The sequence below is a fragment of the Hippoglossus hippoglossus genome, chromosome 3 (assembly GCF_009819705.1).
Source record: "Hippoglossus hippoglossus isolate fHipHip1 chromosome 3, fHipHip1.pri, whole genome shotgun sequence".
In the NCBI taxonomy this organism is placed as follows: domain Eukaryota; kingdom Metazoa; phylum Chordata; class Actinopteri; order Pleuronectiformes; family Pleuronectidae; genus Hippoglossus; species Hippoglossus hippoglossus.
In genome coordinates this window covers 20,337,631-20,481,809 of record NC_047153.1, presented here as the reverse complement: position 1 = coordinate 20,481,809, position 144,179 = coordinate 20,337,631, and the positions used below count along the sequence as shown (strand labels likewise).

Below are 144,179 nucleotides of genomic sequence, written 5' to 3'. Positions count from 1 at the left end.
GAATTGATCTTAACTGAATGACGAGTTAAAAAAAAATTTTTTTTTGAAAAAGTGATTTATATGTTCTCTTTTTTTGGTTTATTTTTATGTATTTTGTGAAATGCTGATAACAGAAAGTGACGTACAAGACAGACAAGAAACACAGATTTATGTACATAATGAAAAGACAGACATAAGATAATGCAGTTAAAGTGATGTGTATGATAATGTAGTGATGAAATAAGGGTTTCTGGAGTAGAGATGAAATAGGGTGTGTGTGTGTGTGTGTGTGTGTGTGTGTGTGTGTGTGTGTGTGTGTGTGTGTGTGTGTGTGTGTGTGTGTGTGCATGCGAGAGGTGTCTGCATGAGTCCATGGTACATGTTCATATGTTCTCTTGATTTGCTGTTTGATTGACAATTATTTGGTAATGCATGGTTTTTTATGTTCTGTTCTGAGGGCGCTCCTGGTGGTCTGAAAATAAATCAATTCGTTTTTGGACACTGTCTCCTCTCCTTGAGATGTAGTGCAGCTGTCTGTCGTGTTTGGGTAAGTGCGAGAGCGGGGCCAAGGTCAAAGGCTTCACTCCCTAGACACCACTCCCCCCCTGAATTAGAAGGAAGATTTGCCGCTATATAAATAGAACTGAATGGAATGATAAAGGTTTAATTGTTATTTGGGGTTTGAAATGTTGATGTAGGTTGATTTATATTGTGTGTTTCAATGTACGTAGTAGTTCTCTTTATGTATCACTGGCCCTTAATATATAATGATGATCATTCTGGAGCCAAGAAGGAAAAAGGATATATAACTAGAGCAGCCGTGGCGGTTTAAAAACCTACTGACTCGCCCCAAAGAAGAAGACAGAAGAAATCCTGGTGTTGTGATTACAATTTTCCTGATTAACATTTAGGTTTATCTAATCGGATTGTTTGGACTGGAGAATTGTTTTATTAAATTCAAGAAATATTTCTCATTTGTACTAGTTATGGTTGTTATGTTATCATGTATTCTTTGAATAACATCTTGAAAATAAGCAGAAGGACTAATTGGTTTCCGCAGAGCTTTTACTCATGTTGGCCGAGAGATGTTTGCCTGTGACAGCCGTCTTTATACATGTTTCTTCGGTGACTTGTTTGTGCGTGAGAGGGGGTTCAAATGAATGCTCCGTGTGTGAGACCTATCGTGTTGAATTTACACGGTGTTTTATCCATTGTATTGTGCAGCTTTTCTCATTCCTCTGCCGAACTGATGTCCCACTGTTTTTATAACAAACTGTTGAGGAACTTTTTGACCATCCTCACACATTACTGTATATGCCACTATGTATATTATGTATATAGTGTATATTACACTATATCTTCCATAACAGTTAGGTTCATCATATTTAGGCATGAAGAGTTAGTTGGTTAGATCTGGAATATCAGAGTGAGTGATTGTGAATGTGGAAATAGGAGCAATGTGGCATGGTCATATTAAGGCTCTAGCAGCAAAAACCTTGAGTGTTTCATTATTAATGAATTTCATTTGACATTGGTAAGAGGAGGAACATGCTGTTCCTTCTTTTAAAGGTCACAGTCTTGCTTTAATTTACAGTAAGACCCTTTAGATCTGCCTTTTCGAATCAATACTGCACTGCAGTGTCACACAGGAAGCAAGGCGCCTCAATCGCTCATCAAAACTGCCATTAGAGTATGGCCTGCTGATGTAAATCATGGGGGAGCCGCTGTAATGGCACAGAGCTTTAGCATAATAACATACATGCTCAGTTCTAATTATGTTACTGACACATGGCACGACAGAGAGGCAGCGGGAATCTTCTCACTTCCTGTCAGAGGTTTTCAGCCATTTTACGTATTATTAGTTCTGACATAATTTATTGTTCATCTGTTTCACATTAGTTGTCTTTTTATGGACTGAGGTCTTGGGATAAAAACAATAGATACTGTATCTGACAAACAAAATTTGAAAAAGAAAAACATGAGTGTTTAACTAGTATCTAGAGAAGGTAAATAAAATTGATGCTCATAAAAACCTTGTCCGTAGTTTATATTCAACAGTAAAGTGGTCTAGTGATGTGGATAGAGGGATTAACAGGATTAACATTTTAAACGTCTGTTAATTAAATAACCTTGATGGGAACATGAAGTATATAAAACACGTTAAAACAATTGCTGTCATACTGATGATTGTCACTCGATGAGAAAAGTGTAAATGTAGAAATATTTATGTATATATGTATAACAACTAAAGTGTCCTAGAGGATACTGATAAAAACAATCAAGAGGGTAAACATTTTCTTTTGCTTTATCTATCTTTTCACCATGTTTACATCAAGTAGATACTATCATTTACCATAAATACCACAATAAACTGTACTGCTGTAGGTAAACAGCACTGGGGTCAGATTTGATAGAAAGTAAGAGGTACTTCACTGTAATATTTACCCACCATATTGCCTGTCCCAGACAGACACCAGAGCATGGTTGAGTCCCAGAGCTATGTAGCGGGTGCATCTACTCACAGCAGAGCAGAGGATTTTCTTTGCATTTGGCCACAACATATCTGGCATAGGTTCAACGTCTGAAAAGAGAAAATATGCTTATGGTTATTGCCCCCTCTAGTACAAAGATACAAATACACAATAGATATTAAAAACAGGCAACACATTTTAAATATGTGGTTTGTGAGCATCTAGAAGATTCACCTCTGAACAACTAATTATTCTACCTGGTTCGTTCTTTGGTGCCTTTTTTAGCAAATACTGAAGAAGATTGCGACCACCCATCCACCACACACAGACAGCAACAGGCAACCCTGCTGAGAAAAAGTCAAAGATTAAAAATGATATCAGCAGGAGCAGGACCTGCCACCACAGACAAAGCCTTTATAAGGGACTTCAGGAATAACAGGGTTAGAATCCATTGAAATAATCAGCAGGGATACGTCTGTGTGTCTGCAAGTCAACTGTTTGTCATAGAAAATCCATATATTCAACACTGAAATCTCCACTAACTAGAGAACCCAGCACAACCCAGCACAACCCCCCCCCCCCCCCTCTCCTCCATTACACACCTCGCTGAGACCTCGCTGTGCGGTCACCAGGAAACTGCGCACAAGGCAGAAGAAAGTGCTGGGTGCAGTATCTGAAAAAAAAAAAGAAGAAGACTTCATCACACAGAGCAATCATAAAGTTCACAACAGCTCAGCTTTGAAACACGGATGGCATTTGTGTAAAATGAATTGTACCCTGTGCTTTCATTTGTTTGTTTTCTTTTTTCTGCATTCGTATCGAAAGACTGTTCCTTCTCCTGGTGACTCCTGGTATCTACATCCAAATCCGAGAAGTACGTCAAAAAATCAGTCACCTGCACCGCATGTGGACCTTCCAGTGTTGTCCCTGCAAAACAGCAAAAACATGGCCGGACATTGACTTGGTGGCACTCTCAGCTGGAGTGTGTTCTCACATTTTTTATATATTTTTACATTTTCTGCACACACAGTCATTAAACAAGCGATATAGAGTAAGTCCACAGACACAGCTGTATGCATGCTCATATTATTATGATTATAAGTGCCATCAATAAAATTCTACCTGCTGTTATTTTGGGTGGCTTGATTTTAGTTGCCACTGACAACGGAGACCATTTTACACCCAGGTCTCCTGAGGAAATGGGTTCCTGAAGATTAGAAATGAAAAACCATATATAATATACAATGTAATACAGTATACAATAGTTTTCTCTAATCATTTATACAAATTGTAAATCAGTAACATACAGTTATATTTGACAATGAAAAGGGAGGTGGGTACATTTTTACAGGTTGTGCAGAATATGTTTCCAAAGAGAAATCTAATGAGATGAGAGAAAACAAGAAGACTTGGACTAGCAGCTTCTCTGGATTTAAAGTTTAGCGCTCTTCCTCATGCGGCGTTTACAGCAAACCCTTCAGTGTTCTTTGTACCACTATTTGTGCACCTGTTGATCATTTTCTCACTAATTCATAATGCACAAATTAAAAAAATAGGTTAACTTTAAAATTGTAGCTAACAATCACATTTCACTGTTAGTACGATGCCATATATGACATCTGATACACAATCATGTCCAAGCCAGCTAGACACTAAAGCTACAGTGTCGTACCTGCGTCTGTGATACCACCATCTCTAACTCCTTCACCCAGGTCTCGGAGGGGAAGTGATGGACTTCAAGCCAAACAGCACCGTTACCTGATAGGAGATATGAAATTCATGTGATTCATTCATCAGCATTAGAATTCCTGAAGTCCTTAAAACAGAATCACAAATGAAAATAGCTGAAACTAGAGGTAAAGTTCTTACTTACAACTGATTGTTGCTGCTGCGTACTGTCCCCCGTGAGACAGTTCAAAGGTCACGCAAACGCTTCTTTTGTTGATGTCGTCCTGATATTGACAGAACTTTTCAAAATCTCTCTTTTAAAAACATTTTTCTTTTGCAACTGCAAAAATTAAACCAACAAAATACACATGATGCTTTGTGAAAAAATTCTAAAAAAATAAACTGGTTCTACCCTTAAGCTAATAAACTTTCAGATGCATTAACCACAACACATACAAACGTATATTCAACCACCTTCAGAAGAAGGCAGAGGTTATGGCTAATAAGTGAAAATGGTGAATGATAATACACACCATGATGTTAACAACACTGAGGAGGTGGATGGTGTCACAGTGATAAGCAAAGACTCTGGCAACACCTGCAATGAAAGACCATAGCAACCGATGTAAGCAGTCATGTAAGCATTACATTTTTAGCAAAGTATCTGTCTCTGTAAACCTCCTGCAGGTTTCCAGTTTATCCTTCCCCTGGTTCGCAGGTGTCATTTTTTTCAGTTCAGTGCATCACAGATCACCTGGGGATGCAGCTGGAGCCTTCGTAGTGTATAACTGAACGTCATTCGCAATTTGTCAACTGACGAAACAGGTTTTAAGCAAGAGAGGGAGAATAACATCAGAAAATGTAAAAGAAACATGGGGACTGATCAGAGGCAGATTACCCACCCATATCATCAATAGTGCCCAGTAGATATGCCGTCTCTGCCATACTGGTCATCTGAATAGATGTAATTTCCAGTCTGTCCTCCAGCCAGTCTGCAACACAGGTCAGAGAAGATGTACACCACACAGACAAGCCCTGGGAGTGACCCAGACCGAGGTACCTGCCATCTTCTGAGCATGTGAGGCAGTTGGTGCTCTCTGGAAGCTGACAGATAGGACACAACAGTCAATATTAACCATCTCCTTCAGAAAAACACTTATCTTTTCATTCAATAAACTAAAATCTAAACTAAAAACTAAATTTATTTTCACTGGTAGAATAATAATAAGCGCTGTATGTGACTGTACAACTCATATGTTGGGCAAAGAAATTGACATTTTTCTAAAATAATAAACTGTATAATAAATCATAGAATATATAATATAAATACACTTTTAGGAACAATTTCTGTCACGACGTCAGTACCTCTGCTGCCCTGGACAGGCTCAAAGCTTCCACTCTTGATTCCTCTGCTTTGCAAGCTGCTTCCATGTCTGTGTCTGGTTTTCCTTTCTGTGACGTACGGGAACATCAAATGAGCACAAAACTTGTCTCAGACAGAATCGGGCGATGCAGACATGTAAGAAGTGATGGTGGAAGTACTAAGATCTTTATTTCAGTGAGAAATATTCGCAACTCATAAGAAATAAATAGCCCATTTGAAGAAAGACTGAACTATTATTTTAAAGCATTATCATCAAAATATGCTCAAAGTATCAAAACTAAAAGTGCTCCTCGTAAAGAACGGCCCCAATATGGTGTTATATTATATATATTATATTTGACAGAGAATCATTACAATGTTGTAACTCAGAACATTTAAACTACTTGAAGTATTATCAGCTTGATTGTGACTATATGTGTGAATATTGTTTCATCTGCATATTCAACATAACTGAACAGAAGTAAAGTACAAGTGCATCAGTACATGTGACTATGAATTAACTGAAGTAACTAATACTGTGGCTGACTTAATGTGTGAGGTAACAGTGTCTGGATCTTGCTGAGAAAGTCATTAAAGAGTCATACTTGGATTTTATTTTATTTTGTATTTATTTGATAGCTACGGTGTTTATTAATGCACATTAGACATGTTGTGAACGAGCCACAGTTAGCTGTACAGGCTAGTTTCCATCTGACAAAGCAACCGGAACTTCCCCTCTCCATCAGAAACAAGCACCAGAGAATCCACTCAACACGCAGCTAAAGCTAATGAGAGCTGCATTTAGCAGCTAGCGCACTTGGACAGGTGAGTAGCCTGCTGCTAACAAAGGCTAACGAGGAGAGTGGAAATGACGAATTATTACCGTTGACCTTTAGTTCTCTCTAATTTAAAACTACCCTGCTCCTAAATATAACCTCTGGGTAAAAAGTATTACCTTCATTCGGGCAAAGTTCACTTGTGAAGTTGAACACGGTCTCACAGGAACCTGCTAATGGTGCGAACTCCGTCAGGGTCGTCATGGCAACAGTGGCTCCGTGGACGCACTGTTGCCAGGTCAACGAGGTCCGCCGGAAGCTTCTTCAGAGGTTTTTTTATATGGATCAATAATCCATCCCCGTCAATATCTGTGAGGATAAGTGTTATTTCTTGTGTTATTTCTTCACCCTGGGTCTTGGTCTTAATTCGCCAAAGTTAATACACGTCACGGATGAACGACTTCCGATATCTTGATCAACATGAGGCTTCGTTTCCATCAAGGTTCAGTGGAATCAATAGTGAGAGACGTCAGGTACATCAACTCACATTCATTTGAATGAAAAACCTCCATCAAGTCTGTGGCTCTTTGTTTTTCAGTAGATCATCCTTCAAGCAGAAAGAAAACAGAACAACATTTTAATTCAAACTTTCTGATTACTCGTGCTTTACAAATATATAAAAGTATAGTGACTAATTCCTTTACAATCTAGTGAGACATTTACAAATGGTGTATAGAAGAGTTTTCTGTTGGCAGGTTGTGAAAAAGCTCCGTTTCTATGTCTTTGTCGTTTCTGTTTGGTAATAACTGACTGGCAGTGTGTGTGTGTGTAGGTCTGATCATGTGGATATGGTGTCTATGAGCAGACCTACCTGTGGGATACAGTAAACATTGTTTTTTGTTGCATATCGTGGGCCTTTGGAGCCTTTGGCGAAATAAATAAACAAAATGAGAAATTCAAGATCAATAATTGTAACAAGAATTGGGATATTGATGATTTTTGAGTGATTATAAGCACTTAAACAGCGTCCTGTGCAAGAAACACTCAAAATGAACAAATGTTCTATATTTGTAAAGGACTGTCGTGGAAAAGAATCTGTTGAGTTGTGAGACTCGGAAAATGCATTTAGTCATGTGCTGTCTTTTAGAAGCACAGGGTTCCAGAAGACTTTTTTTTTCTTCTTTATTTTATGCTTCATGTGATGGTGTGTTTGTGCAATCCTAATGATATCTCACACACACACACACACACACACACACACACACACACACACACACACACACACACACACACACACACACACACACACACACACACACACACACACACACACACACACACACACACACACACACACACACACACACACACACACACACACACACACACACACCTCACTGTTAATAACCCCGTTTATAAAAGTGGGTTTTAATGTGTTGGGATGGGTTTTAATGCAATGTGATGATAAATGGATTTTACCCCAGAATTTACTTTTTCAGAAGTTGTCTTCACAAACAAAAAAACTTTGCAGGAGACTGAACATGAGGATTTTTTTATGTGGGTATTGCAAAATGTGCTCTAGTGAATATAAGACATTTATAAAGCATTAGTTTATATTTATTAACATTTAATAAACATTTTTTAACCAAAAACACTTATAGGATGATTTGTTTTTAGTGTTGTTGTCATGTTGTTCCTCTATGGTCCAGTACATTTGCTGAGTCCTGTATCGCTGAGCAACATTGTGATTAAAGAAAAGACAAATGATGAGGACCAGAGTGACACAGATCACCTGTATATACAAGTCTCGACCAATCAACTCTGAGGGCAAAAATCACTTTTATGCTTTTATTCGTTTGAACTTTGCAAAGAAATAAAGTATACATTTGTAAAACACAGTTCATGATGCTCTCTGACTCTCTTCCCTTCAGCAGGTGCGCGGCACATTAAAACACCGGCTGTGCAGTACACACTGGTGCTTCGTCAACGCTCAGCACCAGAACGACAGAAACAAAAACACCTTATGAACCTCTTATTGTAGCTTGTGATAAAGATTTGAAAAGATAAATAAATCTCGTTTTGTGACTTTGTAAGAAAAATTCTGTCCAGTGATTCATTCATCATAGTCAATAACCCACATATAATTATGGTCTTTAATCAACCACTTGACACTTATAAACCCTTTTCTCGCTGAAACATTCTCATAATTGCCGCCCACTACCTGAAAGTGATTGAGTATTGGCAATTTAATTATGGATTTTTTTTTCCTGCTTGAAATATAGCACATCAAACCATATGTCCAGGGCTCGGTGCGATGCAAGTAGTGATGGTACAGACCACAGTTATATTCCTAATGATAAATGCCTGATCATATGCCTCAGTGGTGATTTTCAAAACAGAGTACCATAAGGATTACAACTGCTGAGTAAGCGATGTCATTACAGCAAATCAAAGTGTGCACTAAACAATTTAAAAATACATGACATTTTTCCTCCAGAAAGAACATTTTCATTTTAAGACAGGTTTAAAAGTGAACACTAACATAAGGCAGATAAACAGATGAAGAGTGGATAATATCTCCATGTTGATATTGGCAGATTTTTGTCCTATAGAAGTTTAATCTTAAGGCTTCTATGTACGTTATTGATTTTATGAATTGACATTCAGTATAGAAACTGCAACCATACAATACAATCTGACTGGAAATTCCATGAGTCTGCTGCCCCCTTTTTTCAAACTGGGTTTAGTGCAAAAAACCTAATTCGGTGCAGATTATTAACTGGAAACTGAAGGATATAAATCCTCCAAGTTAATTAAAAAAAAATGCCCAAGTACCGCAACTGGTTATGAGGAAGCAATTACACGATTTTCAGAGATGTTTTAAGTATTTGGTGAAGTGGCACCCGACCTCCCGTCTGCAGCCTCTCAATAACAATAATGTTTAGGTGAATTCGATGCAGCTTTCAGCCATCAGGTCAGGCAGAGACACAACACAATACGTCAGCTGAATGTTTAAGCTGCTCACGACCGCTCCCGCCTCCCTCCCCGAGCTGCTCGGGTTACAAACACTTTGATTGAAACGAGATGTGACGCATCAAGCTGAGAACAACATGTGACAGAGGAAGAGGGCTTACAAATAAATACATCAGTAGTTCTAAGCAAAAGAGAGAAACTTCTTTCCAGTAGGATCAAATACTTCAATATAGACTGGGTGCCTGATAAACCATGCCAGTAAAATGTTGTGAGGAGGAAATTCTTCTTTCCTCACCAAGTTATTCCAACAGCCACAAAGACCATTTTGGTACCTTCACCAATCACTAAGAAGAAATGGCTGAGGTGAATAAATACTTAAGATAGACAAGTGCATTTAGGAGATAGCAGATAGCACATATACCGTGCTGCACCAGGTTCTATGTTAATCTGCACTGATCAACATGTCCAGACATTTAAATAGTTTCCAGTTTCTTCTCCATGAATTCAGCTGCTTTCAAAATGTTTTTAAATATTATAAGAATGTGATTTTTCAGATGTCATAACAAAAGCTAACCGGGTGACTCAACATGAACAACATCTTCCCGTAAATTCATCACTTTGTTATTTGAGTCCTAATAACCTTAACTTCTTGTTTTCAATGGAAATGTGTTCTTGACAAAGTCTTAATAACACGTATAATAAGACTCTGTGAAATGTCAGTGTCTTGAAGCTGATGCAGTTAGGACTCTAAACACATTAAAGAAAACAGCATTAGAAACAAGTGGAGTTATCTGACCCCACTTTCATTATAATCTGTGAAGACTCAATCTGAGCTGAAATGACTTGTCTGTTTCAATCATTTATCACATGAGGCGACTTTCATATGGATTCACTCTTTTTTTTATGCTGTAGAGGAACAGAGAAATTTGCCTGAAGAAATGTTTGACTTACTATGTCGGAAATAAAGTGAATAAGTTAAAGTTGTGTTTGTTACCTTGTGCATGTTGCCATGAGAACGGCTGACACTGACAATGGCTTTAACAAGGCTCGCAAAAAACTACGAGGAGAACTGTCATGACATCATCATACGTAAAGATGCACAAATCTCATCATCCCAAGACCATCGTCCCTTCTTCCTTGGACTTTTAACATGAACATAACATATGAAGCAAATGATTTCTTCAATACAAACAGAATTACAAATCACAGAAATCTGTTCTTGACTTAAAATCATTTGTGCTCACAGCATCATCCGTGGTCCCTGAAGAAACAAGTCCTCTTATATCCCCCTCAGGTATAAATGCTTCGTGTGCTGATGTTTATGCAAAGAAGGGTCTCCAATAAAAAACCTCCGCAGTCGACAGAAAGCCTGTTTGCTACGAGGAAACCTGAGAGACATCATAGTCTATGATGAGCTGTTTGATGTAGGACAGTTTTTCATGGAGATACTCGCAGCGTTTCTTCTCCTCCCGGTAGCCTGGGAACTTCTGTGGAGAGGAAAGACAGAGGGAAGACAATGTTTCAATAACATTACATTACTTTTAATTTAGCTGACACTTTTATCCAAAGCCAAACTACAAAGTGCTATAGGTAAGTGCCATATAAGTGCTACTTTATTTATTTTGTTATTCAAGGTATAGTCGGAGGAGACGTGTTTTTAGTTTGCGACGGAAGATGTGTAGACTTTCTGCTGTCCTGATAAAAAGGTTTTCAAGTTGGTTTTCACATTCCCCTACTCTCATCCACTTTGTCTTCTGCCAAGTGACCTGATGATGTGAAGTATCTGAAATGATGACGCGGAGCTCCAAAACCACTTGGAGCCCAGTGTATCTGCATGGACCCTTTTAATTCTAATGACACTGAACGTAGAGTTCCACATCTTCTGGAACTTTTAACAGATTATGTTTATAAGTTCACAGCAGTTTATAGAAAATAGGTCTGTAACTTTCTGTAATGATGAAAAACTCACACAGTGATCATACAAGTCTTTTCACTCAGATTTAACTTACTGAACAAATTAATATCCTGCACATGATTAACTCACCAAGTTATGAAAAGTATGAAAACTTTTTCTTCCAAATGTAGGTGTTTCCAATCTGTCTGTATTCATGTGTGAATTGAAATGTGCATAAAACAGGTGTTTGGGAAATTTTTACTTTAATTATTATTGCCAATATAAAATTGTTGTTTTTCGAATCCAAGAATCAGTCAATGACCCTTCTCACCAGATTAAAAAAAAATTCCCATGTGACTTCTCTGTGTAAATCAAAAGGAAAATCCAGTAAAAGTGAAAACAACTTTGATTATTTAAATGGCGGCAACAGTTTGACTCACCTTTCGATATTTGTTGTACTTTTCTAGTATTTGGCCTTCCATGATCTGCATGGCATGAAAAGGAAAATTAGGAAATTGTTAATATGAATTCAGGTGCATGAAATAATACCTTTGCATCTATGTGTGTGCCTTGGGTCAGTGATGATGAGGAGTTGTGGTTGTATGTGTACCTTATAGTCTTGTGTGCCCGGGGACAGGCTCTTGATCTTGGACCCTAGCTGAACAAACATGTGAGTTATGGTGGCGATGCGAGAGTGGAGGTCTTTGTACTCGTCGTACTCGTCACAGAAATCTTCCTGGTATCTCTTACGTTGCTCTAAACTTATTATGGGGCTGTAGGTGCTACAAGAAGACACACGGACAAAAAACACTTAGTAATATACATGGGATGTAATATTTGTAAACATCCCAGATGATATTCATCTCTGCCAGTCTAACAGATCATATACAGCTGGTTAAGGCACAAAGAGGACACACTCCTAAAGATACATAGTAGTAGTCAAAATAATACTTTCATGCACAACTGACTTAACATTTTAAAGTTTTCAAAAAAGGCCATTTCCGTCAATCTTGCAGTTGCTCTTTCTGACACAAGATGGCAGCACATGGACACAATGTCTTTTTTACTATCTTGTACCAAAGCTAATAAGTGGAAGTTCTGATTAATGAACAGAAAATATGGAGATAAAATTGAATGGTTATGATTGTTACATACGCATGTGGATGTCCACACATGTACTGACATACTCAATATAAGGGAAACTACAGAGGAGACACTACATGTAAATCATGATGATAATAAAATGGTTTTAAATTATCTTTACACTCACAGCACATAATCCGGCTTCTCCTCAGAGGCCACAGTTTTTGTGATGGTAAGATCTGAAAAAAGAACAACACAGAAAATGACTTTAGTGTGAGTTGAGTGGAAAAACTCGAACATGGCACGCTGTCACTGCCTGAAAGTTGAGCAATGTGTTTTTGTTTTTCAAAAAGTCACAGTGTGTGTGTGTGTTTGAGCTTGTGGGTGTCAGGAGACATCTCCGCTTAGAGACCCAAAGCGCTGCTTGAGCTGTTGTTGAGTCAATCAGCCACACAGCACACCGCGGACTCAAGAGACGCAGCTTAAGGGAGCAAACACATGCTTATGAGATAATACTGTTTAAAAGCACCAGTGAGCTGTGAGACCCACAGACACCTCACACCATTACCGCTGGTCATCAGAGCATTTGCGGTCAACTTATTACTGTGCAGGTAAGGGCCAGAGTAAAAATAACATTTCAGACACATGAAAACAAAGGCTGTCTGAGAATGTGACCACAGTAATATGACAGAATATTCAAACAAAGCCGACCGCATGAAAATAGGTTAAAAAAACAAACAGACTCTCGTCATGAATCACTGTGTTGTTATTGGGTGTGTGAAGAGGAAATGAGGCTGTACCAGTTAGAGTGCGGCCTCAATGTTCTGTCCAAACCCCTCTAAGCCTGAGAGGAAACTAACCGTGCGTGATATAAACCTGACAGGCATTCTGATCTTTGTGCCCGAACCCACCCCGAGCCCCGTGTTTTCCCCGATTACAGGCACTTGCAGCATAAACAATCAAGTAGATGGCCAAGCCAACGTGACCGAACCCGACCCAAACCTGATGTTTGTCCACACTCTAGTATCAGTAAAAGAAGAAGATGTGCAGAAAGGAGCCTTACTTTCAAGTGTTTCCGGCTTCTGCTTAAGATCAGGACTCGTCTCCAACCAGTTAAGTCCCTGGTTGTCTTTTAGCCTCTCCCGCTCTTTGTCTTTGTGCTTTTTAGACTTCTTCTTTCTGTGCTGGCAGGTAGAGAGCTGCTGGTGAGTGCCGTCAGAGTCGCCCTGCGGTGGCAGACGGTCGCTTCCCTTGGGTCCATGCTCCCTGCTCTCTGAAACAGGTGTGTCGGAGGTGCTACACAGTTTGTGGGCTGCAGAAAAGCTGCTGTGGCCCCCCGGTGAGGCGTTCTGTTTACCAGTATGGTTAGTTGTCCCTTGAAACTCAGTCTTTGTGTGGAAGCTGTGGTTGAGGGTGGGAGTTGCATTGTTATGTGTTTGTTGGTGCAACCTCTGGTCCACAAGTTTTTGTCTCTTGGCAGCGAGCCTTTCCAGTGAGTCAGAAGGCACAGGGCGTTTCTGGGGTAAGAGGAAGAAAAAGACAGATCAACCAAAACCACACAAACAACCTGCAACAAAGCTCGTCCCGTCTCAACTCTACAGAGTAAAAGCCAGCATCTATTTTCCTTCTGACAGGATGTTCCCACTGTTACCTCATTTTCAGAGGAGCACAAATTTGTATGTTTTCAGAGAAACCGGTTTGTGCAAAAGGTATATTTTTGGCAAAATTTTAGAGGAGAAATGTCAAATGAAGTGATTTTGATTATTTATCACAAATTTAAGCTTTAGATTTGGTTATTCACACATAATATGTTCACAGTCAGAATGTCGAAAGTCTGAAAATACTTCCTGTTTTTATAGTCTCTGGATGTGATAACTGGTGAAACTCTTTTGAAAGAAAAATAAATATTTCAGACCAGAGGATTAATGGAAAACCATATGATTATTTACCACTGGAGGATTTTTTACTGTGCTGTGATGTAGTGTCGAATCCTCTGGGGTCTTCGGTATCGACGCGTTTGCTTGAAGACTTCTTAAATGGTTGCTAATCTGCGGCTGCAATTTCCTGTTAAACACAAAGAAAGAACATGGTAACCCGACAATGAGACAATTGTGTAGCAGGTACAGAAAGGTTCTGTTTCTAAGAGTTGAGTAGTGCATGAGATGTGTGGGAACGAGAGAACAAGACGTGGAGGAGGAGAAGAGACGCCAGATAAAGATGGCAGCCACTGCCTGTTCACAAATGTGTTCAAACAATATTATCACTAAAAAGAAAAGTCCTCATGTCCTGCTACTACTTCCTTTATACAACAGTTTGGGGGTTAAATCTCCTTCAGGCCATCAAGTCGTCTCCATGGTCTTTATTGCTATGTTTGTTTTAGATTAAGTCAATTTCTCCCACTTTTCGTCCAGCTTTGTTTCTTGTAGTCGTAGATGATGTGTTGAATTTTTCCACAATGTCAATCTACTTTGTTTGGCGGGGAGGATCCACTTTGTGTATGTCATACCCTAGTATCTGTTATGTAGTTATGTACATCATTTTCCAGAACATTGATCATTTCTAGCATTTCCTAAATATATGTGAGTGGTCTACATCTGTTGCTCCTTGTTTTTGAGGATTTACTCTTGACCTTGGGCGTTATAAAGAAATTATGAGAATTAGTATGTGTTGTCAGTCATGACAAAAACTATAACTTGTGCCCCAAGGGAATAGGGAGTGAAAAGAGAAGAGCCACTAAACAGGCATTCTGATGAGACAGAGAGGGAAATGTGATTATTGGTTTGTTGTAGCAACAGAGATTCCCATTTGGCTCAATGCCTGTGACCCACCTGGCCAGCAGCCTGCTGATCAGCTGCCTCTCCTCCTCGCTGTAGCCAGGCCAGTCCCTCTGCACATGCTTGTAGAAGTCGTCCCTCAGCAGGTAGCTGCTGTCTTTGGGATTCACTTTAGCCACCTGAAAAACAAGACGCCACACAATGTTACATTCAACTTATTTTGGATTTTATGACATATGGGGAAAGGCCCTTCAACTAATGTTAAGTCTAGAATTTCTTATTTAACTCACACCTCTTATTTTATCAGAAAGCTCAATTCGCACACGTATGTTAAAGAACAGAAAAAAGGTCCTAAGAGGGAATATTTTGTGCTGTAATCAAAGCATGACTTTCCTGTTGTGCTGCAGCCTAAACCCCTTCAACATATATATTTTATTTACTTTATCTTCCTCCTTTATTAATATTACTATTAAAAATTTCAAGCATGTCATTTTTATTAAAATGAAATGTGGGGAGAGAATCAGGGAAAACATGCAGCAAAGGGTCAGGTCAGAACCAAAACCACAACTAATAACCACAATTATAAGTAAATATTAAACCTACATGAAAAGTAAAACCCTTAATATTCAAGCAATAGGGGTTCTTGCAAACTTGGCATATCAGGATAAACTGAACACTAAAATTAGAGTTATCTTTGTTTGAAATCCACAAAGAACATTTTTTTCTAACTGAGTGCGTCAGTTTCTTTCTCTCTTTCTTTCAGTGTCTTTTCTCTCCTCTCTAAGCTGGTCAGGCTGCCTCGCTCTGAACACATCCATCTTTCTGGAGCCTCCTGACAGAGCAGCCCGCCCCGCTGCAAACAAAATCACTGCAGTGACAATTACAGCATCAACCTAATTATACACATTGTGCACAAAAAAACATATGCATTCAAACACATACACAAACACACCAGTGATGGTTGTACAAACACACAAATATAATTTAGAAATTACTGAAAAATGTATAAAAATGTCACATTAACGTTTTTAAATTAGATTGCGAGTTTAATTAAAGCACAACTGGCCCAGGGTTTGTTTTCAGCACAAGTCGATGATATGTCTGCAGCATGAAACACACTGAAGGTCTCTACTTTCAGATTCTGGCTCATATACGCTTTAAAACTATTATATTCAACTCTGCCAAAATGCTAAAATGAAGTGTTATATTGTGGTTTTGGTTTGTTTATAATGTAAACGTTGGTGTGAAGCGTCGTTGCAGCTACATTAGAAATGATGCATCCACAGGGACACACACATATATCACTTTTGCACACCTCCTCCAGTATAGGACTGAGCTCGGCCTTGTCCTTGGGTCCGGCTCTCTCTCTGTCCAGCCACAGCAGCAGCTCTGGTTTCCTGTAGGGTTTCAGAGCCAGCAGGTGGATAATGCGTTCCCTCAGGGGCTTCTGGGTCGGCGTGGCTGTACCCCCGTTCCTTTGGTTGTTGGTGGACTGCTTAAAGAGGCTGCTGTCTGGCGTAGAAGGAGCTGACCTCTTGTGGAACTTGGTGCATTTACCTGAGCACAGAAAAACCACAGGATTTAAAGTGATACTCAGTCAATTGTGTCTTCACAAGTGACAAGAAATAAAATCTTTGGAGTTTCCAGACATTTAGAGAAATGTACAATATGTAACTTCAGCCACTAGGGGTCTCTCATTCAAAACAATAACAAAGGACCTAATTTGATGACCTAGTAAAGCAGCACAGGGTCATGGGAGCTATCTTCAAAAGGATTTCTTGTCCAATAATCGTTTAGGGTCACTTGCTTTCCCTGTGCATTTACACTTTACTGGGAGAGCTTTGGCGATAGACTGCGCAACAATCAGCAATGAATTAATGAATAATACAAACAGTGAAAGGATTAAAAACATTTTTTCAAATCAATATTATTTATACTGGAAGAATCATTGAGGGATGCCCCTCATTTATAATGATGTCATGCGTCGTAATGCGTCATTTGCCCCAGAAGTGAGAGCAGGGACGAACAAAGCCACGGGTAGAGCAGGTCTGGCGACAGAAACCACCTTTTGACGTCCCGTTACCTTGAATACATTTCTGGATTTCTCTCTCGTTGGAGCATTGTTGGAAACATTTTGGATAATGTAAGTACACAAGTAACAAATAATATATAATAGGTCTACTTGTATTTTTCTACTGTATTTTAATGAAAATTTGTTACATATCCCATGTGGGCCAACTCAAGACAGAAGTAGTTCACCCAAAGAATACACTGTTATAACCAATAAGTATATGTAGAAAAAGAAAAATAGCCTTTTTCATTGAAAACTGTATTTCTTTTTTTCATTTAATTATATATTTAACACATTTATCGATTAATTCATTTATACTTTAGTCATTTTTTGTCCTTCATAGCATTGACAGAAAAGGGTTTATCTTTTATTTATTTTTTTAAACTTCACCTGCTCATCTTGGCTAAACTGTCTTGGCAGTTGACGGACTAATGGGGAAACATAGATCAGAATATCGTATGATAACCTTTATTTCTGGATCCCATGTGCACGCAGGCCTGCAGCTATTTGTCTTCAGATGTCATAAACACCCGGCCGATCATTGGCTACATCTCTGCTGCCGACAGGCCATGTTAGAGCAGTGAAAGCTATCTCACTGCACTAATCCCATTACAGGTTAATCTGTGCTTTGAAGGTCAGAGAGAGGTACAGAAAAAGAAGGCTTTTCTCTCAACCTGAAAAGTATGTCCTGAGACTAGATAATATCTCTGTGCATTATGATTTATCTACTGCCAGCCGTTCATCGTGATAAGAAATATTCTGGATTATGTAATAACTAGGTTGCTGGATGTACGTAGTGCCAGGTGCTTGCTCTATAGGTTTTGGCATGCCTGATAACGTGCACTGCCTTCGTGATTACCTCTTGACACTGAAAGGGGAATGTAGAGTGCAGTTATTAAATGTTTGCCTCTGGGCCTATATGTTGCCAAGTCATTTTTCACCTTAAGACCTGATGTTACATAAATCCACTAAATCTATATTTGGTCTGAACCACCCAGAGTTTCAGCTTCCCTGGAGCTCCGGCACCGACACAGGGGTCAAGAATCATGCCAAGAAACAATCTTGTATAATCTCAGTTATCGTTGGAGAAGAGAATTTAAGAGAAAAGTAAAGTGGAAACTTCACTGCATGTTCGCCTACTCATGTTCTCATAATAATTATATCCTGTAAGGTTTTCTTGAACTCTGACAAACAGGGGAAATTTGCTCTTATCACATGTGAATATATGCTACTTTTAGTTTTGTGGAAAACATCTGAACTTTTTGTAATTATCAGAGGTGTGTGAAATGTTTGGAGCAACTAGTTCTGTTTGTTTGTTCTGTGGTGATGCTGGTTTGCAGTTTTTCTTTCTGAAACTGTAAAAAGTGCCCTGGAGTAATTGAGCCACAGCAAGTAATGACCTGCTGCTGGACTCAGTCCACAGAAACCAGAAGCGGCTGAGCTGCTGTTCACCTGTTTATTCAAAGTTTGGAGAAGCTCTACTCAGCACTTAAAACACAGAGCCGGCGAAGCAGTTGTCGTTGCATTACCGTGAATGCGCCTGTTGTCATAATCGACCACATCACCTGCATTGAGCACCAGCCACCACTGCTACAGAGCGCTGGTCGCCTGTTCATTCAAAGTTTATCTATATTAAATGGATCACATGTCCAAATCACACCTAATTCAACACTCTTCTTCCTTTGGGCCTATCAATCATGAATGGTGCTTGAGATATGCAAGTCACAGACAGACAGAGATTTCTGGAATTTGCAGGCAGATATTGAGCCATTTCTGTGTGAGCTTTTGGCACCAGCCTGCAGCAAATGAAAATTTTGACTATATAAATGAAACTATTTTACGGCTGTGTGCAGAATACATTTAATTAATTAATCACATCTGCATGAAAATATTCCTTTGAATAGCATAAATGTTAAGAACCTGGCTCTAAATAACACACTGACCTGACCATGGACAAACGCTGCTGACTTTGACCAAACATCTATTCTGTTTAAAGCCAGATGTGAGACACAAAATGACAAAATAATTAATATAGTAGACATGAGTTGGGCTTTGGTCTTGTTTTATAACTAAAAATATGGTCTTCACATCTGGATTTATTCCACATCAAAACAGGAAGGTATCTGGTTTCCAGCTTTTTCAACCAAGGCAAATATTCCGATGACGTTTATTGGTGTTATTCTCTTTCTATTTAGATTTTTATATGCCGTCAGTTTGCTCACATCCAATTAGCTGATCTCTCTCCCAGCTCTAAGCTGTTTGGTCTTTTCTGCACATGTATCATCCTCTGATCCTGTTTTTGCTCCACAGAGGCCTCTGGTCTGTTCTTACTTGGATGTGTGGCTCCAGGTTTGATCTCTATGGCGGAGCGACTCCAGCTGTCCTTCTCTACCTGGGACATCCTCTCGCGGGTCACCTGGTAGGAGTCCTCTGTGGCACACACGGTGATCTTGTCCTGGATGACACCCTGACCTTCCAGCTGCTCGCGGCCGTCACTGCAGGACACAATCACAGAGCAGTTGAACCGCAGGCCTCTCTGCTGGCTATACAGTAAACACTGTAAAAACTGGAGCAGCGTACCGACGTGAACTCCGGCATAAAGTGGCTTTGTGGTGGACGCTGGCTAAGACTGCTCTATGGTTACTGTACGTTATGTCACAGACTAGAAATAGACTGGCAGGCTGCTACATGTGAGAAAGCCAGATATCCTGGTTGAAAGCATGTTAGAGCCTGTGGAAAACAGGCAGCATTGGCTTTGCACCTACCGGCACATTGCAAAACCAGGACTATCTTGGATCAAAGTAAAACAATTTTACACATTAACAACATGAGCTGCTATGACGCAATATTAGGGCCATGTTAAAAAAACTAAATTCTAACATTTTGAGAACTAAGTTATAATATTATGAGAAAAAAATTCTGATTTTTACATGGGAAATATCAGAAGATCAGTCTGTTGCCTGCATTCAAATGATGAATGTGGAGCATCCTGTGAAATTATACATAAGTATAAGTTTCACAACCCATATAATACTTGAATACTACTAGAATACTAGTCCTAAGCATCCGGATTGTGAGGACGTTGCCTCTTTAGTGGATGAGAACATGTTTGGTGGTGGTCGACTTCGAGGTTGTTCACTACATCTCTCAGATATTCAAAAGGGTTTAGTCATTTCTCAAGGAACAATGAGACTGGTTCAAGATTCAGGATCCAGAAGAAGTGACATTTTTTTCTTTATTCTTGTAAAATTAAGACTTTATTCTTGTTACATTAACGTTTTTTTCCTTCAACATGGCCTTTATAGTGACCCCTGAACAGGGAAAAATAAATCAGGGAATTAACTGTGATGAAAAATGTAATTCTTTCTATTTTTTAAGACCCCTTTTCCGAGATCCAATTTAAATGATTAATATAACAACATATCTGACCAGAGATCATATCCCTCCTCATCCTCTAAACATCAAAACAAATGTGTTGTTTGGCAGAGAGAGTAAACCTTCCCTCAATGTTGCTCTTGGCTCCAGCAGCTGCGTTTCAGTTCAGACCACAGTTTTCTGTCTGGCAGCAGGAGGCAGCAGCAGAGCAGAGTAGCCCTCACTTTCCAAGCATAGCACCCCATAAACAAGGTATAATGGGTCTGAGTAATGAGAAGGTCAGCCCAGAAATATACAGGAAATTACAACTGCCCCATCCTGTTTAGAAATGTCTCTCACGATGCCCTCAGAGACACTGGGACAAAGACAGCAGAGGAAACAGAAAAATAAAATGTGGTGCTGACCTATGAAGACGACAAAAAACCTTAAATTGGGACTGACAGATCTGGAAACTTTTCATAATCAAATTCTCACGCTGCACATAAAACGCTATCGCTACACGACAGGATATCGGTAGCAGTGACAGTACAGCACGACCAGAGCGGAATAGAATTATTAAAAATGAACGATTTTTTTATCTGGGTGAAACTAATATTCTTTAATGACGTGGTATTGGATCGGGTACATAGATTAGCTTACTCTACGATGCCCAACCCATTTTCTGCAGAGGTATTTCTGATGCTGGCATCAGAACATCAATTATTTTCCGTTGAGTTTCAGGCAGAATCTTGAATCAGCAAAATAAGACTTCGGTGAAATATTTAAAAAGAAATAAAGCACATGCAGTTGGCAAATCTAACAAGTTCCGCCTGATTAACCTCTTACCTTGAGACATACTGGTGGATGCAGTCAAAGCTGGCCTGAGGCTGGTCTTTGCTGTCGCTGGATAAGTAGAAGGAGAAGATGCGAAGAGCAGACACCGACTCTTGTGTGGGAGCTGGGATCTTGATGTACTATGAGGAAAAACCGGAGAAGGTCAGATTTTATTAAACTTATAAAACATAGAAGCAGACGACCTGAAAATGGTTGTATAACCACACAAACAACACATAAAAGTTAAATGCACCAACATTTTAGTGTTGTCACTTAACTGCCTGTTATTATCTTGCTTTTGTCTGTAAAGATGTTAAACAAAGTGTTCATCTCTAATTGTGTGCACTGAACAACATGTGTTGAAGAATAGTTATATTGTTTCACTGGCCTGGTACCAGCCAGTCACTTTAACTCGCCAATGTTTTTCCGAGTTCAAGCATCCTTTGTTATCTTTCAGACTTGGGAGGGAAAGCGATTATCTACTCAGCAGAATTTCACAGGCAAACTGAGGCCAAAAGCATCGAAGCCGAGAACACAGGGCCGTCCAAAGTCAAGGTTTTTACAATGAGCATAAAACAATGGAGTTTCTCTTTTCACAGCTTTCAGCCCACTGCAAAAGCCAGACTGTGACCAAAGATAGAAGCTCCTATAGGCCTGCAGCCGTCAGCCTAAACAGCAGATATATTGTGTGCAGCAGATTTTGTCTGAGGATCCCTCAGCATTCAGTATTATCATGATGGAAACTGTTATGACAATGTGACCATCAGATTCTGATTTTTCAGACATTTCTTGGGCACAAATGGAAAACAATGAACATTAAAGACTGGGTTGGTAATCCTGGAAAAGCTAGTACACGCAGTCCGAAAATATGCTACCGATAACCCCCCACCCCCACCCCCTTCCATCAGCCTTCTGGTCAAAGCTACGCCCACAAAACACATAAAAATGCACTAACAACTGCTGGAGGACGACTTTTCTGAAACTCGCTCCCTCACTTCCTGCTCTCAGCGGTGTATGTCTCTCCGGCCGAAGACTTGAGTCATTTGCAGTGAGAGCAAGGACAGGGTGTGCACAGGCAGGCAGTTCAGTAACTACTGACCTACTGCTAGGGCCAAAGACACCAGCTTTTATTTTTTGTTTATTTTTTTCCCAGACAACTTTATTTGATGGCCATGGAGACATGAAGAGGATCTCGGCAAAGTATGATCTAAAATCTCAGCATGAAAACAATCTAAGGATGGGGTTGATGAGCCGTCAGTGAATTATCATCTGAATCTGCAGTTTCCTTCTGCTTGTCAGAAGTTGAGTTTTAGCGAGTTTCAGCTTAAATGTTAAGCCGGCAACTACTGAGTGTGTTAAATAAGCAAATATTCAATTAAAATGGTTATTGTAGGTGAGGGTTCGATACAGACCTAATTTCATCAAAGGAACATGCATTCGAACTGGTGGAAAATCTAACCAACCAACCAATATTTTACCAGACAACTTACTGTTTTGAGCTGTGAAATACAATCTTAACATAATGATATGGGACAACCAAAGACACAGGAACTGCATCTGTGCAATTTAACATTTCCAAAACTCTCTTCCAGAAACCACAGTATTTTTTTTCTGTACTGACAAATGTCAGAGTTTCCACCTGTAGAAGGAAGCTCCCTTCAAAGACCCACATTGGACACATTACATTGCACAACATCTTCAACACCAGTCACTTCAACATGATGATGTAAAAAGTACTTCAAAGACCAGCAGCGTCAGATTCATGCTCTACAGAGGTTTGGTTGTGAAAAACATCTTGAAACAAGATGACTCTCATATGAGTTTTATGCGGTTTCCTGCAGAGGACAGGAAAGAACGTACATGTGTGACCTCTGATGAATGTCACTGGGGAAAATCTGGGAGATAATGAGAACTTGTGAGCACACTGTGCTGTGTTTGACTGTAGAGCACTTTGACTATGATAGATGAGCTGTGGAGAAAAATTCTGCTAAAGCAAAATTATAAGGTCAGCTACACCTTTAGAGAAAGTATTGTGAAACAACAATGTCACTCCCTCATCTATATTTTCACAGAATCTCACCACAGCCTTGTATGAACACACACACACACACACACACACACACACACACACACACACACACACACACACACACACACACACACACACACACACACACACACACACACACACACACACACACACACACACACACACACACACACACACACACACACACACACACACACACACACCCCCAGGATCCAGAGTGCGACTTTGTGTCGCTCTGTAACTTTAAATAAATCTCCTTGGGTAAACAGTGTTTTTAAGAGTCCGCTCCACTGAGGCCTCCATGACATCTCCTGGCAGACTCAGTGGAGCGCAGCTGAGCCAAGGCTGCAGCCTCCAGGGCAGACAAATGCACACACGAACACACACAGAGACATAATAACAGATCACGGAAAATGAGAATCAGTAAAAAAGGCCAGGATCTCGACTGATTTGACCACTGAAAAAGATGTAATTGCACGTTTATTCTGCAATTCTTCCCTGGTGCTTTCATTTAGTTTTATGAGAAATTTGCAACACTGCACTTAACATAATTTTGGGGGTATAGGAAAGACAGAAGGAGAGATTCTGGCATGTCAGTAGCAACAGTGACTACAGTAAATAAAAGAGACTCTCAGCAGAATTTTTCTAAAAGAAAGTTTTATTATAGCACATTTCTTTTTTTAAGCCTTTATTAATTAATTAGGACTTTGAATTACCCGCAGGATAATCTGTGCCACAAGTTAAGGCTTGTCAGTTCAAGTATGCCGCTTATGAAAGTGATTTCAACTGAATATGACTCTAAAAAGAATAAATGTTCAAAAGGTGGTGAACTAACAAGTGAGCTCTGCAGGGACAATACTCAGCAGGGTGGTCCATTACTTCTGCACTGTCCTTAAGTCATTTCAGCTGTTTTCACCGACCCAGACGTTGGCTCTATTCCCTTATCAGCGCGCTGCATATGTCGTTACATGCAGGCTCTCGCCACAGGAATTTATGCGAACTATAAACAGCTGAGCTCCGATGGCACCGCAAGATACACAGCAGCTTTCATGGAGCTGCACAGGTGGATCTTATGTTCTACGTGTCCTGTTGTGGCTTGTGTAATAGCAACCTGTAGTAGCCCTGCAGTCATAGATGCTTAAATCACACAGGAGGGGGTCACAGAGAGGATATTTTATGTAACATTTCACAAGATGATGAATGGACTTTTCATGACCACTTAAGTCTATCCCTGAACTAAACAGTAATAAAGTTTAAAAGCTTTGTTATTTCAAGTACTGTGGTGATACAAATAAATAGTAACGTCACTGTAAACACTCACTTCTCGCTCATCTTACGAGATCTTACTTGAGAAAGTGTTCATCAGGCCTCGACATGAAACCAGACAAACTGCTTGTAGTCACGAGCTTGTATTTCAGTTTTCTGACAAATGTGGTTTGGAACTCTCGATTGCCTACAAGAGCTAAAGCCATCAGCCAATAATAATGGCACTAGAGCACATACCTCCACCGAGGCTCAACAAGGCCCAATTTCTGTAAACTGTCTAAAAACACCTACCTCGCAATGTTAAAGAAAAAATGGAAATGGGTTCCCATCCTTCCACCATGTTGTGTGGAAAGTTGTTTTTTAGTTTTTACGTGAACCTGCTGACACAGACAAATGTAAAAACGTTACCTCCTTGGCGGTAATTTTTTTTCTTACGACAACTCTCTGTATGATAATAATTATCCACAGCTCTGAACACCCAAAGTGAAAGAACACAACATCCTATAAAGAGACAGGACTTAGGTGAGGGAGAAAGTAGAATTTCCTAAATGAAAAGATTCAGCGTCCACCTGGCAAACGCTGCTCACGTGGATTACTTGAAATAACCCAGACAGATGGTTCAGAGCTCTGTTGCTTGAGTTGAATTCCACTTCCAGTGAAAACCAACTTTCACTTTAAGGCTGATTAGCATTTCCTGGGATGTGCAGCATTAGAGCAGCAGAACGGAAAGGTTGTCAGGACATATTGCTTTAAAAAGAAACGTTGAATGGTTGCTTTAACTTTAAGTCATAAAAAGTAACTGGTCTTGTTTAAACAAACCTTACATTTCTCAAGCTTTTTGGGAGCATTTGTTTTTGTCTGGGCTGAAAAGCCTGAGTTCACACATCTCTTCCTGAGGGGGGTGGGAAGAGCCGTAGACGTAATGGACATCTAAGTGGAAATTAAATGCCCTTAATGTGTAAGAATGTAAGTGTTATTCTCATTAATGGAATACGATACGAACACTGTGCCGCTCAGTCAGAGAGAAGATCATCAGAGGACATTTCCTCCAATCTTCCTGCAGGGTTGGCAGCAATTAATAATTTACTGTCGTGGTGTTATTGGATTGTGCCGTTACAGGAGTCCAGCTGTTAGAAATGCACAAACGTGCAGAGCGTTCAGCAGCACTAGATGGCATCCATCCAGTGAACATGGTTCGAATGAACTTTAACGGGCAGATTTCTTGACCCCCCCGCTGTGAAAATTACGACGAGCACTCTCGTTCCCAGCCAGCGGGGGTGAAGCACTAAAGCCTCGTGCATCCTCCTGAGAGGCACACACGACAATTCAAACCCAGAGAGGCTCTCTTTCAAAAAGGACTTGGCACTTAAAGAACTCAACTGACCATGAATAATTAAATATTTATTGTCTTCCTTTCAGGGTAAATATTCAGGGAATCTGCGGGTTCCTTCTGATCTTTGCTATCGTCAAAGGGAGCAGAAATACAACTTAAGCAACAATACAAGCAGAGATAAAGTTCACAAGGTGGTTATGTGAAAAAAACTCTTATTAGCAAGGGTCAATCCGTGAGAACTTAAAGTTGTTACGATTTCCCTACAGTCGCCAGTGACGTATGTCCTCAGTAATGCTCAGTGACCCCCAGAGGCCAAAAGGCAAAGAAGCGAACCGAGAGAATCCTGAACCTGACAAGTGATTCAACATACAACTCATTCTTTGAATCCAAACTGTGGCCCCCTTTTACAGAGTAACTTCACACATTCACCTCCAGACGATTCAGTTTTATCCCTGAGCCTCCGTCTCACTCTCCACATTCCACATCCTCATCCTATTTAATACAGCTAAGACGGTCCAATAATTCCTCCTGTGTCTCAACAAAAAGCAAATATCAAGCCCCGCCTGACTCTCTGCCCTCTTGTCTCCATCAATCTCTCTTGAAGGCGTTACTCCAGGCGCAGGTCCATCTGTCCATCTGTTCTCTGCGTTTTTCAAACTTCACAACACCTTTTGTCTCAACAGTTTTAGCTGTTTACTCAAATCCTTTTAAGTTTTACCATTTAGATTATTTGGAATATAATTTGGAGCAAAGGAAAAGACAGGATGCAGTAAAGTGCACCCAATCAAACATGGACAAGAAGAAATTAAATTTCAAAGATTAGTGGTTTTAAATGCTTGTGTGACGAAGACATTATGAAGGTGGGATATGTCCCTCTCTTAGAGGTGCAACAACAAAGCTTAAAGGAGACATATGTCAATTCATTATGTAATTATGGCTGAGTGAATTCATTTGGAAAATGGAAAAAAAGGACGATGGTAAAAGACTGTGTTCATAATATTTTAAAAGTGACAAACCTACAAATCCCATAAACCATTGCTACTGAGCCCTTTCTAATCACTTCCAGTCAGCTTCTTGAATTTAACCTTGATGTTGTCATAGTGCTTGTGTCTTGTATGTGTGCGTATATAGAGTTTTATACAGTGTAACCTATTTAAAGTAAAGACGACTGAGCCGATCGTAGCTAACCTGATTTTCGCACTATGGGAAACATTTCCATGGTAACAGAAAGCTCTACCAATCAGAGACGTCACTACTCGCTACTACACACGAGGATTGTGGGAAGTGTAGCATTTCCTCTTGACATCGCGACTGAAACACATTTTTCTTAAACACAGTTGACTTGTGTCTTCTAAAGGAGCATATGAAATAATTTATTTTTAAAGACAAAATTGGATTTTAACAACATTATGAAAATCTATATTCAGAAACTAAATTGGTGAATAAATGAAAGCGATGTTGTGTGTCTCCTGTGCAGAGCCTCCAGCGGCTGGAGGGCCCACGCAAGGCAGACAGCGATGGTAATGCAGCTTTATTTTCACGTTTGAATATTAATTTTCACAATCAAATGACTCTTTTTCGCAACATTTCCGCTATAAACGAATTCCGAATATTCATTGAGATCCCGAATCAGCAAACATGCATTCCCTCAGGGCCTCCAACAATTATGTTCATGATCCTGCTCTATTAATCATGTTGGAAATTAATGTGGAGACATTTCACACAGCCTGGAAAACACAGCAGCACTTTAAGGTTTGGTAAGCTGTTGATTGCAGTTCCCTAGTTATGTTTTTTGAATGGCAGAAAAACAGAATACGAAAAACAGAATACGCACAACAAGTGTCGTTATTTGTTACTGTTTTTATGGACACACAAGACTGTTGAGGCAACCTACAACCTACAACCTTCCAAAATAATCTGATGATTTTCACTGATCTATAGACGGAATTCACCACTGACCTGCTTAGGATTAAAAATTTCCACCTGAATAATATATGCCAAGTAACACAGAACCTTAAGCCATTTTTAGACATGACCTGCGTGTAAGATCCGGAGAATTGGCTACGGAGTTTACCCAGAGTTTGCCTTCCACACATGCACAACACAGATTCTCTGCACAGACGTGTTCACAACAGACACAAATCCTCCGCATTATTCAGGCGAGAGGTGCAGCGCTATTGAGATCACGTGAACACACAGACAGCGCCCTCAGCTCTTATCACCAACTCTCTTTGTCAGTGTCTACTACGTGTGTGTCACCGCTTTTTCACCCAGAGATATTTTGTTTCTGTTGATAAAAGCGTCATCAACCATCCAGCGGGGTATCCCCCACTGTGCTCTCTGGAGAAAATACAGAGTATCTGCGGAGTTCAGTGCGTATCTGAGAGCAGTTTTACTGTCAAATTTCAGCAGTTAAAGTTTTGACACAATGAAGGTCGAGCCTGTAGGTGTGTGTGGCGACACTTTCTTAATGAGTCATAAATGTCTCCCCATGTTGAAGCTGCAGGACGGGAAAGGCTCATTTTCTTGGCTTTATCAAACTATAAAGTCGATTGAACAAAAGCTGTGAGAGACTCCTGTCAGTGCATGTGGCTTATGTTTCCTGCAAGCTTTTGGTTGAATGTGGGGTTTGGGTGTAGATCTCATGCAGCCTATTGTTTCCACATCCTCTGCAGCCTGAGTAATGGCCTTCTGAAAACAGGCCGTCTTTTGTTCTGGCCTCCTCGGCTCCAGAGTGGGATGCCGCGGCACTGCTTCCCCTCTCTGGTTGATAGGAGGAGAGGGAGGAGGTGCAGGAGGAGGTGGCGGTGGGAGTGAAACCTGTCGCCACCACCGCTGTCTGTTATCAGCAGGAGGCAAGTCAGTCTGTGCCGGGTGTAAATGCAAACTGTGTGTGTGTGTGTGTGTGTCTGCGTTAATCCAGCGTGAGTAGAGAGAGCCTCAGCTCCAGCTCCTCTCACCGGGGCGTAATCAGCATTACTGCCACTCATAAGACCGAGAAACAAGAAAGGCCAAAGTCTATCAGCCAAACATCTCCACCAGTGGCTTAAAGACACACAGACAACGACAGTCACAAACACACATACATGCTCAGACAGCCAGCCTCCACCCTCATCCTCACCACACTTCAGTAAACACTGCTTCTCATCATCTCATCACAAACAAAAGAGCCCAATCGTTCCCAGGGCCACAAGTTGACACATGCCATTTAAGACTAGTCCCCTCCACAATGGAAGACAGTGATACACAACACAATGTGTGTCTGTGTCTGCGGCCCAATGGAAGAGAGAAGGATGAGGGGCAGTAGACACAGAAGAACATACAAAGACAGAAACTAGATGAATATTGATGCTTAATAAAGCCTGACCGATCTACATGCCTTTCACAGGTATACTGGTGTATATGTCTGAGACATGACCAAATTAAAACATGATTAGGTAATTAGGGAAAAGTTCATCAATATCTATGAATTAGTCTCTGAGAAATCAATCAAAATGTTGAAGGAACTGAAACAAAATCCTGGATCTGCCCCAGATATGGATCAGCAACAAACTTTTACGAGTTCTTTCCTGACCGACACCACTAACTAACACACAGACAAACAAATGCGGTTGAAAACATAACCTCCTTAGTGCAGGGCAGACAGCGAATAACTCCACCAAGGCTAAAGCCTCATCAGATCATGCAAGAAAGTGAAGCAAACTCGCTGGATCATCTCCAAAATTGAATGGTTTCCTCTTGGGTCATGCCCGAAATTTAATGGAATCCGTCTAGACATTTTTTTTTTGCATAATCCTGCTAACAAACACACAAGAAAGGTGCTTTGTACCAAATGTGTCTACTAGCAGGTCACATTCCCTAAAATCCTATGTACTCTCTAAAATCTGTGTCGCCATCGGTTTCAAAATCCCAGTGTTGGACGGGCTCCAGTGTTTAATGCATAAGTCTGTTTATAATCCAACAGTCAATCAGTCAGCACTTGGAGCCATGCGGTGTCTTCTCTTTCTTGCCTCTTCCCACATGCTGGAAGTGAGTGATTAATGTGGCTGCCTTGAGTGGGAGACAGCGCATGTAATCAAGCCCCAGCCTATAATCACCTTCTATCTTCCTTTTCATTTGCAATTTCACAGAGGGACAGTGCTGTCACCAGAGCTGTGAGCTCCAGTACTCAGGGAGAGAGGCTGGGTATGAGGGAGGATGATAGGAAGGGGTGCTGTGCCATAAGAGTCCCCAGAGGATTCCGACTGCAGTGCCGACAAAGACACATCCCCGGCAGTTGCCTGAGGGCCAAACTGTCGACTATCCACAAATTGTGGGTCACTGTGCCCGACAAACGCCCCTCCTCCAACCCCATCCCCACAGAACACTATGTTTCTAGACATGCAGGGCCAAACCATAACGTGTGTGTGTGTGTGTGGTTGTGTGTACCTTTTATGCCTCATTAGTTTATGGTGTGGATTTTCACATGAGGGAATTAGATAGGACACGTTCCTCAGTGAGCCAAGATGTGCTCCACATCTCAAGCTGCTTAATTGGACAGAGAAAGCATTTTCTCCAGAGCTGCTGCCGGATCTCAGAGGGCCACTTGTCTTCATCTCATGCTTGCACGTTTGCTAAACAAATATGTAATCCTGTCGACACACGAGATTTTCATTCTTGGGTTTTTAGCAGACGTAGAAAGATAGTGGTAAACTGGGATTATGGTGTTTAAAACATTATAATCCCTCAACAGTTTCCTCTTTGTTGGCACACACTCATAAACGTGATCTGCCAGAAAACAACACACGTTTATAACAAGTGACACACACACAACATATTCAGTACACTGAAAAGACTACTGGAATGCAGTAAAAAGCTCTTATGGAATGTCAACGTTTGCATGTGCCTACTTCAATTGCACTACTTTTTTCACGTGTTGCAATGACCCCTGAACTCTGCAGCACAATGGAAGTCACATTCACTGGTGGATACTGCTCCTGGAAACGTGAGGACAATATGTGCTATGTACGTTCCAAGATGATTCACACACATTAAGAGTACATTTTTACAGTGCTTTACACACTTAAATGATCTGCCACTTTAAGACGAGACAGAGTGTTCTGTTTGGGAACAAAGGTGGAACGGTTGCAACTCAAACCGTTTTCATGCCTTTCACACACTGTTTTCTCACATCTGCTCTTTCGGATATCATCCAGAGATCTTAGGGGGCTGGCCTGAGAAACTCCAGAGAAAGTCCGGAGCCTCTCACTTGGACATTTGCCAAAGAATGTTAGGAGATTATCCGGAATTCAGTGCATGTCTGAAAGCAGCTTTGTCGTCTACAAAACACTAAATGGTCAGGGCCCCATGTGTATTTCTGAAATGGTAGCTAGTGGTGTGTTAGAACTAGAGGGTGAAATGGCATTTAGCCACTATGCTGCCTGCTGCTGGAACCACCTCCCAATGGAGTCAACCATAACCTGATTTAATGGGAAGTTATAAACTGCTCTATTTAGTTCCTTCACTTGATCAATTCATCTTACTCTTTAATTAGACATTAAAGTTTTTACAATTTGTGTTTTTATACAATTTCTATGTTCTACCCTTTTAAAGGTTTTCATGCTTTTTATTTCTCCAAAGCACATTTGAATGACCTCTCTGCATGGTAATGAGCTATACAAATAAATTTGCCTTGCATTGCTTAATGTAGTCAAAGTTACTTTGGTCCATGTTTAAAAACATCAGATAAAAGTCTAGACTTCAACCTGTGGTCACGGTTAAACAGCTACTTGTTTACGATGGAAGGTGTTTGCAGTCTTCTCCGTCTTAAGTCTCGACTCAATTAGTTCCACAGCAGGAAAGTTTCTATCATGTCGGGCACAAACGAACCCTGGGGAGAGGCCACAACACATCTGGACCGACTGTAATGTGTCGGGCTGAAAAACTCAATTCATGTCGGGTTATCTAAGCGGGGTGACAACACACAAGGCTGCATTCCCCCACTTATTGTTATTCAAATCAGAGGAGACGACACACAATAAGAGAGAGGGCTCCTGGGATCTCAGCATAGACACGCACAAAAAAAAAAAACCCGAACTCAAACACACGGATACTTGTGCAAGTGGCAAACCTTCCCTCATTCCCTCGCTCTTTTATACACAGAAGTGTACGTGTACATGTACATGTACACACACACACACACACACACACACACACACACACACACACACACACACACACACACACACACACACACACACACACACACACACACACACACACACACACACACACACACACACACACACACACACACACACACACACACCTCGGGGGGATCCTCTCTGGGCTGCTTTAACACTGCTACACAATAGGCAGTGAGGGCAGGACAGGAAAAGGGAGGTGGGACATGAATAAATCATGCCTTTAGGCCACACAGGACACAGCATAAACACACACACCCAAATAACACAACAACACAACGGCATCAAACAAATCAAAAGGCATGAAAAGTATGCCAGTCCTAACCCACACACACCACTTTGACACACAAGGTGTTTTTTCTCTCTTTCACACACACACACACACACACACACACACACACACACACACACACACACACACACACACACACACACACACACACACACACACACACACACACACACACAGAGGGAGAAAAAGTTGGACTCCAACGTGCCAATAGGATGGGGAAAGTCAGCTGGCCAGAGTTCATATACTCCGTCTCGCTCTGTGTCAAAGCTACATACCCATAGAAAAACACACACACACATTCATGCTCGTCTGAGTCAGGCAGACAGGGGAAAGGTAATGCGCACTGAAGTCATCATGTCTCACACTGTAATCAGGAGCATTATGGCTCCTGTAATTACCTCTAAACATTCATTTGGCTAATAACTTGAGCTCTCTGTGCCATATAAGGGAGAGGTGTGGGAACAGTCCCTCATCACTCACAGAGTCAGTAGAGGTCCGAAGACGAACTGTGACGCCGTCAAAACTCAGGTTACCTCCATACTACTACGTTTACAAACTAAAACGATCCATATGAGTTTTAATCCCTGTCCATACTAACATGCCTGAAAACGGATATCACGTGACCACTCACATACACTGAACATGTGTGCTGCTGTTAGCAAAGACAACAGGGGCAGCAGGCCGAGGCTAATGCTGGCTGTTTTCTTCCAGAAGGAGATCATGTGATAGGAGCCTGAAGAATTCACGAAGAGTGTCTACGTCATAGTTTCCAACCATCTCAGTTTCTGCCTGTCGAGACCAGAACATAGCCCCAGAGTCCAGAGTTTTAAACAGGGACAGCAGCGGTTCCAAACTTATCCGTTTCAGCGGCTCTAAAGCTCAGGAGTACTGTGGACGCCAGGTGTATCCATAGCAGAGTTGATGCGTTCTCAAACGAAAACGTAGTACTGTAGTATGGATGTAGCCTCAGATACGGGCCTCTCTTTTCAATACAGCACTCTGCTGCATTCAATCTCACTAGCACTTGATGAAAAAAAACTAACTTACAATCAAAGGTGATGCAAAATCAGTTAATGCTTTCTTTTGATTTGAAAAGCTGGCCTTTGCAAATCAAAAAGAGAGAGAGAGCCAAGTCAACAAACTGCCTCTTGAGGTGAGTAGATCCATGTGTGTCCGTTCAAAAACACTTTGTTTGGCAGCTACAGCCGTTTCTCCAGTCGAGTTCACTGACTCCAGTCAGCGTGCTGCGTTTTATGGACAACTACTCTTCAGCACAAACTCAGTGCCTCAGCTTAGTGAGTGAGCTGTGAAGCCTCGGATTGGATTTGCAGCTTGTCTTCTAATTTAATGCCACACATATTCCTGTGGAGGTAAACAAGCCCTGACTGACAGCTTGTGCACAGGCCAGTTAGGTCACTTTACGCAAACATACTGGAATAATAAAAAAGCCACAACCACCTAATTATAATCATAATGATAACAACAACAACAAGGAGGAAGTAGAAATGAATATGACTGCCCTCAGTCCTTCAAGGAAGGAATGACGAGTGTTTCGGGGAATTATTAAAGTGCAACCCTCTTTCAGTTAAAGCTAAATTACCTGAGTACTAATAATACAGGAGTAAAGCGCTCTTTGCACTGTTAACCACACAAGGCCCCTCACAAACTTCACCACCACTCAGCTCATCTTGTCGTGACAGGAAGGGGGTTGCAACTCTTTCTAGCCAGCCCCATGCAATTAGCATTGACTGAAAGGTAAAGTATTCACCAGGGACACAGCTGCTCCAGACTTCAGTCCAGAAACGAATAGTTCAGATTGTGTGCTGCGGATCATTGTACTGTGATGACGTGCCATGCGGTTGCAGCACATACAGTAAATACTCACACGCACAGACATATTTTGCACACATTTAATCTGTGTTCCTGATGTCTCCCTATTTGACTTATGATTACTCCTCTCCACACTGTTGACTCCGTCTCAGTCACTCTGTGTGTGTGTGTGTGTGTGTGTGTATCCCTCCCTCCCTCCCTTTTCCCAGCGTCACTCACTGACCTAACAAAGCCTCTCCACAGTCTCCAGCCTGACCCAATAACCTGCATGCCTCCTATCTGCTGGAGACGAGCAGCTATAAGCTCTCATCTGAGCCGCTGCGAGGAGCAGCAGTGCGGTGGCACATGTGAGTCAACAGCAGCTTTGTGTGATCAACAAAAGCTTCTTTGCAGTTGCTGAATTTGTGAAATTATTTGGCACAAACCTTTATTTTAGAAATGCGTGCACTTAAGATTGCCATGTTAGCCTCTTATATGTCAAATAAAAAACAAACCTAACCGTAAATAAACATAAATCAGGGGCGGGTCCAGGGATGGGGTCAGGGGGCACTGAATTCTAAAAACAAACTAGTCACTTAAAAGCAACACAAAATAATATGACAAATTACGTTTTTGAAGAACACAATGTGCTTGAACAATTTTCAAAACATGTTCAATCACGCGTGACTTTCAACAAAGCTATTGAGCCAACAGTAAACAGGGAATTGACTTCAATGTGCACCTCGATGAATCAGGAATTGTGCATGGATGAAATGTGATGTCAATTGTGGCCGCCGATTTAGAAAAATCCTAGACCTGCCACTGGCGTACATAATAATAATAATAATAATAGGATCCAAAAATGAAACTTACCCCTTGGTTTCCTTTGAAACAAATGGATGGTTGATTTGGCAAAGTTCCCTGAGAGGAAGAAGCAGAAGAACAAACAATTATCATGTAATGTGATAAAGTGTCATTTGAACTCATAGAACAGGTAATGCCTGTTAGGTGTTAATGGTCCCAGCTCATTATGAGACACTAACAAGTCGATCAGTCAGACTTCATTGTGAAGGTTTCCCAGCAGACAGCTGAGTGTTTCCCGTCAGGCACCGGGCTCAGACCTGGTATGTCCCTCACACAGTCACGTAGCCTCACACGTTCAGCAGGTTAACACACACACACACACACACAAAGTGAACTAGTCGGAGCTTCTCTAGTTCAACTAGTCGCAACACACGAAGCCAGCGGAGGCGACCAGAGAGTGAAACAGCGATGGAGGAGGAAAGAAGCCACACTTGTCAAAGTTGTCTCCTGATGAATCCACGTCCTCACACACTCGCAAACATGAATACACAAAGGTACCTTGAGGTTTTGATAAGCCTCCAGTGCTCTGAGAGCCGTGTCCGTGAGCTTGACGTGGAGCAGCGTCCTGCCGGAGCCGCTCCGACTGCTTTTCCCGCAGCAGAGCCCGTAGAGCTGCTCCTGCCTGAGAGAAGCCATCTCCGGCTTTTCTGAGACTCAAGTCAGAGCTGCTTCCACTGTCCGCCGCCCTGACGTCACGCTGCGGGGGCGGGGCCACGGCGACAACAGCACCAGTGACCTGTGTTTGTGTGTGTGTGTGCGTGTTTGTTTGTGTGTGTGTGAATGTATTTATACACGCTGTGATAAACACTCATCATTTGAACAAACTAAAATAAAACTATTTCCCACGTTATTTTATCTCACATGTTCATATTTGTTTTATTTATCTGGACCAGAGTTTGTCAAAATTGCAAGATAGAACATTTCCCGGGGACCCTCTCATGTGTCCCTTGGAAAAATCTACTTGACATGTACATGCACTGAACTGTGGAGAACCTGTATGTGTATGGTGTGAACACAAAAGTCCCAGTGACTGCCTCCTGACTCTCTCTGGCCAGCCACCTTGTAAAAAGTCCACAGAATGTCCTGAAGGCCCCCCCACCGTAACCGATGGGGCGTGTTGATGATCTTTTCTAGCATGCGACAGACACAAACATGAATAAAACAGAAAAGAAAAGAAATATGTCTAAAGACGTGACATCCTGTCTGTGCCTGCTGCACCCCCCCCCCCCTTGCATGAATCTCTGGTGGATTTGTTGCTGTTGTGAACGCTGCTGAGCAGAGAATCTCCTGCTGTGTTCTTCATGTGTGAACGGAAACCTCTGGAGAAAGTGGGGGCCCAATTCTCTGAAGTTCCTCCGGAATCCATGTCTGAAAACAGCCTAGAAACATATTGGACATATTTTAAAAATATCTTCACCATGTTAACACAGAATACCTAATGACCATTTTAATGTATGAATCTGTAAACTTTTCACAGCAACCCTGGCATGGACCCCAATTTGAGAAAAACTGATCTGGTTCATCGGATTAGTTGTTTCTGGTGGAGTTGCTCTCAGAAAATTCACAGCAATTAAGTGGGCGTGTGGATGACATTTCTAACAAGTGACAAACACAAAACTAAAACAAACAAGATTACAAATATCTCAGGATGACAACTGATGCTAGTCACCTGACTCTGCCACTCCCCAAAGACACTTTCAGCATTATTAGCTGTTTTGGTTCATCTAATCAATCTCATTAACGAAACAGCCCTGTGAGTCAACTGCTATCTGCCCGTCATTAAAACACAGACACACAAAGTCAGAGAGGGTAAAAACAGTGAGGCATTCAGCAGCCATGGGAACTGGGATTTCCCACGGTGGAGACCAAAACAAAGCTAAAAGCCGAAAGTATTTTTCACTTAAATTTGCCAGATGGAGAGAGATGTGAGTGTAAGTGCTTGCTCAATGTGTAAAGAGCCTACTGTTAGCAAACACAATCACTATGACCCTATCACATATGTCAGTGTTGGTTTAACAGCTTGTTCCTCCGGTACCATGCGACCAAAATGACTGAATAGTGATTTACATAAGAAAACATAGAACCCAGTATCCAGGCCATGCACAGTATTTAAGTTATAAATTACAAGCTAGCTTAGGGATGTTATTGAGACTAAAACATTTCACAGCTTTACCTTAAACACATTCATTGAAAATTCCAATTGCAAAACAGTTTGTCATTTTTCAGCCATTTCAGCTTGTAATATTAACTCATACAAATCATGTAGCAAGTGTGGAAGAATCTCCCAGTGCAAACCTTGAAAAAGGTTATATCGCAGCTCTGATGCATGTCACTAAAAATATGCTGAAGATGTGTGTCACCAAACTGCATCCGTTGTGACCATGTACTGGCAATCAACAAGGTCAGGCAGGACGAAACCAGCTGATCAACATTTCTTGATGAATAGCAGTGCATGTTAAATGTGTCACCCATAATTCATGTGTCAGTTAAATGATACAACCATCACATAACCTGGCAAACAGGACTGTAGGGAAGAAAACCTTTAACAATCTGTGAATGAGACCTGATAATTAGGTTAAAGTCTTAGTAGCAGGAATACTTTGCCGATGTAAATGTTGCTTCAATACACTGTAGATAAGCTTAACATACAGAATCATCTAATTTATCTATCATAGACCGCAAAAAGAAATCCTGCAGTTATAGTAACGTAGATATAGCCAGGTATATATTCCAAGACATCCATCCAATGCATAAAAACACAGTGTAGATGCCACATAGTTTAATCAAATAATATTTAACATGGAATGAGATAAAAGATAAAAACATTTTCTGTTCTTTTTTTTAAATTTTCTCTGTGAAGAATTGGATGCTAACATAGATTGTGTATGCTAATGAAATATTTTCTACAATGTAATATTTACAGTCATAGAACACACTGTCTGTAAAATTACTACAAATACAGGTCTTTGGGAAAAGAGCAAATACTTATCAATACACAAAGTGAAATGTAAGGCAGTCGTCAGCAGTGGGGCCTCACACCAAGAGGGTTCAATGTTTGAATGCTGGTGGAGTTTGTTATGTTCTCCCGCTGCCTGCGTGGGTTTTCACAGTGAACTCATGGTTTCCTCCCACAGTCCACAGACATGCAGGCTAGGTTAACTCCCCGTAACTGTAAATGTGAGCGTGCATGGTGCATTGTGTGTCTCTATATGTCAGGACGGTGAAATACTCCTTGTGTGTATCCCATGTTTTTCCCATTGTCACTACGCTCCAGCCGTTGTGACCAAAAAGAAGAAGCAGATGAATGGATGGTTAACATTGATCATTCCTACAATGGAAAATCACCGTCAATAATTGATGGGGTCTCATTGTGTAAAGATTTTTTCACATTGTGATATAGTGATCACAAAAAGTAAAAAGGCGGCCACTATTACATTTAATATTGCAATACTAGCTAAGATGTACAATCTGAATGCATATCGTTGTATGAACAGACACTCAAAAAGCAATCAATGCAATGGTTGAATTGTTTATTTACTATTATTACTTTTATTGTGGGTGTATGGGAACAGCCATATTGACTTCATAGGAAAATAATAGAATGAAATTGAACAAGGTAAATATTCAAACAATTCGAAAAAAAAACATTATAGAATATATATATAAAATAATTCAATTATGTATTTTCTGGTGGACCTCCTAAGGGCTAAAAAAGGGAAAAGGAAATAACGAGCAACAATTACTATGTGGGTCAGTTTTCAAATAGTCCTGGACGGAAAAGATGCTTATCCGTGGAGTTAACAGACTTAGCTATCGTTATTTTTTCCGGTCTGTCCAACTTTCCATTGTCTTGACCCAGCGGTGAATGAACAGGAGCAGGAGCAGCTATAGACACTGCAGACCTGTTCTCTATTACAGAAACTGATATGTTTGAGTTTACGAGTCTCACAGCCCAGAAACATGACCGAGCCAAAACCACAGCAAACCTAAGCAACTTAAGTGTAAGTGTGAGAAAGCCAACAAGTGATGGTGGATGTTTGCAAAGCAGATGAGTCTGACATGTAAGCCTATTTAGCTAAATTGCTAAGCTACTCCCTGAATGAAAGTACATAACAGGAGGGGGGAGGGGTTACTGGAGGTCGACAGAGAACAGGTGGTGCTGAACCTTCATGTCATGCCTCGCCTCCATGAATCTGGGATTTGGAATAAAAAAAAAAACCTCTTTCTCCTCTTTCTACTGATCATCACGCAATTCTCAACCATATGTGCTGTGCATTCAGCCCTGAGCCCTAGATACTGGGTAATAATACTTAAATACAGCAGTTCTCTCCCCCTCCCACTGATGCATGTGTGGGTCTCAAGTCGCTCCTCCAACAGCATAGCGGTGGGAGATTAACACAGCCCCTCCCTCGTCTTTACCTGGCTCATCTGTCTCATCCACTCATTGTCTGTGGTTTGCCATCTGCTGCATGGGAGAGCGGTAATGCAGAGCGACCCCTGGGGAGTGACGTTTCCCACCTGAGGTCAATGACTCAGGACACCTGCAACTGGCAAGAAGTGCAGCTCGTTCACATTGTGTTATTGTCCCTCTTGTTTCCTTTCTTTAGTGCAGAGCAGTCAGCGTTCAGTCCATTACATTACCACCAAAGCTTATATAATCCAGACTACATCACAGCCTCACAGACACAACACCATGGTCTGTGAAACAGTATGTGTCTAGGTTATGGCTCGAGCCTGCGGAGGAGGAGAGAGAAGAAGAACAGATGCTCAGGAGAAATATGTGTCTATAAATTCAAATAACATGATGAAATATCTATGTGAAAAAATGTAATATATTTAAACTAGTGTGAGAAGATACAGATTCATCTTAAACATACACCTTTAATATATTTAGCACTTTAGTTTATTAATTCACACAAATGGCCTAATGCTCCAGATTCCTGACGTTTCAAACGCATCATAATTTGATATAGAATCTTTATTTATATTTACAGCATTTACTCTCAAATGATTGACCAGTCTGTGTTTAGTTCCAGATACTTTCAGATCATCTGTCTTCCATGGATCAGGAGGAGGGGGGTTCAGCAATGGTCTTAGTCTATGCCACAAAAATAGAGTTTTATTTGTTGTTGTTGTTGGTCATTTTTCTAACATGTGTTCTTCAGCTCCAACCCACACGAATCCAAGTAACATCACTTGAGGCAATTCATCAGACTTCGTACAGTTCGTACAGTGTGAACAAACACTGATGTGTAAAATCAACACATCGTACAGGTTGTTTTTCCATATATGACCCATAGGGGGGTCATACATAGTTTTTTTCCCGCCCTGATAACAATAATATTGATGCTGCTTAACCATCACAGTTCAGTTCAGGCAATAAACACACTTTTTGTGGGAAATATAATGGCTGATTGGATAATGTTCAGATGCAACATGTTTATCCGTTCTTTGAATGACTGAAGCTAGATAACAGCAGTGGGTGGGTGGAAGATGTACAAAGCACACAACTTTCTCACCAAACACTGGGCATCGCATCCGGACTCTTGTGTGTGTTTGGGTTTAGGCATCAAGCACTTTTGTGTTCAAGGTAAAACTTATATAAACATTATTCTTTGAGTTTTAAACCAGAGCTCTAAACTTTTTTCTAACCTTAATCAAGTGCAGTGAGTGCACAACCATAAAAAACACTTCCATAAAAAGTTTAATAACGCTGTTGTCACTGCAAGTACATTTTGGCTCTTGACACTATGTAACCAGACTTCCTCATTTGCTCCCGTCCTAACTACCACACCAATAAACTTGTTGCAAATATGACATATGGGGTCATTTTCTCAAAGGACAGTCTCGAACATATCGCACAAATTTTATGTTATATTAGTTTAAAGTTTAACCGAGCACAGCAGCACATGTGCAGCTCTTTACCTTTAGTTGCTATCTACAAATGTGACTGGTATAGATTCAAACAGCCGCCGTGATAACATTAAATACTGGCAAGTTTTCACAGGTTTTATATGTGGTTAAAAACAAAGAAGCTAATGTGAATGCAGATTTTAATGAAGTGAAAAAGGAAGAAGGATGTGGTTTTGGTGTAACAGACTTATCTGATAAGCGTTTCTTACTGGCAGACTGTAGAAAGAGCGTCTCCAGACACAGTTCTGTTTTCACTTGCTGATGGAAATTCCTCTTTTAAATGTATTTTAGACACTGACTTGTCCATGATTGATATTTCCCAACAGCACGTGTGATTTTTGTAAATGAGCATGATGAAGGAAGTACATGTAAGATAAGATAAGATAAGATCATCGTTTATTAGTCCCACAATAGGGAAGTTTTCAGTATTACAGCAGCAAGAGTCAAAATAGGCCTCAGTAAGTAATAAGTAACAGGCAATACTTAAGTGTAAAGAATATAGAAAATATAGAAAAATATGAATGTAAACAAACAAATATATACGGTGTAAAAACAGGAAAATGTGTGCAGTGTGAGAATAACTCCCCATCAGTGTGAAGGGATTAGACATGAACTATCATCATGTTCTCTGGTATTTAAAGAGGCTGATAAATGTACGCTGCTGGCTCAGTGACTGTTTTTGCACATCTGACTTACATGATTGTCAATATGAGCTGAGGAGTGTTATCAAATGTGTCAAGACATGAAACACACCCATTTGTGTACAGTGTGTGCAGCGCAACATTTCATTCAGCATTTTGTAAACGGGAACATGATATCAAACTGTTAAGATGTAAAGCAAATGCCTCTGTACTATATTTATATATATATATACATGCATATACATTTATATAGTTTCAAAGTTCTATTATATATTATTGCAGCCACAAGTCTGAAGTTTGTACAAATCATTTTGACACAAAGTTATTACGCTGGAAGATATGTTCATTTTATAGGGTTTGTAAGTATCCATGTTTTATATTAATAGTAACAATAATAATAATAATTATTATTATTATTATTTGTAAACTTGAATAAAAAACTTTATTTAATTTACAAAAGTCTCAAGAATCCACAAACAACTGTATCAAAGTGGGTAAAAAACGTTAAAGTTCCATTTTTATCAAATTTATAGTAGACAATCAAACTCATCTGAGTCATGGTGAGTTATGTAACATTTTGTGTTGTATATGTTATTCTTTGTGTTACTTTCAGTATGTTAACAGAAATAAAAAATAAATAAACAGAGCCAAAACAATCTTTAAAAAGTTAAATGTGTGATTTTTTAAGCCAGAGAGTAAAAACGAGGAATCCTGATATCGTTGCATCAGGTTGGACTCGAGGACTGTGTGTTAGAGGACAGGCGGAATTTCAAGGCTGTGTGTTACTTGAAAGGCTTGTTGGCAGTAGAAAGCTCTGAGGCCTCTTCATCTCTCACTGAAAGCTGCCGTCAGTAGTCAGGGGGGTTTCCAGAAGCTGTGATGTGTCAAATCTCACAGAACAAATACAGTAAAATACAATTAGGTACAACTAAGGAATCGTATCGAGGATTATTGTTTGCTTTTTTATGCATACAAAATTAGTATCATGATCTCCTCAGCTGGGGCTGCCTCAGATTCAGAGCTACTATGGTAAGGTGGCTCAAAATGAAATCGTGCTGAAGCTGTCACACATAGAGCCAGATCGTCAACCTGATGATTTCACAGGCGGTAAAGTGCAGCGCCTGAGCTCGCACCGACTACCTCCTTCATCCAAAAACATCAGAAAAAACCAAACAGAAAAACATCTGGACCTGGTGAGTCGACTGTAACCGCAAAGCAGGAGGCTTATTCAGCACAGTCTGAGGATTATATCCACATCTGAGATTCGCACATTTGTTTTCACTGTCTTCAAAGCAAAGGTGGCTGCAAACTTTCCCACAAAGAAACACAATCAGGCAGGAGTCAGCTTCTCATTCCCTTTGTGTGTACATGTGTGTTCCTCTTTGTGCCATCACACACACACACACACACATACACACACACTCATTCACACGCATGTACACGCTCGTTGCTAAGCAGACCCAGGTGTTTGGTGTTTTATTGAGATCACAGGCTCTTTACAGCCACCACTTTTACAGTGACTGTACAGGTGTGACTGATCATTCCACGCATGAAAAGAGACAGCAGTCAAACAAGAGCTGCCCCTGTGTTGTCTCGACCTGAACAACATCCTCACAACATCACTTGTGCAGGGTCTTTATAACAGCAAGGAGTCAATGCTGGCGACCGTTCAGGAAGAAATATTAAAGATGCATTTATTCAATCTCTCGTACGGTTTTTAATTCCCTGTTCTTAGTGTAATCACTTTACCACCAACAGGAAAGTCCCTGTAGCAGTGGGATAGTTAATGTGTTTTTCAGCATAATTAGCAGAACTGGACTTTTTTGGGATTAAAATATCACTCTAGTCTGGTCTGGTCTGGTCAAAACCAGCTACTTACAATAGACAACAATAATGGCGCCTGCCACTGAAACAGGATTGGGTAATTGGGAGCAGAGGCTGGGTGATCCAATAAAAGTCAGACACCAGACGACTGGAGCATTTATAGCGATGGACCAGGACCGGGTTGTGTCTTAAAAAATAATGTTTTGACGGAGCAGGGAAACGCAGTGAGCGGACTTTCCCACAAGTGCCACAAAAATCCAACTGTAGTACATATCATTTCTGGAGTCTATTCTCTGAAATGACCAATAAAGTGTTTCAGTCTTGGATCAGGAAACATACGAGACACAAGTCTCTGTTCAAACAGTTGTGATTGGGACGAGTGAAAATCTGATTAACTGGGACCAAAAACAGCAGGAGCAGCTCTATGAGTAACCACAGAGTAAATCCACTTTCATGCTAGTGGATGGGACATGGATCAGATTAAAAAAATCAAACTATATGTCAATTCATTTTCACTCAAAAATGGTTTCTATCATTTCTGTCAGTTCTTATCGCACTGATTTCCAAGTGTTCATGTTTCTGATGAGTTTGGTCTAAATTAGTTATTTGATGCTATAAAAACTATAAAACTATAAAATCTCATGATGGCAGCGTTCGTATCTGGAATATTTAGGCTTCATTTCTGGATATTGGGAGGAAGTGGAGCCACGTCATCCATCTTTATTTACACCTTTGGTCTTTTCTCAGTATTGAATACAACTCATCAAAACAAATAGGTACATCTTTTCTGGTCATTTATTAGCAATGTTTTTTTAATCACTGTATTAAACACTATGCATGTGAAAGTTTATGTCTGGCTAGTCTGAGAGCCACTAAGCACACAGTGCAGCATACAGCACAACTTCATCATTACTGCTGATGACTGAGAGTGAAAGATAAGATGGTGGATTGCAGAGACAGGGTGGAACATGCATTATCCTGCTCAGACACTAGCTCTCCTCCTTCCATGGTATGTCTGTGACAAATGAGCAGAGGCAGTTAAGGTCACCTTGTTCTGTAGGCGATTTCCTGTTGTCGTCAGTTCAGTTGGCCATGAGTAAATGGTAACAGCAGATAACAATAAAAACACACTGATGACACACTGGTCTATTATATTTGTTTAACTTGAATCGGTTTCTTTGATCATGGTCAAATAAGGCAAAATGTTCACTGTAATAGCTTTTCATGCACTACTACAATAAAACTGTGGATCTCTAGAAGATCTAGAAAACTATAATGCTGGGGACGAGTACATTCAAGCTGAGTGTAATTTTAATGACATGGGTGGAATTAAAGCTGCTGTAAAGAATAATGGCTTTGAGTCAAATGACTGTGTTATGTGAAAGGTGTTTCAAGTAGCAACAAACACACAGAAAACTGACACCCAACTTAGCTATTAGTTAGTGCCATGGAGTGTGTTTGTGTCTTTCAGCTGCAGATGTACATCAGCCCTGTTTCCAGTCATTCTCAGTAAAAAGAAACGTAATAAAAAATTCTATTCTTCCTGGCAGAGAGAGAAAACTTGATATTTTCGTCAGGAAGTGACTGAGAAAAGGAAATATCTGACTTCTGTTCATCAGATGCTCAAAAGGAAGGCTCAGAAGGAAATGTTGCTTTGTTTCTGCTTCATGAGTAAAAAAGTAACTCCAGCCAAACCTATAATGCAAACTCAAACAGGACAGAGACATTATGTGCGTTTCTTAATTCAATTGAACATTTTGCACCTATAATATGCTCTCAGCTTTCTCTGGTCAAAAACCTGCTTTGCAGATTTTAAATAATGATGTCTTGAAACGAGGCCACGAATAACTCGACTCTCACAACAGGAAGTGTGTTAAGTATTCATCATTATCCTCATTACACTGGCTTTTAGATCTGATGAGCACTGGGAACAGTGATACGGAGCAACCTGGACCCTTCATAATGTTTGTCTCCATGTGTTCTCTTAGGGAAAAGGCACTGTGGATATTTGCCACCCTTCAGACCAACATTAATGGGCTTTACTGTACAGAACCAGGCAGCTGTACTCACTCCCCTCTGGTCGTCTCAAGATGGGTAAGGCGTCCCCATGTGACTTGCCACTCAGCTAATTGAGGCCTGGTAAAGGCCAGTTGCCATGGAGGAGACTCCCACACCAGGGATGCTACTTTTAGAGTCTCTCTTTTGGGAACACATAGATTCACGTTGAACATTTATATTTGATTTATATATTTGCAGAGGAGCAGTAGACATGCTCAATTTGTTGTATGGAGCGTTTCTTTTATATTCATAGCTTATTACTAATAGAAAAGTATGAATAATTATATGATCAATTATAACTTTCCACTTGTCTGATGTAACATGTTGGGGTTTAAATTCTACAATTTCCCAATATTGAAAATCCGACATACACACTTCAAATCATGATGAACCGGGGCTGTGGAGGTGATCTTCTCTCTCCACCTCTCTTTTTTCATTTGGATTTTTATTCCACCACTTTTCATGTTTAACTATAAATGCAGTAAATGTATGATGAACAATTTGATTTGAATTTTCATAGCAATCCAACCAACAGTTGCTGAGACATTTTGTTCAAAACCACAAATGTGGACCTGCTGGTGGCGCTAGAGGAAGGGTCAGGGGTTTAGGTTTTGAGGTCATCAACCATGTGTGTCTATACAATATTCAATATATATCTTTTCTACTGTATGTGCCAAACTTAATAGTTAGTAATAATTTATTTAGGCTGCAGATATTTATTTTGTTATTATTTTCAGTTGACCTTCTCATCTTTAAGTTTAAATTTAAATAAACGCAACAAAGCATATTTGGACTCATGGTTCTATTTGAATGCGTCACAGTAAAGAGCCTGTTTAGCCTCCTATAGCTGCATTTTTCCATAGGCAGTCTTCACTAAACCAAGACATTTCCACCCAAGAAAACTCTGGTCATTATGATTTATATTTATTTCTTCTTTCTAGCTCAAACTAAACTGCCCAGTAAAGCCACTGCAGCGGTTGACAGTTTTGTAAAAAAGCACAAGCTGCCTGCGACAAGCTTGATAGGCTGTTATATACTATAAGTATTATATACTATAACATGTATTGGATTGTCCACCTTGTGTGTGTTGTATTATTAACTTAATACCACAAATATTTGTTTGCGAGAGAGCTCGGTTGAGTCAGTCGGACCTCATGCATACCGTGTGCTTTCACAGCCTGTCTGCACATCCATCGATGGGATGACTGTCTGTATTTTTACATGCAGAGAGGGGAGCCGTCGCTCAGAACCCACCAAGATGAGTCAGCCAGGAGACAGCGGCGAGTTCATCCACAGCAGGATGATGTAGAGACAGACAGAAATCAAATATGATTGCAAAAAATAAAAAAAAATACATGAAAGATATTTTAAGTTAATGATACATCACCTCCCAGGGTGTATGTGTGTGTTTTCCGCAGTTCTGGTGCGAGAATCCCTCTTCCCATATCAGTTAGATGTTGGACCAGCTACACTCGTCAGAAGCTGTTGGTATGATCTTGCACACTGTCAGTCTAGTCCCCCCTATATTCTCAGCTAATGCAATAGCTCAGAAAATGTCTGTTACCTTGGCAACCATTTAAAAACACATCATCTGGACAATGTCATGATTTCATTTCATTATTGTAATAAGACTGGTCTCCATGTGCCCATTTTGCTCAGCACATTGACAACGTGAGCAATGACAATGGTAAAAACAGCACTATGGCTTTTTTAACAGAGTCAAATGTTTTAAATAGAGTAACAATAATTGAAGTAACTTATTTTGTTCTGTTTCTAGTGAGTTACAAGTGACTCAAACCCAGACATAATCACAAGACAAACACACTAGGAGACACTAGAAGTGGGCGCCTGGTGTAAATGACAAACAAAGCAGGATTTTCTCCATGAATGAATGTTGTAGTTCCATTGCAAGTGGGAGAAGAGTGAATTGAGCCGTATCAGAGGAAAGGTCATCAAGTGCAGCTGCACACTGCAACATAGCTGTATGTAGCCTGACGTTAAATGAGGCTGATATGTGGATCAGCAGATCAGAGTGCAATTGTTGTTTTTCCCCCTGATATGTGTGTGTCTGTGTGTGTGTGTGTGTGTGTGTGTGTGTGTGTGTGTGTGTGTGTGTGTGTGTGTGTGCGTAACATGAATGATGTGTGTGTTATATCAAATTTGTATTGAAATTTTACATGATTTCAAACTGAAATCTGACTGAATATATTTGTATGTGAATCATTTTGTATATGTGTGTGTGTGCGTGTGTTCCCTTTGTTCTTGTGAACCTGACTTGAGCTCTATAAGTGTACTTTTTGTACACTCATAAATGTACATCCGTGCTCCTGTCAGTGAAATTCAACCCGGCCTAATCTCCACCCCTGCTGGATTGTGCTCAGTGTTTCCACAGCACAGGGTCAACCAGTGCAACATCTGCACTTCAGGAGAAATTACCTCGACTCGCTGGTGCCTCCTATTGTCCCCAAATGACTTTTGATCAAGTGGACTAGTTCCCCTCAGGCTTTGTCGTTAGACCTCAGGTAAAAGTTGAAACAGTGGGTCTACTGAAACGACTTCAAATCAGGTGAGACGGGACTGAAACGCTAAAGACGAAGAAAAGCAGAAAGGTTCTTTTGTCTGGCTTTATCGCTCCCTCCTCCACCTCCCTTTTTGTCCTGAAACAGGTGGACTTAGCAGAAGGGCTCAGTGAGTATTTTATTGTTGATAACAGAGGTTTTCTCAGTTAGGTATTTGCCAGAAAGAGAAGAAAAGAAAGGGAAACATTCTGTGTCTCATCCATGTGATCAAACCCAACACCTGTGCGACCCTGGTGAGCCACAGCACAACACAGCGAACAATCCTATTTTCCCTGAGCACTTAAATGTTGCCTCCATTCTATTCAAGATTCAAGAGATTCAAGATTCAAGAGTTTATTGTCATTCATGTTATCACTGTGTCAGGGGGCAAAGAAATCATGTCTAACCTCATTGCAACACTCTTGACCCTCAGTCGAGTTGTGGAACTGCCAGACTTTAGTCAAACTCATTCCTGCCTGTGCTAAACCGCTATCTGTTGATCTGCTGCTGCTCACTGAGACTTGGATCAAACCAGAAAATGCTGCTACTCCAGCTGCGTTATCCACTAGCTACATATTTTCCCATAAGTCCCACCAGTTTGGCCGAGGAGGTGGGACTGGCCTCCTCATCTTAAACAAATGGAAATTCACTCCTGTTGCCTCCAAACAGAAACACCTCTTTCGAGTGCCATGCTGTCATGATGACTCCTCTGGTAACAGTCTCTGTGGTTGTCATTTACTGTCCACCTGGACAAAATGGACAATTTTGTGGATGAGCTGGCTAGGCACACTATTCTCTAACATTCGAACATCCCTCAACCCAACCAAGGCTGTGAGAAACGGGTGAAAGCTTTCCTTCTCTGACTATGTTGTATCTGTCTCTCGGTCGAGTCGCTTTGTGCTGTACAACTTAAGAAATATCAGGCCTTACCTGACTCATTATGCCACCCGGCTCTTGGTACAGGTCATGGTTATCTCTCAACTCGATTACTGCAATGGCATCCCTTCATGTGCAGTGAAACCCTCCAATGTGCGGTGGTGCATCTAGTCTTCAATCTGCCTTAAAGGGCACGTCTCACTCGACTGCTCATCAACCTCCACTGGCTACCTATGTCTGCAAGGATTAAATTCAAGTCACTAATGCTTTCGGCCTGTACTCCAGACATTTATTCTATGTGAGAACGCAAATGTCAGAGAGTTCTTCCTGCCGGCCCTCTAGTAAAAATGTCTATAAAATGACGTTTCTAACACGTGACAGATGCAAAACTAAAAAAGCAACAAAACAAATATCTAGGATGAAAAATAGGAGCCTCTTAGAGGACACTGAAGAAGATGTCAACTTGGAAACACAAAAAGATTCAAGTCTTTTTGGTGATAAGCGCCAATGCCGGTGTCAATGTGAGATTTTGGCAACTGACTTATTACATTTCATCCTGCCTCCTGCAGACGCCACTCCTCACCTGGATGCTCCCAAATGTCCTGTTGTTGTGAACACGTCAGACCCAATGTTCTTCGTATATGAAAGGAAAACTTACTTCTGGGTCTGCAAGCATCTACTTTTACTCAATCCAATGGATTTACAATCCTTCTTGGCCACGTTCTTTTATGGAACTGCAAACAAGACAAAATGCTATCAGAGCACCCTGGATACTGGTGTTGCCATCTACACTGAAGAAGTCTCTGAACCCACCAGTACATGCGATCAAACAATGGCAGGTCAGTTTCAGCTGTCAAACCTGAGGTTTTAATAAGTAATTTAAACCAAACATTTAGGAACATGAGCACTTGAACATATATCAGTGTAACAACTACCTAAAATGATAAAATACATCTTGGACAAAAAATTATCAGACGTGTGTTTTATTTTGATCCATTTCCTATTGAATAACATGGAGACGGCCAGGTTTATGACCTATACTGCACCCAGACACCAGGGGGCGATCAACAGCCTTGGCGCCACTTTTTGGGAGATGTTCCACACCTTATCAACGGGATGTGTTGAACTAGGACTGAGAAGATTTTACCTGCTAAACATTAGCATGTTGTCACAGTGAGTATGATGCAATGCTACGATTATTATCATTTGGTACAAAGCACTGCTGTACTGTAAAATAGAGTACATCCTCACAAAGCTAGCATAGCTGTTCACTAGTTTCATTTTAGCATTTTTAAATATATCTTGGGGTAGAGTCATGACACATTTTTTATGGATATTTATAGAAATGTATGAGAATGTATTTTTCCCAAAATGTTCTCAAATCTGGTAACAAGGTATAAAAGTTGATATTACGGTCAGATTTTTTCATTAAATGGTTAATTTAACCCACAGAATACATCAGAAAATGCTTCTAAAAACCTATTGTTAATAAATAAATGTTAACAATACATTTATTTTGTAAGGGGGGGCGCTGTAAAATATGCTCTCGCTGTCACAAAATGGAGGCTTTGAGGAGAGAAGAAATGTACTGTACGATAACCCCAATGTACATGTACTGTAGATTGCAATACAGCATGTGCAACATAATAATTTCACAGGCTCATGTCAAAATTAGCTCCAACAATCTGGGCACAAGGGACATTAGGGCGATTGCAGAAGATGGGATCAGCAAGTCCCATCAATCATTGGCGACAGCAGGCAGGACTCTGGCAGTGTGATGGATGACAGCGGTGAAATGAGACAGAGAAGGAATGCTCTATACAGTTTGTCACACTAAGTTTATACTGGCACACATCAGTGCTTCACCACATCATGATCAGTGTTAGCACAGACAGCTCTAAACAGGGTAGTCCATGCATAAGGGCTGCGCAATAAAATGGTGGAGGAGAAACGGACAGTGGTTGTCACCTTGCTTTTGATTTGGTATTTTGTTTTAATCCTTCCACAGCACATGAGAGACAAACAGCCATCAAGCACATATGATGTAGGCGCAAACTGAACTATTTACTTAGTCAATGAGGAGTCAGTATGGAAATGTGCAGGAGGTGATAAGAGAGCAAAGACTCCTTGTGTAAATGTAAAATGCCACAGTAAAATATAGTCTAATAATCTAAGTTCTTCCTCCCCATCACTTCCCTTTGATTTAACTGGACGCACGGCAGGCAACAGGAGGAGCTGCTGAGCTCCAGAGCAGCAGGCACATGAGGACAGCGTTAACATTTAGAGGCTTTGTAAAACAGTCAACATTGTCAAAATTACCAGGTGGTGATAAATGCACTGGGAGACAAAAATAGTTTGCTTTAAGCAGGACGCTGTCACCCGAAGCAGCTGTGGGCAAAACAAGTCGGAGTCAGACATCCTGGGCTGTACTGTGTCGCCAGCAGCCCAATAAACTTACCACAGTGTTCGACATGCTGTCCTACACACTGTTAAAGTCTTCACGCTGCAGCACACATGTGGCTCAAAGAGGACATGGCTGTTTATACATTTAATCTCTGTTTGCAATGGTTAATGTTGAGATTTCAGTTTCTCAATGTGTATGGGGGTGGGCAAAATGACACAATTATCATGGGACCCTCCACAAACAACTTTAGTACCAGAATAGAAAACTAAATCTTTCCTTTGTGTCCAGAGCATGAGATTTTTAAATATGGTGAAAGACAATTCTGAGGCATCTGACAGTGGCTAGGTTGGTCCACCATTTTTGTCTGGACTGAGGTATTTCAACAACTATTGGATTCCCCTCATGGTGGACTTAGTGAGCCTCTAAGTTTTCATCAGGTATTTATGACCAAATACCATAGACCGTCCCGCCATCGAGAAAAGGAGCAAAGATATTCAGAGTAGGAACGTTGCCATCTTGCAAAGACGTCATCTGTGCAGGAGTGATTGGGGAACGGGGCTGCAGTAGCGAGGTCCCCCTGATGTTCACACTCAACCAATCACGTGTCAGTCTCAGCTATCAATCATTTTACTCTGTTTGTACAGCATCAAAACACTAATTAAAACCAAACTTACCAGAACACTTACCAATTGCATGGAGGAGGTGGGCTTTGTGGCCTATACTACAGCCAGCCACCAGAGGGCGATAGAAATGCTTTGGATTCACTTTTGGGCCGCTGCCATGTTGTCCATTCAATCCATGCCAAACACCTGCAAAATCCTATTTTCATCAGCAGCAGCTGTAATTCCTGTTTTGTGCTAATAAGGAGTTGTTATCATGCTAACGTCTCCTCAAGTGCAACCTCAAAGAGTGGAGCAATATCTGCATTATTTCCTCCTGACTGCAGTGACTGAGTGTTTTTTGTCAGGTCAAAATATAGCCTACTGTAACTGCAACATATAAACTAGAGAAATAAGAAGCATTTCCGCTCACTTACAATGTGTTATTATCATATTTTAGCCTGTATATGAACATCTGTCATGAGCACATGAATAGATTACTGCTCATAATGATTTTGACCTCAAGGCTTTGATGAGAAACATGACAAAAAACACTGGGCTTGACTTTCATCACTTAAAGTAATTTAGAGAAGGAATAATTGGCTGAGACCTGCAGACCAAAACAAACTTACAGCGCATAATCAAATCCAAAAAAGATCTTCTTCACCCAAACACACTGTTTGACTCAACAATCACCCCAGCAGCAGTTTGATAGCTCTTTGTTTTCAAACAGCAATTATGTCCCTAAAATATAGTATTCGTCTTTCAGCAAGAAACCCAACCCAGTCATCGTTCTCTTCCCACAGCTGAATAACCTTTATTCCTCTCCCCAACCATGGACTCAAGTTTCCAGCTTCCCTTTTACCCGTTTCTTTGTAAATGTTTACTTCATGCAATAAAAAATCTTATTTTAAACCAAACCTGTGGTGTTTATGACATTGTTAGCAGACACTCATGACTTTATCTTGAAATGAAACGTGCTGACTTGGAAACCACTCATCATGGAGTTGTTTGACTACAGTACATTAGGCTCATGCAAGTTCAGCTGAAAACATTATGTTTTTTTCCATTCATACCTTCAGTGTCTGTGTACAAGTTCAGTTTTAGGTAGACATGACTCAGTCATCTCGCCTATTTAATAACCAGACGGTCAATAAAACCCCCTCACTAAAACTGTGAGGAAAATATCATTATTCTTTTTCCAGAACAGAAATAAAACTGTTACGAAGAATTGAGATTTCTCTTTAACCTTGAACGGGGCAGTAATTCAATAATATTAGTAGAATCGTGTTGTGATGATGTGACCATATTGTGTGATTGCTATACAATTATATGTCTGGTGGCACCATACACACAGACGGTTTAGCACTTTTCATTACACTGACCATCTATCCCATTGTTTTATAAGGACTCTAATGCAATATTCCAAACTTGTTTTTTCATTTACTCAAAAATCATACCTTTTTTAAATTATTACCCTCTGCGTGAAGAATTGAAGTCAGTAGATTCTCTTGATGTCCAGAGCGCTCGTTTCCAAATTTACTTTGGCACAGTCTGCCACCTGCTGGCTCTTTAGTAGTAAGCGTTTACAGGGTGATTTAACTCCTGCTGTGAATAATGACTGAAGTAACAGTCAACTGGTTTATTGGCTCTCCACTACAGATTCACAGAGAATGTGCCAAATGCAAAATACTAACTGGAGAGACACTCATTGTTATACAGGATGTGAAGTGCAGCAAAACCAATTGCACATTGTAATGCAAATAACACTGGATGCAAAGCAAGTCTTTACAGTCACACAAGCCCACGTGTATTATAATAGTATTCAAATAATATGATATAATAATAAAGTTACTTGATAAAATTATTTTGCGTGGCCTTCCACTTACATTAATTTTCAAAGCAGAGTCACATTCTTGAAAATATGACTTGGGAGGGATTCTGAAATAACCTTGATAACAATAACAATAATAATAACAATAATAATAATAATAAATAATAGTTATATGGATGATGATGACTATTATCATTATTATTATTGTTGTTGTTGTTGCAATGGATCAGTTTAACTCAGACCTCTATTCACGCAACACATTTGGATTAAAACTTTGTCACTGTTTGATTTGTTTGCGCAGCTGACGCCGTGGCGCACGCGCAGTGGGCGGAGCGGAGTGTTGTGGTTCTCGGGCGGAAGTGTCGCGCACACTCCGCAGCTCAGAGCAGCGCAGGAGAAGCTACAGCAGCAGCGACTGGAGCGACGAGAAGGGATCCCGCGGCCCTGAGGCGCAGCTATTCCGAAGAAGCGCCGAACCAAGCGTCCATTACTAAGATGACCAGTGGGTATCGACACAGAATCTGGTTGATAGGCTTTCACGTACATTAACCGATTGCATGTAGTCTGGGCTCGTCCCCTCCGCCGCTCGCTAGCCTTGGCCGTTAGCCGACACAGGATGGCGTCTATTTGCTGAGACAGACTGTTGTCCTTATTCGACTGGGAGTCACGCCAGTGTTGTCTTGGTTCGTAAAACACAGACACACACACCACTGTTATTGCTGAGGTGGAGGGTTTAGGTGGAGTAGACCAGCCTGTGTTGCCGTGCTGCTGTTTAGAATGGGGTTATCGTCCGGGATGGGCCACTGAGTTGTTCGCGGTCCAGCTGATAGTCTGAGCCTCGGCCTACCGCTTAGCCTCGGCGAGCAGCGACACAACTCGAAGGTTTGTGTGTCAGCGCCGCGTGTCGCTCACAGGAGGTGACACTACTCACCGGCGAGTGTGTTCACGTGTTCACCCGCGGGTGTTCCTGCGGCGTTTGTCCTCATTTCCCCGACGGCACAGGCCCTGGAGGCGGAGGCAGGATGCTCTGCTGCCCCCTGGGCTGCTGTTCTGCCCCGTAGACACTCGCTGCCACGTCGGCTGCTCTCGTGTTTCGCACCGGCCTTGTTTACGCCATTACGCCGTCCCACTCCTCATACACACGCCGTTTGTTTTTACAAATCACGGTTTTTAGACGCGCATACGTCGCTTGTCCCACCGCTCCTCTCGTATTTATAATGGTAAAGGTGTTTTAAGGGTGTAGCCCCACATACCCGATGTGCTGCTCATAAGTTCCACAGACACTCATTGTTGTTTTTGTACCTTTTGTTTGGCACCGCAGGAGGAAACCAACGTGAACTTGCACGCCAGAAGAATGCCAAGAAGCAGAATGATGGGGGGAAAGGCAAGAGGGGCGACGACGGGCTGTCTGCTGCTGCAAGGAAGCAGAGGTAGGCAGGTAGTGTGCATGAGATTTAAGAAACACACAATCTTTCTGCAGCAGTGTGCATAAGGTTTAAGAAACATTCACACACAAACCCGAGCAATGGATTTTTGCAGTGCTGAAACATGTTTAATTGCAACTTAATTGTAAAAATCTGGACTATTTCAGTCCTTGCAGACTGTCTATCCAATATAAAAAATAAGTCCTCCAAACATCCTAATGACACAGTTGATATTAACCGTGCAGCAAAAAACAAGCTAGTTATTTGCACTCGAGAATCTATTCCAGTTAAATCATTACAGATGTCACTGGTGTGTGTGAGTCAGTGGACTAACTCTGTGTTTTATTCTGAAATCTCCCCAAGGGATGCCGAGATAATGCAAGAGAAGCAGAAAAAGGCGAAAGATCCTGGGAAAAGCACCGAGAAAAAATGAAGTCGGGAGTTAAATTCAACTTTTCAACAACATCTCCTGTTCAGTATTCTTCCTGATATTTATGAGAATGGATCTGTCATCTTCATCTAGTCTCGAGATTCTAGGATCCCACCTTCTTCCCTATGGCAAATGACATTGCTTGTCGGATTTGTTATTTTACACGGTGAAATTATGTCTGAGCAAGATAGTGGTTGTCCCACATTGGTTCTGCATGCAGAGGACCATCAGTGGTGTAAGCAGCGGGAGAGAGATGAACAATTCCTGACACAAAACATCTGCGTAACACTTGTGTATTTTTGTAAGAGAATGTCCCCTGCTGGTTTCAAATAAAGTGTATCTTTTTATTTCATGCTTGCTGGAGTTACTCTGAATGTTGGTGTTATAGCTCAACAAAAGGCAAATGCTTACTTTCTAATTATGTTTGGTATTTTTTTTTAAAGGTATCATATTAAGATGTAATTTACTGAATACTTATAATGGTGGAGGGAATGAGGAATTGTCAGTAATTAAACAATGTAAAGCATTTTTCTGAACATTCTGGTATCTGGATAATTTGAGCTTCATACTTTCATACATTGTCAAAGCTAGAGATTTGGCTAAACTGTAAAAAGCAAATATTTGTATGTCAACATTTTCTACAGACGAATAATTTCATAATCATTGCATTATTTTATAGTGTTTGCTAGACAGCCTACATAATGATGTGTTGCTGTTGTGATGTTAGCACAAAACCTGTATAAATGTTTTAACTCATCCACTCAAACTGTTCCCGCTAGAATTGGATCAGTGAAACTGTCCCATGTTCAAGGCAGATGTTTCTGTTAAGTTAGATAGTCAAATGATCACTAAATCCATTAAACAATCCCACATTAATACTGACATACTGATATTAACTGACATTAATACAACTGACAAATACACAATTCTGTCAAACAAGTCAGTGGAATTAGAGAAATTAAACATTTTGTAAATCTAAACAAATATGGGTTAACTGCCTGTAATCTCTCCTGCTCAACCTACATCAACATGATGCAGTCACAAGTTAAATAGTGTTATATCTGTCAAGCCAAACTTCTCAAGTAACACACCATTTGTACTTTTTAGAATGTTGTTGATCTGTTAACATCTTCTCATCTATCATGCGTGACTGTGCTGCAGCTTCAAGGACTCTTAAAGACATTTATTATAAGGGCATCCCTTAATGTTTACATATAGCAGATTATCTCTTAATGCAAGATCTACCTTCCATTAATAACATAATATAACATCCTGCCCACACAACTTGTTGATAGGTCTGTGTTGTGTAACACTGGAGTCTGGCAGACCCACAGTAAATACACCGACCATGCCAGCAACAATATAAGGCTGCAGTAACATAGTGACCACTAGGTGGAAGCACACCCCCATGTATTGTAAATGCTGAACGTTGGGTCCATTCAGAATGATAATGAGTAGAAATTGTGTTTGCTGATGTGGTTATGTTATATTGTGTGCTCTCTCTCTAGTCTTGAGTCAATAGCACACAGTGTGAGGGATTATGATTCAGTCTGAAGGCTTTGGATGAACGTTTTATTCTGCTGAAGTGAAGCAAAACACACAGACACATGTACCCTGCAGCAGACCATTTTGTATTATGACTGTCATCTGCCAGCGTGAGCCCAAATGCATACTGCTGATGTTTCACTGAGCCAGTAGGCCACACCTCAGCCTATTTATAGTCAATAAGCTGTGTGTCTACTTACTGAGATCCAGTGGGTTTGTGTCCTCCGATTTACAGAGCGTATAATTAAGTCACCAGTTTAGCTTTCTTCCATCTCAGATATCGGGAGTGTGGCTGAGGAGCTGAATAGTGATGAGGGGCAAATGCAGAATCAGCAGGTTTTCTTAAAACTGAGAAAATTCAGACCTTATCCGCCATCATCCATAATACTCCGCTCACAGCTTTGTTTAGATCTCACTTAAACTCAAACAGAATAACCCGTCAGTGGGTTCTGGCAAAGCTTTTCTTGAAACAGAACCAAGAGAATAGCTAAGTGGTGATGAGTGATCAGCATTTAGAGAAAAGGAAGTCGTTAACCTATCTCATTAAATTCACACCAGCTCCATCTCTTTATGCCTGCTTTACTGAATTTGTTGAGATGTGGGAGCACTGGAAAAAACACAGTGTTGTAGCAGAGCTTTGATACAACTCACAACTAGAATGGTTACATGAGTGCATACCTCAACCGAGGCGCAACAAGCTGCACCAAATTGTACACACTCAGATCTCACTTTCCTGAAGGTGCCTGATTTTTCCTCATCAACATCCAACACTAATCCCCAGGGAAATCAGTGAAAATGTAAAAATAAAAAAAAAGCCATATCTTGCAATGTTAAAGAAAGTGAAAAAAAAGTACAGATTTTTCTCCTTATCTGCATTCTCACGGAAGTTTAATGGATTCTGTAACACCCTACAATTAAGTGACTCTATGGAGCATACAACTCTTAAAACCACTTACCACCACTGAGCACAATCAACGACAGAAATCTTTAAACAACTCAAACCATGGGATACATGTTAATTAACATTAAAAGACAACATAAGCAATGTTAATATTCCAGGCTGAGACACAGAAACCCAGCAGTCCTCACCCTGGAAGCTTCTCCCTCTGATCCTGACACAGGAGCTTTTCAGGGCCTCAGACCCCAGAGCACAGGCACCTCATTGATGACTGATTGGCAGAATCAGGGTGGGACTACAGCGGAGACAAGAGAGGAAACAGGGACAAAGCAGAAACACGGTAATCTGTCCAGGAGTTTTTGCGTAATCCTGCTAACTAACAGAAAAACAAACAAACAAAACAAACAAACACAGATGAAAATATAATCTCCTTGGCGGAGGTAATGATGGGGCAGGAGGAACAGTAATCGACAAATAAGTCCTCAGCATCAGGCAGCATGACGGAATTTTAATATGTCTGTAAATATTTATTAATACAATTATAATTTTAATATCACAGCACCATAAAATTATACCAACCTACAACACAGAATTTACTCTTCCTGTTCTGCTTCATTGATTTTTAATGGTCTTGCACATGACTGCTTGTTATGATGGAGATTCAGACGCTGAAGATCATTTTATTTTAACACTGTTGCCTTTTCTCTGAACCAGAGGCCCCTGAGCTCCAGGAAGGTGCAGGAAAACATGTGTGTGAGTGAATTTGTCCACATGCAAAGTGTCATTGGCACTCGATCTTTGGAGAGAAATGATTGGCCTCTGGTTGCCTGTGAGATGGTTGGAAATACAGTCCACATACAGTCCATTGCATATTCTACTCAACATTTTCAGCAGTTTGGGGTGAAAAAAAGCCCTCATCAGAATTACAAGTATTTTAAAGGAACAGTCTGACATTTTGTGGAAATGTGCCGTGTAATTTATTGGCCTCCTGAGAGCCTGAATACTGCAGGCAGTTAATCCAGCTCATAATCCCTCTGTGAGTTTACAGGGTGCTGGTTGGTTTTGTTACATCTGGACAGAGCAGGGGCAGCTGCCGCTGTTTCCAGTTTCCAGTCTTTGTGCTAAGCTAACCGTCTGATGGCTGCAGCTTCAAGTTTGTTTCCCAAAATATCAAACTGTGCGTCTAATCTGCTGTACAAGGAGCACAAAAGGAGGAGGAATTTGAACCACAGTTGATATACAAGCGTGAACTTGTGTCTAATTGCTTGTGCTTAAGACACAAGATTGTGCCTGTTTTGAAAAGAATCCCCCCCCCCCGGGACAATAAAGAGTGTCAAAAAAAACTGCAGCCTATTTACTGTAATCAACACTAAACCAAACTAAATGGGACAAAACTTGCAGATTCTACTCTTTGTGGATCACTTCATGTTTCAGGTCTTTACCAGATGAGTTACAATCATCATCTATTCAACATGTAAACATTGAGTTTTGAAAAGTGACGAGAAGGCGTGTGACCCGAGAAGTCGGGTCTGGACTGATTTCCTTTTGTCGACTGTGAAAAGTAAATCTGCTTTTCAATTTCACCATCAACGAAGCATCACCATGAAATATGCAACGCAATCACTGCTGAAACGCAAGGTGACTGTAATTGTTTTCAAGGCTGCGGCAAACAAAAGGCACTTTTCACAGTGCACTGATTTGTTAATAATGAATGGCAAATTACCGCCTTTGCTCTTCATCAAATGTTCGGTGACAGCAGACGAGCGGCTGGTGTTGAAAGCAAATGGGATCTGTCACAGGGTGTCAGAGGAGGGATAATACACTGAGATTCAGAACAAGAGACAGGAAGACAGACAAGGGCAGATAGCGTGAGACAAAAAGGTTTGAGAATGGTCAGGCTTCTTTTTGTTGTTGTCAACCCTGAGTCACTCTTGACGAATGGCTCTGGGTGCTGGCTATCCACTCCATCGCTTTCACCTACATGTGCAGTCTGTGAGGGAACAGGCCTCTGATTCCTGCCGGCAGCTGATCTGTGTCTCAGCAGGAGAGTCCGGACTTCAATAAGCTGAGCTTTATTCACAGCCCACTGTCCAGTATGAGCAGAATTCCCTGCAGAATATTTTGCACAAGTTGGGGCAGACTTTGGGACTGAGGCTCAGCAGAAAACTGACTGGGGTCAGTTTAGGCATGTCCATGAAAACGCACTCCCTTATTAGTACGTTTAGTGAATTGATCTGTAATTTCATATCCTGATGCAGGCACTAACTCAGGCCCAGACTGGTCCATGGAGCAGCCTCAGTGGACCTAATCTCTATGGTTGTCTCATTACTTCTCAGGCTTGGCGATAGATTTAAGGTTATGATTTCATCCTTACTTTATTGATGCTATACTTGATGTGATCAGCTCGACTTTGTTTAAGAAAACAAGGGTCCTAAAATAGATCTTTGTGGTGCACCACATAAAATGACCTACTAGAAGCCCAACCATTTGTTATTACATACTGTATTGCTTCCTCTCGTTTTCCATTGTTCTGTTTGATATTCACACAAATTCAAACCCTCTCACATGTAGTTTAAGTCGGTGGTGGGATGTAACAATGTACATATACTCCATTAATATAGTTAAATATAGTTTGTATGTACTGGTACTTTACTTCAGTAGATTTATTTTCAGCAACTGGTCACTTTTACTGTACTATATCAGCAAATATCTGTACTACATTTTTACAATGCACCGTGCTACATGTTCACATTGCTTTTATGTATTTTAAAAAGTAATCAATATTGAGTCGGGAATTGATCCACTGATTAGATATCAATTCATATGACAGTGCAAGTGTTTTCAGTAGCATCATCCGCAGCATTTGTTGTATATATGACAGTCTGTATTATTCTTGTATTAGACAGAATATACACTAGGCACAATGAAAGAAAACCCTTGCATTAGGGGATAGGCTACAATGTGCAAGCACTTGGTACATTTTATATTTATATATAGTATATTTTTCTGGTTTATTTTAAAGCAAGGACTTACATAACTTTACTCAAGTAGAAATGGCAATGTTGTGCTTTTACTTTTACTTCAGTACATTTATTTCAATAAAATGTTTGAGCACTTCTGCCATCACTGGTATTAGTTTGTAATACCTGTAATACTCTGTAATACTCATAGTGCAAGAGAGTCTAATGAGTTGCATTTGACAGACGTGTAAATATATGTGACGTAGTAATGAAGCTGGTTTTGATATTCTCATAAATTAAAATAAATCATGTTCCACTGAGTCTGCTTGTTGTTTATGAGGCCAGATGGTCAAAATCTACATTCACACACTGCACGTACTCAGATTTCTTTTAAGCACTTAACCATCGGCTGCAGATGATCGAATGATCCGATAACATCTGCCATAACACAGCAATGACAGACGATGCATTTTTCTCTCTCTCTCTCATCTGTAACGTGGTCTTAATATAATAAATTGTGAGCCATCCCAACAGGCTGGATGTTTGCAGATGTGTTATCGAAAGATGGTCACAGATATGCTGTGCACAGTTGTCAGAGGAGGTGGGGTGTTGCCTAATATTTGCAACAGCTGTGGTCGGGAATAGATGCGAAAAAAACTGAATACATAAAAACCCCCAGAAAAGTCAGGTGAAGATTCTCATATTTGTTGATGACTGCCGAGTGAATCACAGAAAGACGACCATCTGCAGGGGCGTCAGAGTGCAACAGTAAAACTGCAGAGGAATAATAACAGAGAGATATCTCATGCTTTTGATGAGCCTGTGCTGAGGTCAAAGTCCACATCTGACTGACAAACTGGAGAGAAAACAGAACCCAGTCTTTACCTGAGCTGTAACCCGATCAGACAGAAGAGCAGTGTGTCATCAACTGTCAGTCCAGGGCGTCGGCTACACACACAGCACAAAAATAACTATGTATTGATTCACAAAGCTGATGTTTATGACAAGGCTGCCCTCTGTGTCTGTGAGTCAATGACTGTAGCTGGGTGGGAGACGCTCAGGCATCTTCCTCCGAGTGGACAATCAGAGCCTCAATTTTCAGTGTGGTGCTAAAATAGAATGTGGATATTTCTAAGGAGATAACGAATGACTGGTCAGTTATACGACAGCAGAATAATACACCAGTAAAGTGACAAAATCCTAAATGCTTTGATGGACTAGTGATACCACAATTTGTCACATTTCCTGATTTAGGAATGCATGAATTAACTTCGAGGATTGCAGGGGGAGCTGGAGTCAATCCCAGCTGACATTATGCGAGAAGCAGGGTACACCTTGGACAGGTGGAATTCACTTTTTGAGAATCAAGAAGTAAATGTAAATTATCAATAAAGATAATTGATTAAATTAACCTGTATTTAAAAGTGAGGTGACACTCCATACAAACTAATCAGCAAACTACATTGAGTGTCAAAAATCTGTTTAGTACGGTGTCCGAGATGAACATGTTCATTAATTTGACGACACATGCGCTGCAAAGTCACAACACATGAAAATACAGAAAGATTTAATACAATGACTTCTATCTATTCGTACACCTAATTTTATAGATTCCATTGTGAAAGATGTGAAAAGCAGGAAGAAGTTGTTTTGATCATAATAATCAAAAAAGCAAGTTTTCTTTCAAATCTATTGAACTTTGACCACCAGATTTAATATGTTTGTTTTTTATGGCCTTAGTTTGTTTTAACACCTACATGCAAATGCATATGTGCTATTAAAGTCTTTCTCTCCAAAACTAGTTCTGTGCAATAGCCCGAGACTGAACACAGCAATTTACAACACAAAATGGACTAAGACGAGCATGTGACAAAACATGTATTTTATTCATTTATCTTAAAAAATTAAAATAAAGTGCTTTTTATGTACAATATAATAAAAACAACAGTCACAAATCTCAATGATACAAAAAATACAGTTGACAATGTTATTTGTACACAACAGATAAAAACAAAAAAAAAAATCATGCAGGCAAGACCACATTTGTCTAATAGTAATTCAGTCAACTAAGCTTATGTTGTTCAGTATGCTGAGGCCAAGCTGTCGCTGTGTCTCACGGCTGAGCCCATATGGAGAGTTTGGAGCTGTGCTCGCATCCAACTGCAGTACAACATGGAGCAGCACAAATAGTTACTACTTCTCTTGTGCTGTGTTGCTGTTGTACGGCCGTTTCTACTAAACCCTAAACAGATGTCACAATGGATGGCCTACTTACGCCAGTTTAGGAAAATAGATTGCTGAAAATAAAATATACTTGGCTACATTCATGTCCAGTACAGTATGTTGCATTACAGAGGAGCCACTCAAAATGAAGCATCAGTCACCGGGGGATGATCTGCTTTGTAAAATTAATAAATATGCACAACCTTTTCCACACAGTATTTACCCTTTTGGCATTATTGACTATTAAGGTAAAATTGTTTCGTTACAATTACAATACAAGATCAAAAAGTAAGATTATTGTTAAATACTGAACTGTTCAGATAAGTTTTATTAATATGTGCATTCACATGACTTTTGACACAAGCAAAGACAGAGTGGTACACGATTTTGAGCAGCTCCCAGGTAAAGTTAATGATGGCTTGGGTGAAACTGTAAATCTATAGTAGACCCGTGTTGTGGAGTTAAGAGCGCCCACGGAGGATTACAATCACGCCATTCACCACATTTCTGTTGGTGAGGTCACTGCTGGGTAGTACACAGTGTAGCACATGGCTAAAGGCAGAACTACGTGACGTCTAAAGGCATTTTATTCAAATGTTGTGAGGTTATCCATCAAGCATATCAAAGCAGGTTCTCAGAGACTTTCCATACATCTATTATCCACACCGCTCATCCTTTTAGGGTCGCCGGGTGGGCTAGAGCCAATCCCAGCTGACATTGGGCGAGAGGCGGGGTATTACTGGACAGGTCACCAGTTTCCAGAGACGTTTGCAATTTCTTAGTCTTAACAGTTTTTATGAACAATGCTTTTAGAATCTGATTATTCATTTTACATCCATTGGTGCATGACACTCACATTTTAGCCATGCCACATGTTTCAGTGGTGAAACTTCGCCCCCCGTTCACGCCGAATTAAACATTTGCTTCCTGTGGTGCGGCAAATCGGGACGTGGCTTCACGTGGAGTTCACCTTTGGTGAACTTTCACCCGCGATATTCGTGCGACATTTGGGTGTGTGTGACCAGGCCTTAATGTTAAAGTAAATAATGTAGCTGGAGCCAACAGCGGGTTAGCTTAGCTTAGCATGGAGATGGAAATCCGGAGGAAACAGCTGAGTTCACTAGGTTATGTCATTTTTTTTACTATGAACAAAAACCTACTGCTGTTTTACACGCAGCTCTGTGCCAAACCATTTTTTGGCTGAGGACACTGACTTTGATGTTTTTGAGTTTCAACTTGAATGTGACAAAACTCCAGGGAGGCACAGTGAAAATTCTGTTCAACTTTTACATTCAGACCAGTTGTTTCCCTCTGTTTGCTGTCTCTGTGCTAAGCTAACCAAATTAGCTTCTAGCGCTAGCTTCGTATTATGCATACATGAGTGGTATCTATCTTCTCATCTAACTCCCAACAATATGGTGATTAAACCTATTTCCAACAGAATCACACTACTTTAATTCAGTATGACATAAAAATCTAAACAGACATTACGTTAGTAGGCCACCAACCGATTACCTTAGCACAAATATTTGAAATTGAGGAAATAGCTAACCTGGCTCTGTCCAATGCTAACAATAATAAATAATAAAAATTTATTTTGTTTTTAAACCCCCAAATTTTCACAACTTTTTGTTTTTTATATGACTTTTTAAAATATTAAATCTGCTTTGATGTGCTGGATGAAAATCCGTCCAGGTGCTGAACAGACAGCGTGGTCAGAAATGTGCTGCGTTCTGCACAAGAGTTGAAATGTTCGCTGGAGTAGGCAGTAAAGCATCATTATGAAAAAAAAAATATCAGCAGTGTTCACGCTCTATTTTCAAGACTATCTCTACAACACATCTTGCACAAGTCCCTTAAAAACACACAATATTACGCACATATACTTTATATACACACAACAGAAACGAAAGAAAAAAGAAACACTGACCACTGTTGCACAGTTTACTGTGCAATTACTTTGTCAATTTGTAGCACTTGTAGCATTACATAGTGTCTCGTCGTCTGCTCAGTGTGGAAATAGTAAAAATGCTGACTCTGCGTGATACTGGAGTATATACTGTAGGATTATTGACCGCGAACTGGTGATGTGTTCTAAGACATGTGGGGCCATATTGTCCCTATGGCCACGCTAATGTTTTTCATTCAGATTTACACGACACTACACGCCTTCTAGATCTTTGGAAAATTCTGCTTGATAAGTCTCAGAAGTCTAAGCAATGTGGGAGTAAGAGTGTTTGCAATGGCTGCACTGGTCCCTGCGATAACTGATTTCTACGAAAAACCTTTTCCTTAGCAGCCGCTGTGTCTTTCGGTCTCTCAGTAGTTGCATTTCTTAGAACGTGGTCTGAATTTTTACTGAAATGTGCAAAACTGTAAGAATTCAACACCCTGATTACTTGTGCTTTCACATTTACAACGTAATGACACTGGACTGTCGTGGATGGCGTGTGTATGAAATGTAACCTGCTGCGGTGGAGGTTATACTGAGTCAACTCTGTGCATCTACATCACCACACAGTGCAGCTACAGTTTGTAAAAGAAACCTCTTGATGTCGTCTCTGCACTACAGCAACTCTTAGTGGGTTTAACTACATGGATTTCATTGTTAGTGCTCATCAAGCTCAGTCTAGTCTGGAACTAGTTTCACCTGTTTGTTTTCACTAAGAAGGCAGATAAATCCAATACTTACTAGCTGAAGGAAAAGTGGACACCACAGGCAGGTAATCTCCACGCCATAGTCCTTAGGCCCCAGTCCTGATATTACATGAAGGCCAATTATTTTTCCCCAACACAGTTCAAAAATGAGCTAACAGTCTTAGATTTCAACTTGCACTTCACACAGTGTTGGTGCCACTTAACCTTCGTGAAACCCAACTCCGGTTCCATCGTCTCTCCGACAGTGATCAACGCTAACACATGAGATGGGAGTGGTCATAACAGAATGGCACTATTGCGTTGAGATAAGACAATCAAGTTATTTTTGTTGGGTTTTTTTTGGCACAGTGCACATGATGATTTTGGTGCTGCCCTGAACATGGTAGAGGTTTGGATGCCCCCTCCCTGCTTTTTTTTTGTTTTTTTTACTTGGCTCTTTTTGTTTGAAATGTCAAGTCTCTTTTCCATATTCACCTCAAGAACAGGATATCTGTGTCTCTTATTTACTCATCGTTGGTACCTGCAGGTCAATACTGAAGAACAGGGCTGTCTCACATGAGCAGAGATGGTCCATGGGGCAGTTTTGTGTAAGTGAGGCAGGCAGCGTACATCCAGGAGGTACACGACCCTATTTAGGCCTCGGAGCATCACATCTGCTCACATTTGTTTGATAGTCTTTTTGAAAAGTCCTCTTTTTTTCCAAGGTGCTGTAGTTCTCTCCTCGTCTGCCTCATCTTTCATCGCCTCGTACAGTCGTGACATTTATTCAAGGGGAACAAATGTGCGTCTGACTTGCTTCCATAGTGTGTGGATCATAACGAATATGCTCTCCTCTCCTGAACCTGACCTCTCGGACTCCGTGTAGCTGTAGCGTGGTTCGATTGTGTATAATAACAGTGTGTTAGGCAGCTGTGTGCAGTTATACATACTTTTAAAGAGCTGGACAACATATCTATAGTTATAATTTATTGTCTGTTGTTTTTATTACAGCATAGTGATGGACATTAACTAGATAATGTATTGTTGGATCTTGCATATCTAAAGAGATACTATGATAAATATTGATGTGGAGAAAAGTTTGTTTCATTATGTCTTCCCTAATATTGCCCAGCCCTACACTCGCACACACGCTCTTAGTGGCCATGACATGGACTAAAAATAAAGCCTGTTATTTGAACTATTCTTAGCAGCTGCCATGTTTCTTGATCCTGGTTGAAACCAGATTGTTGCGCTGCTTCCTTCGCCGGCTTGTGCAGCAAACCAGACTGATCTCTGGCTTCTAGAGTGGAAATGATGAAATGAAATGACCTCCGCGCATTATCACAGAACAAAGATGGCTAAAATAAAAAGATGTGCTGTGATGTGGGAGGATGTCGGCATCTCCTCTCCTTCGCTCAGTGGCCCGTATCCTTCACGGAGATACAGGGCGGCCTCTTTTAGCTGGTACTGTGCTCTCATACAATGGAGTCTTTAATCTCTGAGCCGAGCCTCACTCTGGGCCGAGGGCAGGTCGGGGAGTATTCCACGTGGCTCTCCTTCAGGTTGAGCGGCCGCCGGTCGGAGGATTCAGAGAAGCTCTTGCTGTTATCTGGTGAGGACTCGTGTGTGGGCGTGCTGCAGATGTAGTTGTCGTTTAGCGTCTGGTAGCCCTTGTGATCTGAGGTGGAAACAGGGATGGGGTTACCGTTGAGCGGTAAGCTCTCCGCAGGCTTTCCCACTATCCTCGGCTTCTTCTGCTGCATGTTGGGACACTCGCCCTGCTTCAGCATGGACTTCATGTGATCGCGGTTCCGGTAGATGATGAACAAGGAAAACACCACGAGGGAGAACGCCAGCAGGGCGCACACCACAATCAGCTCGTTCCAGTACGTCTTCATGTGGACTTGCTGAGAGCGCGACTCTCCAGGCAGGATCATGGGCTCCTCCTGCCTAATGTGCGGCGTGCGAGAGTGACCAATCAGAGTGGTGCTCTCCAGACGGGGCTCGGCCCTCACACAGTAGTTAGCCAGCAGCTGACGGAATCCCTCCTCCTCTGACCAGCACTCGTAGGTCTCCATCCTGTCGCCCTGAGCCACCACGACCAGGTTTCCCTCAGGAGTGGCATAGACGAACTGGCTGGCGCTGTCACTGTAACTCCACCTCCTCTGTGCCAGGTTGGAGCGCAGCTTACAGGGGAGGACTCTGAACGTGTTGGCTGGGATCGTAATGAGCTGGCAATGGGAGCCCCCTATAAATAAATATCAATAAAAAGAGAAAAATAATGCTCAAAAACACATTGAATGAATATTATACGATGAGCCTAACTTAAAGGAATAGTTCAAAATTATGAGAAGATCTCCAGAGCGTTCAGGTGAGGGGTGGCGCAGCAGGCATGATGTAACATTTAAATTCTGCTGACGAGACTCCAGCGTCCGCCCTTATCACCAAAAGCTCTCGAGTCTTGTTGTCTTTCCAAATTCTTCGTCAGCATTTCATTTCATTCTGAGAAATTTCTATTCTTTTTGGTTATTTTTGTTTTCAGTTTCGCATCCGTTGCCCGTTAGGGACGTCATCAATAAAGTAGTAGTAAATCAGTAATAGAATCCCCTGCTGTGTTCTCCCTCTGACATTAACTGCAGTTTTTACTAAGGCGCTGGCAGGAGAAACTCCGGAGATCGTCCAGACAAGGCAGTGCAGGTCTGAAAACAGCTGTACACAGTGATGAGTATGATGAGAGTGGTGTTGACCTTCTCATCTACTGGAACTCTTTAAATCTTCTGTAAAATTTCCCAAAATGCTGAACTATTTCTTTAAAAGTTTTTGCTCAATAAGTTACTTGTGATGGATGAATGTATAATTTACATGGATGGGTAACAGTGCTGAGTAGCTCAACATTGTTTTCCACAGAATCTGGTGCCATCAGACAAATCAGCTCTGGCGTTGATGAGGTGACAAACAACATGTGATTAAATGACGGCTGCACAAAGAGAACACACACTCACGAGTGGCTGATGGTCTGGCAGATCTGGGGCTGGGCAACGTCTTGTTACAAATGGCTGAGGTGTCGGCCTCCTCCACATCCTGCTGCCAGTGGCTGAGGCAACAGGAAAAGAAAACAACAGGGTGAGGGTTAGCAGCTGTAATGAGAGGAGCGGTGTGGGGATGCTCTCGTTTGACTCTCTCTCAGTGTGTTATTACGAGTCCAGCTTCATCACTATGACAGAGACAACAGTCTACTTGTTGAAGCACATGACTATGAGCGCTGCATGTTTACTGTTTGTGGGCTTGTTGAAAAACACATTTCAAAAAACATTCAACATATTTTTCATTTCCTTTCATTGTGTTTGTTCTGATATATTTCCCTCTAATTGTCGTGTTTTCTGTTTGTTCTGTTTTAAGCCATGTTAGCAGGTTTGCTCTTTTATTGTCTGTTGGTTGGTTAACCGCTCTCCTCCAGAATGAAATATCTCAATATCTATTGGATGGATTTCCTTAAGATTTGCTGCCCAGTTTCATTTATAATGTTATATATCCCCTGAATATTCATCTAGTACCAGAGGTTGACTGTGGACTTCAGGACCCTGGTTTTTGTGCATTTTTAAAAATGTCTTTCTTTATTTATTTAAAGATATTTGTACTACTCAGAATTTGGAGTTAAGTATGGTCAGATTTCTTTTTTTGATTTGCCAAGTGGTTTTAAAATGCAGTATTTTGTGAGGGAAAACAAAGCTAAAAAGATTTAATAAAAATGTAAAGTCTTGACCATGGCCTTTGTTAGATTTTAGATAAAGTGCACAAGAAAAAATCCTTTTACATTTGAATGGAGAAAATCGAATGAACCGTTTCAATTTGCCCACTTCGTTTTTAGTGTAATATCATTATGGTTTTACTTCCTAAAAGAAAAAACCTCGTCGATCCAACATTATATCTATGAAGGTGAACACTACAAGCTCTCCTGCCAGCTGCTTCTGCTTCTTTTTCTTCTTCTATTGTTTATTACCATCTTAACTTCCTACAATTTGTCCAAAGGTCCAAATATAAAAAAAACAGCAAACGATCACAACGATAGTTCGTTTCATCCTCTTTTGGTCTGACTACATTTTGGTCTCTAGGTCTGAGGCACCTTTCACACCTGTTATTTTGGTTCAGACTCTCTGAAAGTCCGGACCAAACAAGGCACCGTAAAAAGGTGCTGTAAATGAACAAATACAGATGTAAGAACAGAGCTGTTTCAGACAAACAAATCAAAAGTGGGCATTTTAAAATTAGGGTTTCAAACGTTTTTCAGGTTATTCGAATGTGAGCTTGTACCTGTCAGGTGGAGCCATCCTGACGTCCCGACACAGCCGCCCAGTCCAGGCGCAGTACGGGTCTCTGGACAGCACACACTCTCCACAGCTCACGTAGTTGGAGCAGTTGGCCACAGGAACCTCGACCAGCCCAGAATAGGAGGAAACAAACAACAGACCCTGCAGATGAGAAAACACAATGTGTGAGACGACGAGCGAGTCAAACTTATCTTCAGAAAGGTGAAAGCAGCACGGAAGAGATCCTCTGTTTTCAGTTTTGGGTTTTTTGTTTCCAAGAAGAGAGACCATGCTAAAACAATTACTGAAGATGAACAGAGCAATATAACCCAAACAAAGGACTAACTCTGACAGCTGAGTAATTGGACTGTGGGATTGTGGTCAGAACACATGGCAGCCACGATAGTTGCTGAGATGCTCAGTCCTAAATATGTTTTATTTATTTTTTGTTGTTTTTAACACTTTTTAGATCTTCCTGCGTCACATCCATACACTTCCAGCATGACTGTAACGTTATTATAACCGACACGCTGTGCCCCCACAAGTTCCCACAAGCGCAGTCTATTTTTAGCCCATCTTATTTTCCCAGTATTAGATGGACATGATGTGGATTCTCTCAGTCCTTCACATCCCTATTTGGAGCGAGGAATATACTCACAGAAAGTATCTCGGACTTTATTAGAATTACATAATCTTAGATAAGATTGCAGTTTGGCCCGGGGAGTGGCTATTATGTAATAAAGAGTATAAAGGTAATGAAATTTGTCTCTGTGTAAAATGCCAGGGACGACCATAAACCCAGTTCCAGGCGGTGCTGTAACTCACAGGGAAAACTCTGTGGAATGGCCCCAGAGGAAAGAAACTGTCTGGAGCCACTTTGTGCTCTGGTAAATCCAGCTCTTCCACATTTTTTTTGGTTTTTAAACTTGAATTTGATCACGAACACAAACTAGTACAACGACATTCATTATAGATGCGTATTAAGTTGTATTTGACCTAGATTGTATTCATGAAGTGGTGATAAAATGGTAATTCACCCTCTGAGGATCGAGTTCGATGTGTTGCACCGGCTGAGGCTCAGGGAACAGAATCAGCTCCTCGATGATGTGCATCTTATCGTTGGCGTTGATGGCCTTATGGAGCTTTCCATCATCTGGAAGGCAGAGAAAATAAGAGCAAGTGACTTAAATTGAAGCCGGGGGACAGTTTATAAAAGGAAAGAAGCAACGTGTGCTGTTTTTAAATCACAACTCAAATCCACACAAGTGTCGTAGCAGGAAAATACTGTATCTTTCCTTTTCAAATATTTACCTAAAGATAAAGGAAACTATACATTAAGATAAACCTGTTGTGTAACGATCTGTACCTGTTCCAATGAAGAGCACGTCGTAAGCCCTCTCCATGCCCTGGATCTTGTGCACGGCGATCTGCGTGTAGCGCACGCTGCGTTTCAGCAGCAGGGGGGCGCTGCGGATCACGCTGTCCATCAGGAAGTGGTCCTTGACAAAGTTGAGCACTTTATCGGGCATGTGCAAAGACGACTGGATGCCCATTTGCCTGGCGTGGTTTGTCACACACTGTATGGGGAAAAAAATATTCATGAGGTGATATAAGGTGACGACCTAGGACCTGGAACTCGGGTGTTACTGAACAAGTTTGTGGTAAGAGTGTCACACTCCTGTTTGGCTGATATAAAAGGTTTAAATGGTGGTTTAAATAAATATCTACTAGTTTTGGGGCATTTGTTTTGCACCAGGTACTTTCAAAGAGCTTCTGATGTTAAAGTTCTGTTTAAACTGGCAAAGGAACTGAAAGAGGAGCATCTGCTTCCCATGAAGCTCCATTCTACAGCTTCACCTGGATGTTTTGTTGCAGCCTGTAACATATGTTTGTGATAATAAAGTAGATATCAGCGATAGTAATCTTTAACAACTTGTTGTAACCTTATCTGTTACATAAACGTCTATCTACTCAAATGAACAGCTGTGCAGATTTTAAAGCCAGAGCAGGTAGTAATGTCACAGGATATTGCCTTTAGTACTCACCGCCCCGGGCCGTGGTTCTGGCACAGGGTGGTTGTAGGTGTACCACTGCTGTGTCTCCCTGTTGACCTCTCGGTAGCGCCCGCTGAACGCTCTCTCCACTTGAGCCATGGTGAAGGCGCACACCGCTGAGCTGCCCGATGCTCCTTTATACCTGTGAACAAAGGAAACATTTAGATCGGTTTTCTTGTTTAAGATTGTGTGAATAGTGCAGATTTCTGTGACACGACACTGTAGATGACAAAAATGCGTGTTGTGACTCTGAGATTTTTAATCTCACATTTAGGAACACTTCCTCACAGTAGCGTACAGTTCTCTCAGTCCATCCTCTCTGCAATTGTTGTTATTCTCACTTTGAAAACATCTGCGGTGTGTACTCGAATGATTTCCACATAAAAGCCTTATCTTGTTGATACATTAATTAGACATTGGGGTTGCACGAGCTCGTGTTGGTGTTTAAGCTCATTACAGCTGCTCTAAATTCAGACGAGCAGAGATACAAACGGCAGCGTGCCAACTTTGAGACCAGATAATAAATAAAAACTGCACTGGTGCGTAAACATAAACTGTACAAGTGCCATAAATCAGGCGGATTCAAGTGGCTGTACGTCCCAGTCCCTCTGTTTGTCTCGTACCACTGTGAGGTGAAGACGCCGTAGAAGACGGTGCTCTCCCAGCTGTCACCAACAGGCTTCAGGACGAACATGTCCTGGATGATGTTGAAGGGGAAGCCGTCGTCGGGGAGGGAACACAGGAGCTGGGCCTTCAGGAACGTGGTCCATTTCTTCTGCAGCACCCGCTCGCCACCCATATCACCCTGTAAACAACATGTTATAAAAGGTTACAGGTGATTCATTTATCTGCCTTATTATGACAAGTACTCCCAGTGGTTCTGTTCAGCTGAGGGCATTCAGGCTGATGAACGATAACGATCCACTGATGGAAGTGGACGGAGGGTGCAGAGGAGGTGTCAGACTCCCGGGCAGGAGATGCCACCGGGGGAAGGAAGAGCAACAGGAGAAATTCAATTTTTATTCCACTTTGGCTGCCATATGTTTTTCATGTGGTTGTGTATGGGCTTTTGAGAGCTGGACTTACTCAGCTCAAGCTCAGATTTTGAATTGAAACATCTGCTCTCAGATTGCTGGGTGAGGGTACAACTAGTCTGACAGAGCTTAAATATGATTGTTACACTGGACCCTCTCTCCTCTCTACCATCCACCTCTTCTCTTCCCCATTTTCTGCTCACCCAAACCGGTCGAGGCAGATGGCCGCCCACACCGGGTCTGGTTCTGTTAGAGGTTTCTTCCAGTTAATGAGGGACTTTTTTTGCTGCTCATTGTGGGAACTGTTGGGTTTTTCTATCATTTTGTTTGTCATTTTCATCATTTTATGATTTGGTGCTTGAAATATAATTAATTTTAATCATTAGTTTTGTTTTTGCAATGTATTTTGTTAAGCACTTTGTAACCTTGTTTAGATAAGTGCTATACAAATAAAGTAATCATTATTATTAATTATTATTATAATATGTATTTCAAATTAAGCCACTAGAATGGAAAGCTAGGGGCAAGCTAACCAGATAGGCTACTGTCTTTAGAACTGGGCAACATAATAATTTATAAAACACCCCACAAAAAGTTTTACAAAAATCTAAAATTTCCAAAAAATTGCATCATATCGGAATTTGTGAATATTTATCTTTTATTAAAAAGGTAGGGTTGGTAATTTGTTTCTGAAACACTTTTTTTTTTTAAATCTTCTTTGTCGAAACCTTCTTCACATCCTGATAGCCATTAATAAATAATAAAAAAAATAGAATAAACACAGAAAATAATTGAATTTGGACCGAATGAAATGTCTGTCACTAACTGTCCTGCCCACCTGCGTGCACGCTGCCCATGCTCTCATTGTGTATGACCGGAGTCTTCACAAACCAGAGAGACATGCACCACTGAAGCAGAGACGATAGCCAGTAGTTAGTGAGCGAGTCATTTGACAAGGGGACTAATGGGAGGGGCCATGTGCACTAGAGAAGGCTTCTAGTTTCCACACAACACTTGTGCATCATTTGGGCAGTGAAGGTCAAACATCCAATAAGTAACAATAAGCAAAACACATTTTTGAGTTGAAGTGTTGCAATCTAGTAACGGTTAGAAAGACCTGCAGTACTCTGAGTGCTTGTGTTGTATCACAGCTGTGATCCCTCCCTTTTATCCAGAGGGAGGTCAAACAAGGGAATCTAAAAAGAGGTCACTGCGACTGTCGTGACCTCTGTCTTTCTTTCTTTTTTGAAAATTCAAAGCCAGCTGGACTTTGTGCTGAAATACTGTCCTGTGATGTAGCATATGTGTGGTACATGTATACTGAATGACAAAGGATATTTCAACAATAAAATGTTAAGGCCAAAAAGGCTCCCCACATAAAAAAGAGCCTTAGAACAAAATGTCAGTTTGTCTTTGAAGGCGAGGGAGTTGGTGAAATGGAAAACAAACAGAGCAGGCATTTTAAGCCGTCACAAGATCCTCACATAAACAGTTATCAGAGGACTTTGCTATGACTGGCAATTATCAAAAAGCTTGTGAGCACACAGCAGAAGAAACTCCTCCCAAAAGCTGCAGCAGCTGGACGAGGAGGAGGAGGATGAAGAGCAGGACCAAAACAAGTGGCCTCGCCCAATCTCGAGACAGTCCTCCTGCCTCATAGCCAAACTATCCCATCAGCCCTCTGAACGACTCCTACACTGCAGCACAGAGGAGTGAATCAGCCTTGAGGAGATAATAAAATGCAAAACTGTAACTACCTCTGTTTCCTCCTCTGTCGTACCACACAAACAATCAGCTCGCTCTCCGTCGAGGTGAAACCCCGAGGGATTGATGTGGGGCCTGGGAGCCAATTACTAGGCTGTGGTAGTAGCCTGTCCACATAATGAGGAGACCACATTCCTGCTCTCTCAGCTGTCCACCGCCATCGTTGTTGTGCTCCGCTGCACAGCTTGTACTTTCAATCGTATCGGGCCACTCCCCCATTTTTAGTTGCCCCTCTAAAAAATATGCCCAATCCCTTTTTTTTTGCTGTCGTGCATTGCTCTCTAACATCTTTATCTTTTCAGATTTCTCACATTTGTCAACCTGACAACATGAAGAAGAAGAAGTTAGGAAAGTCGTGCTACTCAATGCTCATAATCCGCCTGCTTTCCACAGTCGCTCAGAGTGCACACACCTGAATAAACAAAAGAAAGAGGGAGTGGAGCGAGGGAGGGCGAGCAGATCGGAAAGAGGGGAGAAAAACAACAACTCGGAAGCAGCGTTACTTGGCAAACGCAAGTAAAACAGTAGTTAGAACACCATGAAAACCCTGACGAGACTTTCATCTTATCTTATCTCACGAGAAACATGCCGTCTTTCTGTGGGGGCAACATGTCTGCGAAGATCAACCAAAAATGTTTCAGATGTTAAAATCAGATGGGGAGCGGCCTCCATACCTCTGTGTTACTGAACTCGAGTTCACAGGGAGTGGAATCCGAAATAAAGAGTAAGTATGGTGATAGAAAGTCTGCAGTAAATCAGAGGCTGGATTAACAGAGATATTTGAGACTAGTCTGATGGGGCCAGTTATAATGATGCTATTGGATTATAGTCCAATGCAGATATGATGCTGGGACAGTGTGGTGAGGCACAGACGCTGTGAGGTGACGGGGACAGGTGCATGCAGGTGTTCCGAAAACAGCAGGATGTTTATTATTGTAGTTTGAGCCACTGATGTGGTCGGCTCACGAACACGGTAGAAGCAGCAGTGACTGTGAGATGCAGCTTAAAACCCTCTGATTGCTGGAATTAGCTTCAAAATCATGTTTCTTTTCAAAGTGTGAGACATTAAAACATAAAAATAAAGTCTTACAGACACAAATAAAGACTGGCTCGTTTTAAGCCTGTGAAGTTCATCCATCCATCCTTCCCTCAGACTAACTAAACTCCAAAGATCCATGTTTCCACAATAACAATTGATGACACCTGATTTAAATTCTTTCATTTCAAATTTGTTGTATTTTATATTAAAATTTTGTAAAAAAATATATATATATTACCCAGAATTCATGGCAAGTCCTACTTTGAGATGTCGCTAATTGTGGAACTTGACCTCTTTGTGCATCAGATGAATTTAGGATTTATCAATCTAAAGTTTGACTCTTAGAACTAAACATTAATCCTAATAAAACCAGCCTCAGATCAGTAGAGCATCAGTTGTTCATTCGTAACAAAGCAACGAAGTTCAGCAGGGAGAGTTTTGTACGATGTTAGTTCAAGGACGTTAGTTTGCAACAAGTTAAAAACAACAAAAGTATGTTTTTTTAGAGGTTTTTGTACGAACGGTGGAATTCCTAAGCGTCATCTTCACAAAAAGGTTTGTTCATGTTCTTGAGTGTTTACCCAGTGAACTGGAGAATGAACCACCTGCAGCACAACTGTACTGACACAGAGCAACATGTGAAAAGACAAGGAACAGTGCAGCTGCATTCCAGGGAAATAAAGGCGCTTTTCTAAAGCTGAGCAAACCATTCTTCTGTCTCTGTTGCACAGCTCATCTGCAGCGGGTTGCCACAGACCGGGGGCCTTTCTGTCACTGATTTCCATATATAGAACGCCGGCTGCGAGAGGTGTCACAGCACTGAGTGCCAGAGCCGAGCAGGACCAAGTCATTAAGATGTCACTTAAGATTACATGCTGTCCCCACGATTACTCGCATTACTGCCTCCATGAACAAGAGGCATAAGTCGGGGAGGGAGGCTGAGTGCATGTATATCAGGCTGCTTCATAGCCGTTTAATTGATCCGATGACAGGTGAGAAAAGATAGAGTCTGCACTTGATTATTCAGGGTGATTGACCAAACTAAATTCTTGGAGGAGGACGGGGAGGAAGAATGACGTCAAGAGTTTAATTATTCGAGTGCCTTCCACAGCTTGGACGCTTTACCTGAAGCAAAAAGTAGAAGAGCGGGAGACGCATTGCATATTGCTGCCAAGCACCCTTGAATACTAATAAAGCTCAAAGCGCTGCTCGAGAAAAGGCGCAGAGCTGGAGGGACGGACGAGTGCAGCTGACATTGTGAGGGAGATGGAGGGAGAGGGGGAGATGACACTGCGGAGAAGAGGGAGAGAGGGAGGGGAGGAGGGAGGGTGATTCAGGCGAGGGGAAACCAAATCTGTTGAAAACATGTTTGTACAGTCAAACAGGAAAAAAAAGGCTTTCATGAACCAGTGACAGATTTCCACTGCGTCTCCACAGAGGTGATGCACAGTTAGACGTTACCAAACGTGCTCCGACACGGCAGCACCTCGCCTTTCTTTTGAGGTAACCGTCTCAGGATTAGTGAGAGAGAGGACTTGAGCCCTGCTCGGCCTCCTCCTTTTGCGTGGCCGTCTTGCGTAACATACCCGCCCCAATCCCGGGTGACTAACCTTACACACGCGAGCGATCCTCGACACAATGGTGTTGTCAAAGAAGTCGAATTCTTTGCCCGCCTCGCTGAAGAAGAAGTAAATTTTGTCGTCGTCGCCCACAGGGTTGCCCGCTGGCTGGCTCTCCTCGATGTAAGCTGACCCCACAAAGATGGGATCTGTCATGAATAGAAACGCACAAAAGGAAACATGTTGGACTTTTATCATTGATGGATGTTTGTATTCAGTCTTCATCACACATTGTACAACAGTCTTAATAATGTATAAGGACTGAAAAGGCAGTCAACACACACACACATGGCCTCCTGGTGAATCCTGCGGAGGATTCTGCAGACGGATACTAGGGGGCAGGTCGGAGAAACTCAGCAGAAAGTCCACAGGCTCTTACTCATTACCTTTCTCACATAGAGCCCCACCGGATAATGTCCGGAGGTTCTCCAGAGTTCAGTGTATGGTTGTAAAGCATCACAGATTTTTCATTTAACATCCTTATCAATAAATCTTTGATTTCCAAAAAACATAAATCTAGTTTTCTTGATATTAAGGGACAATTTCAAGTACATTTATATCGTCGCCAAAAATGAGATATTGCAAGGAAACTATTTCTTTATCAGCTCCATCACTTTTCCTCAGTGAATCACTGAACAGAATTTTGAAAAGAGACTGTCTGGGTTTCTGCAGGAGAGCTGGGTCATGCAGCCCTGGCAGAGAAGAGGAGGCAGCGTCCTCTGTATAATTGTACTCAGATGTCTCATCAGCAGCACTCTGCTTGAATTACACAGAGATCAAAAAGACAAGAGAGGTCCTAATTGTGCGCAACGTGCATCTAACTCTGGCAAAACCAGTGGCAGCCGGCTGAGGCCGTTTTTGATGTGCATGTGCGGCGAGTGATAGGACCGAGCTCACGCAACCTCAGAGAGCTCAGGCAGCATGTGTTAGCGACTGTGCCGTGCTAATAACCCCTACTGATGGAGCTTATCTGCTCTGTGGCGCACATGATGGAGGATGTGTAGAAGGAAAAAAAAAAGATCTCATGAGATAAATGGCGTTTACCTTGCAGCCATTTTAAAGAGTTTTCAGTCTTCAGTGCCGTTCCCTGACCCAGACTCTTGTAAATGACTGGTTCGTTCCCTTGGAAGTTGCTGACAGTACCAGTGTACAATTCACCATCTGTCAGAAAACAAAAAGGGGAAGACGAAGAGTTTTAATTATGAACTTGATTTGCCATTAATTAAACACGATAAATAATGAAGAAATCATGAGCTGTGAGACTGTTTAACTAAGTCAGTGACGGCTCCGAGGGAGAGGGATCTGCAAATCATCTCCTTCGCTCATATCCAGCTCCTCTATTTACTAATTGCCTGTTAAGGAAGTTGAAAACAAACAAGAGTCTGTTGGTGCTTGGCTACTTATCACACGTCAGCATTAGCAGGCAGCTCATGACTCATTACTGAATCAAAGACGCAGGAAGCGTCAGAGCAGCTTCACAAACAGCTGAGCCTGTTCTCAGAGTCTCCTCCCAGACGGAAGCCAGTCACAACAACATAATGTTTTATTTTTCAATAAGTGACAGAAAGGAAGAAGAAAGTTCATATATGACAACATACCAACGATGATGGCAGTGGATTTGTACTCTGGATTAAAGGGGCAGCGACTGCGCCCATCTTCCATCACGACCTCGCCCACTTGGTCCCTCTCCAGCTCGAACGTTGACGTGTTCTGGAGACAGACACAAATAGCAAACGTCCCTCAGGCACAGACCAATAAAAATTCTGCTTATGGTAAAGAGTGAGCTAAGGTGAGCTCAGTGGCGTCGAGCTCAATCTGTCATTTACAGATCGCACAGAGAACACTGAGACTTTCTGAGTTCAGTCATTTTACACAGTGTGTCTGTGTGATAAACAAACATTTTTATACAGCATAGACAATTGTTATTTCTTTAAACAACAAATCCCACAAAAGGAGAACAATCATCAACAAATCTGAAATAGAGCTTCTATTATAAACAGAGCTAAGGTGGTTTATTCTGTTGTTCTGTTGTCATGAATGTTCAGTAATGTGCATTAATCTCGTCCTCAAAATAGTCCTTGAATATTTACTATTGTTGGTTTTATATATGTCATGGCATTCGTTGGCCAGTAGAAAAATTATAGAATAAGGGCACGTTCACACATACACAAATGTGGTTGGTCAAAGTTAACCAACTTTGAAGTCCACACGAAGCCCGGCTGTGGATTTGCTTCGTCATAGAAAGTGAACGTTATATTCACTTATACAGATTGGACCAGACTCTGACCAGACTAACCAGTTAAATTCAGTTTCTCTTCACTGGGTCTCACTTCTGGAGGATTGTATGGTTTTCTGAAAGAGTAATTCATAGTATTTCATTGATAATAAAAACTCTGATATGGTTTCAGACTTTGTCTATTAAGAGATCATTAAACACACGTTAGGTATTTTAAGTATGTATGGCTCATCCATATGTATCTGGTATATTGTTTTCCAGTGTGTCTACACCAGGCGGAACTACAGTAGGTGTGTCAGTTTATTATGTCTGTTTGGCTCTGGTGGACTTTTTCAAATCTGAGAGAAGAACACCTCATAGTGACATGGGTTGTGTAATTTCAGGGTTGGGCTTTTTATCCTGCATCACAAACAATGGACAGGGTTTGTCAGATGTTTGTATCCAACGGGCAGGGAGGGGAAGGAAAGTCTGGGTGACGTGTTTGTTTGACCAATTGCCCAAAACCCAAATACATTCAACTGGCTAAAATATAAAAACAGAGAAAAACCACATAACCACAGATTTGAGAACCTGAAATAAGCAGGTGTTTGGCAATTTTGCTAAACTAACTCAAATGAAAACCAGTAGTTTAGGATCACATATCATGGAACTTGACACATTCATTGTAAACTTTATCTTCAAATCTGTCTCCTGCAGTTTAGTGGAAGTCATTGGAATGAAAATCAGAAAGCAAAACACTACATAACCCCCCCCCCCCGCCCAAATTCTACGGAAGATCATATGAATTTTCTCACCACAACTGTTAAACCCTGCAAAAGCCTCAAAGCAGCTGCAGCTGAACATTGGAAGATATTTTAACACAGAAGGACAATAGCTTTGTCCCCTCAGGCCTTTGTTAAAAGTGCTTCTGACTGAAGAATAGATCTTCTTCTGTCAGTAAGAACAGAGGGAACAACCACAGTGACCAATGGCTGTCATTAGAGCACATACCTCTGCCAAGGCCAAACAATCCTGCACATGATTGTCTAGTTCTTATTGTGGAAACATAACATGATTATACAATATTAGTCATTTAATTTAATTGAAAAAAGTAAAAAGAAATTTGCACCTAAATACGCATTTGCACCAAAATGTGATGCTCAATGTTAAATACATATACGGAAATGGACGGAACATTCTCTCTGCTGTATTTGTGCACATCCTCTGCAGCAGTACCACCAAAAATCATGTGGGGGCGGTGCAGCCAATAATTCAAGCATGACGACCATAAGACAGGAAGAACTTTATGTGGAGAGACTCTGTGAGTTGGTAAGTTGGACAACCACCGTTTACAGAACGGTCCCTTTTTGCCTCTTTCTTAAGGGAAAAAAATGCCAGAACCTTCTCCACCATCGGCACGTTTGTCGTTTTCAGAAACTCTCAACTTTGCGCTGCCCTCTGGTGGATGTATTGCTTATCAACAACGCCAGTGTCAATGTGGGTATTGATGGTTACGTCCTTTGAGTCGGATGCATCTCTGTTTGTACGTAAAGGCAGCACAAATAAACCTTTACTAGATTCGTATTGAAAACTTTACCTCCTTGATCGAGGTGATGAAGGATTTCCATCTACCATATGGAAATATGAGTACTGAATTAAGATGAGCATGAAAAACTATATGTGGGCAATTTGCAGTAATAGCAATTCCTTTTCCTAATAATCAAATCATTAAGTAAAAGTGCCTCCGGTGCGTGGAGAATCTTCCCATGCTTCGTCATTGTAAGATGTTTTACTCAGAGCTTGTTTTAACTCGTGTCTGTCGCTCTGATTGTTTAGCGGATCCTCTCTGCAGCAGTGTCCTGTTTCAGCCCGTTGATAAACCCCAACACTGTTTTGAGAAAGGCTATAAAAATAAAACATTTATTAATGTTAATTTCAAGCATCTCTGAGTGTCTGGCAGGGAGATCGCTACGGGTCACACACACACACACACACACACACACACACACACACACACACACACACACACACACACACACACACACACACACACACACACACACACACACACACACACACACACACACACACACACACACACACACACACACACACACACACACACGGGCTCTGTCACCATGATGAGTGTTAATCCAGACCGACTGGGCTGTGACTTCCTTGGAATCTCGGTTCAGGGCCTAAAGTTCCTGCCAAGTCATCTTCAGTGTGAGATGTCCCGGTTTTTCTTTCCCTCTGACGTCAAACAGGAGAGTTTACTGCCCTGCTTGAAGAGCTGAGCTGTCACCAGGTTCCACTGCCCCCCCCCCCCCCTCCCTATCACTGAAATCAATGTCATCCTGCTGCCGGTTTGCACTCGCTCCACATGTACTCCTCCGCTAGATAAACAGATCTACTGCTTCCCGCTTTGCTGGAAACCACACATCTCATGTACCCCCTGTTGACTTGTCCGGCTAAAGTGTCTCAGCAGGGTTTGGTTACGCTCGGATAACAACAGATCCAATACTGACTTGGTGGATAAAAGAGTTTGGTTCATACAGAAATAAATAAAAAATGTAATTCCCTTATGGAGTGGAGATTAGTTTCTTTAATGGCAGGACAAAAATGAACTCTTGGAGGAGACTGAGAGGGGTTTACTTACTATGTAGGTGCAGAGCGGACTGAAAGCAAAGGTGCCACACACATAGAGATGAGTGCTGTTCAGCCGAAGAAGAATTTTGATGTAATTGAAGCAATCAGTCTGGATGGGGAACAAATGGAGAAAGAGAGAGTGAGTTCTTTGAATCCACAAAATTCTTTACAACTGAATGAGTTTTTCTTTTTTTTTTTTTTAAGAGCTCCTTAAAATCTCCTCCTGAAATACTGAGCAAACCTCCGAGAGCACAAATACTTCAGAAACTGTTACGATAGAAAGAAAAATATTCCCTTTTCCCAAACACTGCTGGGTAAACCTCCCAGCATCACACAGCGGTTGCCTGGTGAGCTCTCTGTAATGCACAGATCGGAGCGGTACACTGCGGAACACAGATTACCGAGGCTTGTCGCCCAGGGATACAACAGCTGGCATGACAACAAGGCAACAGACACGCAGAGAGAAAGAAGTCTTGCAACAAAAAAAAAAAGAGCAATTCCCTGGCGAGGCTGTACACACTCTACAAATCTATTTGTAACTGGTGTAAAAGGTTTGTTAACATTAAACTCGATGCCCATTTTATCTTCCCACAGTCAGTTAGAGGAGAATACAAGAAAAGAGCAAACACGCTCAACAAGGAAATCCAGGCTATTCTTTGGGAACTGTGTTTTTAAAAGTTACTTTCAAAAAGTTGTTTTGGAGTAGAAGCCACTCACCTCCAGGTTCTTCCCTTTGAAGCTGCACTCCTCTCTCTTTCCTGCAGGAGTGCCCCACGTCAGCTGAAGATGAAACAGAAACGCTGAATAAGTCATGTGAAAATCAGGGAACCATGCCGACTCGGCTGTTCTTCAAGAAGACTGACAACCGTTTCTTTAAAATTGAAGTGTAAACAACGAAGTCATGTATGGAGCAGATCAAAAACTCAACAATCTAAATTATTTTAATGGACAAACAACAAAGACTCATGCAATCTGTTGAGATTTAACACAGAATATTTCTATTTACAAACAACATCATTAAAGCTAGGGTTGGTAATCCTAGGAAAGCCTCTCCAGCTTGTAAAGACTCAAGACGTTCATGTGCAGTGAGAGATGAGGGAGACAGGTCGGTTAGTGACAGACAGGTACGCCAACCAATCGTTTCATTGGTCCAAAGGTCGTGTTTCTTATAGTCCTGCGAGCGTTTTTTTTTTTCCAGACAACTTTGTTTATTGAAATATATCGGGACAATGAGGATTTCAACAAATAATATAAAAAGTGTTTCATAAATTACCAACCCAACCTTTAACTCCAACTGTTGCTTAAATGAGTCTCATAGCGTCTGTTGCAACCATGATGCCAGTGAGACTAAATCATCACGTTCCTAAACAAAAGCTCATTGCACTCCTGACTCTTGACATGCTCACGTTCTTCTGCAGCTTGCTCTTGCTGATGTCCGAGAGGCTGAGGGCGAACAGCGCCTCCCTGGCTCCGACGTACAGCATGTCGTCCTCCTGGCTGAGCAGCAGAGAGGTGTAATTGAAGACGCCGTCCGCAGAGAATCTCTTGGCCGACCTCTCCTTTGCGTCTGGGAAGCAGCAGAAAAATAAACACATAGGGAAGATTATCACCGTGTAGCAGGATGGACACAGACAGGAACAGACTGGTGTACAACATTTCCTGGTGCATAAAGTATGTGAACACACATAAACATGCTCACAAGCAGATAGATTTTGCCTTCCTCAAACTATAAATGATTTCCTCTTCCACAGTAGGAAGGATTTCACGTAGCGCCTGTTCACCTGTTTCTCAGGACTGAATAACTAACGAAACGATTTAACTGTGATGGAACACGTGCAGTCTGCAAAACAAACTTTGAGATGAGTTCTTCACATCCAACGAGAAAACAACCACTCACGCTAAAAGTGCTAAAGCTACACGATATAAGCGAATTTAATGAAGTAATACATAGTGTTGTTTGCTAGAAGTTGACAACGATTGTGCTGCAATTTAATTTGGGACATAACCTGCACCAAAACAAATTCTCAAACTTCTACCAAAGAATCTACAGCAGCCTAGAATGTTGCATTATCTTTGTTTTCTCCCTCAACCAATGATTTTGAGAGAAAAGTGAAGAAAAGTTTGTTTATAATATATATTTAAAAATAAAAATGAATGCATAAGAAACCCCCCTCTGGTAATGGAAAAGAACTGTGATCTATTCTAGTCTATTCTAATCAAGAATATTATTCCTCATTTTCAGGCTTGCTCAAATGGGAAATACAGACAAAAAGCTCTTTAAATAGTATTTATTATTTCTTTTCATTTTATAGTTTCATTTGCTGTTCGACTGTCAGCAGGATGCGTAAAATGGCCAAAGGAAGAGCCCTTTTCATTTTGGAGTGGATTTGATAAAGGGGGTGGATCCAGGAATTCTTCACTTTCTTTTCACATTGCAAGGTTCAGCGTTTTTTGAGAACGTCTCAAGAGATAATGCAGAGATGAAAGTCAGGCTTATTTAAAAGGACTGATATCTATTGTGTCTGTGTGATTTGGTGCGGCTTGACTGAGTTTGGGCCTTGGTGGAGGTATGTGCTCTACTGAGAACCATTCTAGTTCACACTTGTTTCTCCTACAGTCGTCTACATTCAGAAAGTTAGTAATCATGCTAATAGTGGGACCGCGAAGGACAAGTTTAATTTCTTAATTGATCGACGTGATTGACGTGATCTAATCCCCCCCAAAGTTTTTGGAGATGGAGAAGTGTTTTCTTCTGACACTTCGGCTTCACTTCATCTTTATGTGCAGTCTATTATCCAACCTCAGAACCAGCAAGGAATCATAATAATATGTTTATTTGAATAGCACTTAGCTTCACAAAAATCCATGGCAAAAAATGAATGAACTAAAATAAAAAGGTATCGTACGAATGACACAAATCTCCATAAGATGACCTCTGTCCTTTAGGCCTCTGAAAGTCTCTGTCAAAGCTTCAGAGGGAGCCTCATCCAGCAGGACAGAGAACAAGTGGACAGACATGACACTACGTCCCTCTCCTGCACCTCACATCACAAAGTGCTGCGCTTCTGTCAAACACGTTTGTGATACAAAGCTCTCGCTGAGCATGTTGTCATGTCTGTATCCCTCCCTCCTGTTTACCCCTGGTGCACAGTGGCATCCAACAGCTACAGTAGCACCACGAGAACATGTCATATGACCACATCCACACTTTCCTGCACTGGCCCGCTTTGTCTTTGCTCTGCTCAGCACCGGCAGCAGCATAAGAGATTTATTGACATGTCTTCTGCTGCTCGTCCACCCTCTTCACATGGATCTTTTTAGCGCTGGGCTTTAAGTCCAGTGAGTCACTTTTCCCCTCTCATCGCTCCTTCCCCTGCAGCCTCTGCGAAGCACAGATTCACTGTATACATTCCTCTTTTTATAACATTTCCTTCAGCTTTGCAATCTACTCCCAGCTTTTTGCAGCTTGCCACTGTGAAAGTGATGTTTGTGAGAGGTTGGGGTTGATGTTTGGAGCCTATTTTTGTAAGCAGCATGAGGTCTGACAGCTGGTCACTTTTTAGTTTGACTCACTGGATAAACTGCTTAAAAACAGCTAATTTAAAAGGCCAACACAAGCTCCAAGAAATCCTGGGAAACGGTTTATATACTGTAGGGCCTTCAACTTTGTGACCGACCCGCATCGAGCCCAGGCTGAGGGGGACTTTATCACTTGATATTGCTGACTAAAGACACAGGATACAGTTCATGCAATCAAATACTTGTGAATCCTTTTTTTTTTTTATGTGCTTCAAACTTTGCTGTTTTTCTGACCATATTTGTAAATGTTTATCTGTGGTCTCCCATTCCAAGCATATTAAACAAACTCCATGTTCCCCCCCGAGCCAAAATGCTGGGGGTCATGGTCTCCATTTGCTTGTCCAAATAAGTGGCTTGTATCTGGGGTTGTAAACACTAATATTTGCTGCAGTTAAAACCATTTACAGCCCGTCTCCCCCTCCACCCCTCTGTGCATAACCAGAAAACTGAATTTTAGACACTTCTGATAGCAAGAGAAAGAGACCAGCAGTGCATTTATCGCCGACACTCCAGGTGGTGCGTTGGGCCGTAATGCAAATGGAACAGCAATAAATGTTTACAACCCACAACTTAAACTTTTCAATATGCTTGCAAACAAATGGCTCATCGAACGCTCGAGGCACTTTGGCAGGATGCTCGTCCTCGCCTCGTGGGAGCGAAAGCCAGCTGCACAAGCACCATCTTGTCCAAAAATCAAATCTTAGCCTCTCTCCAGATCAACAGCCCTCATTCAGCTCAAAACGTGGTGACATCTGGAGTCAATGAAGAGAGGGGCCTGTCATTAAAATCGAGGGGAGTACGAAACAGAAAGAGACTTCCTATTGTCATCCTCGGCTCGTTCAGTGCAGGGAGAAATACGAGTTTTCCCAATGTGGAGGAAAACTGGTTTTATTTCAAGGTAATTTAAGTCTGTTAAAAATGTCCTAAATGCTCATAAAGAGTGATGCTCTCAGTCCCAGTGGACCCTGCAGTTGGCAGACAAAGGAGAGCCATCTCGCTGCTCAACAGGGGGACATATCATAGCTGTCACGGCTCCCCTGGGCTTTGGCTATTCACTGGAACCAAAAACAGCCTTCCCTCGGCATATTAAAACTCTCTGACATAAATCACAGTGACATCCTGTTAGACAGACAATGAAATAACGAGCTGAGGCGAGCTGAGCCATGAAACTTTAAGTTCAGGAACAGGCTGCTTAGCTGAAGGGGTGGGAGTGTTGACCGGAGAGAGGGGACTTCAGGTCGGGTTGTTGTAATCAGGGAGACAGGATTGAAATGTTGACCTATGTAGAAACATGGAGACGGTCGGGGGAAGAACATTTATTTTCAAACTACTCTGAGATGTTGTTGTGATAAGAGTGGAAGGTCGAGCGGGAACAAATGTCAGCGCTGTGTCAAGATGCAGCGATTTCAAAACAGACACTCAAAGCTCTCTCCTCATTCTCCATCTATGTAATGGATCTTCAGAAGACTTTCTTTTTCTCGAAGATCTCTATACCTGCTGCATTAGGCTCCATATTTTGAGGTTTTCTGCCCCGGTTTTCTCTCTGACCCTGTTCAGGCCTGGTATTAACATCTGTCCAGAATGTGTTTCCTGTGATTGGATCTCACCTCCTATGTACAAAAGTTGTATTCGAAAAGAGCAAATAATATTGTTTTTTCCCCAGTTTGATCTCACAGATGGGTCCGATCGCAATGTTTGAGTGTGATGGCGTCTGGGTGTTGGTGCGAGCCAGAGAGAGAGAGAGAGAGAGAGAAAGAGAATGAGTAGCGAGTCAGAAGGGACTGAAGGACAGAATGTGCACATTCTCGTTTTGAGTTGGAAAGTGATGATATTGTGGCAGAGGATACAAACAATTCACTGGGGCACAAGGAAACTTAAAAATATGTTTGATTTTTGGTGAAACTGTAGCAGGTCAGAGGACGTCAGCTAGCGTTCCAGTCCACCTCTCAATGTGGTTGAGTGATCGGATCTCAGGAAGCGTTTCGTCAGACCTGAACTTAGCTCTGACCACTTGTAATCGGATCACTGAGCACGGATGGTAATACCAGGTCTGACAGACGTCTCTGATGCAGCAGGTCACTTGTGCGTTTTGACACCCTCGAAGCAGAATGCCAGGCAGCCACAGAGAGCGGCAGCAAACCGCCCTCCCCTTTAACAGCCAGGCCCAAGGTCCATTCATCACCCCCGCTGTTTAATCAGCTGGCTGTCACCAAGCTGAGACCCTCAACCCCTGCTAATGCTCATCACATCACACCTAAACCGTCAGTATGGCTACTTTATTGTTGCTGCTAACATTCTGAATTAGCACGAGAGTCAACTGAGTACATTTGCCTGTGGTTATAAAAGGCTGCACACTGCAGGAGAGGCTGAAAAAGAAATTGGTGCAAATCTGGAATAGTTAAATAAAGCCCCATTTAGTTTCCAGCTGCAGGAACAGAGAGATGCCAGACCGGCAAAATTCAACTGAATATCTTTTTTCCAGCGGCAGATAAAAACCTCTCAGTAAGTAATTAGGTGAAATTAAATTTTGGCAGTGTGTTCATTGTATTCAATGATTCTCTCCCTCTTTCTCTTTTTTTAAATCAGTGGAGGTAATGACGGCAGAAACAAATGACATCAGGGTTTGAGAGCAGCTGCTCTGTGATCACAGAAACTTTTTTTTTACTTTACAGAGAGAGAATATGACTCACACACAACATGCAGCTACAAACGTCTTGAATAAAAAACCGATACACCCAAGGTGAAGTGTCTCATCTGTGCCAGAAAATGGTGGAATTCTTCTGTTATTGTCAGAATCACCTTCCATATGTAACACATATCTCTACATGTTCTAGCGCCACCTGTCATTTTTGATTGGACAGCGAAGTGTGAAACAGGGACAGAATATGGGGAAGAAATGCAGCGAGATTCCGGGCCATAAACCGAACCCGCGGCCCCTACAGGATATGTATAAGATGACCACTCGCTCAGCTGGTCGGGCTATTATCTGCATCACCTCAAATAGGTGGCTTCCTTCTTTCAGATGAGGTATTCTGCAAGACTTAAATAATATGTCTGAATAGATGCATAAATAATACATAAAACTGTTTCTTATGCTCTTATCAGAACAAGGTTACAAAGTGCTTTACAAAATTCATGGGAACAAAACGATGCAGAACAAAGCAAGGCAAAAGAAAATATTAAAACAAAAAACATCTGTTCAAATCAGGCACTAAAAGGATTTTTTATAAAAACAATATGTTGTATGAAGGGGGCGAGTGCTGGTCTAATCTACCCAGGCAAGGAGTTCCACAGTCTCGGGGGCCCTGATGGCAGAAGTCTGGTCTGCCTTAGTTACCACCCTGGACTGAAACCCCTTTTCCATTGATTAGAAAACATCCAGCATTTGTCTACAGTAGGAATGAATACAATCAGCTTTCACTACAGGGTAAAAAAAACACAGATTATTTATCGTGTTTGGCTCCGATCACAGTAATGAAAACATGACAAACAGGTGAACGCCCAAATTTGTCATAACAGCGCACAGAGAGAGCACCTCTGTTATGGGAGCGTTTGGGACGTCTAACATGTTGCACCAGGGAAACTTGTTTACTGGCAATGGGAGAGGAGCTAGCAAGTTTACCCAAACGTTTACCAGATAATTTTGGTGTAAGAGAGTTATCAGGAACTACCAGCAAGTGTTGTTTGCAAGATCCTGTGTAGCCAGTGAAGGAGGACTGACGCTGCTGCTCTGATGTTCCTTTCACAGAACGGTCTTTCAACAGAAAGACCTTGAGATAAACCTAAGAGTGTCTGTAATGTAGTAGACGTGTTCATGTATAAATGATCTCTTGTAAATCCTCACATCTTCTTGAATGTTAGAATAAAATGTGTAACTAACATGGCAGAAAGACCAGACCATCAAATTGGTCCTCTGAGTCACAGCGGAGTGTGTTCAGCTCCTTCACCGCTGAGCTATAAACTGAGATATCACCACAGGGTGCCAGCTCGCCGACACAATGTTTCTGAGAAATCAAATACATGCCGGCACTTTGGCATGCATCATGTTTCGGAGAAAATAGAGCAAGGTCAAGTGATTTCTTTTTTCTAAAGGTTTAATAGCACTCCATTGGCGGGGGCGATTGATTGGCTGCTTGGTAGACATCCGCCGCCCAAGACACTCCTAAAAGCCCTGACTGTAAACATGCCCCAGATTTACTGAAGCAGCCTGAGCCAAGTCACAAGGCAACGGGGGCAACGGGGACAAAGGGGTTCACTTGCCGGGTGGAGAGGATCCAGAGGAGAGGAGTGTTTTAGCACAACTGATATTAATCTCACTGCGAGCTCTGCTTATCTCATATGCAAGACACAAATGTATTTAAAAAAACAACTATCTGTCTCTGCTCTGTCAGCTGAAGCTACACTACAGCCACACAGCTTCAAGGCTCACCGTCGTGATTTGACAATGGGCCTGATAGCGGCGCTGGAGCTCCTGACGGAAGTCACATCAAGGTCACTGCAGCACTGCTCCCGCTGATATTTGGGCAAAGTGATGGTTATTTCATCGACGCAGACGACTGGCAGCCGAACGGCAGCCGAACGCAGCCTTGTTTCTCTGCTGCTGTGCGGGAGCGTGCCAGACATGAGGGCACAGAGACAGAGATGAGAGGGCACGCTGGACAGAAGAGATGGGTCAAACTGTTTCCACACATTTTCGTGTCATTTTAAACTCAATTTTAAATGAACTTTGGTGAATTTTGTTGTCCTAGTTCACTGCCTTGTTTGGAATGGACTGTTCGTTTGGCCTGTGGTGATGCTGGTTGCAGTATTCTTTCTGAAACTGTAGTTGACCTGGAGTAGTTTAGCCGCACCAAGTAAAGATCTGCTGCATGACTCAGTCCATACAACCCTGGAGCTGCTGCACACAGAGCTGTTCACCTGTTTATTCAAAGTTCAGTGAACTTCGAACTGGACCATCAGTTGTCTTTGTCCTGAACGAGCTGTTTTCATGATCAGCATCAGCCGCCACAGAGCGCTGGTTGTCTGTTTATTCAAATATTATTAATATTAAACATATTGCACCCAAATCAAACCAAATTCTACACTGCACTTACTTGGACAACAAGTGGAAGGTTGATAAAATGAATGGTTCTCAAGATATGCGAGCCAAAGACAGGGATTTCTGGAATTAGCAGAAAGACTTAAAAAAGGGAACATTTACAAATTTATACATTATGTTAATATATAATATAATGCATGCAATTATTGGAAATCCACTGAAATGTGATAAAGACAAAACCTGAGGGAAGATGGAGCAGAGAAAAGAAGACTTAGCATTGGACCTTGAGATGTATCTACAATATATCTATAGTATCTATAACACCAAGCCATCTCATATGTGTTATCACTGCAAAGAACAGTGTGGGTTTGCTGCAATTTTTGTGCGTTATGTTGTGTATTGTGTTTAAAATCATACTGAGAAACAGCTGCACCTTGCAGATAATAACCAGAGCCTACCAGTGTGTAAATCCTGTGTCCACTGTGTGTGTGTGTGAGGATTACTCTGTTACATGTGTTAACGGTACCACATGATTACATGTGCAGGGACACAACATGGTGACAACAGACCAGCAACAAAATGACCGAGTATTTGTTGGAAATGTGGGACATTCGAAGGTGAACTGAGGAATGCTGGTTCTCTGAAGATAAAACAACAACAACAACACGCACACATGCCAGTGATGAGGTCAGTGCCTGAAACACAGCATCTCTTTAAAAGCAGATAACAAAGAGCCTGACACAGTAGAGGCGCTCTGCTCTGTAATTATTGGCTCTTAGGTGTCGTCTTGATGCACAGCGGATTGGCACACCCACCTACCCACCACTCAGAGAAGCAGTGGATGGAGGGCAGCGGCCTATCGAAGCTGAAAGCTTTCGAATGCTGAGCTCGCTGAGATGTGTTAGATGAGAGGGGTATTCAAGCCCAGACTGCAGCGAGAGAGAGAGACAGATAGTTGGTATAATTTCCTCACTCAGTATTCAAAACAGACGTGCCTGTGCTTGTCATGTGTGGGATGACTCTTCAGCCGCTCTCTCGCTCTCTCTATCATACTCCTACACTCGCTCTAGAGTGAGAGACAGTACATGTCACTGGTATCTGACACAAACACACACACACACAAGCACACACGCCTCTCACTGGTCGTTTTGTACTCTCACAGTTTTGGCGACAAAACAGGAGCCGAGAGAGAGAGCGACATTAAGTTTCGAATGGAATTTACTCATGTATTTGGTGAAGTTAACTATATTACTATGAATTGGAGATTTTGAAATCCAAAAATGTTCAATCAATTAATCGATGCATAAACCAATCAATCAAATCGGATTTGTAACAGTCTGCTATAAAAGGATATTTTGAGAATGTAATTTTTCACTTGTGAAATAAGAAATAATCATTTGAATTCTGACAATTTTCCTGAAAGTTGCATTCCGCCCATAAACAATGCACGTGTCAGAGTTACTGCTAATGTGAGCTTGATGTAAATGTAATGTCTTTTTCCACTGAGGTAAACATTGATTTTCTCTCTGTGAGAACACCACATGCTGTTCTGTCGTCTGGTTGACAAAGCTGCTGCTCAAGGACGATCTGCTGCCGCATTAAACTTGTTGCTCACTACAGAAACTACAGGTGTCAAATTCAACCAGAACAGAAATCTGCAGAACAAACCACTCTAATAATCTAATATTGCGCAGCTCCTGATGATCCATATCCTAATCCACCACCTCAAATGTTTTCTGTATTACTGTGGTTACTTCTGTTCTACTTGCACACAGAGAAAGATCGGCTTGATAAATAACCTGGTATCTATGGTTCAGCCAAGTGGACTTGAAGAGAAAAAAAAAACATCTTTTGTGTCGGCACTGCAAATACCCAGATCCAGCTGGCGTGCACATGGCTGCAGATGGTTTCTGCTGCAGCTACAATCCCATCAAACCACACGGCCATACAGCTCTGCTGCCGTTCCTCAGTCTGCACACTCGTTGATTCTTAAGACACCAGTTGAGCAGGCTGTAGTTTACTAAGGGCTTTCACTCTGGACTGGGGCTTTTTGAAAATCTTACAGTTCTACCAAAGCATACACACCACCCTCTACACTGTGTGTGTGTGTGTGTGTGTGTGTGTGTGTGTGTGTGTGTGTGTGTGTGTGTGTGTGTGTGTGTGTGTGTGTGTGTGTGTGTGTGTGTGTGTGTGTGTGTGTGTGTGTGTGAGAGAGATTGTTTTTGTATAACAGTAAGGAATTTGTGAGACTCTTATCGTGGAGATTTTTTTTTTAAGTCAGAACAGGTAGACTGCTTTTTCTCCTCAGGTAGTTTGTGCTGCGTGCACACACACTAACACACACACACACACACACGAGCACACATACGCTGTCACTATGTTTTTCCAACATTATTGATAGCAAAGTGTTCATTTTACATGTGCAAACAGCAAAATAAACAATACAACCTGAGGATTCACACACCGTCACACACCTGCAGCTGCTGCGAACAGAGTGAAACACAGCACATTGTCTCCTTCTAACTGCCTCAGTCTCATTTGTCCTGTCACTTCTCATGGTAACATGAAGCATCCCAAACTTTATTGTGCAGTGCTCTCTGTCTCTCTCACAAACACATTGACCCATCTGTCATAGTTGGACCAGCCCTCTGCAGCACCTGCAAAACTCCTGCCCAGATGGCACCAATATCCCTGGACTGCAGAGGCAGTGACTCATTACAGTGGCCAAGAGTGTCGGGAAATGGGTCCGATCCTTATATTCTACTATTTGACTTTGACAACAGTATTAAGCAGAACATCCCACTATCAGGAGCCATATGTTTTTGATCATAAGGGTCATTCTACCCTGACACGGTTTATGGTGGACAGGTCTCACTCGTATAAATGAGAACAAACCTTGCTCTCCTGCGTCTGTGAGCATCACAGGCACAGCCGACTGTCAGTTACTGTTATGTAAAAAACATGAATCAGACAGGACTCGTATAAAATCAGAAACTTTAACTGAATCCCTGAGCTCAGTGTACACAGACAACCAACCAGGCCTCGCAGGGACACACACACACCTCACTCTCTCTTTTCACACACACCCACCAGCAGGAACACGAGGCATGTGGAGTGTATTAACATACTGGAACTGAATCAGGAAAGTTCTGAATTTTAAAGATACTTGAGACGGCAGATTGTAACCCTTTCACTTCTGCCTCCACTCTAAGTGTGGAACCTGGAACTGGAAAATATATTAGGACACACTTATCTTCAATTATTTTATTATGCGATAATGTACATGAACGAATCTTCCATGATAACAATAGGAGCCCAAAGTACCACCTTGTCATATTCTTTACCAGCAAACAAAATGAGTTTCCACACAACAACCCTGTGAGTGTGTGTTTCCAGTTCTACCCTCAGACACACAGTGTGCGCGGTGGAGGCTGCAGTGCGACAGTGACAGCGAGTGAGTAATTCATGTTAAACCAGCTAAACATGATAAAAAAAATGTTTAGGTGTGTAAAACGTGAGCAGAATACCAAGTAAGTCAGATATTGATTCTGCGCTTAGAGGAAAATAAAGTGCACAGTGATACATTTATTCCACAGCATTTTAAATCCTGAATGTTTTGTGGAAAAAGCAGATGTGTTATTAAAAACTGGAAAAAAAAGAAAAGAAGCTATGTTGTGGGACTTTGCTTTTAGAGCAGGTGATTTAGAGCTGCAGAAACATCCATGCTGAATAAATCACTATGCTGCAAAAAGACTAATTCAGATGATGTTTTCTGTGTCGCAGCAACTATGCTCATTTTTGTTTTGGATCCGATCCACAGTTCATCACAGGAATCCACAAAAAAAAACGCACACTGACACTGTTTAACCTCACATTCCTCTCCGTCCATCTCAATTACCAGCTACACCGTTACTCCTCGCCACTCGCCATTTACTTCCAATCAAACGCTCCTGATCGAGATCGGCGAGGACTGAACTTTTCTGTACGTTCCCTGGAGCGTGCAGGCGACGAAGCCTTTAGAACGTCTGAAACACACGGAGTTGATGTGCTGTGATTACGCCCCATTGTTGCAGCTGTTGTGGCATTACATGCGGGCACTTGTGAGTGCCACCTCTGCTGGAAGCCGCCGACCGGCTTTTCTTTTGGGATCAGTGGGCGTGTCCTTGCCGGGTTTTAGGTGGGCACCGGAGCATGTCTAAAACCTCACGAGTATTTGGCCTGACGTACCGCCCCCCCCCTGTTCTCTCCCTCACTGCCCCTCCTCCGTTCCTGCACTGCGATCCACACACTGCCAAGGTCACCGGATTAGCATGCATGAGGGAAAGTGCACAATATTCGCCAAACATAAACCAAACGTAAACGGGAAAGGACACTGTGTACACTGAGCATAATCAGCGTGCTCAACAGCTCGGCTTAAATGGGCATTTTGCTTTCTACTGCACAGACACACATGAGACAGACGTCCCTTCTCACGTCAAACTCTCTGCAGGAGAGCAAATATAATGCAACCTTATTCCCAGTGACAGTATAATGCAGTGGATGCACCGGAGTCCCAGCTTTAAACAGGAGAAACAACAGTGAGCTTGCCAAACGCTCTCACCAGCTCATTAAGGTAAACTGTTCTATTAAGTGCTGAAGCTGAATTACTTCCTCACTTGTTCCACGTGAGAGAAAACTAAAGTAAAACAAAATCACCTCCTCAGCACCGAGCAGAGTTTCTGATAACCAACAGTGTTACATGCGGCACGCCGAACCAATGCTCGCTGCTTCCAGTCCCATGATCCTTTGTGCTGCCTCTCTGCACAAGAGCCATAATGAAAAACAGACAAGCTCTCCCACTGCAGCGACCACAAAAACCTCCACTCATTGCACACGAGAGATTAGCCCGCTCATTAGCAGAGAAGCAAGGAGCGAGAGGAGAGAAGACGGACAAAAAGAAAAGAGTCCTCACTCGAGAAAACAGCTCAGGTCGCCTTTTCCTACAGACCAGAGAAACGAGACATTTTAAGTGGTGAGCAGCTTCTCATGTTTAGTATAAGACATGTGCATTAAACTGTAGCTATATGGCTGTGTATTGGCAAGGACATGCATGGTTTGTATATATCACGTTATGATACAAATGTATAAAATGAGAGCCTAAAATACAACTTACTGTGTACCACCTTGATGTACATTGCATAGTATTGATAACTCTGCTATTATCACAATGCAACGTTGTCGGTCACAAAGCACTGTGGCTTTTGAACTTATTCCATGCTTACACATCCGTTTCTCCTCACTGCAACACATTGAATCCACATCTGTTTATATCAGTGCACATTTTCCACAGCGGCACCCCCGATGGTTCCCAGTGAGAGGCCGCTCTGCACCGCTTTCCTCACATTTATGTTTAAATAAAACTATCGATAGAAGAGGCAGGACTACTGATACTCTATCGAGGAAAAAAGATATTGCAATAGTTAGCTGTACCGATATTTTTTTGCACAGCCCTATAGTTGTGTATGTGGATTGTACAGTTTATAATGTGAGCGATGCTGCAGACCCTGTTTATGTAAAGCTGTATCCTTAATGAAAACAGGTTACTCTTAGTGTCAGTGATGTTTTAAAAGGATGTTCTTACACCGAATCATCAGCTGAAAAGCGTGTCGTCTCACACTACTACTTATGCTCTCAAGCCGCAATGATCTCAATCATGAATTTTAGATTAGCAACGCTCAATGGAGTTAAGCAAAGTGAGGGAGGGGAGAGAGAAACATCAGCAGTTTGCTTAACACTTAGCTGCTGGGAACCAGCTTTGGGCCAATTTAATCCATTTAGTTCTTTGAGAAACAAGTTAAATGGCTCAAGTATGTGAAAGGTTGTTCTCGGGGTATGAGCGATGCCAAAGTGGGAGACGGTGCGTGTGGATTACGGCACGATGCCTCGCTGAGTTGGCCAAGGAGTGAAGAAAACATCAGACTGCTGTTTTCGGAGGGAGGGAACTTCAAACACAGAAAGGCAGTGGTTACAGGAGCCAAAACACCCCTGCATCCACATAGACCTGTACTTTGGTTGTTGCTGGATCGGCATATTTGCCTGTGTGAGTACCTCTGACACCACAGACATAAAAATACAGGAACCAGAGAGCCAATTTAAAGAAACATGATGATGAACAGTCCTTTTTTTACAGCTACAACACAGGATGTTAAAAAAATAAGTGTTAAGTGACACTTCCCTGAAAAGCAATTTCCCCAGTCTGCCAAACAGCCGAACAACAACCTGATTCCCCGACTCCCTCCTGTATTTGTCATAAGCTCCCATAATGCATCAATCAATTACCCAAAAAGCTGTCAGCTAAACAAATAGAGAGAAACAGCGACATGTTTTTTAAAATTATGAAAGCTTAATCCACAGCTATTATAATGAGGAGCGCTGCAGTGCGTGCGTGAGTAATTACATGCAGTGGTGAAGTCAGGTGGAAAAAGGGTCCGCTACTCACTCAGCGGATTCACCAGGAGACACGCAAGGTTTATGTTTGTGAGGTCGACTGTTGCACTCAGCTGAACAGTATCAAACAGTGGAATTAGACTCAAAAAGGGAGGAAGAGCCGAGTGAGCCGAGTAATGCACGATGTCAGACAATATGTGTGGTGCAACAGTTTGTAGGCCCCAAACTGTCACACTTTGTTGGTGCGTCAGTCTGAGGAGTTGCATGTTATTTCCGAGCACACTTCTCCCCGTCGAGCCTCAGAGTGTAAAAACAACAAAACAGCAAATTTTGTAACAAAGTGACATCTAATCTTGAAATAATTGCCTGCACTTTAGAGAGGGGGTGTTTGTAGTCCAAGCAACTTCAAATTGGCCTGTGTGTGTGTGTGTGTGTGTGTGTGTGTGTGTGTGTGTGTGTGTGTGTGTGTGTGTGTGTGTGTGTGTGTGTGTGTGTGTGTGTACACATCAGGGGCCAACAGGCACTTGTACTCTACGAATACACTGTTGCAATGGCTGCTTCACTACACATCACTAACGCACGGCTATGTTTGCTGTGTTTCTCCACCATTGACCCAAATTATGTTTTTAATTGTTGTTACACTTGTCAAGCTTCCCAATTTTGTACGGCATATTACAAAGAAAACTGTGGAGGATTTATCCCTCAAAATTATTAGGAGGCATCAAGAAGAAAAAACAGGCTTTGCAGGTCTTGACTGTAACTGTTGACTTTGGCTGCTTAAACTATAACAGTTGGAGCCGACTTCTCAGCTGAAGACGGCGTTACCGTAAATTTGAGATAATAGAATTGCCCAGAGTGACTTTATTTTTCAAGCTAGCTAATTAAAAACACTGACAACTATGAAAATCGACCATAATTGTGCTATTGATTGCTACATATATGGCACTGTGTATAAGACAGAGGCTGAAGCTACATGTCTGAGGCCACCAGTTACTTATTTTGTTTAACCTGTAATCACACTAAAATAGCATGTTTTTAGCAATGGTTGCAACAGCCCAACCCACAGAATTCATTCAATCTATGGTGGTCGCGGGGGGGGGATTTCAAGTGACAGGTACACAGACTTAAGAGTTAAAGACACGTTCTACTACATTGCATGTCACTTGTGGGTACGCTCTCAACTGCAGCATAAACTATGAGGTCTGACTGTTTGCATGGACAGTAAAAACTTTATGGACGATAGCACGAGCATAGCTATACACAGCTATACAATGCAGCAATTGAGCAAAACACCAAGTTCTATTGATAACAAGTTTGTCAGGTATTCATTTAGACTTACTGTATGGGAAACTGATGCGCGGTGTGACATCCTCCTCCGTGGCCATCCCTGATTGGAAGTAGGTAGCCAATAACAGCATAGCAGCGAGGAGAGAGTGGACAGTCACAGCTAGCGTCCACATGGTTACTGGATCCTCTCACACAGACATAAACAAATGCACGCTGCTTGCTAAGATTCCTTGGTTTTCATTAAGCTCCTGGACTGCAGAGCTTTATTTTTTCACTCTCATCTTCCCGCAGGCTGAGGGGGGGAGGGGTGAGGGGTGAGGGAACGTGTTCTTGACTTGATTCTTGTACTCCCAGTGGTCCTTACACACGGTTAGTAGACTCTTATCACAGAGAAGAGGAATCCTTTCTGGATTAAAAGCTGCTGGTTTTCATCCACTCGTAGTAGCTCTGCGATGGATCAGCGCTAAGCTCCGACCAGTGGCCACTTAGTAAAAGTCATTTTGGATCTGTGGAGAGAAGAGAGAGAAGCGGCTTCTTTAGGTTTGATCCAAAAACAAGTTTAAAAGAAAAAGATGAAACACGAGCGTGAATAACAGATCTTTTTCCAAACTCCTAACGCAACAGCAAACAACTACAAAAGCAAAAAGAGTTGATAGATGTGGCGATGGGTTAATCTCGAGGATGGTGAGGAACAGTAACACAACAGATGACTTATCTGTTCTGACAGGAAACGTTGGCATCACCCAAAGATGACTTGCCTCATCTCTCAGAGCCGACACTTTAATATTTAAGAGTAGCACACTGGTGACTCCAGCTTAAGCCGTGAAGACTAAAACAACTATTTGTGCTTTCAGCATTTACTGTCATCGCACTGCCAGAGAAGTAAAACTCAGCTAAAGGGGTCATTCAGACCACCAGCCAGCAACGTAAACACACTCATCACATTGTAGCTGGGAGGGTTTAGGAAACTTTATAATTTAAGTGAATGTCTTGATTTGCCGTTTGCACTGCAGCCCACAAAGTTTCTCTGTGAGATAAAGCGTCCGTTTGATTTTGTTTTAATCTCTATATTTAATTAAGCCATCATAAACAATTGGTAAGAGATAATGGAGAAGATCCTGTGGGAGCTTGGCTCTAATTTTGTGGTATGTGGAGAAATAAATTAAAGAACAGCGACTCCCAAGACCACTCTGTAATTTGTTTCAAAGAGGCGCAGTGAACATGACTCCGACTTTTATTGGCTTCAGTGTGAGTGTGCAAATAAGGTGCACGTTATGTAGCTATATATGCTGAGATTGTATTTAGTAGGGGGTCAGCTTTCTTGGAAGAAACCTCCCATCTGTTTCTTTCTTTTTTGTTAAAAAAAAAATACAGAAGATAAATCTGTGTACCTCTTTTGAAACTTCATTATTAAAACTAGAGTGGTGCATAGCTTCGCCAAGACCCAACAGTCTCCTTATGAAAACACATTTTAATTCAAAAGCCTGATTATTTATCATCAAGCTCTATAAATCCCTGGGAACACAACACACTATCTCGAAAGTGAAAAAAGATTCCTGGATCCATCCATGGGAAATATGGGCCAAAAAAGAACCCCTTAAATTTGGGGAGGATTACAATTTATGGGGTTCTTTTTTGGACCATATTTCCCATCCTCCCACTAAGTTTTGTGGTAATTTGTCCAGTAACATTGGTGTAATGAGGCTACCTAATAAACAAACCATTTGCAAAATGAAAACTCCTTGCCGGAGGTGATAAATCATGAAATTATCTCTTGGTACTTCTTAGACCTGCTATGAGTTAGTTTTTGATACTCCGATACAGTACCATCAAAGTGTAAACACAACACTGACCTGAAGTTGTTAGCAAACAGCTGCATATGTCCACATCCTAGCCACGTTAGCATGCATTTAGAGTGTGGAGATTGTTTATGACCACCTGATGAATTTTTGTCAATATTCATTCTTCTAAGAAATATTTGAATTATTCCAGTTTTGCATCCACCACATGTTCGACACGTCATTCACATGCTCACTTGTAAACACGCTGTGAATTTTCAGAAAATGTCAGGAAGATGTCCGGACTTCAGTGCATGCCTGAAAGCAAAGTAGTGACCCATGTTTTCTATGATAGCCACCACTGCCAGAAACACCGACACTCACATGGTACAAAGTCAACAGTATACCAGGAGAAGCACAGACACCTTAGTTCAGTGAGAATACAACTCTGCTCCTGGGATACAAAACAACTCACTACTCCTTATTTGGCTGACAGCGCTGGATGTCTCCCCCGAGCTCCCACATACATGGTGACGTTTACAAAGTAAACACTGGAGAGCACATGGCGTCTCTGCTTGAGAGCTTGCATCACTGCAACAACTCCCTAAAGACCTCTCTCAAATATTTACGGTAGCTAATAAATCCAACAACAGCGCAAGACAAGCGGGGGTCAGCGAGTGGCCCCTGCTCGTCTGGTGAGATGGAGCCCTGCTGGGGAGGACCTTTTTAAACTTCTGGTAAACCTGGTTAAACAACAACTATGTGCAGGATAAACAGATTTACAACCACGTCTCTAACAGGGAAGCTGGATGAGACTGGCAGCTCACTGACTGAATGACCTGTTGACTTTGTGGCTGGTAGCAGGCAGATTGTAGTTGACTGACAGGCAGTGCTCCTGCTGAAGAACGGATATTTTTGAAGGATAGGTGGAAGGTTGTCTGTCTCACCTTTTCCCTGGCAACACAGATTGCACAAGTTCTACTGAATAAAACACCCTTTTCCTCTTAACTCTGCATCCGTGTCTTGCTGTCACACCCTTGTCTCTCACAATTCCCAGGTTCTTGAGCAATGAACCCATGTGTCACTCTTCGCTTCACTAGCAACTGCTCCAGTGAAGCTAGCTGAGTCACGAGAGGCTTAAAACCCCAGCCATGTTCCTGTAACATCTCCCTCCTCCTCCTCCTCTGCTGGTCCCACTCATGCCTGCTGAGACTGCAACAACAAGCATGGCAGCCCAGCGCATATCCTTATGTAACTCCAGAGGCCTTTAAAACTTTAATGAAAAGAGACGGGTGCTGCTGGGGAGGGTTTTCTGTCTCTCTGAGGAGTTGGGAATGATGAATTATTTTGGGGTAATTCTCTATGGCCGTAATGCGTAAAGGAATACCTTAACACTCCTGCATTGACCTTTCAGTGTCCGAAAAAGTTGTTATTCCAACAGACTTACTTTGGTTACGACGCAGAGTTCTGATGTCCAGGTATTGGTGCTCAACTTAAGAGTTTAAAGGCCTGAATAAATGCCATACACATATTTTATTCTCATTGATTAGTTCCGGATTGCCATATTATCACAACCCTAACCACTTTTTTAATTCTTCTCCATCAATGTACCAAAACAAAAACATACCTACAGATTTCAAGGACACCTGAAAAACTTTTAAAGTAAAATTTTGATAAATTCAACAGACATTTAACAACAAAACAAAAAGTTAGCGTGCCGAGTCGTAAATAAGTGATGTCAATATAAAGAGGCCCCTGTAGCAGAGTGTGAAATTTAAGGTATCTGGGGAATCCAAAGCACAGGATGACTCATGGGTGTGATGCCTAAAATGTTCATCTAACTGAGGCCAGCACCTGAGGAGGACAAGACGGATGTTCCAGAACCCAGAGGCAGATCCGTGGGGGGCTTAGCAAGGGCACAAAGGGCATGTAAACTCATGTAATACTGCACTTGTTCTGTTTTCTTTTACATATTTTTGGCTTGACAACCGTGTCCCAAGTACATGCATTTTAGTCAAATTAATCATGTAGAGTCCTAATCCATTCTGAGGACCAATGAAGCCCGGATCTGAAGAGAAAAAGTATTAAATATTAATAAGTATTAAATCATGATTGACAGCAAGTACTTGAGCAAAGGAAGTGATCTTATTAGAAACAACAGTTGTGGGATTTATAGGACTAGAGCTCTTTTCTGCTGCTACAGACAACCCAGTATGGTCAGTGCCACAGGACCCATCTGCTTGCCGAGGGGAGGGTCTGCTGCAACTTGTGTCCATGCAGAGGGGATCTGGTGCCATATTGCTTCAGGCTACGGATTCATTAACCTTTCTAACCGCCCGCAACCCAGAGGATCCCTATTAATACCTGCATCTGTTCAGAGAGAAAAAGGATGTGACAGATACATTGGACGACGCACTCTGTGCCAGGTCATAGCAAGTTCAATAGAGGGGGAGCAGAAAGAATGCTAACCACTTGGCTAGCTTGGAGTACACGACTTGGCTTTGCGTTCCACCACCATCTCCCAATAACTCATCTCTGAGAAGTGACTTGTCTCTCATTTAGTCTTTGGCACAGACCGAGGCACTTATGGAGATGATCAGCAGCAGCCAGGCACGACCCTGTGATGATAGTACTATCACAGATCTTGACATGAGGCTACATTATGTTGCAGTCAAATCCATTAACAGTATTGTTAAACACCAAAGTGATGGGGAACTATGAATGCATCTTACTTTTTGCCACGTTTAAAAGGTGACGTTGTGAGAACTTATCCAAAAAGGTAATTGTTTTACTTTAGGCATGATTTAAAAGTAAATTTTTTCCACATGTGACCTTAAAAACAACATAGCCCCTTTGGTCTAAATGACTCTCCAGGATTTATGGAGCCATTATGTTGGGCAAAAAAGACTTCAGGAGGTGACTGACAAGGCAGAGACTCCTTGCTGTGTCTGTCATTATAACTCACACTTATTGCTTCGCTGAGTGGGGCAGTGCATGATTGCTTTCAAAGCAGGGAGATGGGAGGAGGTTTAAACCCCCCCACCTCAATAAAAGAAAAATCAATGGTTGACCATCAAATGACTATAGCTCTTTTTCAGACATGACCTGCGGGTAAAATCCGGAGAATTGGCTACGGAGTTTACCCGCAGTTTGCCTTCCACACATGCACAACAAGGGGGAGGCTCACAGACACGTTCACAACAGCAAGAAATCCTCCACATTATTCAGGCGAGAAAGCGAAGCCGTCGGATGCAGCAGGCAGAGGCAGGAAGTGACGTATTAACTTCGCTGCGGAAACCACGTGGTTTTCTTGACAACACAGACACCAGTGTCGGCTCTTATCACCTCAAACTCTCTTGACATCTTCATCTTGAGATTAATTAATACATTTTTTCCATTTTTGTGTGTGTCGCATGATAGAAGCGTCATCAACCCCCCACTCGCTCGCGGTGAATCCAGCGGGGATCCCCTGCTGTGTTCACACATCCGATTCTCCTGACTTTCTACTAGCCAGGCGGAGAAACTCTGCAGATAATCCGGAGCATCTCCCTCGCTTTTTCGCGTTCAGCCCACCACAGTTTTTTGGCAAAGTTAAATAAACCACAACTCCGCCTGAACACAATTTAGTCCATTTGATAAAAAAATAAAACGGGCACTCCAAGGTAAGTAAACTAACTTGAAACTTTTTAAATCCTAAATGGAGTCCGGGTCCGGGTTGGAGGCCACCTATTAGGTACAGCACTGTGCATAATACATTGTGTGAACAAGGGGTACCACGTGTACTCTCGTCCAGCCCGTAGACGTAACGGGAAGTAATGCAGGTTTCAGCTGAGCCGACTGTTCCCAGCACCATGAAATAAGTCTCCTAAATAAATCACGACCGGGTTAAAAATAAACTGTGAAAAACTCTCCCGATAGCAGTCGAGGCAGCAGCAATTGTTTCCTGAGTTGGCAGAGCACATAGTAAATTCATCATCACAGTGACTCAGGAATTTACACAAAGTCTATGTATGAATCAGCATGTCTGGGTGAGGGAGCTCAGGGATAAAGAAGATGTTTGATAAAAGATGAGCAATGATGACATCACTGACAGTAAACTACAGGACACAAACAAATCAGAAGAGGCATGATTTCTAAAATGATTTTCATAGAGAATACATATGTATTATGTGGCCTGTGTCACAGTATCTATCTGATGTCATCATTCCAAAATTTGTAAAAGGGCCTGAAAGACAAGTTAAAAAGTCTGAGGAATTATAAAAACAGGAGGAATACACCAAGATAAGACTGAAATCTCATACTAGCATTTAGTGGAGCGTAAAAAACTAATTGCTTTCTAAGGAATGTATAGGAGCATATGGGTAATACATGTATCAAAGACAAATCTCCAGGATATCCTCTCACAGCAGCTTTCTACTAGTTTTTAATATGGATGCACCACATCGTCATAACTCATAAGCTGCACACAATGCATGTCCTGGAAAAACATCTTTTCATCAAGATACTGTTTTGTTGTTGCTTTTAAAAGGAAATTCCCGCAGAGCAGGAAGTTGAATGCTGATTAAATGTAAACATATTAAAGATATTTTGAAATGGCAACAGAAGAAAAGGAATCAACAACTATCAAGACTGAGCAAAAGCGGCTTGATTTTGTTTACACACACACAAACACAAACAATGTTCATATCATCTCTTCAAAATAATTTGTACCCTGCAGGTTTCTTTTGGCTCTGAAACTGAGGCCTCAGTGTCACTGCACAACAGAAGAGATTTTAACTAGGGATAAAATAAAACTTTTATGCAAGCTCCAACTTTTAGGTCTATAATATGGAACAGATGTTCACTGAAGAGTCGGGATCTTTATGCCTGAAGGCAAACTTCCTCTGAAAGAAACAAATTTGTACAAATGGCACAAGAAGGAAAGAAAAAACGATTTGACTGCTAATCAGTCACCATTGATTCAACATATCTCTCTCCACTTCCTCTATGCAAATGATTTCTCTTAATGAGAGCAAGACGACATAAGTTGCCAGACATTAGATCGATTTACTGCTTTCCCCTGGGTCACAAAGACTGTGAAGATTTTATTAATTAATCAGCAGATCTCAAAAGCTACCGAGAGATTTTTAGACTGTGTATTTTGATGCAAATAAAACTAAAACATGTTTCTGAACATTTTAAATGATCAACCCCTGAATGCACTTCCGAAAACTTTTTAGTCTTATCTCGGAATTAATTATTCACATGATCCCAGAGTGATAAGAGACTTTTCCCTGCATATATTATTAATTATTCACAGAATCATGTTCCTATTGATGACAGCATCCTGCTGTGGTATGTCGCTGAAGCATTGATGATGATTTCAAAGATTATTGTAAAATTTAAAAAATGGTTGTTTTGCACAAAAAAAAAGAAACAGTGCACCAAACTAAATCCCATGATTCTCAGGTCAAATCAAAGCCACATCAAAAATACTCAGGCTACATCCATGCTACTATGTTTGTGTCAGGGTACACAGGAATCTCTATATTAATATCGTTCATCTCCTACACATGGAAGCTTATCATTGTAAAATGCAGACTTTAACTGCAAAGAGCTGTTAGCAAAGACGATGGGGTCAGCAACGCTTGTATTTGATTATCCATGTTGAGGTCTATGCTGGTAGCCGAGGCTAATGCCGCTTGTGTTCTTCTGGAAGGGGTTCGTGTGATATGCTGACGAATTAGCGAAGGCTATGTCTTCGCATCCGGCCAGACTTAAGGCTCTGCGTGGACACCAGGCCTATCCATACCAGAGTAGATGCATTTTTAAAAACATAGCAGTATTGATGTAGCCTGACTCGTTGGTGTTTCACGTTGTCATTGAATAAATAAGGATCTCTTAGCATGACAGACCCTAATATAAGAAAACAATCGGGGTTTGTTGAGCCATGACAAGAATCACACCATTTTAATGAAGTTATAAAAGTGCATATAAACACACTCACTGGCTAATCCCCCTCTTTGCATCAAGTCGCCTTCTCACATGTTAATCAGGTATAAGGCCCTGAATATGCCCTGATTGGATTTGCATGACCCTAAGCGTCCAGACAGATCTGTGTTAATTGTTTAACTACAGTACGTGCACTGTTTCCGTGATCCCGTCATGTCCGTGCCTCACAGTCTAAAGGTGTTCATTAAAATGCAGCCATGACCTCAGACTTTCCTCTGCGGTGCCTCTTAGGTTAGCAAAAGGGCTGGATTCTTTCCGTGGCATCTCTCCCAACGTGCTAAATCTACACTGCGTTGAAATGAAGGGCAAAGAGTGAGATGTGACACTTTCCAGCTCTATCTTATGAGCTCACATGGGATCTGAAGAATTTTCAAAACTCCCTTTTTACATTGGTGTACATACTGCTCAGTTCTGCCGCGCAGGAAAGAGCAATTATCATTTCAAACGAGCGAGTGAAGCACAACTGGCAGAGGAGATAAGTGCTTAAAGGAGAGTTGGGGTCACCCTATTCCCTCTGATACAGACTTGCCCTTGCCTCAAATTATTCTACCCTGACTGGGGAACAGTGGAAGAGCGCTTCTTGAAAGATTTGCAAAGCATCAATTATGAATTATGCATGTCAATCAGAGTGCAGTGTGATAGGAGGCATAATATCCCAGACTTCCACTAGATCATAGTCCGGTTAGAGAAACTATGGCCGTTTTCAGACATGGACTCCGGAAAATTGGTTCCAAACATTCTACAGACTTTACCTTTTTACATTTGAACAATACACCACAATATTGTCTGGGTCAACAGGAAAAAGTCCAGAACATTCAGGTGAGGGTTAGCGCCTGGGCAGAGCTTGCAGGAGGCAGGAGATGACGTATATATTCCACTGCGGAAATCACATCTATTTGTTCACAGCAAATCAACGTTAGCCCTTATTGCCAAAAGCTCTCGAGTTGTGTTGTCTTTCCCATTTTCGTCGCTTTCTTCATCCTGATACATTTGTTTTCTTTTTTCAGTTTTTCATCTTTCACATGTTAGAAACATCAACACGCCCACTTGCTCACAGTGAATCCTGTGGACAGCTGTATTTTCACATGGGCTCAGTCGGATGTTTACCAGGGTGCTGGTGGGAAACACCCTACAGAATGTCTGAAGTAACTAAGTTGGACATTTGCATCCTCACATACAGCCCCTGATAATTTCATGAGATAGTCTGATGTTCAAAGCATGTTGTAAACTACACTTTGGAACCTTAGGAGATGTGCGAGCCACTCCTGAGGAAATCACTTCGCTGGACTTAAAGTAATTGCTATTAGACTATAAACTCACTGGAAAACAGATTACACTAATCTCTTTTTGTTTAAAATGTGCTTCTGGGTTTAAATGCGTACTTTTATCCACTTAGACTAATGATGAAGTGTGCTGACCGATCAGGAAATGATCTTGATTAGAGGCGAACATTTTTCCTCGGGCTGGAACACCACAACAAAAAGAAACAAAAGGAGTTTAAATTTCCAGTTGCTTGTGGCTCTACAGCATGACAGAATGCAATTTAATGATTGTTCAAGCAAAAAAAAAAAAAAAAAGGCATTTCATTTATTTCCCTGCCACTCTGGTCTCGTTGTGACTGATAGAGGAACACTGTTGCTATCAAAGCTGCAAATGGCCACAACACCCCGCGTCTCATTCATCGGCCGGGCTGATGATGAAGTCAGGGGGGACCGTGGACAAACTCTGTGGCGTGACAAAGGAGAGTTGAAGATTTATAGTCTTGTAAACACACAATAGAGGCCTTTGTGAGGTCTGGACCACGCCGTGTTAGCATCACAGTTCATCCTCTAATTATGCCATCAAATCCAAAGACTTGGCTATCCGTAGCAGGTTATTCATCTCATGACTTAAACATGGAGTTGGAGGGGAGCACGATTAATCCCCGCAGTTAAACCGATGTGAGGACTCATTTCCTTACAGGTTTTGACAAGCGGGGCAACAGGATTTAAAAGCGAATCAGATGACGATACTCTGGCTTCACCTTGTCAGACCCACGCTGCAGCCACAAGTACGAATGTCGACGGCCACAACCACGAGCACTGACCACAGAACCGTTCACGTTACGTATCCAGAGCGGGAACATGACACAGTTTGTGTGAGTCGTTTGTCTGGCTTGTCGCTTGAAGGCAGGTGGCTGTTTACTCCCAGCAAACATGTCGGCTTCAAAGAGAACAGCTGTAGCACTTCTGCTTTGTTTACAGTCAGGTAGGAGATCTGTCTTTGTCTTCACAAGCAGTTGCCGCCAATAAAGGAAGTAATAAGTCAACGGCGCGGTCTCCCCTGGCAACTATCCCACTGATAACAGCTGATACATGGCGCAGACGAGGAATGGGGTCATAATGAATTTGTTCAACTATAACAGTTAAGTGGGGAAGTAATTGCAAATGATTATTAAGACTGCCAACATCACGATGAATTGATTTCCACTTTAACTGCAGTAGAAGAGAAAATTAACCTATTTTTCATAAGCAAGGGGCTGTTCGCAAATTATTCGGCCCGAGAGGAGACGGAACGGGAAAAAGCAATGTTCTCCAGAACAGACTAATCCCTTCAGTCTTTAGACAAAAATACAATACTCCTTTCAACCCTCAATGATTTCCATACAGTCTCTAATGTCACTGAGGTTCTCTGCACTGAAGCATACTTAAATCGATTTATACATATGGCTTGTATTGACACACAAAGTGAATTAAAATATAATATTAACAGCAGCATCTTTTTTCTGATCCAAACAATGAAGCACAGTTTTTCTTTTGCAAATTTCCGATAACGTTCCCCTTCTGCCACATGTAAGAAGACACACTCTTTGTTTTTAAAGTTAAATAATAAAATATGGACTCTCAAGACAATCTTAGAGGCAAATAAAAACACAATAACTGTATCCACACCAGCCCAGAGCTCTGAAATATGAGACTGTGGTTATCGGTGTAATTCACCAGGAAAAACACATCTGACGCGTCTGAGAAGTCTGCTTTCCATTACAAAGTCACAGTTTATCTTTTTCTCTTCATTTCTTTCAAAACATGAGAAGGAAAAGGGAGAAGACGTTTTGTTTCTCTCTGCGGAGGAACACGTTACATAATAAATTCTCATGCCAGGTCAGCCACCTCAGATCAAGTCCACACAAAGGACACTTGAAAAACCTGACTTGTGACTGACACTTGTCACACAGACACAGAGAAGTGAATAAAGTTTCCACACCAGTCAAAGGAAAACCTGGGTCTGTCACTGCCCAGCTTTATTATGGGAGTGTGAACACAACAATTATAGGTTTACTATATATCTACTGGAGCACTAATCTGAGTTTATAGTAGCTATGCTGGTGCTCTCAACCATTACTTCTCTACTGAATCTCACACATACATGAAAATGATTAGATTGAAGACAATATATAGAGTAGAAATGCTGTAAGAGGTTCAGTCTTCAGCATAAATACTGCAAAAAACACATTAAAGTTATAAAGACATATATACGCTCCATATATTGTGTGTAAATTTAAAAACAGCATTTTCCAAAAAGATCTAAGCAAAGATAAAGTATGTCTATCAGCACTGGGATAATTCTGTAATTTAGTTACAGATTAAGGTCCAGAATGAAACCATGACCAGGAACTCTGATTTGAAAAAAAACTCCCACATGTTTTTCGGTGCTAAAACATATTTGTTTGTGAGGGGAATGCTAGCGTGGGGATCAGCAGGATATAAAGTTGTAGAATGGTCCAATTAGGAAAATGAATTTACAGGCTAATTAGCATGGCCTGAAAGGAACCTGCCTGCAGAGATCTCCTTTGGCCCGACACCTCTCCCCCTGCAGGGCCTGGCCAGAGTTTCTACAGGACCTGCAGGTCATTCTCAATATGAATGGCCTGGTAACTGGCACACAAAGCTATGCACAGACACAGCAGAGACAGTCAGCAAACAGGGCCACAGCCAGGCTTTAGTGAATGCAAATGTGAACCATTAAAACTTATTGCCCATGTGTAAAAGGCGAAGTGTGACTTTTCACAGTTGAGGCTACAAGAACTCTCACAGGTTCCTTAAACTGAAGCTGCTAAATATTCCAGCAGCTCCAGGAACATTTGCATTGGATTTTTAAACACATTTGGGGTTCATCCCAAATAAAAACCCATTTTGAGCTCATGTGCACAAACTCAACTGAGCTGGCTCCATGCCTGCAGCGTCCCTGGGTACAGTCTGGCTTCAGCCCAACCAAATGACCGTTTCCCACGTCTCAGCACAATACGCAAAGCCGCACGGGGACTCTGGATGTGCGAGTCCCATCAGTTTGCACTGATCTCCTCCGGTCCCTGTGGACACTATGTGGGATATCACTAACTTTTAGGGAGTTTAAAAGCATCAGGGTCTCCCCTCCCTGGTTTCCACTTCCCCTCCAGCTCTTTTACCACAACCTCTCCACATGCTGACCATTCCTCTGAAGTTGTTACAGTGGGTGGAGTGTTGGGTGGAGTCTCCGTGTTTGTTTTGAGTGTTTGAATGTGTGTGTGTGATGGTGTGGGTGGGGGTCTCCATGTGTGCACATTGTATCTGTGTGTGTGTGTGTGTGTTTCAGAGTAAAAAGACAGGGAGTATGGTGGGGAGAGGGTGTCAACATGCTTTTGTAAGTGCTTCTGCTTTCTGCACATTTGTTTACAGCAACAAAGCCCGACTATCAGTGTCATTAGTGTTATTGATACACCATCACACACTGGAGAGGGGAGGAGAAGAACAGCAGAGGCCTGGAGGGGGAAGACTGCTCCACTGGTCATTTACAGTCTGACTCCAGCAAAGCATACCAGCACCATGTAAACACTGAACGACGCTCGGCTCTCTACGGAGCCCCCGAAGGGTCACGGCCAGAATATGTTTGAGGATTACTTTTGCGTTCCCTTGCAATATGTTTTGTCTTACTGTGGGTACAGCAGGCTCACCATATTCTGGAATATCAATAAAACTCACAACACTGCAGCAAACTGTGGGACTGGACTCTGGTTGACATTTTTACAATTATCCCAATACTTTTCTTCTTCTGTTCTTTCTGAGACATATGCAGAGACTTTGGCTCAGTCCGCATTTTCTGTCTAAACCCATCCAAGCACAACCCGATTTTGTGTGTCCGAACCGAGCCCAATGCAGCTAATATAAACTGCACAGAGTTTGTGTTACCCTGTTACTGACACACATGGTTATCGCGTATTTTTCCTGATTGCAGACGTATGTGCAGTGTAAAAAAGTAACAAACAAATAAACAAAAAAAGACTGACCCGAACTGAACCTTATTACCATTTTTACTTTTTAGCCCGAACCCGGCCCAGCCTTTTGGGTCCCAATGGGTCCTAACAGGCTCGGCTAAAACTTTGAACTGGGCATGAAGTATGATGATATAGTGCTACTACTCAACAGACATGTTTATATAGTCAGTGACATTAAACTTAAACAAGGTCTATAGCTCCAGAAGCAGGCAGTACAGTGATCAGAAGATGAAATGATGATGTTGCATGATGTCAATTGGAAGCTGTTGCAACATAACACAAAACTATCACAAGGAAACATAAAAGGTAACACAAAGGTTATTCTCGAAAGAATTCCCAGTGGGACCCTTCAGGGACTCTGTAGGTCTCACAGTCTGTGGATCCTCCAGATTTGCTCCATTGGCTCAGAATAAATCACACATTGTATTCTCTCTCCTCGTGAGCCTGGAAATAAACACAGGTGCTTCATCCAGGATCACACTGTGTGTATAAATGCAGACTGACACGGGAGGTCATCAGACATAAATAGTGTTTGGGGGAGAATAACATTCAAAGTTCCAGAAAACACATGGACCAGTGTTTCTGTAGGTGTGGTGAAAATAAAGCCCAGATCCACGGTTCCCCGTGTGTTGTTAGGGCTGGATGGAAGCAGCAGCTGTTTGCCCACATGGGTTAGACTGGAAACCGAGGGGTCAGTCCATCAGCCTTTACAACGAAGCTGCAATCATATTATCATTTTTCATTTGCAAACAGGCGCATGGACTTGACACGAGCAGCCCCACGAACTACACGCAGGAGTCAGATCAACGCGTATAAGTATCGATAAATGTAAAGATAAAACACCACCAATCAAATCAATCCATCAGAAATACACTTTAAGAATAAAACCCCAGTGCAACACTTACATGTGTGTGGAGGCAGAGTGTTATTCCTCTTATGACAACAGGATAAATGCGCTGATTCCAAAGTGTTACTCCGCTTCTCCTCGTTGTAAAAGGTGTGAAACCTGGAAACCGGAGCAGAGCGCGTCCGCACAGAGCTCGAGCCTCAGAGCCGACACCCACACGCCCCGACACGCTGATCGCACGTCCGCGGAGCCGCTCGAAACCAAGACCGTCGGAAAAGAAACAAGTCAAAAAGAAGATTTAAATCCGTAAAGTGCGCCCCAGCTGCTTCGTAGCGCTGAATGTGAGCGTGGAGACCATCCTCCTCCTCCTCCCGTGCGTGTGAAGAGCAGACGCGCCTCCTCCTCCTCCTCCTCCTCAAACCTCCAAACTTTAGCTCCTCCCACTGCACACGCTGCTGAACCCACACACCGAGGAGGCCCCTGTCTGTCACAGTGAGATCCAAGCTTTTAATGTTCCCTCTTCTTGTCTGAGAAAACGGTTCTAAACGAGCCTGCAGGTGTTCATGAATCATGCAAAAATACATTTTTTAGTAATACAAATGTTGCATGAACTCCTCTGTGCTAAAGCAAAGGCCCCCACACTCCTCTGGGTCGTCAGTCAGACCTTTAGGAGCTCTTAGAAAATTCAACTGTTTTTGGATTGATTTAGTTATAAATCTATTCATGGTGGTATCGATGTTGGGGGTTAGTGCAGTGGCCCTGAAGTACGGGGGCCGAAAGAGCTCAACGCCCTGCAAATTAAGAAAATACATGCAAATAGAAAAAAACAGGTGCAAATTAAGAAAACAACTTCATCGATTTGACGACACACATGCAAATACAGTAAAGCAAAAAACGACACCGGAAATATTTCCAGGGGACCCGAAAAAAGTGTTAAACCTGGCTGTAGTTCAATACTTTTTGAAGTTATTGAAATCTCCTACACGTCAGTGGTGATGTAACTTCACAAAGCATCAAGATTATGACGTTTTTATCTTGATTTGCACTTGTTGTTTCTATTTGCATGTGTTTTCTTAATTTGCAGTGCCTTGAGCTCTCTTGGCCTCGGCACTGAAGTGCCAAATAAGAAAACACAACAACATTCGCTCATCGCTGATTAGATAGAAACATTGGCCACTTATTTGTTGTCTTCTCTTATTTGCCACTGTATTTTTTCTTTTCTTCTTCTTCTGTTGTTTTCTGATTTGCCGTAGTTTTCTTTTTTGCAATTGTATTTTCTTTTGCTGTTCTTTCTTATTTGCTGTTCTTTTTCTTATTTGCTGTTGTGTTATGTGATTTCATGTTGTGATTTCAAGGCCCCCATTAGGGTTAAGAATAGACCATGCAAGAGTTTAAAGTAAATAGAGTGTAGTCAAGTCCAAGTAGTAGAGTATACGAGAAGAGAAGGGATACAGTGTGGTACAGTGGTTCCTCTCTTCCCCTCCAGCCGTCACACAACCAATGACAACTGACAGCGTCCACCACAAAGAGAATTAGAGGGGATTATGTAGAACGAGCAACGACCTGAACACAACCAGACTCAACCATTCATGTAATCTCTTTTTAGCCCTGGAAGAGAATAAAAAGTACTGTGGGCTTTTGTCATCTCATTCCTTCAGTCTGTCAGTGTGCAGGGCCCCCCCCCCTCTGCTCCGCTCAGGACGCCCAAACAAAATCATCATGATCTTCTCTTGACGAGAAGGGACACACAATCAGCCTCTCACGCATCACACAAAACTTCACACCTGCAGGGCAGCAGATAACGCTAATAATTAGTCTGCAGCTTTTGTTCTCACCCAATGTGTGAATATGTCAAATATTTTTACTGTTAGTGCCGAGCAGTGTGATGACAAGTCACCAAACCAGGCGCACAAGGCCTGAGGCTACAACCTTAGACGTATATGCTGACGCTTTATTCTGAAAATGTTGTCATCGTCTGACTGGTTCTTTATGACTCTACTGCAGATAAAAGCTAACGCTGCCCCCCCTCCCTCCACCCCCTAAGAGATAGGTGTGTCATGTTGGGGTTAAACTCATGACTCTTATTCTGACTGTATGCATTACACCATATTCTCTCGTAGACAGATGCCAAATCTTAGTTGCTTCCCTTTATCTGCCGAAACCCCAAGTAATCCCCCAAATTAAATCAAGGATTACTTTTGAGAAGATTAAAATCATCCAACTTATGCAAAAAGTCAGGCTTGGAACAGCAGGGGGTGGACGGACCACTCAGCAGCAACAATCCCTCTAAAGATGGAAAAATACTCTTCTATTCATTCTGATATGGCAAGAAATCCTACAAATTAAAAGTGTGACTGAGTTCGCCAATACAAATGGATTAATGAAATTATTAATGTAATTTAGCCTGTGCGTCACGAAAAAACTAAATTGAAGTGCTTAACATTCTTCAGGCGTATAACTGAAGATGCAACAACAAGATGCTAAGTAACTCTGCAGGTCTGGGTGAAGCACTTCTCTAAGAATTAAAAGACCCCTGGTAATGAACATGACAGGTTTATTTATTGAAATTATTCCCGTCTTAAAAAAAAAAAAATCCTCCGTTGAGGCAGTTTTGAAAAGATTGCGTTTCACGATTGCTCAGTCATCTACAGCATCAACCTTAATCTGCCGCTGCACTTAAATAATATCCGTCTGTCGTAGCACGCAAACCCACCAGGGAGCATACGGCAGCCATTCATATTAAGGTCACAGCCACCCAAGGGGCTTTTATTGGGGTTAAGTGTATGACGGATTCTTTCAGTGATACACAACACCAGATTAAGAGACTCGCCTAAATGTTTTGTGGAGTTACCCAACAAAAGCTGCGTAGTAGCGGCTTAAAGCAGAGCCAATATGTCGATGATATCAACCAACTGTTTTTCTCAACCCCTCAAAATGTGGAATGTGAATTGCTTAGTGGTACTATAAAGTACATTCAGAAGTAAGAAGAGAGATAATGCCAGCAGTGTGGCTCTATGGATATCGTTATGCTCCCTTTGGAGGATTGTTGATTTATTTAGTTTTACGTTAAGGTGTAGCGTTAGGTGTAGAGCGAGGTGTTAGGGAAAGAGTGACACTCCACATTGGACAACTAAACACACCTGGCAGCTGCACACACCTGAGGCACTTCAGCGCACAACGGTTGCTAATGGCGGATGGGGACCCATCAGTCTTCTGGTCAGCACAGGACTGTGGAGACATTAACCCAGAGCTGGGACTCTTTCCACTACTTCACTGTGCACAGGGACACCTCCTCATCACTCGTGAACTGAAATCATACGTCAGCGACCATTGTCTGACTTGGTCGACTTGGAGCCAGGCTTCGTTTGAAGGGAGAATCAACAGACCAAGTCGTGGGTTTACTGGTGGAAGATGTTGTGAAGTTCAGCTGAACAGTCTGAGCAATCAATGACCTCCCTAGTGAGGTATATGATTGATGTAAACTGCATACAGCGCAGGGACTGACTTAAGTGTTACCAGGTGAACGTGAAGGAGCCATAGTGATGAGAATAGGTCTAGGATTTAAAAGTAGCGAGCCAGGTACTTTGGATCAGTGGGTAGGTCTACGATTTTAGTCCTGATTGAAACATCTCAACAACTATTCCTTTTCTCCAGAGGATGAATCCTGCTGACTTAAGAAATCTGCTGAATTTTCCTCCAGAGCCACAGTCATGTCGAAATTTGCCCAGCACTCTGGTTTATGGCCACATGCAGACCTAATGGCCTTTGTCTTTAGTGCTGCACAAATAGTCCCTGGTGGAAAGTAAGAGATGTTGACATGCAACAAGGTCGAACTCATGACTCGTGCGATGTGTGCTCCCCCCTGACCAGCACACTCCACCCCAGCATGCTGCGATGAAGTCAGAACAGCCCGCTGCCTCATGCACGGCTAACAGCACCATGACTTATGTCTGTGTCCTCACCTTGCCCTGCTCCGCCAGTTCGAAAAGCTGTGTCCCCACATCTCACTCACCCGCTCCCTCCCCACACCGGAGACCTTCTCTCTTCACATCGATGATTCATGACCAACTGATGCAGAGCTCCAATCGGAAAGTTTCCCCTATAAATATCCCGAGTTAGCTTGTTTTGACAAGTTGGTCACATATCATAGACGGGAGTGACTTGCTGTTTTGATACCTTTAAATCAAGCTGAAAGCCCCCCCCCCCCCCCCCCCCCCCCCCCCATGTCTCCCGCACAAACTGACTAAAACTTCTCAGACCAGATCGTAATCAGGATAAATGTATTAGTATCTTTTATGTTCATGTGAAACCATCATCATATATTATTGCGGCGTGGTTGCTGGAATTTCAAGGTAAAACATTTAATCTCTCCTGCAAACTTGTGTTGTCAAACCCGCCACAACTCCGCCAGAGAAATACTTTGGACCTTGATACAGTTGACAGTCAGCTCGTCCAAATGAAAAAGAGTAATATCTGCTCCCTCACTCCTGGTGTTACACTGATGCTGTTGTCAGACATGCACTGAACTGGGCACATATTCCTTAAATGTTGCGAACGGGCTTCATGTGAGAACACAAATGTCCAACTCAAATGTCTGGAGAATGTCTGAAGCCGTTTTTAGACATGAACTCGACCAAAATGTCCAGAGAATTGGGTCCGAACTTTCACCAGATGTTACCTTTCACATATGGAGAACGCAGCAGGAGGTTTTCCGGGTCGGATCCGTTCAAACAACAGGAAAATGTCTGGAAAATTCAGATGAGGGCTGGAGTCTGGGTAGAGCATGTTGTAAAAAGAGAACATTCATTACGTATGAATTCCACTGCAGAAATCACATGTTTACGTTTGCATCACATTGACACTGGTGTCGGCCCTCATCGCCAAAAGATGAGGGCCGTCTTTCAAAGATGTTTGTATTCTTTCTTCAGTTTTGAATCTGTCGCATGTTAGAGACGCCATCAGCGCGCACACTAACCTGCTGGATCTCAGGACGTAAAAGAGGTGTCACACATGTAGAGGAAGATGTCAACTTGGAAAAGAACTGATGCCCTTTTCAATGTATTGTAAACAAAAAATACGTGATTTCTGCAGCAGAGTTAAACAATATGTCCCGCCTCCTGCTCTGCAAAGACGCCACCCCTCTTCTGAACGCATCAACATTTTCCTGTTGTTGTGAACGCGTCTGACCCGGACGATCTCCTGCAGCGTTCACCATATGTGAAGGGCAAAGTCAAGAGAATGTCCAAACATTTAGCAGAGTTCATGTCAGTAAACAGCTTCACAGACAGAATGAAAGAATAGAATACTGTTTAATCTGTTTAATCTCGTTCTCCCAAATGAATAGTTCCTACATTTTATAACGGTGTTGTGTAATTAGATACCACTTTTCTTTTCATTTTGTTGGTAACAGCAACAGTGTGGAGGAATGAAATATATCTTTCTCTCCTTTTTTATTTAACAGCACATGGCAGCTCATGTCCATATCAAACAAAAGAGAGGTGGTTTCTATACTTCCCTGCTGCTTCACGGCCCCCCCCCCTCTCTCTCTATCCCTCATGCTCGCACATGTCAGAAGTATGCCTGTGTTTTTATGGTGTCAGGGAAAATAATTAAACAGCAGACGCAAATCATGTCATAGACTTTAATTGACTCTTACTTTAATTCCTGACATATTCAATCACCTCAGTGAGTTTTTTTCCTCTTTCGTTCCTGCTCGTAATCAAAGCTCAGAGGTTTTATCAATACAGTTTATCATGAGGACTGGATGAGCGAAACTACGAATGAGCCGAGCTGATTTCATCTCCATGGTTCTGCAGTGAGTGAGGTCGTGTTGTGACCAGGTTTTACTGTCTTTGATTTGTCTTTGGAGTGGCCTGCTTGGAAAAAAAAACTCCACAAAAGGAAAGAATGTGAAGAAATGTGAAGATGCTGAGGGAAAGAATGATGTGAGCGGTCTGTCTGCGGATCAGCTTTGTGGCATGTCTGCGCCACGGGTTGGTAAACTGCCTGTGAGGCTGCAGACAAAAAGGAATAAAGAGACATATGATGAGATTCTGACACGAAATGGACTCGAACCCTCGACGCCATGTGCACATGCCAGGGTCAGCTGAACTGCTTTGGACGTCTATTTATCTTCTGTAATGAATTAGAGCCAATATCTGCAGTCTGGACCGCCTCTGTGCACACACTGGGGGGAAGGGCATGTGGTGTTAATAAGAATTCTATAGGACGTCACTATAGGACGCTATGAAATGAATGCACCTTAATGTGGTTTGGTTTTCCCCGGAGAGCTTCCTGCTGAGGGAAATGACATCAGTGACGACCAGTTCAGTTTAAAGCAAGACGCTGGTGTGTGTGGGTGTGTGTGTTTGCTTGGTACATAGATTTTCTTTGTCTGGCTCGTTTCTTAAGGGTTTTGAAGCTGGGAGGCTGTGGATGCAGCAGTGAGAGGGCAGAGGTGAAGGTCCAGCACAGCTGCACAGTGAGAGGAGGAGGAGGAGGAGGAGGAGGAGGAGGAGGAGGAGGAGGAGGAGGATGAAGAGGAGGAGGGCTGTGGAAGACAGCCTCTAGGCACTGAGAGTGAATTAATGATTTTTTTTAAAGAAATTTTCAGTGAAAATAACTGTATTCCCCTCGACATTAAATACTGCACCGGGTTAAAGGGGAATACCATTAAATGTAGGAAATTGTCCTTGTGTTTATGAGGTCTGATGGCAGGTTTATCCATTAAGGTTTTTGTGATTCTTTCCTGAAATTAAAGACCAGAAAATCAAAACCTGGAGCGGCTCAGCTTTCAGTCAAAGCTCTGTGGAGGTTTGTGGAATGTAAAGATAAACAGTTCGTTGAAAACAGAATGAATTTTCCATCAGCTGCTCAGGCAGCAAAGCAAGATATTAATGAACCTGTGTGGTTTTCATCAAATATGAACTCCATAAAGACTCTGACCTTTTACGGATGATAATAATACCAATGATTAATAAAGATGGTATGAACTAACTAGATTTTCTTATGGGCGAGAATCATTCTCCATACTTTCATTGTTTTCTCTCCTACATCACTGTCCAGTGCCTGGTGTCCTTGTGCTCTAAGCCTGTGGTTCCCAAACTAGGGGTCAGGACCTCCTGAGGGGTTGTGATACACAGAAGGACGGTCACAAGACGATTTCCAGAAATCAAACACAATTCTTAAAATCATACTTTAGCCATAATTGTTCCAAAAGCTAAAAAATACGAGTTACATTTAAAATAAAACCTCTATAAAAGTCTCTATAGCTGTTTTCAGACATGAACTGAATTCAGATAATCTCCTGAAATTACCCTGAGGAGCTGTATGCGAGAACGCAAATATTCAAGTTGCAGACATTCTCTGGACTTTTCCCTGCAAGCCCCCTGGTAAAAACTCAGGATAATGTCTGCGTAAGCCAATGTGAGAATACAGCAGGAGATTCTTCAGAACCGTTATAAGTGAAAGACAAACTCCAGAGAAAGTCTGAAAACGGCCTAGGTGACTCCCGAGGTGATAACTACAGATTAGCAACACCGTCAGTTGAAGCAGGTTAGTTTACAGCACCACAGGAAACATTACAACATGTGCACGTATAGGTGATTTTTCGTGAATAGCTCAAATAAATATCCTTTTGGATAATGGAGGCCGCATGTGTCATGATACGGTTATTTTGGGGGTCAGGGACCGAGAAGTCTGGGAACTAAGCTCTAATCTGTGTCCATTTGCGGACACACAGGCCTGCAGTTTGCAAGAGGTACTGGTGCTCTCAATGCAATTAACACTTTAAAACATAAAGAAAACATTTAGATGCTAGAACATATTTGAGTCAGAAGGTAGAGGGCATGATATCTGCAGGATGATAGAACAGGATGAAAGAACCAGAGCCGCTGTCCTGGGTCTGTTTTTTTTTCCATAAGCAGGCCTCACATCTTCACATGTTTTATTCTCAGAAGTACTTGTGGTGTCTCTGTTGAAAGCAAAAAAAAAAAAAAAAACCCTATCAAACAATCACAACCTTTGATTAAAAAAGAGACAACAGCAGCTGGTGGTGTTCATGTAGAGGCCTGCGTACGAGCGGCTCCGAGTCTACAGAGTAACACATCTGAGGTAGGAGGCGTGAGCGGCTTTCAGGAAGCAGATTGCTTATACAGTTGGCAGAGTCTGTGCAGTATTGATTGAATTGATCCTTTTTTGGGTTTTCCAATCTTTCGCAGTTCAACCTCGAGTGATTTCATGCCCTCGTATTCAGCTCAGCTGACGCCAGTGCACCCACTGAGGGCGGATCAGTGTGAGATTGTACCAACTACATTTCTCCAAAGCTCCAAAGTCGGAATTTGTATCAAAACAGATGAAAAGAAAAGAGACTTCTCACGATCGGGGAACGATCAAATAACTGAAGAATGGCTGTGACGACAACATTAGCTCCTGGTTTTAACTCTTAAAGGTCTTTGGGCCACTGGAGAGACACAGTGTCTGCTGTCGGCCATAATGGGTTTCAAACAGTAAGAGATCAATAAACTATCTCAGTATGACCACATACTAACCTTTTAAGGACCCAAATAATGCATTAACAGCCAACGGGGAAGTGGCTATGTGCAGCACTTCCTCATGCCTGTTGGTTTATTCGTTTGTAGTTGGACCATCATCCTAATTACTTCCCATTTATGTCGACAGAGGGGATGTCAAACAGCCTCGAGCCAGAGCTGTTTCATGCGCTAATCGTCGATTTAAACATCCACCAACATATTTGCACACATTGCTCCACAAGAGGCTTTGGAGAATTTGAATAAGGCCAGCTGAATTCCAAAATATCTTTCTCTCCCTTTCTGTGTGTGGTTCGAGCTGCAATCATCGATAATAATGAGCGGGTTGAAAGGCACAGCAAAGCTAATTTGTTTGTTGGTTAATTGGAGAGCGACATGCAGATTATCTAGCGTGGAGAATATATTGTTTGGTTTGCTGCCAGTGAGCTGGTATCATCTGATGGATTACACTGTCCTCCAGACTTATTTGCTTAAATAATGGATCCCACCAATGTGCTAATCAATTCAACAGGGTAGAAATACTTTAAAATTAAGAGTTTTCTGGCACTTATGCTGAAATAGAAGAGCAGTGAATCATGTCTGGCTCTATGTGATATAGAGGTGGAAAAACATCTGGATGAATTAGTTATGAGAGTGTCCAAATGTGAAGTAGACCAGCCATATGAAATATTAACATTTGAACACACTGGATTTATACAAAGGTTAGTTTGCAGTGCAATTCTTCTCAAAGTGGAGAAGTGGTCAACCTAGGCTACAGCCACACGTCTAAGTAAACAGTGTCTTCAAATTTAAACAAGCTCTGTCCACACGAGCTTTGGCTCCGTGTCCGCTTTAATCGTCGCAGATTGCTCAAGTAAAATCTTGTCTCCTACACATGTAAGCAGTTGTATCATTGTAAAAGGCAGATTTTATCTTGTAATTGATTATACATGTTGCGTTCTACACTGGTGCAGAGGCTTATATCAGTCGTTTTCTTCTGCAAGGGACATGTGATAGGAGCCTGACGAATCAGCGAAGGCTGCGTCATAACCAAAAGGACCCAATCATGTTTCCAAACATCTCAGTTTCAGCCCGTCCAGACTAAAACGCAGCCCTGCCGTTTTCAAACTGAAACTCAAAGTATTGTGGCTCTAAAACTGGAGTGGTGTGGACGGGAGGCGGATCCTTAGCAGAGCTGATGCATTTTCAAATGAAAACGTAGCAGTAAGGACCTATAGCCTAACTTCACCCACTTCTATTATCATGAATATTTTATTTAGCAGTCAAAAGCCGTGGCGATAATAGAATTGCTTTTCTTTTTAGACTCAATGTCATTGAGGCTTAGAGTGAAAGAGCTCAGTGCACATAATGGAGAAGGAGAGGACCAGAGAGAGCGTCGCAATTGTCCTAATGTCACAGTTCACACCTCGTGCACACACCCAGTTTTGTTAGTGACACAGCGGGGACAATCCATACGTACATAATGAGACTGTCAGGGCTTTATTGTAGCCAATTTATCCTCCCTGTCCAGCTGGCAGGATTCGGAACTAACTCAACTGTCACAGGAACTTAATGCAGCAGCAGCAGCAGCAGCAGCTTTTTACATTCATGTGATTCAGCTTTTTTCCTTCCCAGTGTTATCTCAAAGCAAGGCGACTGACATCTTTCAAAGAGGAAACCAGATAAGACACAACACCCTGGAGCATATTTAGATGTCCTAAATTAGGCTGCTCCCGCATATAAGTACATTTTGCATCTCAATGAAGACACACACACACACACACACACACACACACACACACACACACACACACACACACACACACACACACACACACACACACACACACCATGAGGCGTACTGGTACTTGATAAGGTCAGTGTTAATGCTGGAAAAGGTGCTAAAGAGACACAGAAACACACACACACGTGCCGCATCTCCGAGCACCTCACTAACACATCTCCGAGCACCTCACTAAGGACGCAGAAACACAATGAGCCAAGACCCTGACCGCATGCATCTATTGCCATGGCACCCAGCCCCAAGATGACCGGTATCTGTAGTAACGGAGCAACCTCACACCTACTTCCCATCACTCCACAAGCACAACTCAGCTGTCAGCCTCTCCTCTCCTCCCAGGCTGCAGTACAGCAGTGATGCCTCCTTGGTGTTCTGTCCGCCACGCGTAATGCCCTTTCATCCTTTTGTCTTATTGAGAACCACAATCGCCTGCTGTCATAAGAGAAGAAGGGAGGGACTCACCGTTCTCTTCCCCCCACGGCTGAAGACGGGAGCCAAGGTGGTGTGAGCGGAAGCTGCAGTGGCGGAGGAATCCCCTTGGTAGTGTATGTGTAAGAGTGTGTGAGAGGGAGCGTGGCTTTTTGTGTGAGTGGATGCGTGTGTGAGTGTGTGCATGCAAGTATGTGTGTGTGTGAGTGAGTGAATGTGTGTGTGTGGGTGTGTGTGAGTGTGTGTGTGTGTGTGTGCAGGGAGTCAGAGCTGATCCAGCAGATGCAGGCGGCAGCCACCAATAGAATGAGGGGAAGGAGAGAGAGGAGTGTGTGTGAGAGACGAACGGAGGGAGAGAGACGGCAGAGGAGGGGTGTGATAGCATTACATCATGGACTAGGGAATGGTACGTTTGCAGGGGGTGGGCTACGGGTGGGGGACGGTGTGTGTGCATGAGTGTGTGTTTGTGTCTGCAACACCAGTACTGTACATTCTCCCTCTACAGCAGAGCACCGGATGATTAAAGATTGTGTCCATGGTGCATACAGAGCCACCATGTCGTCATGGTGGCTGCACCTGTGTGTGTGTGTGTGTGTGTGTGTGTGTGTGTGTGTGTGTGTGTGTGTGTGTGTGTGTGTGTGTGTGTGTGTGTGTGTGTGTGTGTGTGATGTGTGTCAGTGGTTGTGTACATACAAGCAGAACCTAAACAACAGCTATGATCAAGAAGGTATAATCGTCACACCACATTTCATAGATCATGTTCCCAAACCTCTCGGTAACCATAAATAAGTATTGTCACAGCTTTCATGTAAAGATGAATTCCAGATGTTGACTTTCCTTTCCTTTTTTTCCTCTCACAGTTTGTCACAGATGGGCATTTAAAAATAAAATCTCAATCCTGCCCCTTTTTTCACCACAGGACACACACACTCAGAGCTACTGGCTAATGGCTGCCTTGTCAGTTTGAAAAAAGGCACTGATGGACGCCACTGACATTTCAGGTGAGTGATTCCAAACACCTTCTCCTGGCTGTGACATAGCACATCTCTAAATTGAATGGAAACACACACACACACACACACACTTTTTTGTTAACTTATAGCAGCTGCAGCCATCTCCTGACTTTTTGGAGGCTGCCATCTCCGAAAGGGGACAGAGAGGGAGATAAGAAGGAGGGAGTGAGAAAGGAAGAAGAGTGGCAAAACAATGACAGCTCAGGGTCGTCCTCACACCTCTCCTCTCTCTGTACACGACACGACACAAAAACACGATAGGAGCAACGCAGGTGGCAGAAACGCAATGATAAGATCCCAGCTCTCTTCATTGATTTTCATAAGTTATGTGTTCAGCCCTGCAGGCCTTCTGTGACCTGCAGCATGTTGTTTTAGTTGAGCTCTCGATCAGGACGTAGCGATGCCGAACCCCGCTAGCAGCCGACCCTTTGATCACGACCCTTGGACTGAACTGACTTGGCCTGGAGTGTCTAGACGTGTAGAGCTTTCTGACAAAAGACAGGTTCGTTGAGTGTGAGACTACAGGAAATAGCAGCGGAGCTTTATTTGAAAGATAACAGCAGCAATGATTCAGCAGCAGCGTGGATTAATGCAGCACTCCGGCAGATATCATACCTCAAAGTACAGAGGCAGTGATTGATGATGCTGTTTACAATATTTCTGGCGTGCTCGCCGTCACGCCGGCGGTCAGAAGTGCTGCCACTCGAGCTAACTCCTGCCAATACCATTTTATGAGATACTGGATATTTTATACCCTCACCTAATTATTCTCGTTGCTGTTTCAAGTTGAGGCCTGTTTTAGCTGTTATCAGTAACAGGCTAAAGAGCGGCTTTATTGATGCCCTCTGCTCTTTAACATGGGAAGCACCTTCTGTGAGGTGGGTTGTCAAAGATCATTTAAACTCATTTCAACATAAAGGCACTCATAAATAGGTTTTTCGTTAGCTGTAAACTAAAAAATACTTATGTGCTCTGATGAAACACATTAATCCTGGTCTCAATATCTCCTTTATCAGCAAATATATATATATATATATATATATATATATACAGTATATATAAAAAACATGTATTGGTTGAATATGGCTCAAAACACCACCCAGTGTTTCAAACTGTCTTGTAGGGCCAATGATTACATAGAGTCACCTCACTACGTCTTGACTTCTATATATATTTGTAAAGGTTAAAACCAAATCAGATCAAAGGTGGGCCACCCACAGCGACCAGCAACTGCTCAGGAGTTTGAATCTGGAAAGCCGCATTTTCAAATATATGCTAAAACTAAACCCTTAAAGCACCACATCGTCTACCACTCAGAGATCTCCTGTCCTCTCCTGCCCCTCGGCCGTGTCTCTAACACACACTGGTTGAACTGCTGGCTGGTTGAACTGCTGGCTGAGGCAGCAGTTTGAGTGGCTTAGGAAAACTGTTCTCCCCAGACACGGTTTGGTCGAAGGTTCAAGCGGTTCTAGACGACCGTGGTCTTGGTTGACGGTAAAAACGCTGGGAGCAAGAAGCCTCTACATCATACAACATCTCTGTTGCAAAAATTGTGTGTGCTACCACTTGAGTCGCCGCTAATTGGTATGTCATTTGGTTCCAGGGAGGAGCACTTCAGCCAAAACTTAGTGGTGAAGTTACACTTTAAGATATTTGATAGATGTTGCGTTTGAACTGAAGAGCTGTCATGACAAGTTCCTCATCCTGTTACTGATGCAGATTTTTCAATTACGCTCAATTAAAGCTATTTCCTTGGAAAGGTTAAGCAAAAGTGCAACAATTATTTTCTACATAGCTTACATCAACATGTTGAAGAGTATGTGTGTTACTTATATTTTCTCCACTTCCTCTCTTTCGGTCTGATCTAAATGGGTTTGACCTTTTGTTTGACATGAGCCATTAAAGGTCGTCTTCACTCACCACATGAAACGTGACTAAGGCTAATGGCTCCGTGCCCACATGTGAGTGGATGTGAATCATTTAGGCTCCATGTGGTTCAAACACATGCACTTCCTACACTGGTGCCTGTTTGTTGTATGGAACCACTGAGAGAGATTTTAATGCATGTTAATATTTAGCAATGAAATCTAGATTACATTAGGGGAGACAATGCAGTGTAGTGCGAGGATCATGATGACAGAATATAGGCTCATTGCTAAATTCTGGCTTGGTTTACAAATAAGTGGCATTTCAGGTTTTAAGCACTTTAATCGAAAGATAAAACAGCACGCTGAAGCAGTTTATATGACTTAATAGAGTGACCATGTCCATTATGGTCGACTTGTTATGTGTAAGTTCCAGTGAAGCTGTATCTTCCTGGTCTTACAAAAACAAAACCATGCCCTGTTGGGAAGGGGCCACATCTAAAGTCAACATGGTGGCAGCGTTCCCAGGCTCTGGAAGCAGAGCACTTATTACGACCGCTGACATGAGAAGGACAAGTCGAGCTGCACTGAATGTTCTGTTAATACGTCAGCATGTGCACATCAGAGTGTCCCTCGGCCTGGTTCATGTTTCTCCGATTTGTTGTTTGCTACCATACAAAACTTGAATTTCAATTCTCTTAAATAATTCAGACAGTCACTGTGTTGATAAAGTCTTTTTCACAGCAGACATGTTGATTTTTCATATCAGGAAAAGTACAAGTGTTGGCTCTGTTTCATTTAAGTGTCCCAGTAAGACATGAGCATGAACCCTGAAACGGAGGGAGCAGCTCAATAGACTACAGCCAAAATTAATATTATTATTTACTCCAGTGCTTTTCCGACTTGGCTAAAGTCTTGGACAGTAATGTAGATTAAAAATATATTTCCTGAACACTGTCTTCATCCGCCGCCTCCTCCTCCTCCTCCTCCTCCTCCTCCTCCTCCTCCTCCTCCTCCTCCACGAAGCTAATGGACATTTCGTTAACCCTCTACAGCAGAGGTAGTTGTGAATATCCCTCAGTCAAGATTTATACTCATCATTTACCAAACCAGCGAACAATGTATTGTGGTTGGACCTGAGGAAATACATTTCAGTGGACAATAAGACACGGACGGATCAATAACAAATAGCTGGGCACAGATGCTTGACAAAAGGAATTGAGATTGAAGCTGTGTTTCTGGTGCATGAAAAGATGAGTGCCACTTCAAATGCTCACGTCTAGCATGTATGTATCAGATTTGTCCTCGCATCCCATGGTCATGGCCATTTGTTGCTTTTATTCCCTATTTGAATGACAAAATTGTGGATTGCAAAGTAAAGGGGAAGACACACACCAGGTAGCATGTAACTGAACCAAAGATGAATCCATTTTAAAACTCTGGCCCACAAGGACGTCTGACACAAACAGCCTGGATGGAGCCTGCTGTTGGAAAAATGTGACAACCCTTTCAGAAATGGTTTACTAAAAATCAATCGATCAGATAATGATCGTTGGTGTCAGATCTACAGTTTGTATAAGAACTCATTAACCACATATTTCCATTATGACTTCATTTATTTCACACATTTTATGTAAATAATTTTCTATTCCTGTCCTAGAAAAAGGGAGAACACTGGTTGGTGTTTTTGAATGAATAAAATGATGAGAAAGCAGGAAGAATCCCTGTTAAGATTTGTATTTTAGTATAGTCATAAATATCCTCAATTCTTATGGGATGTATTTTACTTTAATGATGTATAACTGAAGATAATTACAAGAGTTTTCATTTCCAGCGAGCATTTATCTAATAAAGCAGACATGAGAAATATCCAAGTACCAATTCACCCCAGTCTGGAAAATGCTCTGTTCCGCCCTTGAGGTGCATTCCCTGATATTGGGGTCTTCACTTTCAGACGCAGCCAAACCAGAACTCTTAATAGTTTAATTTATTTGGCTTTAGAAAATAGTCTCTCTCTCCCTCCATCAAAAATGGAGTGTGGAGTATCTTAATGCACAAAGGTGTCCCCTGGCGTCTCCAGTTATCCCTATCAGCCCAGACCCCCTCTCTTCTCTCACCACCATGCCTGCACTGTTCCCTGTTGCCTTGGCAACCCTCCGGCCAGCCAGGCCTCTCTCTTTCTCCATCTCTCTCTCTCTCTCTCTCTCTCTCTCTCTCTCTCTCTCTCTCTCTCTCACTCTCTCTCTCCCTCCCTCTCTCTCTCTCTCTCTCTCTCTCTCTCTCTCTCTCTCTCTCTCTCTGGATACACAGGGAGGTCTGTTTTTGCCCCCGAGCAGCTGAGGAACGACCCACTGAGGTTGTGCAGAGGAGAAGGTGAGGCACTTGCATGAGCACAAAAAGGATGACAGCTCATCTCAAAGTGAAGAAAAACCTTTTCATACATAAATGTTACTGAAAACTGCAACTCATATGTACCATTCAAACTGAAACGTTAAGGTCAGACACAGCTTAGGATCATCTCGTCTGGGTTTCAGGGCAGAAATGGGCGGGTGTGCCAGGCTGGAAAACAATGATGTGTCGGTCATTTTGAGAATAGATTTGGGTACACTATGACAAAGGATGAGAAAAACATTGTCCCTCTGTTGATTTCCTCCACTTTCTCATCCAATTGGCTAAAGGTTGTTGTCATCAGGCAGGAGAGTCCACATTAGATAGTTAAACTTAGTAGGAAATAAGACTTTTCCCCTTTAATACAGACATTTATTACACACTGTTATTCAGAGCTGAGTGGCAGCTGAACCTAGTTTAACATGAACAACCAAAAACATTAAGAAATGTGTGTTAAAAACACAAAGCAAATTTTCTCTGAACTGTTTGCACTGATTACGTTAATTCAGCCCCAACAGTAGTGTCTCAACTGTATAAGTGTTAGCTATAAGCTGCTTAAGCTACAAACAACGTATGCAACAAACTGTGAGTATGTGAATAGGTTTTTTCCACCTCTTTCAATGTTTTCATGAGGATTATTCATAATGTGCAATAAGGAAACATTTGTTTCGCCCAATCACATTGTTTAAAATCCCTTTTCATGCTGTCTCAATATATCTTACAGCTAATTGTCATAGTGTATTTTCTTCAATCTGCACAGAAACAAAACTAGAAATAAATTCAGTTTGTGGTTTAAGGAAGTGCTGAGCAGATGCAAGGTCATCAAAAAAAAATGGTTCCACCACATTTCAGTTTGAGTACAGAATAAACCAGCAGGAATAATAATGGTAATAATAGCTTGGATTTATACAGCACCTTTCAAGGTACCCAAGGCCACTTCACAGAGTTAGGAAAACGGGGATGAAAATAAAAAAGTCCAAGGTCAGGAAATAATAGTTGAAATGTGAGCTGAGCTGAGGGAAGTGATAACTAATGATGATGTTAATAATGACGCTTTAGAGCCGACAATAGAGTGGCATCGACCTTCTCATCCATGTCTGTGAAAGAAAGTGAATGAGTTTCTTTTTCTAAAGTGCTAAGATCAAATAATAATATATATTAAATAATAATTCAGGCTTGTGCTTTCTTGAGTAACTAAAAGAAACTCATTGAGTTGCAATCAACACTGAACTTCAACATTATCACCCTCTCAGAAAAGGATTCAGTGAAATGCTGATGCAGGAAAAATAGTTTCCTCCTTCAGAACTTACAGCGCAGATTTGTTTTGTTTGGCTTGTGTGTTCGTTGAAACAGTGAAAGTAAATATCAATCTGTAACAACACAAATTTGTTATTCTTCCACTGTGGTTTATCTGTAAATCTGTAGTATGTCTGTCTGTCATGCACAGATGTTTTCATGTCTTTGTCTTGCTTCACCAATAAAAAACAGAAAAATATACAATACAATGTTAATTCCTGGAGACCAGTTTCAGTTCGCCGTCCCTGGTCCCATTTCATCACAACATCAACATGTACTTGAGCCACATGGACAAACCGAGGGGCCTTTTCCCATGTTCTGTTTGGAGCGATTTTAATGAAGTGTCATGTAAATGGTCATCACTTCGTCTCCTCATCTGTTCCTCATCAGCTTTAATTGCCTGGTTGTTTCTTTGAAGGAACTTTTATCATTATGTGTGTGTGTGTGTGTGTGTGTGTGTGTGTGTGTGTGTGTGTGTGTGTGTGTGTGTGTGTGTGTGTGTGTGTGTGTGTGTGTGCGTGCGCATGTTTTTTGTCTCCCCTTTGGCAGAACAAATTGTTCTGTTCCTAACAAGATCTTCCAGTTTCACAGAGCCTCTCTGGTCAAGGACCTCTTGGAGTTCAGGGTAACAAAGAACGTGAGAGGCAGGTGCAGTCTGGAGTTCATCCATTCAGGAAACACTGAAGGGTATGGCCCGACATGTTACTGGTATTAAACTTATTCGGCGTATAAAAATGCTTTTAGCTGACATTTATTGTTTCCTAGATACAGCGAGAGTCAAAACAGATAGATCTTCTGATGATTGAGTGGTAGAGATGGAAGGAGAGGAAGAGAGAAACAGGATGTCCCTCAGCCTTTAACCATCTCTTCACCCTGTATCTCTTCACCAGCGGAGGAGTAAAAGAGGCAAATATGGAGTTCTCTCTGAGTGATCCCTGACTGTGACCGCCCGGGGTGACAGACGGATAGGTCTCGTGGAACCACTTGTTTTGTTGACACTGGCAATGACGAGACACAAATCACTAAAGCAAGCTAATGAGATGATTGCTCAATCATAAATGCAAACAATGACTGAAGCAAAAGCGTTATGAGAACGAGATAATCCGTTTCCCCCATGACGTTTCTCTTCTGCTTCCGTCGGTCTCACAGATCTTTCACAATAACTTAGAACTCCCACGCTTTGCTGAACAATGGCTGCAAAAGAGAGTTCAAAAACAAGACCTTATATGGGACTCCACATCCCATCCTCACATAATGTTATCTAGTTGATTTAGCCCAGAGATGCACTCGTGAGTCCTCATTACTCCTTTTTCTGCAGAGGGCAATATAAAATGCAATGTTATAGATAATATTTGAATATACAGTACATAACCTAAAACCTTGAGTTATCAATTTTGCATCATAAAAAAGAATAGGTCTGGTAATATTCTGTATTTATCTTATTCTCACAAGTCTGAGTCTGTGTAGCCAAAGCCTGCTACAGATTTATTCCTCAGTATTTAGTCCTATAAACTGTTTTCAGATAATAACTCAGAAAAATTAGGTCCAGATAATGGTCATGATAAAAGGAAAATGTTGAGGTGAAGGGTGGCTCGAGGGTAGAGCATACAGGAGGCAGGACATGACGTATAACTTCTGCTGCGGAAAAGCACAATGGTTTTTTTAACAGCACATCGACTCCGATGTTGGCTCTTGTCACCAAAAGCTTTTGAATCTCTGTGTCTCTGTGTCATCAGCATCATCATCTTCTCTTCTTGTTCCTTTTATTTTCATTTCGTCTTTTTATTGGGTGGACAGTGCAAGTGTGAAATGGGAAGAGAGAAATGAGGAGACAGGAAGCAGCCAAGAGCAAGGTGGGAACCGAACCTGCAGCCGCTGTTTTTTCGGAAACTTCATCAACTCACTCACTGTGAATTTTCAGAACATTTCACTGCTGTATTTTCACAACCTCACGCGAAAATGTTCAGTGCACGTCCCAAAGTGGCTCTACATACACCGGTTTACTGCCAGAAACACTCATGGCAGCATCAAATGTGTGTTATTCCACTGCTGAAAATAACTATTAGTAAATACACTATTTTCTGTTTGAGTAACATTGTGCCCAGCCGTTTTAGGGAATTGTTATTAATGGCTGATTTTGAACAACTGGGTTTGGGGCTGAGGACCACGTTCCAGAAGAAGTTGGTAAATATTTAGAGACTAAAACACAGTTTGTCTTCTTTTAAATAAGACTTTTGACTATATCTAAATGGTAGAATGCCTCCGGCTTCATCCTAAATCCTAGTAAACCAGCCAGTCGATCAGCTCGGTGAGCAGTCAGCAACACATCCAACTAATTGTACGCTGAGTTAATCATTCATTGATGTAAGTCTGCCGCTCAGTCAGTCACACACACAAACACAGTGAGTTTGCAGAGCAGCCAGCCAGCCAGCCTGTCAGCCTATTAATCAGCTTGGCAGCCAGTCATCAACAAGACTGATGACATAGTGGGAACATAAAGGAAAGAGGGAAAAAGCTGACGAGTGGTTTTTCCTTCACTGAGGACAAATATTGTCATAAATGTGAAGCACTTGTTCAGCAGGATTTTAGAGAGGAAGAAATAGGCTGTAAACGAATAAGTCCCTCAACCAATGAATGAACGAATGAATGAATAAATTAGTCGTGTTCAGGAAAAGATTTTGAACAGCCAGAGGTCAAACCCTCACCCACCCTTACAGCCAATAACAGCAGAGATTAGTTCCTGTATTTCCTCCAGGCAATTGGAAAAGCACCATGAATACCTCATTGTTCCTCTCTATGATTGGCTGTATATAATCTGTCAGGGTCATGTGCAAATGTCAGCTTGGCCACATTGTGTCCAGTTAAATAAGGGAATCAAACTCCCAAGAACCAATAAGACCTGTCAAGTGGTGGCAGGCGTCCATTCACAGCGCTGTAGGCGAAGGCCCGGTCATTGATTGTCTTATTGTTGCTAATGTGACGTCAAGGGGAGCTTGAGGCGGACGCCCCCGACGTGTCTCAATAGTGTTTTGTGCAAGGGCCAGTCAAGAGATGAATACATGCGTATTCTGCCTCTAAACACACGAGCACAGGAAGAGGAAAGTCTTTGAGAGGTGACAGGGGGATTATCAGTGCGGCGGACAGGTTCTCCATGATGTCAGCCGTCTGACAACTCTCATGTCGATGAGGTCAACTTCCTGCGGGAGAAAGGGAACAGGTTCTGGATGCTCTTGTCTGCATGTTTCTTTTGAAAATATTTGTTTTAAACTTTGTACTTTGCATAGTTTCATTATCACTAATTACAAGTATCTTTTTCCAACACAGGCTACATGTGGGTTACTTAATTAGTTTGTCTACCTTTGCTAAGGAGGTTATGTTTTCACCCCCGTTTGTTTGCTTGTAACCAAGATTCTGCAAAAACTAAAAGACTGATTTCCACGAAACTTGACGGAAGGATGTGGTAAGGGTCAGGGAAGAAGCCATTACATTTTGGTGTGGCTCCAGATCAGGAGTCACTTTCTTTGACATTGCGACATTGCATTTTTGAATTTTCATTGATTTCTCAAAAGATTAATCGTGGATCTTGATGAAAAAACAAGGTGACATGTTAAGGAGACTGATATGTATTTTGTGCATTTTGGTGCATCTCTAAATAAAAATCTAGATCTAGTGGATTTAAAAGAGGTTTCATAAAATGACTGTTTGGCATTGGTAGGTATATGTGCTCAACTGAGTTTCATTCTATTTAAACCATGATTTCAAACACCATCGATAAATGAACTTATAAAGGTGTGTGGGTGTGTCAGGTTTATGTGCTACTGTAATCACTGTATTTCTTCTGAACAACACAATAGTGTGACGCACCTTGTTTGATATTTCTGCTCTTGCATTTTTTGAATTTCACAGGAAATCACGAGAGTTTCGACGTGTAAAGCAGTAAATTAGAACATTTGTCAGTGTCCTCCACATGTGTGTGTGCAAGAGGGAAGAACTTAATAGAACTTACCTCTGGCAAGACTGAACGTTTTCATTTGATGTGAATATACCTGCATTATTTTAAATTCAGTTAAAGTAAAAAGAGAAGAGAAGACCACCTACACAAAATTTAAATCAGAAAACCTGTTCCTAGTCCGATTCTGAACCAGATGATGACATTTTGAAAGTAAAGTAACTAACATATTTCATTTTCATCATGAGTGAGTAAATACATTATGTTAGCTTCAAACATTTATAAGCCATTATGGATGAGAAACAATTAATTATTGATGGGTTTTATATGCATCACTTCAACAACAGTGTTTAAATCCACTGCTACATACACATACAGAATAAAACGAGACCTTAAGCAGGCTGAACATGAACTTGGACAAACTATTTAAAGTGACACGTTTCCTGGGAATGTGAAGCGGTTTGTTTATTCGGTTGTGTCAGTTTTTCCAGGAAGTGATTGATTCAGGAGCAGCCATCTAGATCAGTAATTAAATTCACATGCATTGTTGACGTATGTTCGTCTTGTTCCGGTAAAATGATGCTGATTCAATTGTTGGTTCCATGTTATTGTCAAGGAAACTTGATTCTGTCGTAATTGTCTCGACTTTTCAAGCCTTTGAACCTTGTATTTTTCCAAAACATTGGAGGAGGGCGGCTCTGAAGAAAGCTGGAATAAACAATCAGGACGTCGGTGTCCTGTTTCACATCAACAGTTGAGGAGACATGAATCATATAACATTGTTATTGTGCATATCCACTGTGTAACAGCCGGCCATCTGTTTTGTGCCTGGGGAATGTTTGGATATCTGAGTTGTACAAGTACACATATTTAGTCATTATTACATTTTTCAGGTATCTGTACTTTAGTTGTTTATTTATTTTTCTGATGACTATTTACTCTTAGTCTCTAGATTTTAAATATCAGTACTTTTTATTTCTTACATTTTCAAAAAAGGCTTTTTATTCTAATGCAAATTTTAATTTGTAAGTATTTTAGGGTTAAATATACAAAATGTCTCACATATACTGTTTCTGGCAATATTGCTATCATTACAATTGTCATTGCTTCTCTCTTCATCTCTGTCCGACATTTTCTTTTGTTTAAATACTTTAAACATTGATACATCTCTCCAAACCTGTTAGACACACGTCTCATGAATGTTGTAGATATTATTATTTTGTTGATGAGCTCTGTCACACTCGACATCTATTGCACTTCTGGAATGGGACCCTTCACAAGTGATTCTCTCTGAGGTTTCTATGTAGTTTTTGTAGTTTTTCCTCACTCAAATCGAGGGTTAAGTGCAGAGGACGTCACACCTTGTTCAGCCCTATGAATCTTCGGGGGTCTCCCGACAGCAACCAGAGACAAACCATTCAGGTTTCAACATGATTTATTTATAACCCGGAAAACAAAACTTAACTTAAACTTGCCAGCACTTTCTGCTGGCTTCTTGGCTGCTCAGCTTTGTCCATGTGTCTCCTTCGACAGCTCTGTAGATGTCTGTCTCTGTGTTTAAAGATTTTTGACTTAAAGCTTTCTGCAAGCATGATCTCTGCCTTAAAGCTAAGGCTAAACAAACAGTTAAACAACACCAGGGCCGAGCCATGCAGCGCTGAGGGAAGACGACCTCCTCATCACATTTGCATGAATATGTTACCTTAGGCGCTGAGGAGCTGAGCTTTCATGTCCATTGCCGAGGAGATTAACCATGTTTATTTAGACTTTCTTTACCTTTGGTATCAAGAAAAAGAAACAGGTTCATGTGCAGGGAAACAGAGTTTCACTGGTGTGTGAAGCTGCATTATAAGCTGCCCCCACACCATACGCACAATACAAGACCAGAGCAGATGCAGCTTCTGCAATACAATAGGCTCTGACAACATGGAATTATAGCCTCTGCAGCTGAAAAGTGCCTTTTTAATTGTGTGCTCCTGGGAAATGGCAATAAAGGGTGGGACATATATTGAATAAAGGCATTGATTCTCATAAAAAGATTTAAAAAAGAGGCACAGCTTGTGTCTGGATTCATGTGTGTCTCCCGAATCCTCTCCTGATCTGTAAATTCAAACATGCAGGGGAGGAAACTCAGCGGGGAGAGAAATACTGGATGCAAAATGATTCATGTAGAGACAGAGCATGATGCATGTGATACATCAGTCTTTTGGACTCTGTGAAAACCACAACACCTCTGAGGAGCTTTATATTATGCTGCACAGGGCTCTGTGTGTTCATGCATGTGGGCCGGCGCTGAGCTCAGCGAACAGCTGTGAAGCAGGCTGCAGGTGAAAGATGAGTCAAGTCCTATGGGGAGACATCAATCATTGATGCTATGACACATCTGAGAAGGAGGGCAGAGAGAAACAGAAGGTAAGCCAGGAGAGAGCAGACAACAGTCACACTCTCAGCACCCAGAGTCGAGTTCTGACCTGGTTGAAAAGTGGAGGAGAAGTCGTCACTAGCTGTCCAGGCCCAGCCAAGCCCATCTCAGTCAGCCCAGAGGGGAAAAGAAGGATATGATGCAATGTGTGACAGGGGCTTTGAGTCATTTTCCAGAAACACTCGTCATTTCCTGTACTTTAGTATCATTCTATCGAATTATCTCCACTTATTGCCAATATTGTAATGTAGGTCCCTGGGTGCGTCATAGTGTTTCAGAATACATATCACAAACTACACATGTTTTCCTCCTCAATTTAGCATGTGGGTGTGTATTATACTATACTTTATTATATTTTACAGATGTCACAGCAGATTCATGTAACGTGGTAAGTCTATCCCCTCCATAGACATCATTTTGACTGAGGATTATAAAAAAGTAAAGCAAAGATGTAAATTTAAAAAGACAGATCATAGAGATGGATGCTGTGTCTCCACTTCCTCCCAGTTTCCAGAAATTAAGCAAAAATATCCTGGAGAAGACCACCACCATCTTTCACATGTGGAGCCAGAGACTTCCCAGCAGCGATCAGGGGATGGAGCTCCAGTCGTGAGATCCCTCAACCAATCACCAAGTCAGTCTCAGCTGTCAAACCTGACGTTTCACCCCATTTTTTCAAAGCATCAAATAACTAATCTCAGAAGCTGGTACCAGTCCTCTTTCTGTCTGGAAAACTGTCGACACAAGGTCCTGACAGGCTGGAATTTTGTGCAGCCTGCACAAACACTATAATTTGGCATGATCACAAATGATAAAATGTAACGTAAAACACCAGAAAAACAGCAACTTCCTAAAACACAACTGATTAGTCTCACGTCCAAACTTTGACTACTACGCACCTCGCGGTAGAGACGACTCCCTTATGTGTCGTTATATGACGTGATAGTGAAAAACATCTGTAGGAGCGATGCTGAAATTCGCCACTGTTTGCTCTGAATATTTGTATGGGGTTTATTACATAGATAGATATATAGATAGATGTATAGATGTATAGATAGATAGATAAATGTATAGATGTATAGATAGATGTGTAGATGTATAGATAGATGTATAGATAGATGTATAGATGTATAGATAGATGTATAGATGTATAGATAGATGTATAGATGTATAGATAGATGTATAGATAGTTGTGTTAACAGCTGTGTGTTACTGCCTGTTTGACATTTGATGCTTCTGTGCAATTCACTGGAAGTGCAGATAATATATGTGCTTAAAAAAGAGTTCTGTTAATATAAATCCATAAGTCAAAGCCATTTTACTTGATGCTATACGGCTGACAACAAAACATATGTATGCAGACTTGATTTATGGCAAAGCATACACGGTGTGATTCATGGCAGAATTCCCAGTAGCTGAAATGAAGCACAAGGTGCATTTCAGCTGTGTTGAACATTTCTAGCACAACGCCCACAAGGAAGATAATTTCTTTTTTTGTTCATCCAGGAGAAACCTGCTGTTAAATTTACCTTTTTTTCATTTGCCTGCAAAATGCAAACAGTTTCTGTTAAAAGATGCCGTCACGGTGGAAATGTAGTTTCCCCAAGTTCATACAAAAAAGTGGTATCCCGGTCTAGATGGGAAACATTTCTACAGCGGCATCATTAAAATGACATTTCAGCCACAGCATCTTTGACCTCACAAATTCTCACGTCAAAAACTCAACATCCCAGAGAAGAGAGAGAACTGAAATGGCTTAATGCACCTCTGGGAGAAGTGGAGAGTAATAAGCTATGAATGCACACAATAAAGTCAGGGGGATGTGACCAACAAGGCCAGTGGGACTTTTTGCTTCTCTTTAATGAACACAATAGGTCTTTCAGTGCTGAACTGACTCAGTGTTAACAGGATGTGCTGAAGCATCATCCAGGGCTCATCTCCTGACCCACTGGATAGTGGATAACCTCTGACTGGTGGGATTTAATTGATACATAAAAGCATGTGTGAAACAGTCTCACAGGAATGTGACGCTGTGATGTATGAGTCAGTAGCCAGTGTCAGGCTCTAATGACATATAATGAATGTGTGATGTTGCTGATGTGAAGTAAAAAGGATGACGTCTTCATGGTTTTGTACAGTTTTTCATTTGTCAAAAAGGTCTTTCTAAAGATCCTTGTTTTTTCTTTTTACAGGCCGTAAACATTTCATACACACAAGAGATCTTTTAAGTTCTTTTTTCTAACTTTTCTTACTCCGATTTTAGCCATATGGTAAATGTGGTCCCTTGAAACTTCACTTGCCCTTTTCTTCCCACACCGAAGTGTAAACAGAACTGTTAATTGGTAGTAAACAATTGGTGTTATGTAGGAAGGTGGAAAAAACAAATGAGGCCAGAAATATATGTGTAAAAGGGGTGATACATTTTGATATAAAAATAAACATTAGAATACGTAGGAGAGTTAGAAAGCCTTTACTAGTGTTGCTAATGCATGACAAATATTAAAAATGCACCTACACATTAGTCACCCTAATGAAGGCCACTGTGCTTGAATGCGTAGGTGCATTTTCTTAAATCTTAAAGCCATGCAGTAGCCACACTTAAAAAGGCTTTTACATTTTTCTACAGCAAGATTATCATGGTATATTTTCATATCTTCTTTTTTGTATCAATATTGCTTAGATGTAATTGAGCATATTCGAATTAAAGGTTCGCCAAAATTGCAAAAAAGATACTTTCGAAATTACTCCTGTAGGCGTAAACCATGCAGATGTTTCATTAGTTTTAAATACAGAATCTAGTGTTGAGACATAGAAAAATGACAATAACAAATGATGACTCAACAACTACATGACTTTAGACACAATGCTACAGTTACTCTGGAAAATGGCCACATCTTCATCGTCAAATATTTTCATTAAAATGATTTGCTACACAATTTGTAACTGTAACTGTATTAAGGTGCTAGTGTTTTCACCAGAGACCGTTTTCTGAAATTCAGTACCTTGATATTTTTCAATAATGTATAAAACTCATGAATCTAATCTTAAACAAACCCTCATGTTAACATCGCCTCAGCTTCAGACTGTAACATCCTCATCTCTTCTGTCATGAGCCATACGAGTGAAGGTGCTGTGAGGCCCAGTGTGAATTCAGAGCAGAGAAAGTTTGCAGTAAGTCAGGAGGATACAGGCTGGTGGATTTCCCCGAGTCGAGTGTCGATACATCAAACGGAGGCAGCACCTGTGTTATAGCTGCTCACCTCGGGGCTACAAAACACGCTCTTTTTTTTTTTCAAAGAAGCATTGAGAAACCCCAAACAGGTGCACAGCTCACATCCTCCCATCCATCAAATCACCAGCTTGTATCAAAGCTTTGTGCCGGAGCCGGACAGACACAAACAATCTCAGGGAATTTTCTCTCTTCTCCCACATGAACAAAACGAAACAGAAAAAAGTCTCACCTACACTCAAGCCTTCACGCTGTTTGCTTCCCCCACATTCTCAGCTGGAAAACACACAACCTGAAAACTGTGGGTATTTTGCTGTGCTGGTAAAAATCTGATAATACACACTATGCATTATACGAGCAACCTCACTCAGGTCATTCTTCTTCTTCATTTATACATCTACAAGTGGTATTCACAATTCATTTAGAATAATTACATCTGTCAAGAAGCTCATGTTTTGGCCACTGTCTGTTTGTTTGTCAGCAGGATTACTCAAAAATTACTGAAAGGATTTCCATGAAACTGAATGGAAAGATGCGGTGTGAGTCAGAAAAGAACCCAATAAATTTTGGTGGTGGTTAATTTACATTTCTGCCAATTTCCCAGGGAATGATTCATGGAGCTGAAGGAACTGATATCTATGTGTGTGAAATTTGATGCAGTTTGATTGTTGGTCCTTGGTGGATGTGTGAGCTCTATTGAATACCATATAACAGTGCTCATTGTATTAGAGTGCAAGGCAGCCCAGTCTCAGTATTGTTAACAGGTGATCTATTGAATGGTCACATTTGCAGTGCATCCTCTGTTTTATTTTACAGCTATGGTCGCTATGGTGACGTGATAAATCCTGATCTCCAGTTTTTCTTTTCTTTAAACTGCAAGAAAGAAAGAAGACAAAGTGCACTCCACACTTTTTCCTCCATTTCTTTCCAACAAAGTCTCAAAACACTGTTTGATCCAAAAGATTTTTCAGATTCTGTTTTTTTTCCATCAGTATACCCCCCATCCCCCACCCCCCGGTCTGTAAAAGCTATTGTGGTTGTTTTAATGGCCGCCATAGGCTCTGAAAGGAAAGCAAAAGTTTCATGAGAACAATGAAGTGTTCGCTGGACTCACTTACATGCTGATTAAAAGTGCAGTTTCCCAGGAAACTTGATGGGTCGGTGCCACTTTCAACACTGTGTAATGAGGATATCCTTCACAGACGTGAACACATTTCCAACACGTCAAAGGAAAAATCTGCATTAGATTTAATTCAGCACACTGTCAAGAAGCAGAGTAGCTGAGCACCAGACATTTCATTTGGAATAAAGTGTGAGATCAAACTTCTGTTTTAATTTTCATCTTTTGTTTCTGCAATGGTAGAACTATGCAGTTACATATTACTATTCGCGATCTGGATTCTAACTTCTTTCAAATGCAAGAGGAGATCCCAGGAAATTAAGCAGCATGTAACACAATTTTATCACTGAGGACAGTCGTGCTGTTTATTGTTTACTGTCTTTGTATCATGTCAACGTTTTTTTAAGTAACTGGAACAATAATAAGGTTACACACTCATCACAGTGTTAAACTGGTCTAGCTGTTCCCACCCCTGGTGTCTTTAATCCCCCAGGATGAGCAGTTTAAGGATTATTTATTAAATTATGTTAATTTGCTATATTCGTAACTTTTTATTTATGTAATTATTGCTCATTGGTTCTAGACTGAATATGAAGATTGACAAAATGTCTCCACTTCATTACACTATTCAGAAATGAAGGCAATATATCCCAGATAAAAACGACTTCATCTTGTGCATTTGGAACCAGATTCTAGGCAGTAGGGATCGGGGGGGGAATGAGCCACGTGGCGAGCTCCCTACCAATCACAAATCAGTAACATCTGGCAATGATTTCACCCCATTTTTATAGCATCAAATAACTAATCAAAACCATACTCACTGTGTTCTTAGACTTTTTAGTTTGGTCCATATCTGCTAACGTGGAGGAGGCCCGCTGTATGACCTATACTGCAGCCAGCCACCAGGTGGTGATCAAGACGCTTTGGCTTTACTTTTGGGGAACTGTCATGTCATCCATCTTTATATATAGTCTATGGTTCTATCCGAACTGAGAGCATCTGTAAAGGAGAGGATGTCAAGCTGAGCACATTAAAGGTGGAACAGAAACAGTCCTGAGGAAAGTGGGACCAATCAGTGATTGGATTATTGCCTCTTCAGGTTGTTCAGTGTCTATGTTCACTGAACAAAGTGCTCCAGCACTTTGAAGTTGGCTGGTGTTACATCAGCAGTGCTGCTTAATTTCTATTAAACCCTCAGAGGTTGATGCATGGTGGGAAACGCAGGATGTTTTTGTGCAAGTACACCTCATCAGACAGCAATAAGCGATGGCCCAGTTGTCCAGGCAGTCCCACCATGATGTTTGTCAGAATATTCCCTTCACTTGTCCACTTGCAGAGTTTGCAGTATTTCTGGACGCACCCTTGAAAACTCCAAACAGGTGGACAGTTTTTCTGGATTCAGTCCTTTAAGCTTTTCCCTTTTTCAATGGACTCAAAGGCTCAAACTATACATATTGTATTTGACAGTACAATAATTGTATTCATCTAACCTTATGGATGATGCAACTTCATTTTAAGGTTGGCTGAACAAACTTAAATCAAGTATTGTTGCACTTGAGTAATCAAATCAAGTGCTGTATTCATCTTGTGACAGGGGGGGGAGTGGACTGTAGAGGTCTCACTTTTAACAACATAACTCATGCAGTGTTGAGCTACTTCTCTTCCTCTGACTCTTGTTTCTCTTTATAAATAATGCAGTAACTGTGAGAGACTTGTATTTTGGTCAGTAGACCTCCATGACAGCTCCTGTTCTGCATGTGTCGCGATCGTCACCCAGCTGTTGATGAAGATGTCTCTTAAGTTCCCCATCCTGTCTGTCGGTGGACACTCTGTCTACATACTCTTGTAAATTCACCACCGTACACTCCTGAACAAACTTAAGTGGAGCCACCTATCCTGAAATAGGCACAAGAACTCAGGCCTGTGAGCTGTGGGTCAGGATGTCATGCAGCAGAGTGTCGTCCTGCTGTTAATTATTGGTCTCTCATCGGGGGGTGACAACGGCCATGGCTATATTAAACCCCTCACTGGAGTGGGATTTCTGAGACACCCTGACCCCACTGTGGCATTCCCCCTGTTGTCATAGCTCACATGCTTCTCCTGCAATCCTCAGGAATGTGTGTGCAAAAGTCAACATAGTAGTATTATGTATTTTAGTATGTAGTATTATGGCATTTTGTAAGATGGTATACATTAAGACAAGATATTAATAAACACTAACTAATACATCTTTCACGTTTGAAGCTAAATGGCTACGTGCACAGCTGTTCAGAAAAAATGCTCTGTGTTTTCAATGCTTCACAACACAGGATATTTCTTTGAAAGAGGCGCTTACACAACAGCCTGTACATTCTCCAGGGATTTGGTTTGAATTTGAACACGTGAACTTTAGTTGCCTCAACACGCCCTGCCTGTACATCTCTGGAAAGCACTGAAAGCTCGGAGCGAGCTGTCAGAGGACGAATGAGGTAATACTGTTACACCCTCATAAAAACACGCTGTCAAGTGAATGGGAAAACAGAGTATTACATTGCCTTGAATGAATAGCAAACATATGGCAGCTCAAGGTCAAGATCTACTGATGTAACTAACTGTGCACGCTGGTCTCTTTAATGTGTATGCCCCCTTTAAATTCATGCAGTGAAATATGACAAAGTGTTTTTAACCTTATCAGCTCAGTAATAGACAGAAAATATCGGTTTCATTTGAACTATTAGAATAATGTATGTATAAATCATTATTGAGGGACAGCTGTGCTAGCATCACTGAGGCAGACAGACAGGTTCTTTTAACAAAATGCTAACATTAGCATGCTGAAATGGCCATAGCAACAATGTTAACATGCTGAAGTTTGGTAGGTATAATATTTATCATAACGTTCAGCATACTAGAAACACTAAGGTAGTCTGAAGATGCTGGAAAGCTCATTAGATTTGCCCATATTTGGTCATCAATGTCAACGTTTCACCTGATGATGGCACTAGATGAAATGGTAAAACATTCACCAACATGATTACAATTCATCCTAAGCAGGGAATGAATGTTGGCACTGAAATCCATGTTTTTCCAGTGTTTGTTGAGAGGTAATTCAAAACCACAAATGTCAACATCATGGAGGTGCAGAGGAAAGTTAGGTTCATCCTCTGGGGTTCATGAACAGGTTACAACCTTCAGTGCAGTCCGCCTCATAGTTGGTCAGATATTTCTGGTTACTGACTGACATCCTCGTCCATTGAACCATATTGCTCATGCGAACCTTCTTGGACAATCTGATAAATATTTGTGTGTTTGGTCGCAATGTTGGATGTAAATCAAGGGCTTGATTTGTTATGTAATTAAGGGAGTGGGCAGCTCTGTTTTGA

General features: G+C 41.7%; 4 protein-coding genes across 6 annotated transcripts in view; 1 reads left to right on the top strand and 3 right to left on the bottom strand.

Moving 5' to 3' along the window:
- The window catches only part of wdr93 (WD repeat domain 93), a 13,225-nt gene extending 6,665 nt beyond the window's left edge, over positions 1-6,560 (bottom strand). For both annotated transcript variants that reach the window (XR_004613454.1, XM_034581340.1), the window contains exons 1-11: positions 6,437-6,560; positions 5,484-5,570; positions 5,021-5,222; positions 4,652-4,716; positions 4,324-4,402; positions 4,123-4,208; positions 3,573-3,657; positions 3,227-3,377; positions 3,053-3,123; positions 2,708-2,794; positions 2,429-2,560 (exon numbers count right to left, since the gene is read on the bottom strand). Coding sequence is in view for 1 of the 2 variants with exons in the window: in XM_034581340.1 (XP_034437231.1) it covers positions 2,429-2,560; positions 2,708-2,794; positions 3,053-3,123; positions 3,227-3,377; positions 3,573-3,657; positions 4,123-4,208; positions 4,324-4,402; positions 4,652-4,716; positions 5,021-5,222; positions 5,484-5,570; positions 6,437-6,442 (1,051 nt within the window). In the remaining variant the exon portion in view is untranslated. The remainder of the gene's footprint in view (positions 1-2,428; positions 2,561-2,707; positions 2,795-3,052; positions 3,124-3,226; positions 3,378-3,572; positions 3,658-4,122; positions 4,209-4,323; positions 4,403-4,651; positions 4,717-5,020; positions 5,223-5,483; positions 5,571-6,436) is intronic.
- Positions 6,561-10,299: 3,739 nt separating this feature from the next.
- On the bottom strand, positions 10,300-35,796 carry LOC117759209 (RNA polymerase II elongation factor ELL2-like). The gene is made up of 12 exons (XM_034581221.1): positions 35,535-35,796; positions 35,046-35,093; positions 21,253-21,380; positions 19,384-19,547; positions 16,297-16,538; positions 15,036-15,160; positions 14,157-14,271; positions 13,271-13,724; positions 12,395-12,446; positions 11,735-11,906; positions 11,565-11,609; positions 10,300-10,717 (listed from the first exon to the last, which is right to left on the bottom strand). The coding sequence occupies exons 1-12, from the start codon at positions 35,670-35,672 to the stop codon at positions 10,607-10,609; spliced, it is 1,794 nt and encodes a 597-aa protein (XP_034437112.1). The 5' UTR covers positions 35,673-35,796; the 3' UTR covers positions 10,300-10,606.
- An 18,297-nt stretch (positions 35,797-54,093) lies between these two features.
- serf2 (small EDRK-rich factor 2) lies at positions 54,094-55,949 on the top strand. Its single transcript, XM_034575331.1, has 3 exons — positions 54,094-54,245; positions 55,065-55,173; positions 55,531-55,949. Exons 1-3 carry the CDS (start codon positions 54,239-54,241, stop codon positions 55,598-55,600), a joined length of 186 nt encoding a protein of 61 aa, XP_034431222.1. The 5' UTR covers positions 54,094-54,238; the 3' UTR covers positions 55,601-55,949.
- An 8,933-nt stretch (positions 55,950-64,882) lies between these two features.
- On the bottom strand, positions 64,883-123,828 carry LOC117755467 (semaphorin-4B-like). 2 transcript variants are annotated; one of them, XM_034575324.1, is made up of 15 exons: positions 123,569-123,828; positions 98,924-99,377; positions 83,948-84,108; positions 83,259-83,321; positions 82,552-82,650; positions 79,276-79,387; positions 78,722-78,838; positions 77,669-77,826; positions 72,845-73,026; positions 72,213-72,363; positions 71,534-71,744; positions 71,205-71,320; positions 70,172-70,329; positions 68,863-68,954; positions 64,883-68,108 (listed from the first exon to the last, which is right to left on the bottom strand). In XM_034575324.1, the coding sequence occupies exons 2-15, from the start codon at positions 99,042-99,044 to the stop codon at positions 67,336-67,338; spliced, it is 2,514 nt and encodes an 837-aa protein (XP_034431215.1). In that variant the 5' UTR covers positions 99,045-99,377; positions 123,569-123,828; the 3' UTR covers positions 64,883-67,335. The 2 variants fall into 2 exon arrangements, with proteins under 2 accessions (XP_034431215.1, XP_034431206.1); XM_034575315.1 differs by lacking the exon at positions 123,569-123,828 and adding an exon at positions 112,836-113,179.
- Positions 123,829-144,179: the final 20,351 nt, after the last annotated feature.

What these genes read in the sequence shown, in the direction of transcription:
- LOC117759209 (XM_034581221.1), bottom strand. Translation starts at nt 35,672, where the DNA reads ATGGCTTCTCTCAGGCAGGAGCAGCTCTACGGGCTCTGCTGCGGGAAA. An exon ending in GAAGCCGGAAACACTTGAAA is followed by an intron (nt 12,447 to 13,270) that starts GTAAGGCTCCTT and finishes TTCTTTTTTCAG; the next exon opens with ATCTTACCATCACAAAAACT. An exon ending in CGGGCACACAAGACTATAAG is followed by an intron (nt 11,610 to 11,734) that starts GTACACATACAA and finishes CATGCCATGCAG; the next exon opens with ATCATGGAAGGCCAAATACT.
- serf2 (XM_034575331.1), top strand. An exon ending in GCTGCTGCAAGGAAGCAGAG is followed by an intron (nt 55,174 to 55,530) that starts GTAGGCAGGTAG and finishes AATCTCCCCAAG; the next exon opens with GGATGCCGAGATAATGCAAG.
- LOC117755467 (XM_034575324.1), bottom strand. Translation starts at nt 99,044, where the DNA reads ATGTGGACGCTAGCTGTGACTGTCCACTCTCTCCTCGCTGCTATGCTG. An exon ending in ATCCACTGCCATCATCGTTG is followed by an intron (nt 78,839 to 79,275) that starts GTATGTTGTCAT and finishes GTTTTCTGACAG; the next exon opens with ATGGTGAATTGTACACTGGT. An exon ending in GGCGTCTTCACCTCACAGTG is followed by an intron (nt 72,364 to 72,844) that starts GTACGAGACAAA and finishes CTTTGTTCACAG; the next exon opens with GTATAAAGGAGCATCGGGCA.